This window comes from Gigantopelta aegis, chromosome 4 (assembly GCF_016097555.1).
Source record: "Gigantopelta aegis isolate Gae_Host chromosome 4, Gae_host_genome, whole genome shotgun sequence".
Classification (NCBI taxonomy): Eukaryota; Metazoa; Mollusca; class Gastropoda; order Neomphalida; family Peltospiridae; genus Gigantopelta; species Gigantopelta aegis.
This window is the reverse complement of record NC_054702.1, coordinates 56,193,745-56,312,380: the sequence shown is the minus strand read 5'-3', so window position 1 is coordinate 56,312,380 and position 118,636 is coordinate 56,193,745. Positions and strand designations below refer to the sequence as shown.

Genomic DNA, 118,636 nt, shown 5'->3' with positions numbered 1-118,636 from the left:
GTAATATCCTTCGTATAAATTCTCTCATTTGGAAAATGGGGCTAGTAGGTTAGAATTATTAACGCGTGTGCGTGTACATTCAATAATAACATTATACAATAGACATGTATTTGAAAGTACTATTTGGTGGAACACTGTCAGGTGGTCTGGGAGATACAAATACATGTATTTGATGCTCCAATCTGTTAGGGGATTAGAGGCATGATCCCACGGAAAAAATAAATTAATTTCAGGCTTTAAAATACATTATTTCCAGCCTTCTGAGAAAAGTAACGGCAAATTGCGCCCCCGCCTTTCCCGCGTGACCTGATACGGGAAATACTTAATCGTAGCCACCAGGATGTAACGTCTCGCGAAATGCGATTTTAAGCTACACCCTTTTTCGTAAGCCACGCCCCATATCACAAACGAGTCTGATACGTTTCCCCGGGAAATAAACATAAATATGAACGAGTAGACCTAATTCCCTAGTAAATTATGTCAAATATAGATCTGAGCATTTAATAAAATATTAAGTAATACAAATCAGTTTTATAACTGAGCGTATTTCAATGTGTTTTTTTCATCTAATCTGTACTTCTGATGTTTTGACGTACCTACGTAGTCTAATACACCTGCCGTCAAGTCAGCAACTGAGTTTATGACAGATGTATCAGACTACAAACAATGCTGTAAAGTTACTCGTTTGTGAACGTGACACAATATTAATAATAAGTGAATAATATATCGCATAGTGTTTTAGGGGGGTTTTAACGTCTGTATCAGATATGTAAACATGAATATATATACAGTATATGTAAAAATGAATATATAATCGTGGGTTAATTCATTATCTACCACCTATACAGGTAAGGTGAGAGTGAAATGACCTAACAACTAACCTAACATTGTGGTACATGATATTTGGCTAATGTCAGGGCTTTAGATTGCGCCAAAGCTGCACATGTACTTAATATGCTTATGATTTAATACATATTAAAAAAAAAAAATGAACAAGAAATAAAAAATTTAATTAGTACATTTACGGTATTACACTTACAGCCTTACATTATCATTTGTGGTTAGTGTACCCAAGTACCAAAGACAAATTTATATAAATCTTATAAATTAATATTGTTTTTACTATAATGAGGAACGGTGGTGTGGTACTTATTTAAAATCATTATAATGATGCAATAATTGAATAAACATTGTATTTTCATTAATTATAAGTAAAACCTCATTACGGACGTGTGAAATATACCGGAATTATACCCATTTCCGTGAGTAACTTTATGTCAATGTCAAACACAACATTTTTTAATTGTACAAAAATAATTTCTTGAAGTGTACCCATAACCAACATTTTACCGCACAAACATACAAAATTAACTGACACAAGTATGTTTATACAGCTAATTGGTCTTTTCGTTGTCTTGCTGTGACATGCATGATGTGATTTTAACATGCATCGTGTGTATTGCGGTCAACTCGGGAGTCTGGCAGTTCAGATTCGTCATAGTTGCATTAGGCCTATGTAATCCAATGGGAAGACATTTTACAATTCAGAGGTGTTATTAGAACTAAATTGGATAGTTTTTTTTTTTTATATGGCAACACTGAATGTCAATACACAGCCTGTTGAATTAGCGGCAACACGCCTCGTAGCCATTACGATGACAACAAACATTATAATAACACGTCATTTTATAAACTCCCATGTGTTTTTTTTAACAATATAAATAGGCTATCCCACAATTCTCACTTCGGCAAAGGTTAAACAGTCGGGGGACAATTCGGCCTGTTACATTCTCGGAAACCGAAAGTAGTCGACATTTTTCGAATGAGAAAAAAAGGCAGAGTTACTTCTCTTCTGTTATTTTGACAAAAGATGATCGATTTTTTTGTATGCTTACAAAAATGTCATTTAACAGGAGAAACTGTCTCCCGCATAGGAGAAAGGAGATTTGATCAAATACCGGGAGACTTCCGCGGAATCCGGGAGGGTTGACAGGTCTGTGCTGGGGTAGATTTTGCAAAAATGATAAACTTCAGATTTCAATTTTATAAGCCTCATAATTTATAGGGGTAGATTTTCCATTTTATATGTAATGTTAATTTCAGCTAAATAAATGTCTTCTTATGCAGACACTGACAATTAATTATGAATATAATGGATTAATCCATTATCTAAATGATCAGGCTATATTTACAATTTGTTATTTGTAATTTTCATTTTCTATTTTTGTAAAAGTGGGGTGGGATATAGCTCAGTGGATTAAGCATTCGCTTGATGTGAGGTAAGCCTGGGATCAATCCCTGTTGGTAGACCCATTGGGCTGTTTCTCGTTCCAGCCAGTGCTCCACAACTGGTGTAACATAGGCCGTGGTATGTACTATCCTGTCTGGGATGGTGCATATAAAAGATCCCTTCCTGTCTGACGCCATATAGCCAGAAATAAAAATGTGTTGAGTGCATCGTTAAATAAAACATTTCCTTCCTTCCTTTATTTTTGTAAAAATATACCAGGTATGTGAATAACCTTACTGTATGTTTCCTATCCGTGCTAGGAATAGTTGTAGGAAAATGAGACACTTAAGAATTTAATAGGCTGTATTTTAGAGTACCTTAACCACCAACAGTACAAGATCATCCACTGAGGGTACTTTTTCCTTAATATGGTATATTAATTTATGTATTTGTTAGCTATTGTATATTTCAGATAAGTAAACACTTTATGTAGACACTAATAATTAAATATGTATATCCATTATCTAACTAATAAGGGTAGATTTTCAAATTATAATGAGTTATTATTTTTTTCTATTTTTATTATTACTATTTTTTTAATATTTGTGAATAAACATACTTTATGTTTGTTATCAGTACTAGAGATAGTTCTCGGAAAATGAGACACTTAAGATTTCAATAGGGTGGATTTTATGGTACCGAACTACCGAGGGTACAAACTCATCTACCGAAGGTACTTTTCCCAAAATATGGTATATTAGTTTACTTATTTGTTAGCTAATATATATTTCAGCTAAGTAAACACCTTCTTATATAAACACTAATAATTAAATATGTATATGATGGATTAATCCATTATCTAAATGATCAGGGTAGGTTTCCAAATTATAAGAAATTGTTTTTTGTTTGTTTTTTGTGTTTTTTTAAATATATGTGAATAACCTTACTGTATGTTTACTATCAGTGCTAGGGATAGTTTTAGGAAACTGACACACTTAAGATTTCAATAGGGTAGATTTTACAGTACCTAACTACCAACGGTACAATATCATCCACCGAGTGTAGGCCTACTTTTTCCTTAATATGGTATATTAATTTATGTATTTGTTAGCTATTGATTTCTCGTTCCAGCATGACTGGCATATCAAAGGCTGTGGTATGTACTACCCTGTCTGTGGAATGGTGCATATAAAAGATCCCTTGTTGCTAATCGAAAAGAGTAGCCCATGAAGTGACGACAGTGGGGTTCCTCTCTATATCTGTGTGGTCCTTAACCATATGTCTGATGCCATATAACTGTAAATAAAATGTTCATCGTTAAATAAAATATTTCCTTTCTTTGTTAGCTATTGTATATTTTATCTAAGTAAACACCTTCTTATGTAGACACTAATAATTAAATATGTATATGGTGGATTAATCCAATATCCAAATGATAAGGGTAGATTTCCAAATTATAAGAAATTACTATTATTATTAATTTGTTTTATTTAATTAAAAAAAAAAAATATATATATATATGTGAATAACCTTACTGTATGTTTACTATCAGTGCTAGGGATAGTTCTAGGAAAATTAGACACTTAAGATTTCAATAGGGTGGATTTTATAGTTTATAGTACCTAACTACCGGGGTTACAAGATCATCCACCGAGGGTACCTTTCCCAAAATATGGTATATATTAATTTACTTGTTTGTTAGCTAATATATATTTCAGCTAAGTAAACACCTTCTTATATAGACACTAACAACTAAATAAGTATATGATGGATTAATCCATTATCTAAATGATCAGGGTAGATTTCCATATTATAAGAAATTATTATTATTATTTTTTATTATTATTATAAGTAAAATTTTTTTTTAAAATGTGAATAGCCAAATGCCAATTTGGGTTCAAAGTCTGCACAATTTGGTGTACATCAGTAATCTACTGGGTGCCATCTGGGCACCCTTGAAGACAAAATCCAAATTGGCGGACAAAATGGTGGCCAAATCAGGGAAATGGCTATAGCTTGCTTATAAATTGACAGATAAACAAAAATTATTGCATTTACCCTATGGTTGTAGGAGCCAAGGAGGGCAATGGTGCTATAAAAATTCAGATTTAACTAAATGGGCCATGTAATATGGTGGTCCAAATTGAGAAAATTACAATAACTTCCTTATTATTTGGTACTAAAATGTAATTCTTGCATCTAACCCATGGTTTTAGGGGTCATGGAATACAATGAAAGTAGTTCAGTTCTTCTATACAAGTTAATTTTAATTATTTCAAGATGCCAACCAATACAGGCAATGTACCTAAGGAAATGAAACTGTTAAAAATAAAGTGCCACTGTATATTTGTAAAATGATTAACAGTCATTAAAAAAACTTGTGGGTTTAAGATAATCAATTAATAATAATAAAATAATTTGACAGATGTAAAGAAGAAGTTTGTTTTGTTTAACGACACCACTAGAGCACATTGATTAATTAATCATAGGCTACTGGATGTCAAACATTTGGTAATTCTGACTCATATAGTCATCAAAGGAAACCCGCTACATTTTTCTTAATGCAGAAAGGGATATTTTATATGCACTTTCCCACAGACAGGAAAGCACATACCATGGACTTCGACCAGTTGTGGTGCACTGGTTGAAACGAGAAAGAACCCAATCAGTTGAATGGATTGACAGATGTAAAATGCATTGTAACATTATTTTACAGTGACCTTTTCTTGTCCAGTAAAATGTAAGATCTTTGGTAGTGTTGTGCCTGGTGTAGTATGCATGATGTAATTTTGTTAATTTGCAATGTAATATTATTTTAGGTGGCCTAGTACTTGCTTTTTATTCCCAGTGTTAAATACCATTATTGTAAAAAAAAACTCTTTCTAACCCCTCTCTCTCTCTCTCTCTCTCTCTCTCTCTCTCTCTCTCTCTCTCTCTCTCTCTACTACCCCCCCCCCCCCCCCTGTATTATGAGTTTATTACCACTCTTGACTTCAAGTTTTTTTTTATTACCCGTCACAAATAACTGTTGCGGTTGGTATCTAGGTCTCTTTAAATATCTGACATGGGCTTAAGTAACGAATAGGACAGCTATGAGCTTGTGCATCGATTCCACTCGGTAGACCTTCTGTTGTAAATTCCATGACTTGTGTATCAAAGTTCATAGTATGTGCTGTCCTGTCTGTTGAAAAAAATGTATATAAAAGATCCTCGGGCTACTAATCGATAAGAGTGGCTTATATAAGTGGTAATTATTAAGGCACTGTTTGATGTGCTGAGGCGTCGTTGAAATACACGTTCTTTTCCTGTAATATAATCCAATGAATTGATGGGATGAAATATATTTTAAAATATTTTAAAATATTTAAATTAGTGATGTCAAGTGTTTCAGTTATTAGTTTGGTAATCGAGTTTATTAATATCCCATATTTTCTTTTAAAATTACAAAAACAGAACCCTACGCCAGTGATTACCCTGACTTTTTGCAGCTTGTATGAGTGGAGCTGCTAACTAAATGATATATAATATTCGTCTTCCAGTTTTATCAGTTTCTAGGTATGGATAACTTGAAGAGCGTCGCCTGTAAAGCTATTGATTCTACAAAAGAAGAATTAAAAACAATCAGCAAGTCTATTTTTGATCACCCAGAGCTTGGGTATGAAGAACATCACGCGCACGATCTCCTGTCTGAATTTCTGTCCAGTAAAGGATTCGTAGTGGATAAACACTACAAGCTTCACACAGCATTCAGGGCGGTGCACGACGGGGGTGTGGGTCCCAACCTTGCTGTTCTGTGCGAGTACGATGCCCTACCAGGACTGGGACACGCGTGCGGACACAACCTCATAGCAGAGGTGGGCGTGGCCACGGCACTGGGTGTGAAGGCGGCGTTGGAGAAGGCGGGGAAGCCTCTGGGGAAGGTAATTTAAAATTGAGTTCGTTACGTTCAAAATAAATGCTTACAGATTACATTGTACCACGTTTGGGTTGTTATCCCATTGACGTAGCTCGGTTAAATAAAACATTTCCTTGTTTTTCCATTGACAAAAGTGTGCAATAAATATGTATAACCGCACACTTTGTAAACCCCATGTCAGTCACTCGGCCAAACTTCCTTATCGCGTAATGCAATGTCACTTAGTAAAAAAAGTAGTTTGTTTTATTTAGCGACGCCACTAGAGCACATGGATTTTTGATCTTATCATCGGCTATTGGACGTCAAACATATGGTCATTTTGACACTGTTTTTTGGAGGAAACCCGCTGTTGCCACATAGGCTACTCTTTTACGACAGGCAGCAAGGGATCTTTTATTTGCGCTTCCCACAGGCAGGATAGCACAAACTATGGCCTTTGTTGAACCAGTTATGGATCACTGGTCGGTGCAAGTGGTTTACACCTACCCATTGAGCCTTGCGGAGCACTCACTCAGGGTTTGGAGTCGGTATCTGGATTAAAAATCCCATGTCTCGACTGGGATCCGAACCCAGTACCTACCAACCTGTAGACCGATGGTCTAACCACGATGCCACCGAGGCCGGTTGCAATGTCACTTAGGTGCGTGGTACAAGTCGGTTACCACGTAAACTCACTATGATATACATGGTTATTTACATTTTCGATGTTTTGATTGACAGCAGACAGACTTTTGATCTGGTCCTGTCGCACTCAAGACAGTCGGTTATAAATCAAAAATAGCATTGTAATTTTCAGGGCCGTACCCTGATCAAAATCCTAAGGGGGCACTACTTTTTATAAACAAATGAAACATTATACAAATTAAACCCTGAGATGTGTATGCTATTTTCTGGAATAAAAAAAAAAAGGGTGAGATTCTCAAGGGGGGCAACTGCGCCCCCCCCCCCCCCCCCCCCCTGCCCCCCGGAGGGTACGGCCCTGATTTTGTATGGAATGTGTTGTCTGTGTCGTTAAATAAAACATTCCATTCCTTATTGTAATTTTGTAACTGTAATACAATGTAAAAGCCTACATGTATTATTTGTTAGGCTATACTTAAATAGTTAAGTATGAAGGATTAAGTCAGCAGTGCAGATAATTTTCAGCTGACTGTTCTTGGGACACCAGCAGAGGAAGGCAAAGGAGGGAAAATCGACCTGGTCGGTGCCGGTGCGTTTGGTGGCATCGACTGCGTCATGATGGCGCATCCATCGCAGTGCAGCTGGACAACGCCAGATTATGCGGCTATGACAGAGTAAGTTTGAGGTTTTGAACCACCTTAAAGGTTCCTAAATTCCATGAGACTAAAAACAGTTATCCCAGCCCACCGTTTTGTACGTATATGAACTACATTACTACTTTCATCAATATTCCATAACGTTTTCTATTATATATATATATATTAATGTTTCTGTGAATCCACCTTAAAATTAACAGTTATATTTAAAATATTGGACGTTTCGTCAGTATCCTCAGAATAATAAACAAACAAAATGATGGGCACCAGGCGCGTGTGCAGGAATTTTAGTAGGGGTGGGGGCTAGAGTGTGGCGACCGAAGTTTATATGAGAGATGAGTCATGCTCATTCCTTGGAAAATATATTGGGAAAAAAGACAATTTGCTTGAGTAACATGGAGGGGTTTCAAACCCCCAAAAACCTCCCCAAGAAGATGCGCCTGCAGACTACACAAGTCAGTAAGGCATAAACTATGGTTTTCTGTCAAAGTACCGTAGCATAATGTCTGTAGTAGTATTACGAATATAGATAAATTTCTTTTTTATTGTACATAGAATTCTGACATGTTTCCAGATGAAAAGCACGTTTGTAATAGTTGTTATTCTACCCACAAAACAACTAATTTTGAAAAACTGTCGTGGGACCCGTTCCACGAAGTAATCTTAGCACTAAGATCGCCTTAAGTGCATAACTACTCTATGCACTTAAGGTGATCGTAGCGCTAAGATTGCTTCTTGGAACGGGGCCCTGGACAGACGGCCAAGATAGCTGAGGCGTGTGTTCGGCCCAGAGTGTTTGAATCTTAATTCACAAAAATCAATTCATTACAAAACAATTAAACATTTCTTCTTAAAATGTAGATTTCTTTGTAATATTTAAATGCACACTGATGCTGTTTGTATGTCGTTTTAGACTCAAGATCAAATTCCATGGTAAAGCTTCCCATGCATCCAGTGCTCCCTGGGACGGAGTGAATGCTCTGGATGCAGCAGTTCAGTGTTACCAGAACATCTCGTGTCTCAGACAGCAGATGAAGCCCGCGTGGAGAATACACGGTGCGATTTTCTCTTAATGTACATATCATATTTGTAGATCAATCATGTGTTACATAACATCATGTATTTTTTTGTATTTCGAACTATGTTGAATCAGAAGATAATTAGGAGTATCTTTTCCCGTCGTGTATTCCATACTATTGTTTTCTGTTACAAAACAAGGTCAATAAATAGCTGTTCTGCAACTTGTGAAGTAAGGCTTACCAATAAATATATACAGGGGGAGGGGGGGTATATGTTTATTTAAAAACAAAATTGGGGGGGGGGGTGGGGGGGGCTTTTTATCAATACCAGACCTTGTATCAATGATTGCTGGACTTGAATACGGGATTTAGCTCAGCCGGTTGAAGGAAGGAAGGAACTGTTTTATTTAACAACGCACTCAACACATTTTATTTACGGTTATATGGCGTCAGACATATGGTTAAGGACCACACAGATATATAGAGAGGAAACCCGCTGTCGCCACTTCATGGGCTACTCTTTTCGATTAGAAGCAAGGGATCTTTTATATGCACTATCCCACAGACAGGATAGTGCATACCACGGCCTTTGTTACACCAGTTGTGGAGCACTGGTTGGAACGAGAAGAGTGCCCGCTTGAGGTACTTGTGTCACATAATCAAACCACCTCGGTGGATCTATTCAACTGACTGGGGATTTTCTTGTTCCAACCAGTGCATCACAACTGGACAAAGGCCGTGGTATGTGCTTTCCTGTATGTGGGAAAGTGCATATAAAAGATCCCTTGCTGCATTTAAGAAAATGTAGCAGGTTTCCTCTGATGACTACATGTCAGAATTACCAAATGTTTGACTTCCAATAGCCGATGATAAATTAATCAATGTGCTCCAGTGGTGTCGTTAAACAAAACAAAGTTTAATTTTGAATACATTAATTGTCTGATCCAAATTCCTTCTATATTCCTGTGGACAATTGTGTTTAACGACACCCCTAAATATAGCATATTGATTTATTAATAATCAGCTATTGGATGTCAAACATCTAATAAAATGTCTATGATGGGTCGTATTATAATATGGCGTTGTCCATCTGTACGTCCGTCTGTTACCTTCTTCTTGTCTGGACCATATCTTGCATACAGATGTATACAGGACAATCAAACCTCACACGTAGGAACAACTTGGGATGGCGGTGTGTTGCGTACTATTACTAGGTCACTGTGACCTACTTTTCGGGGTCTACTGCATATAACGGTAAATCCTTGTTCTGACCATATTTGGCATACAGATACATACAGGACCATCAAGCCCCACATGTAGGAACAACTTGGGATGGCGGTGTGCCGCGTACTATTACTAGGTCACTGTGACCTACTTTTCACGGTCTACTGTACATAACGGTAAATCCTTGTCCTGACCATATCTTGCATACAGATGCATACATGATCATCAAACCTCACATGTAGGAACTTGGGATGGCGGCGTGTCGCGTACTATTACTAGGTCACTGTGACCTACTTTTCACGGTCTACTGCACATAACAGTAAATCCTTGTCCGGACCATATCTTGCATACAGGACCATCAAACCTCACATGTAGGAACTTGGGATGGCGGCGTGTCGCGTACTATTGCTAGGTCACTGTGACCTACTTTTCATGGTGTACTGCACATAACAGTAAATCCTGGACCATATCTTGCATACAGATGCATATAGGACCATCAAACCCCTTTCTAATAAAGAACAATAACTTCATTAATCAGACAGCACCTTCTCCAATGGATACAATATCATCAGTAGTTGGTCCGAAACAAACTGTTAATACATATATTGCAAACATTTCACATAATTGGAATTGAATCATACCCGTAACATATTCATTAATATCTATGGTTTTCCATCAAAACTCCTGACGGGCGTATCATGTACCTCACCAGTGCTCTTGTTTCATTAGCAGTTATATCTTTTATATGCACTTTCCCACAGACAGGACAGCACATACTACGGTCTTTTGCTATACCAGCCGTGTAAGTTTTGGTTAGAATGAGAAAAATCTGACGGGTCCGATCCCAAGGAGGTTCGATCCCAAGTCCTTTGCACTTCAGTCGACAACTGTACCAATTGAGCTAAATCCCACTCCATCGAAGAAAAAGAAGAAAATATATTTCAGTTCAGTATTTCACTAAGTTTATTTTACTCATGCCACCTCTATAAAGTTATGAGATTACTCCTCTTCGTATGTTTTTTTTCTGTAATGTGTTCTAGGTGTTATTACAAATGGTGGCAGTAAACCAAACATAATCCCAGATGTCACAGAACTTCTGTATTATGTGCGAGCACCGACCGATCCAGAGCTTGGACAACTGAAGCAAAAGGTTGTTTATTGTGTCAACGGAGCAGCTTTGTCAACGGGGTGCAAGGTACCGTAAACCTTGTTTGTTTCCGAAGTTATTAACTGCATCATATAATGTTGGTTTAGTCATAGTTCATAACTTACATCACAAAACGATCTCATTTATTAGCTGTTTTATGAAACCTATTTATTAAATCTTTATTTTATTTACCATGGGTCTTGAATTATACTTACTGAAGCAATATCTGCATATAAGATATGTGTGCGCGCGCGCGTGTGTGTGTGTGTGTGTTTGTGTGTTTTCTGTCGGACTAATGTTCCTAAAAGGTTGAGACCGTTTACCAACATAGTAATGTTATATTTTTGGTTTTGGTCACATATGGTATAATCAAAATGTAGAAAATCGCAATACATTTATATCACTATTCAAACAGAGAATGACTGATTAATTTATCCAATCTATGTATGCTGTATTCAACAATTCTCCAAAATGTCTGTTATACAAATTCGTTGTTAATAATTATTGCTTACAACATTATCTGCAGAAACCTATTGCCTTGAAATACAAACATATTTTGAGTAAATATAGATTATCTTCCTATAATCTCTTTATAGAAACGGGCAGATACCACAATATTGACAGGAATAATAGAATTTGTCGTCTGTACAATATGAATGTAGTAGAAGACGAATATCACTTTGTTCTAGTGTGTCCTTTCTTCAGTTACAATAAACCATCAACATTTAAATTAACGCAACTACTGTCCAGCGACAATTCAAAACAGCTAATTAAATTGTGTAAATATTTTTAAATTGCTACCACGCATAGAACAGACAACATTGATACATGACATATGTTATTATTATATATTATTGCTATGCATGCATTACCCATTTACTATAGAATTTTATCAGTTGTAACCCGATGCTACATACCATTCCCCGTAGTGTGCACATTATATTATTTTATATATAAATATGTATGTATGCCTACAAAATGTATATTTTTTGGCAAAAAAATAAAATGTGTGTTGTACAATTTTTTTAAATTATAATTTATGATCGTCGAAACTTGTGCGTGTAATGGAAATGGAATCATTATTACGAGGAGCGGGACGTAGCCCAGTGGTAAAGCGCTCGCTCGATGCGCGGTTGTTCTAGGATCGATCCCCGTCGGTGGGCCCATTGGGCTATTTCTCGTTCCAGCCAGTGCACCACGACTGGTATATCAAAGGCCGTGGTATGTACTACCCTGTCTGTGGGATGGTGCCTATAAAAGATCCCTTGCTGCTAATCGAAAAGAGTAGCCCATGAAGTGGCGACAGCGGGTTTCCTCTCTCAATCTGTGTGGTGCTTAACCATATGTCTGACGACATATAACCGTAAATAAAATGTGATGAGTGCGTCGTTAATAGGGTGTATACTACCAAATCAAATCCCATAGACGACAATAGTAACATATGCGGCTAAAACTCCTACCTGCAACGTATCAACCGACATAAACGCCACGGATATAAATACTACCACCCCTTACACTTAAAGTGAATCAGAAAAAAATGGGGGTCAAGCTGCTCGTTTCTGAGATAACGGGTAGCGTCTATGACTACCCGAGTTTCGCACAAAATTTGAGTACTTTTTTTTACAGGTACCCCATACATGTTTCAAGCACAAGGCTACTTGACACATTGGTACTAGATGAAATAAAATTGAACATTTATTTTACCCAGATGAAACTATTATTTTTTACAACCAACACACTCACATTTATAACCAATCACAGGACTTGTGGTGTTCACTTCTCTATCAAAAGTTCGGTGCACCTCGAACTTTGACCCAGCCGGAAGTTATTTGGTATAGTACTACCTTAAATAAAACATTTTTTTCTTTCTTTCATTATTACGACTTCTGCTGTGTATTTCCCTCGTATTTAATCAAAGTGAAATTTATGTATTGCATGTGTTTATTAGTAGCATTATTCATAGTACGAGTGTATAAGTGAAGTCTTTAACACCCATGTTATTTCTGCACACGACACCCCGGAACCAGAACTGGTTGATTCCACTTTTTGCAAAAATGGTAGTCTACCATTTTACTTCTTGTGGAATTCTTGGTAAAAATACTTCCAATTTTAGCGAGACACAGTATATAATTTGAATAAATAATAAAAATAGTTGTCCTTTTTTTTTTTTTTTTTTTTTTTTTGAAGTTTTCAAACATTCCAACATGTTTTTCTAATAGCTCTTGAACATATAGTCAGTTCTTGTTGTCAGGTTTCGATATATATTTATGTATTACGTATATCAATTGCAGGCAGAATTCAGCTTTGATAAAAACGAATTTTCATCGCTAATGTCCAACAGTGTTTTGGCCTCGCTGTATGACGAACATGGTAAATCGTCTGGAGTGAGGTCAGACGACGAAGCGACAAAGCGCCGCCTAGGAGGAGGTTCTTCTGACATTGGCAACGTATCCCACGTTGTTCCAAGTCTTCATCCCGAATTCTTCATTGCTACAGCCAGTCCTCACACCAAAGAATTTGCTGTCTTTGCTAGTATGTATATATTTGAGTGAATCTGTGACGATTTTACCAAAGCAAAACACATGGTCAGTAATTGTTGTATACTTTCAAATAAATTATCGCTGTGTATCTTGTCCAATATTGTACATTAATGTAAGATGGTATGTTATGTTGGTTAGTGTATATGTGCTGCTGAGCATGATAGTGTAATACCAAATGATATGTCAGTTGTGATGGGTTTTTTTTTATTATATAACATTTAGTGAAATATCTTAAATTACCAGTGAAATAAGTGTTATCAGTCACTCAGTGACGATAACACATTTTAGAGTGAAAATTTCACTATTTCACTCTAAAATGTATTATCGTCACTGAAGAAAGTGTTACCTTCACTGTAAGAAAACCGGAACTATTTTGCTGCTGACATTTTAAAAACAAAGGTAAATTGCCAAAAGTTATATAACAAATAGAATATTTCATGTTTTTTGTCAAAGTTTGCAATCATATCACACTCGTCGCGCAAGCGTGACTTGTGAGATATGATTGCAAACTTCACTCGATGAGATATAAATCATATTTGATAAAAAAAAAACATGAAATATACTCTATATATTATATAGTGATAGCACAACAGTTTTGTTATTTAATCGGCACCCATGTATTTGGCCTGATAATATAATGATAAATGGTATGAAACTGTTACAGTATCTTACATCGACTTTTCATTACTTTATTTCAGGTTCTGAATCTGCTCAAGAATATACCTTGGCAACAGCCAAAGCGTTAGCAATGACTATGGTCGACATTTTTGAAAAACCTGATCTACTTCGGCGTATTAAAGATGAATTTAAGTTGCAGTTTGAGCAAGAGAAGAATGCCTAATTTATTGGTATCATCCACGATGATTGAGACACAATCACAAGACATCAATTAAGACATTATACTTTGTCATTTAACATACAATTTAAAGTAAAGTCAGTACTAATAATAAACTTCTTCTCTATTTTGTGTTTATTTGCGTATTCTTATAAATAACAAATATAAGAACATTATTTCTGGTTATTTTGTTAGTATTTTAAGCATAATTTTCTTAAGATGTGATTTTAATCAGATGGGACCAACGATCAGTTACACAGAACAGACTGGTGATTGGTAATTAATCAATCTGGGGGGCGGGATGTAGCCCAGTGGTAAAATGCTCGCTTGATGCGCGGTCGGTTTGGGATCGATCCCCGTAGGTGGGCCCATTGGGCTATTTCTCGTTCCAGCCAGTGCACCACGACTGGTATATCAAAGGCCGTGGTATGTGATATTCTGTCTGTGGGATGATGCATATAAAAGATCCCTTGCTACTAATAGAAAAATGTAGCGGGTTTCCTCTCTAAGACTATATGTAACAATTACCAAATGTTTGACATCCAATAGCCGATGATTAATAAATCAATGTCCTCTAGTGGTGTCATTAAACAAACATATTTTTTAATCAATCTGATTGATCAGCTCTACACAACAGGATTAAGCAAAACCATTTTTTTTTACAGCAGAGAATTATATCTTATTGGTTTTCAGGTAATAAAACCAAACGAATGGCTTTGTTTGTCCTTTATTTGTAACATCTCTTGATTTAACTCCAATGTTCTGATGTAGCACTGACGTAGGAAGCTCACACACACACACACACACACACACACACACTTTCCTGATATTTTGTGTGTCTCCCCCCTTTTTGGCACCTTCCTACGCCAGTGTGTAGGCATGTTTTAAGAACAGTTTTCCTCCCAAAGATCATCTCCACAATATGGAATTGTACCTTGGCTTGCAAAAATGACCATATCTATAATTAAATCCTTCCTATTAAATCCTGTTATTATCTCAAACTGATATTTTCTTCAAGCAGAAAATAGAATACTATTTTAGTTTAACCAAATTACAGTGGACAGCAAACGTGCAGTTGTCAGATTTCCTCATTTCTCACCAATTTGATCGTATTAAGAGTGTTCCGACAATAACAAGATGTTAACAGAGGTGAAAATGTCGGTCTGAGTAGAATTTAGAAATCGTGTTAAATTCTGCTCAAAGTAGGTCACATTTTGAGCTTGTAAGTTGGGGCCTGTTTATAACCGTTAAGAGGAACCTGTAAATAGCATTCCAATATAACGATAAAACCACTAACATTTTCAAAATCGTAGCTCTGCATAAAGCAGTCAAAATTACCATAAGACATGGGAACACCGCTAAAATATTATGTGCATGTGCTGTCACGGTGACTATTACATTAATTCCGCTTTTTGAGAGCCCCCTTCAACGATAGAGAAGAAACCCGCTGTTGTCACGTAGGCTACTCCTACTGATGAAGCAAAAAGGAACTTTTATATGCACTTTCTAATAGGCAAAACATCAGATATTGATATACCAGTCGTGGGGTACTGGTTGGTACGGGTGCGTGTGTAAACCAGTCCATAGTGGGCGATCGATCCTTCGACCCATCGCGCCTCATGCGAGCTCTCTACCAACTGAGGTAAATACTGCGCCAGCTAAACAACTAAATGCAGAGCTATGTTATTAGGAGAATTATACTCGCACAATTCCAACCCCCACCTTTACAAACCTATGTCGGTTTCCCTTTACCAAACTTGTTCTGTTAATTAGTTTTCAATATTCAATCAAGTTTATGCCCACAAAACAGAAAAGGAGTTACATTTATTTTTAAAGATCCAATTGCAAGACATAACAAAAGCATTTGATCTTTTTCACAATTTCATCTGTTGCCAGGAGTTCAGTGGCGTAAGAGAACCGTTTTGCGGGACCCTATTAGTAGAATACACTATACACTGAATAATGCTACATTAGATGAATTCTATTCTAAATGTCTGTTTAAAACAGGCCCGTAGGACGGAACAGGTTGCAACAGGTGTTTTCATTACAAATATAAATACTGAACTCCATTGAAAACGCAACAGTTCTCTGATTTTGAACAACTGGATGTATTCTAAACAACTCAATAATTGTATACGAAGATTAAGGTTATTGTGTATTTTACAGAACATCACATAATGCCTGCCACGTGATAACAATTGAAAACTGGGTGGTGCGTTTAATATATCTCGCATAGAGGATCTGTTTCACCATTATAATATTAGAATATCCCGACTATTGATAAAGAGTCCATTAAAATAGAAGAGGACAATGAAGATTCCGGTACGCAAAACATGACAGTTTTGTGGTGACAATGAGGAGGGACGGTGATGCTAATGTTGTTGATGATGATGACGACGACGACGACGACTATAAACGACGGAGGACATGATGATGCAGTTTGACTAGGACACCATCAATTGATCTTTAAACTCTTCTTTCATCTTCGTTAGATTGTCGGGATTTTCAAAAATATCCACCATCGTCATAGCCAGAGCTTTGGCGGTTGTCAGAGCTGAAACCTGAGCAGCCTCTGTACCTGGAGGGAAAAAAAACCTTGAGTATTAAGAGAGGCATCGATCGATAGTTCAGAGTACAGTTATATAACTTGTACGGGAAATAAGTGACAAAAAATAAACTTACAAATTGGCATGTTCAAAATAATAGGCTCGTCTTTCGTAAGTTATGATCCAAGGACGTTCCAAGCATCAGTTAGTATGTGAGGCCCTCGTAGGTAAAGCTGTTCCAATATGGGGCACGTTGGCAGATACACACACACACACACACACACGCGCGCGTCCTTTATGACATTCTTCTTTTTAATTCATCATCCACAATATACAACACTTGCCCTGAAAATGCGTCTCTGGGAATCTTGTATGTCAAAGTTTTCCGCAGAGCATGTCCCCGAAGCCTCATACAAATCTCGTTCCCTTCAACAAACTAACAATGTATAATTTTGTGACACTCCACACACACACACACACCACACACACACCATTTTTACAAAATCCCAGATCCGCCCCTGGGACAGTTCTATATTCGAATAGAATGGCCGCCGATGTGTCGTCTGTGCGTGTGCGTGGATTGGTGAGTGTGCGTTTGTCGTCGGGCTTCTAAAATATGAAAGATTCACGGCGTGGGGATAATGCTGAGCTAGGTTTTTTCAGCATGTTTCTTTCTGTCTCGGTCTCTGTCTCTCTTTGTGTGCAAGCGCGTGCGTGTTTGTGCGCGTACGTACGTGCGTGTGTTGAATAGAAAATATCACAAGCACAAATGTAAAAAAAAGTAAAAATATAGTTATTCTGCAAACGATGTGCTACAAAAATATACTCTGTTCATTTAAAATGTATGATGTTTGCAAGAAAAAATAACTGACTATCCATTACCTACTTCTTATTTAATAAACATACATAATGATTACAATCACCTGCGGCTTGTTGAAATTCTCTCGTATGCGCACCAGCTGGCGTCCCGATCCCGAATTTCGGATGGATGCTGGGTACAACTCGAGATACGTTGCCCATGTCGGTGGAACCGCCCTGTCTGATGGACTCGCTGCGGTTGAATTCCGTGCCCAGCTCAACACTGTTTGCTTCATACAGTGAGGTCATCCTCACATTGGACACCATGGCTGAATATCGTGCGTGAAATTCATACTCGAGCTGAAACACGACGAGCAATGTTAAATACACAGGGCCGAAAGTTTGTTTTGTTAAACGACACCACTAGAGCACATTAATTTATTAATCATCGGCTATTGTATATCAAACATTTGGTAAGTTTGACATATAGTCTTAGAGAGAAAACCCGCTACATTTTTCCATTTAATAGCGAGGGATTTTTACATGCACCATACTACAGACAGGATAGCACATATCTCGGCCTTTGACATACCAGTCGTGGTGCACTGGCTGGAATGAGAAATAGCCCTGTGAGCCCACCGACGGCCATCGATCCTAGACAGAACGCGCATCAGGCGAGCGCTTAATACCACTGAGCTACGTTCTGTCCCACACAGGGTCGAATTTATAAAGCCTGGTTTGATTTTTCACTTATACGCATGTAACTACGATATATCTTCAATGTTTAAACACATGTAGATGCGTTTACAAAAATAGTCTTCGTAAAGTCGGCACTAATAGGCCTGTCTGAAATCTTGTTATTGAGATATCCGGACTTATTAAGTCTCTAACGATGAAACGATCGATATTTGTTACACACCCGTCTGAGAGCACCGTGTGTGATTTGTAATATCATACGGCGATATTCAACATATGTGAGGTAAATATAAACACATCTGATTGGTTATTAGTCCGAGTACTCTGCTGTTAAAGAGCTAGAAGGACATTGGCCAGTTAACTGTTCAAAACTGTTCAAAGGATATCAAATCCAAACCGTCCAATGAAATTAACACTTCAGATGCCGATTTACCCGAGTCAGATTGAAGAGAGAGAGAGAGAGAGAGAGAGAGAGAGAGAGAGAGAGAGAGAGAGGGGGGGGGAGAAGAAGAAGAAGAAGAGGAGGAGAAGGAAGGGAGGAAGGGGGAAAAAAGATACACAAACACACGGAGAGGGGGCAATTAGAAGTAGTCAAAGGCAGAGGATGAGAGTATGTGCGAGTACGTGCATCCGTGCGACTGAATGTGACTGCATGTGTGAAGATGGACGATCTGTTATAAAAATCAACGCGACTGGCCCTTACTCTGCAGCCTGTAGCTTGAGCTTCAGCTTCCATACAACCAATAAACTTTTTCTGAAGCACATCCAATTCTAGATCTGTGGGCGCCCTCACACTGTATTTCAGTTCAGTTAGCTCAGGTATGATATTAGCTCTATAACCTCCATTTTTAATAATCCCTGGAATACAAGAACTCCATTAAATTCGTTTTTATTGTTATCTAAAACACCAAACTTTCAATAACCTCCACTTATAATAATAATTTAAAGTATTAATATTTTAGTAGCTAAATTTTAAGATAACAAATTGTAACAGAGTTAAGGCTATGTCTAAATTATCTTTTGTTCAACGACGCATCAAACATTTGTTAATCATAACACGTGGTCTTTGAACTGGGGAAATCTTCTACATTTTCCCATCAGAAGCCAGGTTTCTTTTATAAGCACTTTCCCACTGATAGGATAACACATCAAATGGCCTTTGATATACCAGTCGTAGGGCTAAATCCCATATTTAAGGTTGTCGGGTGTAAAGTGCTCGTTTGAGATGCGATGGGTAGCAGGATCTATCTTCATCGATTAGCCCGTCAGGTATTTTACCCATACCATTCTGTGCTTCGTGACTGGTATATTAAAAACCGTGGTAGGTTCTGTCCTGTTTATAGAAAAGTGCATAGGAGTAGAACTAGCCTGTGTGATTCTAGCGGGTTTCCTCTCTGGCTGTCTAGATCTAAGTGTCATCGCACCATATTTCAGAAACCATGTAGCTATAATCTAAAAAGTAATGATGTACCGTCAAGCTAGATTCATACTTCACCGCTGAATCTTGTCAGCTGTTTCTGTTCAAACCTAATCTTCATTTTTCAGTGAATTCAATATATTTTATATTAAATGTTTGGTGCGTGTTCATTCAACTCGTTTTCGTTTACCTGATAAAAAACACACAAAAAATCAGTTTCGCATGAGGTCGGCAATCACAGTATGAATTGACCTTTAGACATTCCTTTCTTTTTCATTGTATAAGCGAACTAACCATGGACTCTCCAGGCGGGCTTCATCTGTTGTCTGAGACAGGAGACGTTGTTGTACAGTTGTACGGCGGCGTCCAAGGCGTTGACGCCGTCCCATGGAAACCCAGCCGCGTGGGCAGCTTTGCCGTGGTATTTGATGGTCACACTGAAATAGTCGCGATATGGAAGACATAGGTTGGTAATAAAACTGATCAGGAAGAGAAATTAATCCTGGTCACAGTGTAGTCACCGTGAAGTAAATTGTAATCTGTTTTACCCGTGCATTTGATACTAGTAGTAAATCATATAGCTCGCCCTGCAAGCACATGGCCTATGTTCAGTGTCACCTCAATACACCCCCATAAAACCCCAATGTGATAATTTATGGGATGAAACGATCTGAACTAAAAGCCCAATAATACTGAGACAGTTAGTTCTGTATCCATCAGAAATGACTGATCTGTCAGCTCCAATTTTTATTTACTTACTGGCTATGCTTGTTCCTGGTCGTTTGACTTAAGAGAACTTGTTATTGGTCGATAGAACTGGAATCGTTTTGGCAGTGAGCTTACTCGGTGTTGAATGGCCTATGACGTTTTTACGATATCGTAAGTTCCCAGCTACCATTATCGCGTTACTCAATCTATAAGAGTTCCACATCAACCTTAATTCATCATTACCACACTGCATATGGTCTCAGGTTAACGACAGTGCACTAAAGTTTAAATGTTAAATTGTTAATGTTTATTGTGATACTTTTTTTTTTTTTTTATATATTTAAAAAATTATTTTGTTGTTTTTATTTTAACTTCATTTTTGTGTTTATATCCAATTTTAAGTACACCTCAGCTATATGGGATTTTCAAATGCATTCACCATAAGCATGGCACTGACAGCATATACGACAATCTTCACCGTGCAAATCGTGAAGCATAGAAGAAAAGAATCTGTGTCTATCTACCGAAGACGATAAATTCTGCAAGCCATCGCACCTCAAACGAGCGCTCTACCACCGAGCACCCCCCCCCCCCCCCCCCCCCACCCCCCACCCCAATATATCAATTTTGAGTCAATGTTATACCACTGTGTGGGAAAATGCAGGCCTTCTAGATAATGGTAGTCCCACTCCCATGGCTAGTGATATTCAATGTTGGGCTAGTAAATAACTACCATTGCCATGCCCAGCGGCTAGTGAAAAAAAATAAGCCAAATATTTCAATTAAGTCAATTTTGTAAATATGAATATCCTGTACCCACCCCAACCCCTCAATGTTAGTGTTTTTAAGCTTTATCTCCCTCTTTAGGTGACATATCTGATTATTACTATTATTTAGTAAAGTAGGGCTAGTGAACTTTTTATTGTGGCTAGTAAATCTTTTAAATCACTGATCCCATGGCTAGTAGATTATATAAAAATCCTAGAAGCCCTGGAAAATGGCTAGCTATTGCTGTAACCTGACAGTGTATGAAGACTCACGGGTTAGACGCCACCATGATGGGACAGACGATGTTGTGTGGTGAAGGGTGCGCCATCACAGCTGCGTCCACGTCGTCCATCACGCCGTGTTGGAGAAGCTTGATTTTGCCACCGCCGCTGGATACTGTCAGCTGGATACACATTTATAGCTTCAAGTTAAAATTTTTGTTAAAACAAGCACGGCGGAAGCAAGTAGACATTGAGGGGGCTGAGTGAGATTGGAGGGGCTGATTGAGATCGAGGGCGCAAAGCAAAGTTTCTAGTGGGTTCGGGGGTATGTTCCCTGTAAAATATTTAAAATTAGATGTCCTAAAATGCAATTTCTTGTTCTACAAATAAAATTCATCTCTGCCTTAAGATTTACTACCCATAATATTTTTTATTCAAAATAATTGGAGGGTGGGACGGACTACAGAGCAAATTGGTTAATTGATCATTAGTTACTGGATATCAAATATTTGATAATTCTGAGTTTTTAGAGGAAGCCTGCAACGTTTTTCTATTTGCAGCAAGGGAACTTTCTCACACACAGGACGTTTGATACACTAGTCGTGGGGCACTGATTTGACGTGAAAAAGCCTAATGAGTTCCAATCTGATTACAATTAGCTCTACTGGGTCTACCAGTAGATCTAACAGCATTGCGTGGACTCCCATGTCCAGGTGACATTCCATCTATAAATAACAATTTAAATATCGACCAATTACACTTCGCCTTTTATAGCGTTATTCGGGAGCATGCAGATTCTAAAAATATCGGGCGAGACTATTTATGCAATAGGCGAACTTGTTGGTCTATTTCAACATTGAAAAAACAGGGGAAAAAGTGTAGTAATAAACTCTGGATTGTATACTAGTATAAACATTTTATGGCTATACCATTACGGGTTTTTTTCGTCTTGAAACGAATTTTATATAAAATTTTATATTGCAATTAGTTTCCGGCATACTTAGTAATTCACCCGAATCAGTTCGTAAACCCTCGGCATAATCCCGATTTTTTTCAGATTCTTTTCAAATCACTGCATTCCCAGTCTAGAGCTCGACGCGGTAAGACGTGTTTGTTTCGCTTATGCACACTGCACGTTCTTTCGCTGCTCGACTTGGGGGTGATCCTTCACTTCGTTGTTTTTGTCAGCGAAGTGAAGTTTACTAGTGGGATGTATGCGGCCATTGGAACTGATTGAACGCTGGAACGCTTGTCGTTTCGACAGTCTGCGCCACCAGGTTGGATTCTTTTTTAGCGAGATTCCTTGCCTCCACGTCATTTCTCCGTCTGACTATGTTGACTTGGTTTTTTTCGTGACTCGTATGACGGCCATTCTGCAGAACACCACGGTTGTTCGCGTTTAGTCTATACACAATCTAATTAAAATTAGCTCCACTATTACATGTGGATCTAACACCAGCCAGTTGGAGCTCATGTCCACCAATCAAAACCTTACTTGCAGAATCCTGCCAGTGATTTAAAAATAATTTGAAAACATTCCGAATTATCCTGAGGGTATACGACGTGTTTCGTGTGAATTACGAATGCCTTAAAATATGTTTTATTTTATAAAATAAATAATTTGTAATGTAAAACTGAAGACTGATTTAGTTGGGGGGTTTTATAAATAAATAAATAATTTTTAATGTAAAATTGAAGACTGATAACCCACCCTGTACGTATTGGTATGGTTCGCTGTACTGCGGCCACTAAAATAGACTCGCCCGATATTTTTAGAATTTGTATGCTCCCAAGTAACGTTATAAAAGGCGAAGTGTGATTGGTCAATATTTAAATTATTATTTACAGACGAAATGTTACCTGGACATTGGGGACTACGCAGTGTTGTTAGTTTTAAATCACTGGCAGGATTCTGCAAGTAAGGTTTTGATTGGTGGACATGAGCTCCAACTGGCTGTCTTTAGATCCACATGTTATAGTGGAGCTAATTTTAATTAGATTGGTCTATACATGTCCGAGTCTGTCCTAGCAGCACTGGAAGATTGACCGCCCCACTCTAAGAAGAAATAGGAAGCGGGGTCGGCCCCTACTACTCTTTTTCTCGACTTTACTTTGTTTTATTGTGATACCATCTCGTATCCTCCGGAGTCGGGCCCGTCCGCACCATACCAACCCATGACGACTGGACTATACCCTAGTCTGATTCTCTCTCTCGTTCAGACGGATCCGGCTTATCAAGATCTGTAGTTCAGTACAGCACTACACCTTCAACGTCTATCGACTGTCAGTCTAGGAGTTTTCTTGATGGGATGCAACGCATCTCGTCCCTACAAGCTGTGCACCCTAACGGCCTTAACGAGGCCACTCACGTGGACTTATAGATCGGACTTTAAAAACTTTTAGACCTTCGTTCAAAAGTTTATGTCGAAATTACTTTCTTTTTTTAATATTATTAAATAGTCCGATCCTCTCTTCTTTCTCTTATTTATTTTTGGACTGTCCTTCTAAAAATGATCCAAATTATATATATATATATATATATATATTCGACCGAGCAGTCAATTCTTTTTATTTTTGGCTTGTAACTTTTTTTTTTAAATTCTATTAACTTTTTTATTAATTGCTATTTTCAAAATTCTGCCCATTTTTCAACTCTATATGTACATCCCGAGTCAGGCCACCAATCTTATCTAATTTCTTTTTGACCACCCGATCTAATCTAACGACCAAATTTAATTAGTAGAATTTTCTTTATTAATTATATTAGAGATGCGCATCAAAATTTTAAAGGCCCACTATTTAATTTTTGGATGTAAATTTCAAAATTGTCCGCTTAATTTTTGTCTGTCCCGGGACAAGCCTCTGGCTATCCAGAGACAGGCCCCGGGACGGACATGTTCGAAACTCTAGTGGTATATGAGCACGTAAAAATTATTCGCACTCGCACTCAAATCACTGGCATGATTTTGCAAGTAAGGTTTTGATTGGTCGAATGAAAGGTCAACTGGACATGAGCTCCAACGGGCTGCTGTTAGATCCACATATTAGATTGAATGAGTTCGCTTAGTGAATTCTATTCTTCGATCCATGCACCTCAGGCGACCGCTCTATAAACTGAAATCCCCACCCCTCCTTTATATTAGATCTTCAAGGTAAAGTCATTTATGGTATGGAAATAGCGTGTACATATTAAATTAAGTTTCAACTTGTACGGTTTTTTGAACACGTATCCTGGGAAATGGGTAGTATTATATGTAGTATGCGGTTTTCAGTTACGAATGAATGAATGAATGAATGAATGAATGAATTAATTAATTAATTAATTAATGTTTAACGACACCCCAGCACAAACATACATATCGGCTATTTGGTTACGAATGCTAAATTATTTATGGCCCCTAAGTAAACAATTCTTTCTCTCAAGCCTGTGCTATGAATTTAAATACGAAATGACATATTTGATCTGGATTTTTCTTTTTAAAAAATGTCCTATTACTTAAATTAACACGTATTAATTACACGTGGTGATAAAATGAGTCCAGGGCCACGTTCCATGAAGCGATCTTGGTGCTAAGTTCACCGTAAGTGTAGAAAGTAGTTATGCACTTTAAGATGATCTTTGGGCTCAGATCGTTTCGTAGAACGGGGCTCGGGTATAATTATAGCATTACATAATGCACTTAGGGTTTGTAGTAGAATAAGCCTAGTTATGTGCTTAGTTAGCAACACAGGGGGCGGGACGTTGCCCAGTGGTAAAGCACTCGCTTGATGCGCGGTCGGTCTCGGATCGATCCCCGTCGGTGGGCCCATTGGGTTATTTCTCGTTCCAGCCAGTGCACCACGACTGGTATATCAAAGGCCGTAATATGTGTTATCCTGTCTGTGGGATGGTGCATATAAAAGAGCCCTTGCTACCAATAGAAAAATGTAGCGAGTGTCCTCACTAAGACTATAATATGTAAATAATTACCAAATGTTTGACATCCAATAGCCGATGATTAATAAATCACTTGCTCTAGTGGTGTCGTTAAACAAAACACTTTTTTTTTATTAGTACCACATAATATATTATTTGTAGGTTGTCAGTACAATAAACAATAAGGTCAGGTCAGATCAGGTCAGGTCAAAGAACTTAACGTGCACATTCAGAGCAAGCTGTAGTTGTAGCGCTCGATTGTCATGGGCGCAGGTGACGACTTATGCCGGCTCGTCCATCCAGGACAGGAAAGGGTTTGGGGTGGGTGGCAGAGGGGACCGCCCGCGCTGGCAACTGTAAGAGAGCGCCAGCAGCCCGACCAGGGTCGGTACCGAGCGGGGGTATAAACAATAAATAATTAAGTGTCATTTGTACCTTTCCGAGAGGCCTCCCCGCCTCCTGCAGCGCCGCTTTGACACCCAGTGCCGTGGCCACGCCCACCTCAGCTATGAGGTTGTGTCCGCACGCGTGTCCCAGTCCCGGCAGGGCGTCGTACTCGCACATAACGGCGAGGTTGGGGCCAACGCCCCCGTCGTAGACGGCCCGGAATGCGGTGGGAAGTTTGTAGCTTCTCTCCACCGAGAAGCGATGCTGCTCCAGATAGTCCGTGAGATTCTCGTGGGCAAAGCGTTCTTCATTTGCCAGTTCGGGGTTTATCGTAGATCTGTCTGCTGAGTGTCCACAGGCTGCTTTCTGCCGCATCTATCGCCTTCTTGGCGGCAGTTTTCAGTGAATTCATACTGTCCTCAGCTCCCAAGACGTCGTGTCCCACTTTCCGTAGTAGATTTATAGGTACTCAGAAATGATATACGTTTATGAAACGTTTTCTATTGTACACCTAGCTATACATATGTGTACCGCTGTACCAGTGCGTACGTGTGTGTCGTTGCATTCGTGTTTCGTAAATAGAACGAGAGTGAGCGTTATCAGGTGATCCGCACTCACCTGTGTACAAGCGCACACATCGTATAATAGGCAAAACCTATGGCTGGTCACACACTCACACTGGGTCAATCCGTGATACTGTTCAGAAATTATTATAGGTCCTGGCGATTGTTGGGTGGGTTTTTTTTTTTTTCTAAAACAAATTGTCGGTGGACCCATTGAGCTATTTCTCGTTCGAGTCAGTCCTCCATAACTGGTGTAACAAATGCCATGGTATGCGCTATCCTGTCGGGGGATGCTGCTTATAAAAGATCCCTTGCTGCTACTCGGACAGAATAGCCCATTGCGTGGCGGCAGTGGATTTCCTCTCTCATTGTCAGTGTGATCATTTTAACCATATATGACGCCAGATAACTGCAATTACAATGTGTTGAGCGCGTCGTGAATAGAACATTCCTTCGTTCTAAAACAAATATTCAAAAACTCCATAGGCATTAAAAGCGGGTGGGGGACACACTGGCCTTCAACTGTGAAAAAACCACCACATTTGTCCCCCTATTGTAAGCACGAGTCATGAGTAAAGCCCCTAAATCGACTTCTCTCTCACTAACCACTAATCGTCTGTCTTGGACAGATGACCCAGATAGCTGAGGTGTGTTCTCAGGATAGCGTTCTTGAACTTTAATTGGATATAAGCACTAAAAGAAGTTGACATGAATGAACGAATGAAAGGTTACGGTCTGATATCGGCGTTATGCTGCATTCGCAGGATAAAATTAACTTTTGTTTTGTTTAACTCAGGCCTGTTATATGTAAACTCTCACGGTTTTGGCGTGAAACTCACGGGGTGCTTCTTTTTTTAGGGGGGGGGGGGGTCTGTTGGGGTTTTGTGGGGGTGTTGTTTGGTTGGTTGGGGGTTGAGGGTGGAGACAGGGTCAAAATCACTTTCTCACGTTTAAGATGTCAAATCTGACGTCCTTATTTCTATACCAAATATTTTTTTAACGAAACGTTCGAACGTGTACATTTCTGAACGTTCTCATCTGTCATTAACAAAACGATCAGATTGTTTGGATAGTCTTTTCGCTACGTTGCGAAATGAAAATGCTCATTTGGTTACCTTGCAAGTGGTGTCAAAACATCTAACAAATTTCGATCATTTGTGACACCTATTGCTACCAGAGACCTTACAATATATCTAATAAACCGTAATTGATAGTATTAATATCAGAGGATTTAATATTTACAATAAATAGAGCATCTGAGGGAGTTTCCATTTTTGTAAATGACAACATTCCCCAGCGTAAAGTTAAATTAAATACACATTTACAAGTTTTGGCTGTTAAGGTTACGGCTCATAAAACCTTTACTCTATGCTCAGTTTATTTACCCCCTTGGTACAATTATAATTTTAACCCTATGGACTTTCAAGGTCTTCTCAAAAATTATTTAATAGTATTTAATGATAAGTCACACATACATTCATCCTGCAAGTGGTACTTTCACATCCATTGATTTAACCCTTTGTAGTCAGTCACTTTGTCTTGATTTCCCCAGACCCTTATGGCAGTGACCATTTTCCAATTATTTTGGAGAATGATGGACCTCCATCACTTGAAAGGGTTCAGAGATGAAAGTTAACAGGAGCACATTTGGGATCAATTTCGGCATCTATGCAGCACTTGACTGCAAAAATCTGCCATTACTGATGTCGATTATCTCATGTCTTTGTTCACCTCCATATTGAAAGATATTGCAGAGGAAACTATTCCTAAGACTTCGGCAGTACCGAAGCGTTTCGATAAACCATGATTCAATGAAACATGCAATCAAAGAGCAAAACAGAACCTTCAAGAGGTTCGTGTTACCTGTCGGGAATAATAACCTGAATACTTATCAATAAACCATGGTTCAATAAAACATGCAAAGATGCAATCAAATAGCGAAACAGGACCCTAGAGATCTTTGTGTCACCTCCTGGGAATAACCTGAATACTTATCGCACTGCTCAGACTCTTATCGGACAACTTATGTCTCTAAGTCGAGTTCTTAAACATCCATGAAATCTGTCTGGAATAGTATACATCACAGGAAAATAATCCCAATAATACAGTTCGCCATTTGTCTGTTAATGACACGGATGTGACATCTCACCGTGACATTGCCAATGCATTGGCAAATAATTTTTCTTATAACTATAACTTCTTCTTTTAGTACAGATGTTTTTACATGTATTAAATGTAAAGTTGAAAAGCAATACAGCAGGCACTTCTCTTTGGAGGAGTTGCAGGATGCTCTTCGTAAAGCCCGTGATACTTAAGTAGGACCAGATGAAATACACTATCAACTATTAAAACATTTACCTGAATCATCCTTTATGGTTCTATTAAATATATTTAACACAATCTGGATTTCTGGTGACTTTCCTTCTGAATGGAGAAAAGCAATTTTCATTCCTATTCTTAAGCCTGGTAAGGATCCAACAACTCCTACTAGTTACCGCCCTATCGCTTTGACAATTGCAATTGTAAAACCATGGAAATAATTATCAATCGTAGACCTGCCATGTGTCTTGGGTCCCACAAATTGCTTACTAACGTATAATGCGGGTTCAGATATAGACGTAGCATAGCCGATCATTTTGTTAGATTTGAAACGTTTTGTAGGGATGTTTTCATCCATAACCAGCATTTGGTATTGGTTTTGTTGGGTTGGGGGGGGGGGGGGGGGGTTCCTGGGTTTTTGTTTTTTTTGGTTTTGTTGTGGGTTGGTTTGTTTGTTTTGACCTGGAGAAAGCTTATGATACCACGCGGAAGTATGGGATTTTGAAGGACCTCCATGGCATGTGCCCAAGAGGCTTATGCCTGACTTTTTTTCTTTAATTTCTTTCTTTCTTTTTAAAAAAAAAAAAAAGGTCTTTCAAGGTGCGTCACACACGTAGAAATATTTTATTAGCCGGAAACATCTTACAATACAGCAAACTCAGGAATGTACCTTTAAAATAAATGAATGTGTATGGTCGATGAGGGTACGACACGAGACCACCTTATTCTTCCTGCACCACCTGTAGGATGACTGCCACTCTCCCAAGACTGCTCCCCTGCGCGTGCTGTAACCTCACCGTGGTGCAGGGGTGTAACATTCTCTTTGAGAATGGCCAATACAGCACAAATTGAAATTTTGAGTAAAAGTCAGTGTCTATCTGTGATATTTGTATTTTTGCACATTTCTTTACACTGTTTTTGTTTAAATCTTGAATTTTTATATTGATGTTGATCATCATCTTATTTGTTTGCATTACCATAGTTTGACATCCAATAGCCGATGTATTTTTCGTGCTGGGGTGTCGTTAAACATTCATTCATTCATTCCCCAAGACTGCTTGTTCGTAACTGTACCGTTCCAATCATCTTGCCAAGTAGAAAAGAGATATATTGGTTAATACAGTATTTAAATCACACTGTAGGGAACACCAACATTGGCATGGGTCAAATTCAAAGCAGAATCTGCTTTTTCATTACCCTTAATGCCAACATGGCTCAGTACTCAACAAAATATAACTTCTATTTTGGCAAATGATAAAAAGAAACACTTTGGTATCATCATCCTAGCCAAGGAGACACGAATTAAGTGAGCGTGAAAATAATATATTTGGATGCACATGAATCCTTAGTTTCTTCCAGGGCTAGGCATACTGTCACAGACCACTGACCTATTTAAAGGCATATTGTCACAGACCACTGACCTATTTAATGGTCTAGCAAAGTATTACCTGAACAAAAATAAAATTTTAATTTGTTCCTAAATTTACTTTATTAAACCATCTTCATAACCACCATACTCCATTTTTTAATGACATTTTGTAAAAATAATTGAATTATGGCAATGGTCCATAATTCAAAAACTAAAATTGCCGAGTGGGATGACATGGATTTCACTCCATCATGGTTCAGTTAAGGTGATGCAATAGCTAGATTTGGTTTCCAACAATTAATGTAATTTTTATTTATTATCCATTTTTATAAAAAATTTTAGAAATAAGGTCCTTAAATCTGTGACAGTATGCCTTTAATATTTCAGGAACCCCCCCCCCCCCCGCCCCCTACTTTTTTTAAGAACATATATATGTGCCTATTTATTTAATTTTTTCCCCCAGTGCCCCCTTTCTTTTCTCTCCTTTGATTTTCATCTCATTGTCTGCCAGTTCCTATCTTTCAACTTCTTTCGCTGTCCACCTCCACATCCAGGGGCGTACCCAGCTATTTTTGATGTGGATTCCAAATTTACAGTCGAGCACCGAAGGTGCGAGTGTTGAGGGTGGGGGGGGGGGGTGTGTCTGGGGGCATGTGCATGTGCGTGAACTTGACAATGTGCCATTATTCTACAATTTGGTTATCACTCTCCTTTTCTCTCGCGCGTACGGTTTTCCGTTTTTTGTTTTTTTAGATTTTTGTTTTTAGGGGGGGGGGGGGAGGGGGGATGTGGACGCCACTGCGTACTTGCGTACAGGCAGGTACGCGCCTGACATCCTAGTCCTTGTCTCTCCAACCGCGACAGGTACTTGTCTTTTGTCACTATCCGTGCCACACACCTGCCATATCCCATCAGCTTTTAGCTGTGGGCTTTGTCTGACCATTTCGGAGAGTGTTAAGTAGTTACTTCTGGCATTATTAAGAGGCACTTGTAACCACCTACTATGTTCCCCTACTACTGGCGGTCGTTAGTTAGTGCCGTAGGTCAGACCAGCTTTATTAGAGGACGAGGATGCCAGATGGGTGCAGGGAAGTAGGCCTACACAGAGACTTCACCCGTAAAGGAAATTTACAGATAAGGTCGAAACCGATTGAAATCTTGGGAGAAATTGGAAATGTTTATATATATATATATAAATGTATTTTATTAGAAAGTTTTGTCCACTTCTTAATGCTCTTCGTTAGATAAAAGCAACAATGACGTAATTAAATCAATCCCCTTCTACTGCAGTAACGTTATAATATGTATGACGTTATATTTAGCAGTTATTTAGCAGTTCCTTTCTGAAGATAAGATTGAAACATGTAAAAGGATAATTATTTCTTTAAATTATTTTTTAAATACATATATACTGTACACTTGTTTTCTTTTATCATTTTTATATATATATATATATATATATATATATATATATATATATATATATATATATATATATATATATATATATAAGGATGAATGAAAATGTGAGCCAGCTTTGACAGGATTTGAACCACTACCATATGGGTAGAGAGAAGTGGGGTGAACAAAGTGATTTTTCCGAGATACGTTTTGACGTCATAAACAGTGCTTAGGTGTGTAAGAATAGTTTCCATGGTGGAAGTCATGTCAACAACTAACTTACGTCATCAGCGATATGTACGTCACAGCTATGACGCAACGCTGCCTCTTGTTTTCAACTTGCAAACTTATTTTCAACAACAGTATCGTATCGTTCGAAAATCTTCCATAAAATGATAAATATTGAAAATTGGTAATAAATAGAATACCCAAATCGGGAAGAACAGCATCAATTCACTTGTGCAAGATAAATGATATTGCACTGTAGCTCGTTGAGTATTATCTATTATACGGTAACTGCTATGACGTAGTTTGGCGTTCCCCCAAACAATTCCCGCGCATGCGTGCGTATTATCCTAATCACTTAGCAACATTGTTTCCAAGATAATGGTTTGCATTATTTCAGTATTTGAAAAATACGATTATCAAACACAAGTTTTATAATATTTGTAAAAGAGTTTAATCATTTAAAGCATTAAATTCTTCGTTATAAGTTAAGAGCGAAGGGATCTTTGAAACTACCGCTTCAAAACTTGTAACAATGGACGAACAGAAGTCTTATGTTGAGGAGAGATGGAGAATTGATATTCAGGTAGGCTAAGGTCGACGATAGTCACTTATATAGTTCTTCCTACAGGCAGGGCAGAGCCCTCAAAAGTACCCGGTTTCCGGCGGCAAATCGCCGCCTGAAACAGCTTTTGCCGCCGCCTACTTTTTGTTGATGGTAAAAAAAAAAGTGCTTTCTCTTCTTTAATAAAGTCTCCTACAAAAGGGATCCAAACAAGGTGCCAAAATAGTTGTTTATTTGTCTTGAAACGCGATTAGTTCACATCGAAATTTTTATCAAGCAGCGTTACCGTTTCGGGTGATGTGGTTGGTTCGTCGTTACACGTGATTGAGGGCCCCCAGACCCCCCCCCCCCCCCCCCCCCCGCTTTGCCCCCGCTATCATCACTGTTGTAGCCTGCTACTTCTTAAACTATTGAGGGCGCTGGCAGGGCCGGATTTAGACCTGAGGGGGGGGGGGGGGGGGGGGGGGGGGCGGGGGCACATCAGGTTCGGGAACCTCTCAACATAGAAATTAATTTACAGGACAAATAAAAATAAAAATAAACTAATTTTATAATTATTACATTTTTTAATAAAGAAAGCCTTTATTAGTCTTTGGGGACCCGGGGCAATTGCCCCCTTTGCCTACTTATAAATCCGGCATTGCCCACAGGGAATTTACTATTTTCTAAATTACATACAAAAATGGTGGTGTTTTTTTGTTATTTCCAAAACAGTTACTGAATATGAAGGGTCTTGGCCCTATTAAGCTCAAAATAAGTGGGTAGGTGACCCTCTTCATTCCTCCCCCCCCCCCCCCCCCCCCCCGTAAAAATATACCATTGACGTCCCAAACTGTGTTCACCTAATGACAAAAACACGAATACGATATATACGGAAATATTATTTTACATTTTTCAGCTACGATACGTGAAATAAAATAGATTGCAATCAATTAACGTAAAAAAAATCAACAATGTGGATGTAAAACAAATCCATTCTAGTAAACAAAAGTGAAACACCCTCCGGTAAATAGGAAAGAGTGACGTTTCTGCGTTCAGGCACATGTGTTTGCAAAAAGTATGCGTAACACGCATTTGCGGTTCGTCATTTTCCATTTTTAAGGTCACTACATGAAAAAATATATGTTTCTTAACTATGCACAGTTGACGAACACTTAGTTAAATATTTTTTTTAACGGAAAAATTCAATTTTGGCAAGCGTTCTGGTCCGGTCCGCGTTTTATCAACACACATCGCTAAACTTGATGTCAATACTGATAGGCATTACGTTTATACCAGTGAATAGTTAGTAAAAGATAATTTTTTAATGACTTGATTCATAATTAACACAATTTATACACTCAAAATTATTTACAATTATTATGAATGGATTATGAATCACTACAACAGAGGCACAAAAATGCAGATCGAATGTAATAACTGAAAACAAATTCAACAACAGGGGTCTTAAAAAGCGTAAAAATTAAATGCTTTGGCCTTGTTGATCTGGCACATGTGAGGTCATGTGACACGCACCGATGGTTAATTCATCTTTCTCCATTTTAAGTCAATTTCTACAAGTCATGTGGACCCCATATCGGTAATTTTAAGGAATAAACAAAAACGATTTAGTAAAATTAATGGTTTTAGGGGTTTGTAAAGTTTTGTATTTAGATACTTACTTTTCTGAACTTTATTGTTTATGAAAATGTTCCTGAACTGTGAAGAAAAACCTCATAAATGAACTAAATGCCGATGGCAATAGTTTGGATGTTGATTGCGCGAACCGTGCACGAGAAAACACAGTGAACGGAATTTGAAGCATAACGCAGTTAGGGATGTTGACGATAAATAAAATCATCTTCCTATTGTATACTTTAATTTTGCAATAGCATAATCTTGAACAAGGATATCCGAGGGTGGGCATCGTTGGAAGTTCTATTAACTTTTTTACTAATTGCTATTTTCTAAATTCTGCCCATTATTCAACTCTACATGTACATCCCGAGTCAGGCCACCCATCTTATCTAATTTCTTTTTGACCACCCGATCTAATCTAACGACCAAATTTAATTAGTAGAATTTTCTTTATTAATTATATTAGAGATGCGCATCAAAATTTTAAAGGCCCACTATTTAATTTTTGGATGTAAATTTCAAAATTGTCCGCTTAATCTTTTTTCTGTCCGGGACAAGCCTCTGGCTATCCAGAGACAGGCCCCGGGACGGACATGCTCGAAACTCTAGTGGTATATGAGCATGTAAAAATTATTCGCACTCGCACTCAAATCACTGGCATGATTTTGCAAGTAAGGTTTTGATTGGTCGAATGAAAAGTTAACTGGACATGAGCTCCAACGGGCTGCTGTTAGATCCACATGTGTAATAGTGGAGCTAATTTTAATTAGATTGAATGAGTTCGCTTAGTGAATTCTATCCTTCGATCCATGCACCTCAGGCGACCGCTCTATAAACTGAAATCCCCACCCTCTCCTTTATATTAGATCTTCAAGATAAAGTCATTTATGGTATGGAAATAGCGTGTACATATTTTTTTCTGTCCCGGGACAAGACTCTGGCTATCCAGATACAGGCCCCAGGACGGACATGCTCGAAACTCTAGTGGTATATGAGCATGTAAAAATTATTCGCACTGGCACACACATTTTAAAACTGTATTGAATGGTTTATAAATTAAATATTTATCTAGATAAGACAAATTTGTTTACACATTTTGCATTATGAATTAAATCAACAGAATTGACATAACATATCTTTGACTTTCAGAATGAAGATTCTGATTCCTCCAATGACAAACTTGACATTGTGCTCGATATGTCAGATGATACATATATCATCAAAGGTATGGAATGAAGAAAATGGAAAATTGTTGTAGAGCCACCATATACAATATTTATGGCTTGATTGATGGGCAATACAAATTAACGTGCTGTACCTTTCCACCACAATTAAAATTAATCTGCTAAACTTTTCAGATATAAAGTGGGTTTTAAACTGTTGATAGTTAAATTGCTAAATAAGAATTCAAGTTGAATTTGGTGACTTTATTTCATATTTAATTGGCCATAAAGCTAATTCAACAATTAACCTATATATTTGTTGCATTGTGTTTGGCTTAAGATTTTGAATTTATTTTATATTTCAAAGAAACGTTGGCACATTTCTGATTGTATTAAACTTCTTCTTTCTTTCATTTCAACTTATTTTCATGTTTATATTCAATTAAGGTTCAAACACACTATCCTGGGCACACACCTCAGCTATCTTAAAAGTGTGGGGGGGGGGGGGGGGGGGGGGGTTTTGGTGTGTGTGCTAAACAAGGGGGGGGGGGGGCATTTATATAGATTGTCCCCCAGCGTTGAAAAGTGAGGGGGACACATCCCCCACCGATCGACACCCACGCTGTCCAGGGCAGTGGGTTTGTTGTTAATGGTTAGTGAGAAAGAAGAGGGTGTAGTGGTCTTACACCTACCCATTGAGTCGTTAACACTTGCTCTAGGTGGGAGCCGGTACTGGGCTGTGAAACCAGTACCTACCAGCCTTATGTTTGATGGCTTAACCATGACACAACTGAGGCCGGTAAATTATATCATATTTTCCCACATTATATGTATGGTAACAATACACTAATACTGTTATGGCACACTTCTGCCATTACTACTACTACTACTGCCACAACACTACCAGTTACGGTATTAAACAACTATTGTTGATTACATTTGAGTTAAGTTACTGGGTAATTAAAAAGCCACCATAACATACATGTACACTTATAGTAAATAGTTATATACAAATTTTAAAACAATTGATTATATCTTAAAATACTGAAACAATAAAGACAAACTATTAGACAGTGTTTTAGATTATAGTGATGTTAGGTCTCACTACACAGATCACTTCCGGGTGAATGTTCATTGATCACGGTCCACTATAGTTCCTAATTGTGACACATGTTATGTTTCACATATTCACTTCTAGGAAATGGTGAAGAATTAAAACAATATGTATATTTAATGGTAAGCCTGCTGGCTGTATTTTGCCCATGTTATTTCGTAATATTGTGCATCACCTATTGGGACATGAGCGTATAGCGCAAGAGACAGCCGGAGTGAATCGGTTAATGAACCACCTGTTCGGACCGATACTACAGCCAGATGCGGCCATATAGCAAAAACCTAAGACGGATCCCAATTTTGGAGTGAAAATAAATGCTTATATAATGTATGTTCGCAATGGTGTATGTTGTTAGTGCCAATGAGAACCCATTCTATTGGCAATCTTTGTTTGAAGTTGGGCAGTTTAACATGGGTTTCAATGGCAGATGACATCTGTGTAGTGAGACTATTACAAGAGTGCCATAGTTGATATAATTATGGTATGTAACCATCTATATTTTAAACCATGTGAAAAATAGTTTGGAATTATTCTTCAGCATGTAATGGCCAAAAAAGAACTATAACATTTTGTAGTTTTGAGAATTAGGTTTAGGTTTAATGAACTGATGCAAATGCAGCCAGCTGTATGGCTTACAAGGGTGTGTTGTTTTTTACAGAGTCATCTGGCAGACATCGAGGCATTTTATCCTGTCTGACCAAAAAGAGGTAGGATGATTTAAAATCTCTTGACTCTGGTCTTATTTTATATCACAGAGCTTATTACAAATTGAAGAAGGCTTCAGTGATTCAAAGCAAAACCTGATCAATGTCTCAGGGCTGTTCCAAAATTTATCATCATAGGGGTAGGGGGTAGAGACCATACTGGTAATTATTTTAATTCACTTGGGTCGGCCTAGTTTTTTTCTAGGCCTATGTATATTTGGATGAAATAAAATGTTACTTTGTTGGTGGTATATACTCGTATATAAAATTTGCCTCTTCCTAACTGCTCTTAATATTATAAGTTGTAATTTTGGCTAGGCAGTATAAAAATCATGTCTAACGTCTGTAAAGTTAAAGTGAATTTTTAACAAAACATGCATACCCGTATGTATTGTTAATTTACTTCATTTTCATGTTAGAATATGGAAAAAAAATATATTTAAAATAAAATGGTGGATTAAACTATTTAACAGTTTTTGCAGTTCATGGAGTTTTCCACAGATGACATGTTTTTCGTTTCTTTTTATTACATGTAATATTATTACAACTGTGATTATTGAATACTTTAATTAAAATTCACTACATACATTGTTTATCAATCTGATTAAAATTAGCTCTACTGGTCTACCAAGTGGATCTAACAGCATTGCTTAGACTCCCCATGTCCAGGTGACATTTCATCTATAAATAACAATTTAAATATCGACCAATTACATTTCGCCTTTTACAGGCATCGAAATAAGCATTGTGTCTGGTAACCCATTTACAGGTTACCACAAAATATAACCTGGTAACCTATAGGTTTCCACAACTATATGAAAGTTAGAATTGAATTCCTGTTACTACTACGCGGTCGTTCTGAAATTGTAACGGTGCGCACGAACATCAGTACGAGAAACGAAATCCGGAAATAAATTTATCTAGTGGGCGCTGCTTAAACGCGGATTGCCAAAATTTGCTTTGCAATTCCACAAGTGCGCACGAACATCGATGCAATTTTGTACGAGAAAACAAAACGCAGACGTAAATTCATCTAGTGGATGCTGCTTAAATGCGGAGTGACTTGCGCGCGAACATCGATGCAATTCCTGACGAGATAATGAAACGCAGAAGTCCTGAATGCATTGCCCGGTTTACGTTCAGAAACGAAACTACCGTTGAAATTTTTGTTGAGAACGAAACACCGTTCTCGACTTCTCTAACATGTGGTAACCTCCCGGTAACCTGAACGACCGTTCTCGACTTATTTCGATGCCTGCTTTTATAGCGTTATTCGGGAGCATACAAATTCTAAAAATATCAGGCGAGTAATAAACTCTGGATTGTATACTAGTATAAACAGATTTTATGGCTAGTATATCATCATAGTTTTGTTTTTGTTTTTTTCGTCTTAAAATGAATTTTATATTGAAATTAGTTTCCGGCATACTTCGTAATTCACCCAAATCATTTCGTATACCCTCGGCATAATCCCAAATGTTTTCAAATTTGTTTCAAATCACTGGCATGATTTTGCAAGTAAGGTTTTAATTGGTCGATTGAAAGGTCAAGCTGTTAGATCCACATGTAATAGTGGAGCTAATTTTAATTAGATGGATTGTTTATTTTAACTTTGCATTTAGGTACATTTATGAATTGTAAGTGTATGTCTATTAAAAATACTTTTAAAATTTATCCTTTAAAATTTGACAAACATTCTATTTGTGACACATTTTGCTTTATGAATTGCAATCATCAGTGGTTTTGGTACTATAATCACATTCTGTTTGTTTCCAGGATGTGTTTTCTGATTCTCTATTTATTGTCGCTGCCGACTTTACACATTTACTGCCGTATGACGCAGGTAAGGCAGGGTTAGAAATTTAAGAGTATCTCCACTGGTCTGGCAGACTAGTAGCCTAGAATACTATTAGTTCCAATCAAATATATTAATAGTCCCCACCCCCACCCCCATTAAAGGTTGCACCCATGCAACAGTTGTGGCTTATCCTGAAATAATCTCTGCCAAATTCAGAAGTGTAAAATTATTAGACGGAATACTAAAAGATCTATATTACTTTAATCCTTGAAAAAATCAACAAATTCAAAGCTTGGACAACATATTGTTATATTTGAACACTAAGTTCTAGATAGCAGGATAAGAATCCTGTTGTAATTACATTTGTTATCCATATGGTTCAACATAACCAAGTTAATAATAATCGTACGAAGCACACGTGTAATAACAAGTGTAATGACTTAATTTTGAGAAGCGACGTCATAATATGACGTTGCTTCTCCATTCCTTGCTCAGCCTGTGCATTTGAAATATGATGTCATTTTGTCGTCGCCTTCTAGTTGTGGCTAAAACATGATGAGTTGGTCTTGTTATTCATAAAGAAAACAACAATAATAATATGGATAATAAAGAAATTATTACACTTGCGTGTGAGTCGTACTGATTTTACAAAACTCGTGTCAGGATTAATGTATTACCCTCACTCTCGCTTGGGCAATACAAAAATCCTGACACTCGTTTCGTAAAATCAGTACGACACACAAGCTCGTATAACAATCTCTGTATGTATTTTTCCATGGATAGAAAGACATACTGCAGCTTTTTATATACCAGTCATGGGGCACTGCTTGGCATGGGATACTCTAACAGGTCCAACAAGGGCAGTGAATTATATACTGTATAACCGGAAATGTTTGTGTTCTCAAATAATTTTCGAGGCTGTTCCACATACCCTTGAAATGCACCAAAATTACCAGTTATTGAGTAATCCATTGTACCTAAGGCTGTGTATTTGCTGACTTTTCAAGTCTAGAATCTATCATGGGAAGAGGACGGGTCAATCAGTAAATAAAGTCAACTATATGTGAAAACATTATTATTGATGAAAACCATTTGGTTATTCCAGACTTCAAAAGCTTAACAGCTATATAATTTAAGCATGTATATATATTTTTTACATTCTCTATAAAATCCTATACCAGTGCCCTTTTAGTTTAGTTTATATACAAAATAAAAGTTATAATGTATTCGAGGAATGAAAACATCTTTGTTTTATTTTTATCACATTGGCAATTTCCGCGGAAGACCATTCATTTGGCACCAAAGTAATTTTCCCTGTGATCAGAATGGCAATTATGTGTTTTTGTGAACATTGACTGTGGTCTTAATATTTTTTCCTCAATTCGGATTTAATTAGTCACAGCTGATGATTTTTACTTATTATAATTTGTTTATTCTACAATGCATAATAAAGGATTAGAAACTTTTCATTTTGATGGAAATTGTCAGATTTCTGGAAAAAAATATCTCATGTGGATTATCGTTGTTTATCAGATGCATATACATACACATGACTACAGTGGAGAATTTAGTTTTTTGCTTTTTTCACAGGAAGATTTTGAAGGCATTAAACCAACTTCTATAAAAGGCCCCCAAAGAGGTATGTTAATTTAAGGACTTTTAAAGGGTTTAATATTTAGAGGCACAGACCCTAGTTTCAACTCGTAAAAATAGACACTAACTTTAGTTAATCTACAAACTTGTAACACACTTGGATAAAGTTACAACAGAGTGAAACAAGAGTATGTGACTTTAAAACCGGAAAATATCCTTTAAAAATAGACTAAAACTCAAATCAATAACCACTACTTCTCAGATGCACGTGCATTTTTAAAAATATGAAAAATGCATTTTGTGATATATTAGAAACAAAGGGATGACCAGAAACACTTCGGTTCTATGGAAATGGATAATCTAAACAATAAAATGTAAGTAACGTTTCATTTCAGTGATCATAAATGACTAATAGTGAAAAATATGCTGTAGTGTTTAAAAACTAGGGTCTGTCCCTTTAAAATTTCCTTTTGTGTACATTTAATAAACATTTCATTGAAGAGAACAAATAAGTACCTTTTTTTATTGACAACATGTCTACTATATTTTACTTTGATGCATATGGTCCCAAGTACATCATGATAGGACACATTTTTGAAGGTACGTAGTAATGACTGTGTCTAACCTGAATTGCACTGTGAGAAATTAAAGTTTGTTTTTGTTTAACAACACCACTAGAGCACATTGATTAATTAATCATCAGCTAATTGGATGTCAAACATTTGGTAATTCTGACACACAGTCATCAGAGGAAGCACGCTATATTTTTCTAATGCATCAAGGGATCTTTTATATGCAGTTCCCAAAGACAGGAAAGCACATACCGTGGTCTTTGACCACTGGATGGAATGAGAAAAAACCCAATCAGGTGAATGGATCCAACGAGGTGGTTCGATTGTGCAACGCAAGCACCTCAAGAGGTCACTCAAAATAAACACTTGGCAGTGTTCGAGATTAAATTTTTGGGGCAGTATCCCAGTTGGATATTAACATTTCAAAATCTGGTATCCCACCTGAGAATTTAGTATTATATGGTATCCTGGTGGGATACTGGGTTCTTGAAGTCTGGTATCCAAAATTGAATTCTGGTATCCCCGGGATATCGGGATACCGTTAATCTCGAACACTGCTTGGCTGTAAGCTGATTGATATTGTAGAAAGAAAATAATGTTTGTTTAATGACAGCTCAGTACATTTTCCACTATGTCCGTTTGGTGTGTAACTTGGTTATTCTGATACTTGTCTACAGAATGAGAATAAACATATTATTGCCATATATACTACCAGGGAAAGCTAGCAAAATCTTTCTGCCCATATGGGTAATAAATGTAAATCACTGAATGAGCGGGAGTGCCATACGTAATTTGTGGAATGAGTTTGGGAGTTATTTTATTCCCCAAGCGAAAGTGAATGGTATAATTAAATAATTCCTGAACAAGTTCCTTAAATTTTGAATGTCACTTATGCAGATGTGATCATTTATTTATTATCCACAAATTGTGATTTATAAAAAAATTTAAGGTAGCAGACCAGAGTTATATGTGAATCTTCAGCTGAGATTTATGCATACCAGCCCATGGCATCCTATATGTCCATCTATGGTTAAAAAATAAAGAAAGATACAGGCATTTTTAGTCTCAAGGAAATTACAAAAAGGGTCATGATTACCGGTACCGGTATAAAGAGGACGTATGTACTGGTTCTTAAAGAGGGACTCTCTGATAAAATGTCTAGTTTTGAGGGTATTCCAGTTTACAGAGGGTCCAGTATTGAGAGGTTTCACTGTATACACAAGAATAGAAGTATTGAATTCAATCTACCATTCATCTCACTATATCACTACATTATCTGGTTGTTTTGTGCCAATATTTTACAGAGCCAGTCAAAAACCCCGACCATCAGGCAGATCAACAACAAAAACAGGTATATTTAGTTTGTATGTCGTAGATAAGGTTTATAGTTTTATTTATGCAAGGAAATTTTTTGAATATCTTGATTGTTTTGTATGAAATTGGATATATTTGATTCTGCTTGGGTTGTCAGTAGTCAGTAATGTTGATGTGAAAGAGTAGTTTGTGTTTTCTGTGACTGACTGCCAATATTTTCATTTTTAAAAACAAAATATGATTTTGTCCATCCATCCATCCTTTCAACCATCCAGTCAGCCATCCTACCATTGGTCTGTTCATCCATCCATCTATTTAACCAAACCAACCATCCATCCACCCATCCATCCATCTATCCATCTAGCCAGTCATCCAACCTTGCTATCATCCAGCTATTCATCGATCCATCTAACTAGCCTGTCATCCATCCTCACCCATTCTTCCTATCATCCATCCATCCATCTAACTAGCCTGTCATCCATCCTCACCCATTCTTCCTATCATCCATCCATCCATCCATCCATCCATCCATCTAACTAGCCTGTCATCCATCCTCACCCATTCTTCCTATCATCCATCCATCCATCCATCCATCCATCCATCCATCCATCTAACTAGCCTGTCATCCATCCTCACCCATTCTTCCTATCATCCATCCATCCATCCATCCATCCATCCATCCATCCATCTAACTAGCCTGTCATCCATCCTCACCCATTCTTCCTATCATCCATCCATCCATCCATCTAACTAGCCTGTCATCCATCCTCACCCATTCTTCCTATCATCCATCCATCCATCCATCCATCCATCCATCCATCTAACTAGCCTGTCATCCATCCTCACCCATTCTTCCTATCATCCCTCCATCCATAACTTGGCCTTATTGTTTCAATATAAAAACCAGGAACCCAGAAATAAATTACCGTTAGTTAGATGTTTCTGTATGTTGTCATTTCTAGCATAGCCCATGTAAGAAAAGGCATCTTGCTGTTTTAAAGATTATTATATTTAGTAGTACATACAAATGACTATGTACCGGTAGTAGGACTGTTCTGGGTTATGTTTTTCTTTTTTGCAGCAGAATTTGAAACACACCAAGGCAGTGAAAAGAGTCAAAAGAGGTAGAATAATTTTGTTGTTGTTGTTGTTGTTGTTTTTGTATTGTATGTTTGTTGGGAGGGCGGGTGTAGTCATTTAATACAAAGATATTTGAAGTGAATAACTCAAATTTATAATGTTGGTTAATTATTTGACTGGTTGCTGATATGGTCATTTGGTTTAAATTGAAACACATAAACCAGTCTAGCAAACATTTTTCTGCTTGGTCTGGCTGAACTCAGTCCAGGTTATAATTGTATATACTAACATGAAAAGTTAAATATTTTTTGACATTACCCAGTAAAACAGAATCCTTTTTGGGGTTTTGGGTTTTTTAAAATATATATATATCTAATAAATGTTTCCATGGCTTACGACCTCAGCATTTTCTAATTTAGCTCAGTGAATATACTCCCGGACCAGTTATAGTTAGTCCCATCCTCTTACAAAAATGTTTTTTGTAAATAATTTCAGTTTGGTTTCATGTAAGAAGAAAAATAAAAGTGTTTTTGAACTCACAAAAAAAAAAAATATATATTTTTGTGTGCAATTTAGAAAACAATCAACTCTGAAATACATAACTTGTAGTAAATTCCATAGTATGAATAAAGCGTTCTCTGTGGGAAGGGTTATAGGTTCTACTCCTATCATCACTGGCATACCAGAGACTGTGGTATGTGCTATCCTTTCCATGGGAAAGCAGTCTTTGAAATTCAGATAATTAATTTAATACAAATAATTAAACAGTAAATACCTGATAATAAGTTAAAAAGCTGTTAAAGATTGGTCTGAAACAGTTTTCGCTGAATGCATCTTGAATTTTGTTGGGTGGAAAGTTGATATAAAACATACCTTTAATTGCTGCTAATGAATAAATGTAGCAGGTTCCCTTTAATGGCTGTCAGAATTGGGAAAAGCTAGACATCCAATAGTTAACCGTTAGTATTTTCTACAAACTTATTTTATTTATTTATTTATTTCTGTGGGGTTGTGTTTTTTTTTTTTTAGAAACGAACCCAACTCTGTTTACTGGAGACTTTGATGACTTTCCCCAAAAGGTCGTCGTCAGTATTCCCGGCACAGTGACCACTTTAAATTATATCTCATACATGTGGCGACCGAGATCATCTCAGAGCATTTGCTACAAGACCTGTAAAGAAGAAACCCGCATTCATTGTGTCAATTACTTCTATGACGTTGATAGTCGGATGTGCTTCATGATCGGGAATCATCCTAAAAGAGGTACAGTGTTGTCACCTGACAAAACCGAATAAACCTGATCTTTGGGTTTTTTATATATATCTGTGGGGAAAAAGTGGGGCTAGTATCTACTGTAAAATACTTTACTTTCGCAGGATAAATTTTTTGCAATTTAATGAAAATGAGTAAATTCGCAAGCATTTATTTAACCCCTAAACCCAATAATATAAAATGAAGTTTTGATGAAAAAAACAAATCATAAAAAAACGAAGACCGGGAATCCTTGTTTTGATAGCCACTGGATTTAACTTTTAACAAAAATTATAAATTGGAACTAAAAAAGTCTTTCCAGGAGTGGTTTTCTGGTAAAATAGTGTCTCGGATGGAACAGCAGGAGGATATCGGTTCAGAATCCTCTGTGGAAAAAGTGCAGGTTGATTTGCGTCTGAGTACAATCAAACACCTCCATGCCCAGTGGCTTATTCAGGTGCACGATGCAATGAAAGGAAAGAAAGCTTTAATACGTACAGGTTTTAAACTGGCAGGTCCTTGTGACGATTAAAAACATTTGAGCGATTGTTGGAAATAAAACGTATTCATGTTATTTATCTTTGAACATTATCAATAAATAATTAACCCAAACCGGATTTTTTCACTTCCATATTTTTTATATTCTGTGATAATGCATGTTTACTTCCGTCATTTTAACACGTTTTTGTCTGAACTAATTGCCATGACTTGCGAAGGAAACCCATACATTATTAGAGTTAATGTTAGTATTGTTTTATTATCATATATGTACTTGAAGGTCATTTTCTTGATATAATGGTTTAAGTATTATTCTTAGCATGTTCTGTAACAGACGGCGAGCATTGCATTATAGTCTCATACAGCGGAAACTAACAGGATTTGGTTGAACGAGAGTACATTGAATTTTTTTTGTCCAATTTTTGTCAACCTTTATTTTCACTTGGGATTTATTTTCAAAAAATTTCTTCACTTGTGAAAAATGCGAAAATAACTTCCACATGAAAATAAAGTATTTTACAGTACTTTTAGTAATAAACATACATTATTGGATGAACTTCACCGAGAGTAAAAGTGGTAAGACTTGCTGTTTCTTCATACTGTGTACCGTAAGTGCATTTGTGGATAGACAAATTCTCAATCTTTTCATCTGCTCGTTCTTGCGATATTTTCCAGTACCAGATGGCTGTCAGAATTAGGAAAAGAATTAGACATCCAATAGGTGACCGTCAGTATTTTCTACTGGTGTTGTTAAACATTATTTTTTATTATTACATAATGAAAATATATCTGTATTCTTATTGGTCAAAAACATTCACATGACCTTCCGTAAATAGTGAAATTATAAGCGTTGGCGTATTTCGATTCTGATAAACAAAGCAGGAATGTACGAGTCTTATGGATGAAATTATGTAATAAAACAATTATTGACCACGTTTAGGGCAGTATCATGTTTTATGGACCGAAGAAATTGATATTGACCTCGGCTGTTGGCCCTCAATGGCGGGCAATAATTGATAATAATACACATGTATATATATATTATTTTTTTCTTTCTGGGTTTTTTCTTTTAGAAACGAACCCAATTCTGTTTACTGGAGGCTTTGATGACTTTCCCCGAAAGGTTGTCGACAGTATTCCCGGGACAGTGACCACTGTAAATTATATCTCATACATGTGGCGACCGAGGGCATCTCGTAGCATTTGCTACAAGACCTGTGAAGAAGAAACCCGCATTCATTGTGTCAATTACTTCTTTGACGTTGATAGTCAGATGTGCTTCATGATCGGGAGGCATCCTAAAAGTAGGTACAGTGTTGTTACCTGACAAAACCGAATAAACCTGATCTGGGTTTTTTTTAATATATATATATATATTTGTGGGGGAAAAGTGGGGCAGGCCCATCTCAGAGTCACTTGGCATAAAATAATAATTACTGTATTGCCTCCGCCCTGCCCTCCACCCACCCCCCACCCCCACCTTCATTCATAATTAATAATTTTTATAAAAATCTTAAACTATATATAAGCAAAACTATGGCATACAAGTGAGAAGACTTGCTGTTTCCTCATACTGTATAAGAGCATTTGTGTGAAGACAAATTCTCAATCTTTTCATCTGCTCATTCTTGCGATTTTTTCCAGTATCATTCCTCAGAGTCACAGAAACAGACAGAAGTGACCAGAAGAAACTTTTAAGTGCTGCTGAAAGAGCTGAACTTAAAAAGGTAAATTAATTTTGAGTCTAATATTATTGAATAATTTCAGAAAATTATGATTAAAAAATGTGTGTGATGAGGGTAGTTTTTTTATTTATATAGTTGTCTCTTTCTCTGTGTGCTCTGTGAGTGAATCTACAGCCTTATTAAAGTCCAAATCAAATTGTTAACAACTACGATAAATTACTCTCCTACCTTTAATTACTGTTACATTTTCCCAAATTTTATCCAAACACAAGTTGTGAAAAAACCATTACAGTGACACAGATTCCACATATGAGACTGTAACAATGTCACCAGTATCAACTTCGCTGAGATAGCATAGGGCAAAATATATGCAGTTTTCTGCCATCTGCCATTTTGCTTTTTTATGGAATACTCTTCAAGATGGGTAAAAGCCTCCAAAGTATGTGACATAATTATCTCTATGATCTCTAGTGGTATCTTTAAACAAACAAATACTAATATTACGTCATCACATTTGCTTTTATATCATATAATACCATGATATGATATCATTTATATAATTTTATGATGTTGTTAGATTAAGTCATATCCTTTCACCCCTCTTGGAGAATATTCCATAAAAAGTCAAAATGGCAGCCGGCAAAAAATTACCGGTACATGCTAGTTCATTACCGGTACATGCTTTTTGCCCTATGCGATCTCAGCAAAGTCGATATAGCTGACATGGTTATCATCTAGTATGTGGAATCTGTGTCATTGTAATGTTTTTTTCAAGATTTCTGTCTGGACAAAATGTGGGTAAAATCGTACTGGTCTGAACAAGTGGTTTATTAACCGATTCACTCGGGCTGTCTCTTGCGCGATACACCCATGTCCCAAAAGGTCAATGCACAATATTACAAAATAACATGGGCAAAATACAGCCAGAAGGCCTACCATTAAACATACATATTGTTTTAATTCTTCCCCAATTCCTAGAAGTGAATATGTGAACCACAACATATGTCACAATTAAGAACTATAGTGGACTGTGATGAATGAACTCACCCGGAAGTGATCTGTGTAGTGAGACCTGAGTGTCAAAATAACATAGGCTACTATGCAAAATTGCAGCAAAGCATCTTTTGGTCTCAAATTTTTTGTTGGACATTAAATAGCCATAGTTTAGATTTAGTGGAGTTGTCTTTAACTCTTATCCACCCAGCTTTCCAACATGAAATATGCAATTTTGAATCTACATTATTCAACCTCAAATTGTAAAAACAAAAAACTAATTTAACACTAGTTTGATGTGTGTCATAGTTTAGAGGACATATTAGTGAGTCTAATTAACAAAATAAAATTTACAGAAGTACTTATTGATTTTTTTAGGTATTATTTTTTTTTTAAATCCATGACATCATTGTTTATGACAGTTTATTTTCACTTTCAATCGACGACAAGTAATCTATCATCCATCATCTGCTTCAAAGTCTGTATTATCAGTTATTTTCGGCGAATACGTCCTTTACAAATCTTCAGTTTTCATTAAATAATAATGTCCAACATGTTTTAAAAGAAATTATTATACAAATAGCGAGAAATCGAATCCATGTGCACGTTATGTCATCAATAATGTTTACACAAATTTAGACCGGGTTTTTTTTCTTTCTTTTCAATATTGCAATAACAACTTAAATACAAATACCAGTCAACAAAATAACTCAACATGTTCGATTTTCATTCTACTATGTTCTAGCATTCACAGAATTAAGATAGATAACTTCTGTGAATGTTGACAGCTGAGTTTACAAAGACCGGTCGCGTCTCAACTGCAGTCGAGAATGGGAGGGAAAGAGTTAAACAAATATGCCTTTTCTTTACTTTTTTCAAAAGTTAATTTTTGATTTTGTATTGCAGATAGAAAGAGTTAAGACTAAATTAGCAACTCTGCTACAGCTTGACTCTTCTCACATTAATCACATGCACAACTTATAAAAGAGAGGTGGTAAAGTGCTCGTTTGATGCGCGGTCAGTCTAATATCGATTCCCATCGGTGGGCCCATTGGGCTATTTCTCGTTTCAGCCAGTATATCACAACTGGTATATCAAAGGTCGTGGTATGTGCTATCCTGTCTGTGGGATGGTACATATAAAAGATCCCTTGCCACTAATGGAAACATGTAGTGTGTCTCTAAGACTATTATACGTCAAAATTATATTATACATCCAATAGCCAATGAATAATAAATCAATGTGCTCAAGTGGTGTCGTTAAGCAAAACAAATTGTAACTCACAAAAGAAAGAAAGCAGTATTTGAAACAGTCTGAAGCTTGAGTCAGACAAAGTTAAAGACCATGGACTAGTAAACCCTAAAATAGTACAGATTTCTTGCAATACCAAATAATCTCATTTAATGACAGTAAAAAAATATTTTTAAGTTAGGGTAACTTGAGGAGGATCTCCATAAAGTTATGCGCACATGTTATAACAAAGGGAGCTAACTCTAAACATGTCGACTGATAGCACTATATACTGTATTTTCCCCATGTATTATGCGCACCAGTGTATAATGCGCATCCCCTACTTTGAACGTTTATTCCAAGAAAAATAACATGAACCACCATATAATGTGCACCGTTCTATTAAACCACAAACCCGATGGTGAATGCAAGATGTACCGTTTTCCCCCGTCACCAAAATTATAACTAAAAGCGAAAGCAGCGGTATATTCAAGGAAGAAAACTTAAGTACTTGCGTACATAGACGTACATGTCACACAAACGTAGGCTAGTACTTGCGTACTTACATATCACACATGCATAAATCAAGACAAAAGTATATACCCATACACTGTAACTGACTAATAAATAAATGAAAACAAAAATATTGCATATTACATTTGGTTCTCGTGCCTAACATGAATGTGTGAGATTTCTAATTTTATAGTAGTGTCGTATATTTCTGGTTTGATGGAAATGGCCAAATTAAATCTCATGGAAATTAAAAATATTTATGGTCCTTTTAGTGCATTTATTGGCGAGGTATGGATGTTTTTGTACATTTATTTTACATTTATTACAACCATCACAAGAGAAAAGCGTTTTTTAAAAGGGTTTTGGCATTTCATTGTAATGAACATTGTCAATAACCATTAAAGTACCGTAAATGACCGATCAATGATTTATTATGGGTGGTCGCTGGACATTTTTAAAAGATATTTTTTTCTATTGTTATGTATAATGCGCACCCACATTTTTAACCTGTATTTTATGGGGGAAATATGGTAAGTGTCGTGCTCAGTAAAAATCAGTCTCTCCCATTTACCAGCCATCACGACAACAATTCTTGAAAGGCCAGGAGGGGTATAAGCAGTCAGCCACCTATCCTTGGTTGACACTGATGAGCCACTTATTCCTTCATGAGGGTAGTTAGTATGTCTCCAGGGGAGTCCCTGGTATAGGTAAATATTTAGCTGCAGCCAGGGTATATCCAACACTTAAGGGGTTGGAGGGGGTGTACCTGTATATAATGTAAATAGTGATGTATATATAAAGGGGTGGTTCACCTGAACAGTGTAAATTGTGGTGTTGTAAATGGGGAGTTTCACCTGTACCTAATGTAACGTAGTGATGTAAATATGAGTAGTGTGTAAAAAGTGTGTAAATTTCAACAGAAGACTGTAACTAGATAATATTATGTAATATGATTCATGGTTATGTGTTTTATCTAGGCATTACTAGAGAAAGTAAATATGGTTCACAACAGTATGCAGTCTTTATCTGGAGATGTCAAAAGAATTGGTACCTTTCAAAACCAGATGGCTAATACACTGACAAATGTGGACAAGAAGGTATTGAACATGGATAATGAACTGACCTCATTAAATCTGGCCAACGAACACATGACCAGGCAGCTCAGTCAGGATCAGATGGCCAACCCTGAGTTTCGCAAACGGATCACAGACTTAAGAACACTACTGGTAGATTTGATGTCTAGAATAGAGGTAATCATCTATCAACATTTGTAGTCAATCCCAGTGAACACGAAAATGTGTGCATGGTCCTAAAAATTCAAATCCTTTTTTAAATTCTTAATTATTATTATATGTTTATTCTTCCCAATCGTATAATCAAAAGGTGATCAGTTGATACAAACTGATTATAACAGGATGATCGTTGATAAAATTGCTATATTTGTTTCATCAGATGATAAATAACAAATGATGATGGTGCATGCAGTTATGCTTTATGTAATGATTCCAAATGGTCCATAACTTTATGATTTCTGTAATAATGACAGATGGTCCATAACTTTATGATTTCTGTAATATTTACAGATGGTCCATACAGTTAGGATTTATGTAATTATTACGGGTGGTCCATACTGTTAGGATTTATTTAATTACAGGTGGTCCATACAGTTAGGATTTATATAATAATAATTACAGGTGGTCCATACAGTTGGGATTTCTGTAATATTTACAGATGTCCATACAGTTAATTATTTATGTAATAATTACAGGTGGTCCATACAGTTATGATTTATATAATAATTATGAGTGGTCCATACAGTTGGGATTTATTTAATAATTATGGGTGGTCCATACAGTTAGGATTTCTGTAATATTTACAGATGGTCCATACAGTTATGGTTTATATAATAATTATGGGTGGTCCATACAGTTAGTATTTATGTAATAATTACGTGTGGTCCATAGTTAGGATTTATGTAATAATTTATAGGTGGTCCATACAGTTATGATTTATTTAATAATTATGGATGGTCCATACAGTTAGGATTTATTTAATAATTACGGGTGGTCCATACAGTTAGGATGTATGTAATAATTACAGATACGATTTATGTAATGACTACATATTGTCCTTGCAGTTATGATTTATGTAATAATGGGGCTGGAAATAGCGGCCTGCTAAAAGCAAAAAGCAGTCGATTCTATGTTTTAGACCTGTCAGGTGAGATAGAAATTCAGCTGTTAAAATTACGCAAAAATTCTCAGTTCAAGTTTTAAGAGACAAATGTGTGTATGATTATCTCATCTACTATTTACCTATTGATTTTGTTATATTTTTATTTCTGTAATGCTCAAAAATACAATTCTTCACACATTATTCCAAACCCTCCCCTCATCCTGTGCTATCTTATTTTTAGCAGCCTATATGTTTTTAGCAGCCCATATTTCTTTTGTCCTGCTGTTTTTTAAAAAATAACGGCCAGCCATATATCACTTCTTATTTCCATGCCTGAATAATTGCAAGTGGTCCACGCAGTTATGATTTTATTAATAATTGCAGGTGGTCTATGCAGTTATGAGTTAAGCAATAATTGCAGGTGGTCTGTAATTACAGACTGTCCATACAGTTATGATTTTATTAATAATTACAGATGGTCCATACAGTTGTGATTTAAATAATAATTACAGATGGTCCATACAGTTATGATTTAAATAATAATTACAGATGGTCCATACAGTTGTGATTTTATTCATAAATACAGGTGGTCCATACAGTTGTGATTTTATTCATAATTACAGATGGTCCATACAGTTGTGATTTTATTCATAATTACAGATGGTCCATACAGTTATGATTTTATTCATAATTACAGATGGTCCATACAGTTGTGATTTAAATAATAAATACAGGTGGTCCATACAGTTGTGATTTAAATAATAATTACAGATGGTCCATACAGTTGTGATTTAAATAATAATTACAGATGGTCCATAGTTGTGATTTAAATAATAATTACGGATGGTCCATACAGTTATGATTTAAATAATAATTACAGATGGTCCATACAGTTGTGATTTAAATAATAATTACAGGTGGTCCATACAGTTATAATCTTTGTAACAGTGATGTCCAGTGATCGATTACAATAAAACAATTTATCAGTTTGTCTCTACCAATGTGATGATCGATTATAAAAAAAAACATAATCATTTTTATGGGAAAATGTCAATTGTTCCTCTAATTGAGACGATGGAACTCGGGTAAATATGTTGGGTGTGGGATTTTGTTTTCACATGTACAAAAAGGAAAATGTAGGGTCTAGATCTCAGTAAACATGACAATAGGTGCATGGTCCTTATAATTCAAATCCGTTTTATGTTCACATAATTCTAACCAATTGTGTAAAGTTGATTGGTTGGTGCCAACCGATTATAACCGATGATCTATGATGAAATTCTAACTAATTTCCATCTCTACTTTGCAATAATTTCATACAGTTCAATGATAGAAATAAGCAGAATATTTTTCATTTGTCCATTGCAAAACCCACTTGTCCAGTAACATTTTCTCTTGTTAAATGTTTCGTTTTATTCAAGTACAAGGACTGTATTTTTGCTAAAAATTAAACTGCATTGAACATTTTACTTGTCTACTGGACAACCACTGAGGTACGTTTTGCTTGTCCGAGCAGATTTTCACTTGTCAGGACAAACGGACAACTGCTTATTTCAAACACTGGCACTTATGATTTTAAGTAATAATTAAGATGGTCCTTACAGTTAAGATTAAAGTAATAAATACATATGGTCCCTACAATGAGAATGATGTAATGAAGGAAAGGTTTTTATTTAACGACACACTCAACACATTTTATTTATGGTTATATGGCGTCAGACATAGGGTTAAGGACCACACAGATACTGAGAGAGGAAACTCGCTGTCACCACTTCATAGGCTACTCTTTTCGATTAGCAGCAAGGGATCTTTTATATGCACCATCCCACAGACAGGACTGATGTAATGATTCCAGATGGTTCATGAAGTGGTGATTTATGTAATGATTGCAGGTTAACCCAACCATGAAGAATTTGGTGAAGAACCAACAGAACCTTGCCAAGTTAGTGCAATCGGTGGACAGTAAAATTGCGGACTTTTCTAAACGCCAACTCCAGCTGGATGAGCACGGCGATGACTGGATCGGTCGTCTGAATGCACAGGAGCAGCACCATAAGATGATGACGGACGTGTTGCAGACCATCTCACAGGCCATCAAGGACGTCAGGAAGGATGTCGCCGATATACAGAATCCACTGGTAAGGAGAAAAAAAGGAAAGGAATGTTTGTTTAATGACATCTCGGCACATTTAAACTTTAGCTAGATTGAGAAAGGAAAGAGATGTTTGTTTAATGACATCTCGGCACATTTAAACTTTAGCTAGTTTGAGAAAGGAAAGGAATGTTTGTTTAATGACATCTCGGCACATTTAAACTTTAGCTAGTTTGAGAAAGGAAAGAGATGTTTGTTTAATGACATCTCGGCACATTTAAACTACAACTAGATTGAGAAAGGAAAGGAATGTTTGTTTAATGACATCTCGGCACATTTAAACTACAGCTAGATTGAGAAAGGAAAGGAATGTTTGTTTAATGACATCTCGGCGCATTTAAACTTTAGCTAGTTTGAGAAAGGAAAGAGATGTTTGTTTAATGACATCTCGGCACACTTAAACTTTAGCTAGTTTGAGAAAGGAAATGAATGTTTGTTTAATGACATCTCGGCACACTTAAACTTTAGCTAGTTTGAGAAAGGAAATGAATGTTTGTTTAATGACATCTCGGCACATTTAAACTTTAGCTAGTTTGAGAAAGGAAAGAGATGTTTGTTTAATGACATCTCGGCACATTTAAACTTTAGCTAGTTTGAGAAAGGAAAGAGATGTTTGTTTAATGACATCTCGGCACATTTAAACTTTAGCTAGATTGAGAAAGGAAAGGAATGTTTGTTTAATGACATCTCGGCACATTTAAACTTTAGCTAGTTTGAGAAAGGAAAGAGATGTTTGTTTAATGACATCTCGGCACATTTAAACTACAGCTAGATTGAGAAAGGAAAGAGATGTTTGTTTAATGACATCTCGGCACATTTAAACTTTAGCTAGTTTGAGAAAGGAAAGAGATGTTTGTTTAATGACATCTCGGCACATTTAAACTTTAGCTAGTTTGAGAAAGGAAAGGAATGTTTGTTTAATGACATCTCGGCACATTTAAACTTTAGCTAGTTTGAGAAAGGAAAGAGATGTTTGTTTAATGACATCTCGGCACATTTAAACTACAGCTAGATTGAGAAAGGAAAGAGATGTTTGTTTAATGACATCTCGGCACATTTAAACTTTAGCTAGTTTGAGAAAGGAAAGAGATGTTTGTTTAATGACATCTCGGCACATTTAAACTTTAGCTAGTTTGAGAAAGGAAAGGAATGTTTGTTTAATGACATCTCGGCACATTTAAACTTTAGCTAGTTTGAGAAAGGAAAGAGATGTTTGTTTAATGACATCTCGGCACATTTAAACTTTAGCTAGTTTGAGAAAGGAAATGAATGTTTGTTTAATGACATCTCGGCACATTTAAACTTTACCTAGATTGAGAAAGGAAAGGAATGTTTGTTTAATGACATCTCGGCACATTTAAACTTTAGCTAGTTTGAGAAAGGAAAGGAATGTTTGTTTAAAGACATCTCGGCACATTTAAACTACAGCTAGATTGAGAAAGGAAAGAGATGTTTGTTTAATGACATCTCGGCATATTTAAACTTTAGCTAGTTTGAGAAAGGAAAGGAATGTTTGTTTAATGACATCTCGGCACACTTAAACTTTAGCTAGTTTGAAAAAGGAAAGGAATGTTTGTTTAATGACATCTCGGCACATTTAAACTTTAGCTAGTTTGAGAAAGGAAAGGAATGTTTGTTTAATGACATCTCGGCACATTTAAACTTTAGCTAGTTTGAAAAAGGAAAGGAATGTTTGTTTAATGACATCTCGGCACATTTAAACTTTAGCTAGTTTGAGAAAGGAAAGAGATGTTTGTTTAAAGGTAGAGTCAGCTCAAACAAGAGCCTTATGTGTTGGAAAGATGCATACCCGGACCACCAACACATATTGACACTAACAAATGAAAAACGTGTAATTTTAGAGTTAATAAAAAAACATGATTATTCCTGCTAACTGGGGGCAGCCATTTTGTTTCATTTTTGTGACGTCCGGTGGTATAGCTTGGGGCGAAGTGATGTCAGCTCCATCCATCTTTTCTGTGCACAGTGTAAACAAACACTCTAATTTACGACAAGGCTCTTCGCTTTCATCAACCTGACTTGTAAAACAACATAAATGACTTGATAGTATAATAAACTATTTAACTAAATATATTTCAGGTTACATCAACAGAACGAAATCATTATGGAGTTATAGTATTTTTCTTTTTAAAAAAATCCAAAGAAAAATGCATACTATTAGGCCTATTGGTAGGGCACATTCGAGCAAAAACTACCACTCATGATACCCAAGTGATACTTTTCTTTTCTTTGGGACGACGTAATTGGTCAGTTTTGTGATTTTAGATGGGAAAGTCTACTTAATCAAGGGTTTTACAGAATTACTTACAGTAATAAAGCAGGGCGGTTGGTAATGTCCATTACGATTTGAGGTGTATCCGTGCTGTTATCACACAATACCCTGTGATCTTCATAAGAGAGGCACGTCTTTTTAGTGTGTCTAGATACAGTGTCTGGGGACCGTCTGAATATACACCTGCCAATCAGGAATCACTGAAAGGCCACGGAAAGAAAAGACTAATTAACCAAGAAAACACTCCGATTATTGTTTCAGTACGTGGGTTAATTTATGTATGAAACATAATACAGTTATTTCAACACTTTGACAATGGTGGTTTATTTTGTATTGAAAAATAATATATAATTGGTACTGGCTTACTAGGATGTATATAATTACAGAACATTGCGATGCATCTGCAAAAATCAGGTATGTTTTGTTTCTTCAGTTCGAAGACTAATTCCTGATGTGACACGTTAGGTATTACGTAACCAACAGCTCGCCAGAGGGCGTATTCACTGGGATAGTACAAAATGGCTGCGCCCGTTATATATAATAGCCGTCACATTTAACCATTTTATTAATTAACTATACGATTATACTTGTTGATATTAAGCAATAATGTGCATTATATATCGTTGAATATGCATACCAGTCCAAATGCCTTAATTGTCCCCTCCTTTAATGACATCTCGGCACATTTAAACTTTAGCTAGTTTGAGAAAGGAAAGAGATGTTTGTTAATGACATCTCAGTCAGGGTTTATGCCAGTCAGTAGCCAAACAGCCAAAAACGGGGTTGATCTAGAAAAGACATGCGAAATATTTGTTTTCATTTTTTTTCTTTCATAAATTGATAAAAAAATATAAGACTCCATCGTATGTGGTCATGTGGGATGAATAAAAAGTACACCCTCGATGGTCGAACTTTTCATCACAGAGGGTGTACTTTTTCTATCCCACATGGCCTCAGACCACAATTAATTTCGCTATATGTTTCTATATAGCCTTAGTGGCTATAACATTTTTATTAATATCAGCAGGCCCGTGAAGTTGTGTATGTACCTTTGCCTGCATGGGGGACACATACCCTGAAAAGGACAACCCCTGTTGTCCAGCTCTTTCTCCCAGCATATTGTTTTAAACAGACACACCCTCTAAACCAGGCCAGAGTACACCCATTTTACACAAAAAAGCACTACTTTTGCATGGGCCGGAATTACCACAAACAAGTCTTCAATGTCAGCAAGTTACACATGTTTACAAACTACATGCTATCCCCTGTCACTTCAGTCAAACAGTTGCCACTTCATAGCTGTCTGCCATGAAATAATCACAGTCAAACAGCAGACTACTTGCGTGGTCAAATTTCCGGATTTTGGACAACCAAATGGGAAGATAACTGTAATCTGAGGCCACATGACCGCTTATGATGGAGTCTTTTTCTCTCATTCATTCGGTAAATAAACCATTATTTTACACGAATAGACAAAGATTGCTGAACAGGTAACTTTTTTATTTGACCATTTTATCATAAATAAACAACCCTATTATATTTATCATGTTTGTTATAAATGAACGAGATAGCTTTTATAATGAAGGTTTTAATAACAAAATGTTAATTTTAAAATGTGTCTAATGACCTCACGTCACCATCTCACATTAATATGACGTCATATATTACCAACAACGTCATGTTAAACGAGTGCATGTGATATCCCAATTTCTTACATAGCTTTCATTCATGGGATAGCTCTGTCCTACATACCTGAGGATGAGAGAAAACATTTTCTCTCATCCTCAGGTATATGGGACAGAGCTATCCCATGAAAGAAAGCTATGTAAGAAATTTCTATCCTGCTTGGGATATCACATGCTTGTGCTTAATATGACATTGTTGGTAATATGATGTCATAATAAAGCGAGATGGCGATGTTATGTCATCAGACTACAATTTTAAATAAATATTTTGTTATTAAAACCTTCATTATAAAAACTATATTGTTAATTTGTAGCGTTAAATTGTATTTAACACATGAAACAAATACAGCAAAAAATTATAATGTAGTTTATTTATGATATAATGGTTAAATAAAAAAGTAACTTTTTCAGCTATCTTTGTCTGTTTGTGTACAATAATAGTTTATGTACTGAATGGATGAGAGAGAAAAACCTCCCATCTCATCCGGGTCATGTATGATAGAAAAAGTACACCTTCAGTGGTGAACATTTTGACCTTGGGACTCGGCAAGCCTCATCCAACCATCTCGGGTGTACTTTTTCTATCCCACATGACCGCATATGATAGAGTTTTATATTCTTTTGTTGTTTGTTGAAAAACTTACAGTAACCTCCTGTTGTTCAAGATCCTGAATAAGTTCCAGATTTCTTGTCTGCAGTCATTTTAGATCTGTGTTTTTACCTACTGTTTTCAGTCAGCAGAGAATGTACAAAGGTCAGAGCATATTCGAAAGATGCTTGCCGACACGGATGTAAAAAAGGATTTGAACTCTCAAATGGAGCAAGACGTGTACCACCTGCAAACTGACTTGACAAAACTGATCAAAGAACTGGTCGAGCTGCAGTTGGCCAATGAAGACACAAAGGGTAACATCATGGCCTTGGTTGAGGCAAACAAGAATGTCAAGACTGAATATATACACGAGAGGATTAACCAGGTGTGTGTCTTAGTGTTGAAGCTATTTTACAGTTGAGGCCTTCTTTGAAGATGGTACCTTTATTGACGGTTGAATACACAATTAATAGACAATAATTTGGTCTTACTTCCCCGTAAAATATTTCCTGGATACATGTGAAACAGATAGGATAAGACATTACAGGGCTTGAAATAGCGGCTTGCGAATAGGAGTCCATTTTTAAGACTTGGCAGGTGAAACAGATCTAAAACTTGTAGGTGCTGGGTTCAAATCCCAGTACTGGCTCCAACCTAGAGTTATTAAGTTTAATGGCTCAATGGAGATGTGTAAAGTAACTACAGTGACACCACTAAAGCACATTGATTTATTAATCATTGGCTATTGGATGTCAAACATTTGGTAATTTTGACATATAGTCTTAGAGAGGAAACCTGCTACATTTTCCCATTAGCAGCACTCTCACAGATAGGATAGCATATACCATGGCCTTAAATATACTAGTAGTGGTGCGAAGAACTACTGTAGATCCTGAAATTAATGAGAACATAATATTAATGCACAAAATGTGAGTTTGTGTTGTTTGCATTTATTTCAGTTTTTTTGCAGCAGTAGTCCAGGAAGCTATGTGTCACACGCTAATTAAAACAAACAAAGATTAAAATTCTAATACATATATAAAACAGCTGGAGCACCATTCATCGTGTGCAATAGTCCAGCAAAAGACAACATGATTCATCTTGCGTGAATGGGTTTAGCACGCTAATCCTGAGGTCAACCAATTCTTTGTTTTTACTTTTCAAGTTCACTGCAACTTTGTTGGCATATCTTAGGAAGATATAGTTGTAAAGGTACATTTATGCTAATGTTTAGCCAGATTTAGGTAACTACATGCATACACATTAGGTAAATCCTTGCTGCAAAAATATACTTTGAGTTGATCTCACCAAAAACACTAGGGACTAAACAGGTTAATTGATGTGTACACAGACATGTTAGTGAGTTGATCTCATTGAAGATGCCTGTAATGTGCGTTATTAGGAAAGTAATATTTTTAGAGGGAGGCCACTCGCATTAATTTCATGTCACATTTTAGTCTGCCCACTGTCACATTAATTTAGGGATGCGTTAATTTCAGGATCTACAGTATATGCTTGAATTTTAACTGAATATATGCATCAAAATAAGTATTAAGAAGCAAGTACCACAGTCATTTATGGAATATAAATTTTGATATTAAAAACTTGATTTATTAATAAAAATCTCGATTGAAAGTGGCAATCATTTCACAGCATGTTCCACAATTATTACATGTATTATAATATGACAGTAGATTAAATAACCATGTTTTTATTAACACGTTTTTTCTTTATTTTACCATCTCTATCATTTTTTCTTATTGTATTAAACATGCCCAATATTATGATATTAAACAAAATGACGTAAAATAGTTTAATGAATTAATTTATAATAACTTGCTTTCATTTACTTGCTTTTTTGTTTTTTAACATTATTTCATACTATTCATTTGGTGTCACTAAATTGGGTTGAAGTATTATTTATTTAGTAATCAGTGATGCATTAATTAATATTGAATATATCTTTTTTCGTTAGAATAAGATGATGACTCAAATAAAGGTCTTATCCACTGTCTACCGGAGTATCCTGGCTGCCCTGCATAGTCTGGAACTCAAACAGATCCAAATAATGCGTCGTCTGTCAGAGTATGAGAACGAGATGCAGCATATAGCCAGTGAACTAATGGATCAGAAAAATCTGAATAGAGATTTCGATTTGAAAACACAGGTAAGTTACACACAGGACCAACACTAATATAATATAATTTGTTCATAAGTTAAAAAAAAAAAAGTTTCATTGAAATGTTATTTCTTAACTTATAAGTGAGCTAGGATCCAGGATTTGTTTTGGGGGGGGGGGGGGGGGGGGTTCCTGGGTGGGAGGGGTGTCAAAAAATTCTTAAAAGGGCAATTTGAGTTTGTCGAAAGCAAATGAGCCTACATGGTAGCTCCCAATATGTAATGGGGTTCCGGAGCATTCTCCACAGAAAATTTTAAAATAAAGAGAATTAGAGGTGTGTTTTCAATGTAATTTAGTGTTGTACCCATATACATGTATTGTGGATGATAAAAAAATATATATATATTTTTTTTTTTTTAAATAATTAAAAGGGCACTCAAATGGACAGGGGAGGGAGGTTGTGACAGGACAATTACATAATTACATAAAAAAAACCAATTAATGTTTTAGGAACCATATTGCAAGTATTTTTAGTGTTAAATTATATGTCTAGTGTTTAATTATATACTCAAATATGTTAATTTGTCAACTTCCTTTTTTATAACGTTTATTTTTTGGTAATCCGCCAAGACAACCGCCCACTTAGCTAAAATCGCATGATTCCTTGCAAAACTGTAAATAATATCATTCATCCGTTGGCCTTGTTTATTTTGACATCTGGTCACTGGCATTAAACGTTCTAAGTTAAATACCAGATATATGCACTGTGTATTCAAAACTTGGTGTGTCAAATGAAGTATATAAAAGTATATAAGTCGAGTTAAAAATTGTTGCAGTGCCATTCTCATGTATATAAGTCATTTGACTAAACGCAAACCCTGCAGTCATCCATGAATATAATTCAGTGAGTTCTCATCCTTTGAATTGACTTCTCTTTTTTTTTGCAACATTTGATTTAAATTTATTTCACAAGAGTAAGCAAGAGAACAATTCTTTGACTCAGCTTAGTGGAAAATATGTGAATAGTGAATAGCATATCATTTCTAAATAATTTTCACTATTTTATCCACATTTGATTGGTGTTGTTTTTATTTTTTTCCTGTTAGTATAGATCAGAATTATTATTATTTCAACACCTTGTCTACAGTGTGAGAGAAAACCATTTAATACTGAATGTTTATTATAATTTTTTTTAAAATATGAAACAGATGTTAGCCTTCTTTGCAGTGTTCCCAATGAGCCAAGGCAGACTGTCTACCAGGCATTTGTAAAATTTACTGTTGATTAAAATCTAGAAATGGGACTGCAATGAATAGGGGTGACTATTGCAGTCAGAGTTGCAATAGTATTATGAATTCTTAAATCACTTGATAACAGTAATATGAATAGATATTTTGCAAAACTATTACCTCAGTCTTTCTATATCTATGTAGGTATATGTGTGTTTGTGTATGTGTGTGTGCATGCATATGTACATGTTTGTGTTTGTATGTGTGTCTGTGTTTTGTACTTAGTTATTTGTAATAATTTCACTATGCATACTACCAAAACTCAATAATTGAGCAAACTGCTATCGTGGCACTGACTATCACAACATATCGATAGTTCAATGTATTGTTACACCACTAGCAATGAATAATCAGCTAGACCAGTTATAAGTATAAATTTGACATGCAACGCAGCTATTTGAAATTAAGGAGATTTTAATGTATTTGATAATAAATAGCTGTAATGTAATGTGTTGCAATGTCATTTAAACAAGCATTCGTTTCTTCAGGAAATTATATTATCTTTTTTGTCTAACGGTTCCAGTGTTTCATACTTAAGTGATTTGTTGGTTTGAATGTTTTTCCTCCTCCTTTTTTCCAGCTAAAACATGATATACCTATTCTTCTAGCCATGAGGAAAGTACAGATAGACCTTTTTAAGGAAGTGTACAACCTCAGGAGAGAACTCTTCAAAATCCAGAGGACTGTGGCGGCTCAAAAGTTCCTCACCAGTCAAGGTGATGATACTCAGTGATTCAAAACCTGGGCTCGTAGTTTTGAAGCTTTCTTAGCACTAGAAAATCGTAAAACCATCGTAAGCTGTGACGTCACCACAGCACATGCCATAGTGACATCATAGCTTACAATGGTTTTACGATTCTGTAACGCTAAGATCACTTTGAAAATATGGGTCCTGGCCCTGTGCTTATCAAACTTATAGTCAAGACTCAAGTCTCAAACATTTTCAGAATAATGTCATGGCACTGCCATACAAATTGCATGCAATTAATGACATTAAAGATTTGGGCGATATTTCATGGTAGCACTGGTTCCAGTTCAGGGTGAGTGCACTGCTAGATTCAATGGGTAGGTGTAAGGCCATATACACCAAAGTTTTACCCACTTCACGGGTGCGATTATGGGTGTGTCTCCAGAGCGTATGACCCCATGTGGGGGATGTTTACCAAGCATACACTGCAGGTTCCATGTACCCCGGGCTCGAGTTATACCAAGATAGCTCACATCTGTTGAGTAGTCCAATACCGCATAGCGTAAAAAAAAACCCAGTCAAGCGAGTGTTAGCGAAAAAGCAGTTGACTGAACGTGACCTGCGTGTACACGTGCACATGTACACACACGTGGTCAGCTATTTGTCACAAACTAGTAGATGGTACACAAGATCGCCCGATGGCGGTATATTGGATTGTTTTACTATGCTTTTGAATAGGAATGTGTTACCCTATGCATTGGCGGAAAGGGGGGGGGGGGGGGGGGGCGTAAAACGGGGTAAATTTATGTACATTTAAATGCAAACAATCTATGCTAAAAAAAAAATAGGCAATAAGCAGGGATGGCAGTATACCAGAGGTCGGTATGACGAGGTTTGACTGTATTCTACTTTTGGTTGTAATTTCTGGTTTAGCTTAAATGCTGCGTTTTTCACTAAAAAATAAATTCCTTTGACTTTTTGTTGTTTTTTGTTTGTTTGTTTGTTGGGGGGGGGGGGGGGGGGGGGGGGGGGGGGGGGGGGTGATTGGGTTGGGTTTTTTTTTTTTGGGGGGGGGGGGGAGGTTAACATATGCCTGAATTGTGTATTAAAAATTGTCATATTCTGTGTTCGTTTTTTTTTCATCTTGAAGGAACATTTGATGATGCTGAAGACAATCTTACAGATAAATGGCTCAAAATTAGAACGGTACGTCCTGCAGCTTTAGTGGTATATAGTGGTTATGTCATTGGATTCAATGCTGGTAGGTACTGGGTTCACATAGTGTTTTAATAGCTTGTTGGAGAGGTGTACAGTCACTACACTGACTCCTGTCACACTAACCATTAACACACTGTCCGGGACAGATAGCTGAGGTGTGTGCCCAGGACAGCATGCTTGAACTTTAATTGGATATAAGCATGGAAATTAAGCTTAAAAGAACAAATGTTAAGTATTTTTAGAAGGAAAGTTTTAATGTTTTAGTCACCTCTGCATAGGTGTTGGAAGTGGGGGTACCTGGTAGGGATGGGGTGGGGGGCACTAGACCCCAACTCGATTATGTATTGCCCCACCCTCACCCCCACCCCTACATCACAATTGTTGGCATCTGACATCTATGCTCTGTTAAGCAGCCATCTGTTCAAGAGGCCACCTTGCTATTATCTTACATTATAATCAAATAATTCATGACAAATTCACTACATTGGTAAATTTGATAGAACAAATAGATAGAGTGTTGATAGTAAAAAGAAAAAGGGAATTCCTTATTTAAAAGTTCCGGTCCATATCGCACATATGTGCGATACAAAATAAATTTATCACACTGTTTCAAAATGTCTTTATCACTATAGTAAGGTTAGGTATGTAATAAATATTGTTTAATACAAATTGACCATTGCTAAACTAACAGGTGAGATTAAATCATACCAGTTGTTAAGAATACCTTGAACAATGTTCTGAGGTGTCCTAACATTCCTTTTTTAGCTTTTTTAGTGTACATGTGTGTTATATAGTATAACTGATTTTTTTGTTTTTTACAGGGGGAAATGAAGTAAAGACAAGTCAGTTACAATAATGGAATATACTGTGGTGCTTCTGGACTATCTCATATTCTCAAGCCCGTGGACAACTATATATTTCCATTATATTCTGTAAAATCTGCTGAAATATACTGTGGTGCTACATCAACATGTCAGCTCCTGGAATATCTCTAGCCTGTGGACTACTATATATATTCCCATTATATTCTGTGAAATCTGCTGGAATATCTCTAGCCTGTGGACTACTATATATATTCCCATTATATTCTGTGGAATCTGCTCGATATGTCGCCATTGGAAAGGTATCTGGATCGGTTTGAAGAACAAACCTACATCCACTATTGAAAAGCAAAAGGTTTCCAAGGAGCAGGTAACGACTTGGACTCTTGTCAAACCATCTCTGCAATGCATTGTCCATCACCTTTAACTAGATGCATGTGCAAATAGAGAAGGATGCAGATACAGGAGGGAACAAATGGGTTCAAGGAAAAAGCAGAAAGCAGCTTGATCCTTTAACAGAAAGCTGGTCAACTCCGAGATCAGGAAAATACACAAACCTGCTTACCACTCTAACAGTGTATGCACTGCTGGACATTATTAGTGGACAAGTTGCACCACACAATGTCTACATTGATAATGCCCTTTGCATAGGCGAAGAAATGGTGGCAGTATTCGCTAGAGACTCATCTAGCTCTCTTTCAGAAACCTCTGGATAACACAGTTATCATAACGGAGGTTGCTAAGAAAGGCCTGAAGGTTGGCATTGGCAAATTGTATGACGTGGAAAACCTGTATGCTTGTTTGTTGGTCATTTCACAGAAACGTGACATCAATCTGCAAGACCTCTTCAGATGTGAGCTGGCCCCTGTGCCTTTGTGCCTGTCTGACGAGTGTATCAACATGCATAGAGGAACTGAGTATCCATGTTTTCACGATGGCTGTCGATGCATCTGCCCTTTAGATCCTTTTATTGATTACATGATGTGGCCAAAGCTGGGTACTGTGCATAGTTTGCAAATGCATTCTGTTACAAATACTCAAAAGAACATCAGACCTATGTTATCTTTGACAAGGATATTCCGAGGTCCATAAAATTGTATGGAGGAACACGTTGGGTGGGTGGCAGAGTTCCTCAGCAACACACTCTTCCATTCACATCCCATCTTCCATACCATGATATGTTTATGAAGACTGACCACAATAAGAGGTAACTGGTCAACATGATCTGTAACACTGAGTATGGACATCCTTACTCAACCACTTCAGTGAGGAACAGAACATGTTCAACCATGAGGATGAAGACATGAACATTGCTCATTGTATGCTTCTTCACCAAGACAAAAGTCAAATTGAGGATACCACTGATGAGACTGATATCTTCTTGTTCCTTGTGTAACCATGCATGGAACCATAACATGGCCATCTAGGTCTCATTGAAGAAATATAATGAAACTGTGGTCAGCATTAATGTGTTCCATTAATGTTGCCAAACATAAGAGACAAATAAAACTAAGGCAGAAACAGACCGGGTTGGCATTAACTTCCTAATTTGTCTTGATGAAGTTAAGCCAGGATCTGATCTGAACAGTCTTTGGTACCAGTTATTCTGTAGAAAACAGCAACCTTCTTATGTCAAAAGCCTGCCACAAACACATGATGCAGATGTTCAACTCCAAAGGTTCACATCTGCAGAACCGATGTGTCGTGTTAGCAGATCACCCTTCAGATGTAGATGCCATCAAGGATGGTCAGGAACTGTGCCTAGTTTATGGCACAACTACAAATCGGACAACCCATGTGCTAGTAACAGATGCTCTTGCCAATCAGCGAGACTTTCATGAACAACATACTGTCAGGGTGTGGCATACAGTAGGTCTTCAAATAAGTACACATCAGTGTCTGTGGAATCAAGTGAATCCGATAGTGAATCGGATGGTTCAGACAGTGACAGAATGATTTACATTTATGACACATCTGTCACCGCTTATATTGGGATGGGGTGCACCCACACTACCAGTGATTGGTTGTGGGGTGCCAAATGTAAATGGTGGTGGGAGTGAAAAAAAAAAAAAAGGGGGGGGGGGGGGGGGGGGGGGGCATGGCCCCATGGATAAGCCAGTGTTATTTTATTATTTATGAGAATAATATTTATTTATTTATTTATTTAATGTGTGTGTGGGGGGGGGGGGGGGGGGGGGGGGGGGGGGGGTATTTTTAAGCCCCTTTTAGTGGTACTATTGAGTATTGTATAGAGGCCAAAAAAAAAGAGGTTGGGGGGGGGGGGGGGGCATGGATCCCATGAATAAGGCAGTGTTATTTATTTATTTTATTATTTATATATTTATTTATTTAATGTTTGGGGTGGGTGGGCTGTTGGTTTTTAAGCCCCGGTTAACGGTTTTAGAGAGTATTGTATCAAGCCAAACAAAATAGGTGTGATGGGGCAGGGAGCCATGGCACCCATTGATAAGCCAGTGTTACTTATTTATTTACTTACTTTATTATTTATCTTTATTGAATGTTTTTTTATAGGGGCGGGGGTTGTTGGTTTTTAAGCCCTGGTTACTGGTTGAGTATTGTATCAAGCCCCCCAAAAAGAGGTGTGATGGGGGGGGGGGGGGGGGGGGGGGATAGAGAGCATGGCCCCCATGGATAAGCCAGTGTTATTTATATTATTATTTATATTTATTTATTGAATGTTTGGGGGGTGGGTGTGTCGTTGGTTGTTTAAAACCCTGGTTACCCGTACTATTGACTATTGTATCAAACCAAAACAAAAAGAAGTGTGGGGGGGGGGGGGGTCATGGATAAGCCATGTTATTTATATTATTATTTATATTTATTTATTGAATGTTTGGGGGGGGGGGGGAGGGGGGTGTCGTTGGTTGTTTAAAACCCTGGTTACCCATACTATTGAGTATTGTATCAAACCAAAACAAAAAGAAGTGGGGGGGGGGGGTCATGGATAAGTCATGTTATTTATATTATTATTTATATTTATTTATGGAAGGGGGGGGGGGGGTGCTGTTTTTTTAAACCCCAGTTACTGGTACTATTGAGTATTATATCAAGCAATATTCATGTCTAAGAATTTGTTTTGAAAAACCTATAAAATTAAATAAACTTTTGTCTTTAAATAAACATGTCAAACCCTTAGATGTCGTCGAATCGTGTCTTGCACGTCCCACAGACAGGAAAGCAAATACCATGGCCTTTGAACAGTTGTGGTGCACTGGTTGGAACGAGTAAAAACCCAATCAATTGAATGGATCCAACGAGGTGGTTCGATCCTGCGACGCAAGCACCTCAACCGACTGAGCTAAAGCCGGGCCCTTTGCAACTATAGTTGAGTGTCCACATGTAATTGAAAACTCTATTAACGTGCCCATATCCTGAAGGTTCAGGCACGCCCACGCCGGACTTAGCCTCTGACATCGCCAGTGATCAATTCCGGGGCAGGAGAGGGTAGGGTAAGTTTGAGGTGGGCGGAATTTGGAATAGAAGTTAGTAAATTAAAGATAAACCCGTCTGGATAAAATTTGAGGCCAAACTAATGTTTTTATTGCTCATCCAAAGTTGAAGGTGATTGGAGCAATTTAGACGGACTGCCAAAAATAACGGGTGTCAGACTATTTAGAAAAGAAAAAAAGTTTTGCAGATGGCGGCCAAAACGTTTAAAGTCTTGGTGAGGAGGATACCGTCACGGTGTCCCGATGAAGTTGGAGACGTCGAGCTGTGGGATGAACTGTCTGTAGACGGAGCTTGCTACTATCCTGGCTATGGAATGGTAGTCTGTCCCCGCGACGGTCTTCAGGATCCGATGAAGCGACGGACGGTCACGCAGACGGCGCTCCTTCCTTCGTTGGAGTCGGTGTTGAAGCAGGTTGGGGCGATTCCATCACCGCCTGGTTTAGGTCCGCCCCTGGTGAGTCTGTAGTCTGATGCGGCAACGCTGGTTCAGCTGGTCCCGCTTGAGACAACTGGTGCTTGGGGTGCACAACAGGAGTTGCCGCCCCTCCCAGCCGCCCCTGGCGCATTTGTCCTCTTACTGAGACTTCGATTCAGAGTCCTCAACTTAACCGGGTCACCATACACCAACGTCACGGAAGCCCATGACCCGATATTCGAGCAACATCCCGTAAGACGTGATAAGTCGTTCTCTCCTCCCTCCCCCCCCCCCCCCAAGGTGTGGGGGTGCAAGTCGAGCGAGCATGGAACGACGTCTAGTCTGATCGAGTCGAACCGAACTCTCTCCTCCTCCCCCCCCCCCCCCCCCCCCCCCCCTCCCGATCAAGACGAAAAAAAAAATCATATCCCGATTGTTTACATTCCTGTGAATGGATATGGAAGTACTGAGATGTTATCATCACACCTGTGGGGGAAAAACACCTCAGAATAGCCCTAGAAGGGGTCTAATTTTCGCCAGAAACCTCGGACCCCCCCCCCCCCCCCCCCCCCCCCCCCCCCCCCCCCCTGCAAAATTTCCTGCGCACGCCCCTGCATTTGGTACGGAATGTGATCCGGCGTATGTTTGCGTACACGGGTTTTGGGGGGTGGGGGTGATTCCGACCAGATTATTTAGCGGTAGATACGGATACATGTCCAAAAACACAAGTGGCTACAAAACGGCCTAAATGGACACACGCCAAAACATCAGCACCACATTCGCATAAGTGGACGTATGGTTTAAAAGGACTGGTTTACCATCAAAAAATGTTCACCCGTCTAAGTTCTTTGCTAATGCCCGGCGCAGACGAGCGTTTTTTAACGCATGCGTCTTGCGTTAAAAAACGCATCCGTACGAACGCAGTAAAAACGCATCGTGTGCGATCCCCTCTGCGTTGCGTTTTTTAGCGCTGCGTCGATTTTTCAAATATCAAACATGTTTGATTTTAGACGAACAAACGCATCCATCTCCTGCCGCATCCGTCTAAAAACGCACGTGTGCGCCTACTTGCGTCTGCGTTGCGTTCACATTTTTATATTGACCAATCATCTGTCTATATAGCTGTATATAACGAATTAACAATTATTGGTTTCAGTGATGAATAGAACTGTGAAAACAAACCCGACCATTAAAAATGACTAACATGTAAATGTTTCAACATAAATAATTTCCAACTGCTCATCTTTGAAACAAAGACTAGACATGTGTAATTAATGACATTTCTAAATAGCTGAAATTAAACAATATAAATTATTGCATTCATTGTACTATGCCTAATAATAATAATTAAAACAAACAATTGTGAAATAAGAAAGATTTATATCGTAATAGTATATTGTACATAATGTTTTAAATACAGTTTATGTTTTAAAATGTATTAATAAATTACATTTAATCTTTGTTATTTTTCCTAGAGTAAAGTATAAATAAATTAATTAATAAAAGAAATCGTCAGTGGATCGCAGGAACGCATCGCAGGTAGGCGCACACGAGACGCATCCGTCTGGATGTCAAACAGTTGGTAATTTTGACATATAGTCTTAAGAGAAAACCCACTACATGTTTTCATTAGTAGCAAGGCATATTTTACATGCACTATTCCACAGACAGGATAGCACATGATATACCAGTCGTGGTGCATTGGATGGAATGAGAAATGGCCCATTGGGGATCGATTTCAGACCGACCGCGCATTAAGCGAGCGCTTTACCAATGTGTTACGTCCTGTGATGGGGAAAATACAGCTTTAGTAGTTGAGGTGTATGCGCATGATAGCGTATTTAAACCTCAGTAGAGGGACTATTCCGAGTTTTCAGCTCCTACAATATCTCCGTTTGTTCCCACAACAAAGTAAGCACTTAAATATAAAGAATTATATGGATAAACAGAGGCGGATCAAGGGGGTCCTCCCCCCCTCCCTAAATTTTGCGACAATTATAATTTTATTATATATTTAATTTTCATTTGTTTACGATCCCCCTCCAAACCTACCCCAATGTTCTCTTGGCATTTCGCCTCATGTCATTTTGCTGGATCCGCCACTGATAAACACATTTGAAATGACCTTTGGCCGCATTATTAAAAGTTTTCTCTTTGGCCATTAGAATAAATAATAAATTCGTACGTACGCAGTTATTTTAGACAAAAATCGATATAAAAACATTACGATGTCCTAAAATGCATTGGTTATAGAAATATTCATATTCTTAGCAAGAACTTTTTTTTTTTAAATGTAATTTTAAGGGTGGAAAGGACATTCACCACTATATATTTTTTGTATGTGGCCTTAAAATTTTAACACACTTGTGACACCTACTGCGTTGTATTGTCCAGTGATAGATCACATTCTGAATGGAATCGGCAGAATACAAAAACCTACTTTGTAAGAACCACAACCAGAACTGTGTGAAAACCTGCTTTTCTTCACACCGCTGGTATATCAAAGATTTCGGTATGTGCTGTCCTGTTAGTGGGGAAATGCATATAAAAGATCCCTCAAGGTAATGGATTGTGTTTTTTGTGGGGGGGTTTTGCGGGTTTTCTAAAAACTGCGTGTTTGAATTATCAAATCTTTGGCATCGAAAAGCCGATGCTTATTCAATCAAAGTGCTCTAGTGATGACGTTAAACAATAACTAACTACATGTATAGTATTTGCCACTGTATATGTTAGTGGTATGAGAAGGAAATGCACTGGTAATTATATTATTTAATTTCAGCAAAAGAAAAGCAATGCAGATTACACTTTCATGGATGAATTTAATGTCGCATTTCTCCAAATAAATTGTTTTCCGTATTTAGCAAGAGAGGTAGAATAGAATTATATACGTCACAAGTTGTTTTTTCAATTAACTTGAACTTTCTTCTCAGTAACTTGAACTTTCTTCTTAATACACTGGATAATTACGAACGAATACACAAACTTCTTTTCAAATCCTTCAGCATGCAATTCCTTAGTACCATCACCGTCGGATGGTGCAGAATGAATCAACTGTGACGCTTTGGGGGTTTTTTAGTTTTATCCATGATTAAAATAAATAACAAAAAAAACAGTTTTCACATTCTCCAAGTATAAACTAGTATAATCAATCCTTCAAGAATGGAAATCGGCTTTTTTAACAAGGGGTGTAAAATGATAATAGGAACATCAAGTTATGTATACGTGGACATGGCACAATGAACTGTGCAACTGTTTCTTTCGGCAGTAATGATACAAATAACACAAACACAAATTAGTTTTCACATCTTTCTATATCAATTGTAGTTATTCCTTCAAGGGTGGACATCGACTTTAAATGGGGGGTGCAACTTCTTTTTCAAACAATTCTGTCACTCGTGTAGATAACAAACGTATTACATTAAAAGTATACGCATCCATTGGATGTAAACGCATCAGTAACACATATAATCATCACCTCTGATATCTTCTGGACCTGTCTGGGGTTTTGGTTTTGGTGGTGGTGGTGGTGATGGTGGTGGTGTGATGGGGTTGTTTGGGGTTTTTTGTTGCTCGTTTCTTAAATTTACTTCCCAGAATGTTATTCCAACTTTTTCCAATACTGTATACCGATTACCATTTTGACATCCATTTGATTCGGCGTTTTCATTTCATTCAAATAATACAATCTTTTACCAGATACCAGACGGTGATACAAAATGATAGTACAATATTTGTTTCGGCTGTCAAGAGTCACAATTCATCAGCGAACAGACGTCTTTACATTTAATACAGATTTCACAATTTTTCTCAAATGACTCAGCTGGTGTGACGTCAGTTCCCTCCACATGCTAAACACGCGTCCATTGGATGTTAGTTCTTGTAACACTTCGTGTGATTGGACAAGTCTTAGGCTTGTGTTATACATGGAATGAGCTGTTAGTTTTTTGGAACCCTCGTCGTTGGTCATCACTAGAACTATGCTGGCTGTAAAACAAATACAGAAACATGAATGTAACGTCATACTACTTTCCAAATCATTAGATGTGTACCTATATTTCATCGTTTATAAATAAGCATCTTGAATAGAATAAAAGCAAACATTCTGAGAGTATTGCTAAAGAAATACATATATTCTACTGGGCCCAATACATTTTCGTATCTCCTAAGTTCAAGGGTCATAACTGTGAAAATGAGTAAATCGATGTACAAAATTTTAGCTCAATGTCTTGAGGCATTGTGAAAAACATTCGGAAAACAAATCTTCGTATCTCTCAATCTAATTAAAATTAGCTCCACTATTACATGTGGATCTAACAGCAGCCCGTTGGAACTCATGTCCAGTTGACCTTTCATTCGACCAATCAAAACCTTACTTCCAAAACCATGCCAGTGATTTAAAAAGAATTTGAAAACATTCGGGATTATGCCGAAAGTATACGAAATGATTCGGGTGAATTACGAAGTATGCCGAAAACTAATTGCAATATAAAATTTTATAGGAAATTCGTTTCAAGACGAAACAAAAAACCGTGATGGTATAGCCATAAAATCTGTTTATACTAGTTTACAATCCAGAGTTTATTACTGCACTTTTCCCCCTGTTTTTTCAATGTTGAAATAGACCAACAAGTTCGCCTATTGCATAAATAGTCTCGCCCGATATTTTTAGAATCTGTATGCTCCCGAATAACGCTATAAAAGGCGAAGTGTAATTGGTCGATATTAAAATTGTTATTTATAGATGAAATGTCACCTGGACATGAGTCCATGCAATGTTGTTAGATATACTGGTAGAGCCAGTAGAGCTAATTTTAATCAGATTGCTTATCTTTTAGCCTAAGTTCAGGGATCAAAACTCCATCAAAAATGAGTAAATCGCTATGAAAGTCAAAACTTTTATCTGCAACAGTACATGATAAAGCCATGTACAAAATTCCTGCTCATTCTTTTGTGGAATTTTATTTAAAAAAAAAAAAAATATATATAATAAAAAAAAGTCCGGAAAACTATATGTTGCAAAGACAGACCGACCGACCGACCGACCGACCGACCGACCGACAGACAGACAGAGAGAGACAGACAGACAGAGACAGACAGACCGACAGACAGATAGAAGGGTGGGGATGAAACCTAGGGTCCCCTTCAGTTGGACCGCTAGAGGACTAATAATAATTGTATTTCCAAAGAGATGAGCATATGGGCTTCAAATAATCGAATTTGCAAGTCACAGGCATGTGTGTGTGTGTGTGTGTGTGTGTGTGTGTGTAACGGGGATTTTTACCGATAGGGTCAAAAGGAACAGGCCTCCTCTCCACTTCCGTGAAAGTTAGGAAATTTCAATGTTTTGTTGCTGGTGTGGGGTTTTTGTGTTTCTTTTTCTTCTTTTTTGGAGGGGGATCTTTCTTTTGAACAGTCAGCACTAATCTCTATGAAGATATTTTTACCGATTCAACTTTAACAGATATAATAATGTAAACAGTTATTTTATTAATTATAATCAATAAGAAAAAGGGTGGCGGTTTTTAAGTCACGTGGTATGATTTGGACCAATTCATGCATTTAAATAAACTAATATTTACATATGTGAATTATATATATTTTAACTTGCATGAAAAGACATCTTTATTAGTTGTTTCTCCTTAAGGGGGCATTCCCGAGTTTGCTGCATTGTAAGATGTTTCCGACTTATAAAATATTTCTACGATTAAACTTATATATTAAATATATTTTCTTGTTTAGAATATCAGTTTGTATATTCAATGTGTTTCTGATCGTCTTAATATTTGTAAGAAGCCCAATCTGGATTTTGTCTTCAAATAATTTCGTACGTACGAAAATTTATTTTTTAGGAAATAAAATTAAAATTAACCTAGTACAAATATTCGAACGATCAGAAACACGTTTAGTATACAGCCACTAATATTCTAAACAAGAAAATATATTTAATATGTAAGTTTAATCGTAGAAATATTTTATTAGTCGATAACATCTTAAAACATTGCAGCAAACTCAGGAATGTCCCTTTAACGTTGATTATATTCATACGTGCATGTAATAACTACATTACCATAGTTTGACACCCAATATCCGATATATTTTTGGTGCTGGGGTGTCGTTAAGCATTAATTCATTCATTCTGTAATTAAATAACTACATAGATAATTACCCCCTAAAGACTTCATGAAGCGAATTGCTGACGTGTGAAGTTCTACGTCTTGTGGCCGCAAAAAACTGTGACCACACTTTTCTTCCATTTCGGATATTACTAAATAGAGTTTCACTCTGGGGATCTGCCTCAAGGTTTCGCTCCCTTCAATTGTGTAGTGAGGGCGTTCCGCCATTTTACCATCGTCCAAGTGTTTTATGATCCCATCAACGAGCGTGGACGAGATGTTGTTGTCTCGCTTGAACAAAATGACACACAGTTCAGGACGCAGTGAAATACCGTGTTTCGGTGAATAATTCACACCATTCTGAAAAAAGAATATAAAATGAAAAAATCAGCACGTGATATGTAAACTCAAGCCCGTAGTACTAATATGTGAAATGGAAGGGTGGGACACACGCTATAGTATTAGATAGCACATTTAAGGAGGGGTAAATAACAGTAGGTCAAAAACCGTAAAGGTTTAACTTTTAGACATGGAAAGTTGTGGGCATAGGTACTACCCCCACCCTCACCCCCCACCCCCGGTTCTTACGGATTTGGCTTTTAGTAGCAATGTAATTACTTATGTGTATAACTAGCAGGAAGGGCTGGGGGCAGTTACCCGACAGAAAAATATCAGATAGTAGTACAAACCCGTTTGGTTTGGAAATGTGTCCTTTTGTCTAGTTAAATATCTTATATAGTTTCGCCCCAGTTCTCTACCTCCTCCGCCCTCCCCCTCCCCCCCCCCCCCCACTGTATGCTAATTATTTTAGGATATATATGTCCTAGACCGAATATTTCTGTCTCTGTAAAGCTTGATTTTATGTTTTATATTTATTTTGTAATGATTTGTCTGTTTTATATTTATATCATATGTTCATTGTCTTTGAACATATGATATATATAATAAGTATAAAATAGACAAGTTATTACAAAATCAATATAAAACATGAAATGAAGCTTCACAGAGACAGAACTATTCGGTCTAGATATGACCCTAAGCTCTATTCTCTATACATTTAATTGAATAAAAGTTAAAGTTTGTTTTGTTTAACAACACCACTAGAGCACATTGATTTATCATCGGCTAATTTGTGTCAAACATTTGGTAATTTCGACATATAGTCTTATAGAGGAAACCTGCTACATTTTTCAATTAGTAGCAAGGGATCTTTTATTTATATGTACCATCCCATAGACAGGATAGCACATACCACGGCCTTTAATATATCAGTCGTCGTGCACTGGCTGGAACAAGAAATAGTTCGACAGGAATCGATCCTAGACCGACTGTGCATCAAGTAAGCGCTTTACCACTGGGCTACGTTTCGCCCCTCGGCTACGTTTCGCCCCTCTTTAGGAAAATAATGTCTGTACATTACTTTAAGATTGTTAACAAAATCATTTCTGTTATTGGTATGTACATGTATTTTTATTAAAATATAAATTCACAAGAGTTCAAAGAAGCAACAAACATGCAAATTAATAATGTAATTTTTTTTTAGAGAAAATGCAAGCTTTACTATAGGCTAAATTAATTCAAACTCTTATTTCAATGTTAGTAGCCTACATGCGGGGACACTACCTATAACTGTAAACTGTAAACTGAAAGCAGTAAAAAGCAAAAATAACAACAAACAAATGATTTTTTAGAAACAACATCCAATATAATCATGATAATCAGCGACTAAGTTGCCAAACATGTTAATTGCCATATGACATAAAAAAAAAAAAAATGTTAATGTCGTAGAATAGGTAATTATTTTTTTATTAGTAAAATAGTTTTGGCAAAAAGCACACGTTATATAGGCTTGACACAAATACTTCATGCAGTAATGGTAAAATGGAAGAAAATGTAGTGAAAATGGTCAAGTGTCAAATAGAATAGAATAGAATAGATGTTTAACGACAATCAAGTGTCAAACACTGAAAGATGTATATTTTAATAACTTTTATTAGTCTGCTGTGTTTAACATGGCGGAATCAGAAGCCAACTAGAACTGAATAATATGTTTTTATTGCATAATCATACTATAGTCCGTCCCGTCCTCTTACGAAAATGTTTTTTGTAAATAATTTTAATTTGATTTGTCGTAAGAAGAAAAGTAAGAGTGTTTTGAAAATAACAAAATTATGCTATTTTGTGTGTGTAATTTAGAAAACAATCGGCTCAGAAATAAACAGCTTGTAGTAAATTCCATAGTATGAAAAAAGGCGTTCCCTGTGGGAAGGACTATAAGTTGGTCATCAGTAGTGATGCGGACACAATTTTGTAGATGTATTCAAAGCATGCCAGCTCATGCATCAGGCGTCTAAGCTAGGATACAATATGACCTACTGCTACGCGGGACCTGCGACCTGGATCAGTCGAGTTGGATGAGTTAGATGATTTTCTCGCCACAATATCAGATGGCAAATGACCATTTAGTGGCAAAACAGGACACTTCCGCCTCAGTAAGCCAGTTACTAACAAGGACATCTGTAATCACACAAGTAAAGTTTTCAAAGTTAGTTCACACGAAAGTTGTTTTACTCATTTGTTTCTGTTATTGTTTGTTTAGTTGTTTTAAGTTTTTTATTTTATTTTTTAAAATCTAAAATATAAATAATATTATGTTTGACTAGAGTAACAAACTATTCTGTTATCTTGGAATCAAACAAGTTTTCAAATTACATTGAGACGGAAACATTACATTTTGCATTGTTAAAGTCTGAAGAGTTGGCCTAGTTGAATAAAACGACACATTTTTACTTATTATTTTTATTCAAGCTTCTTCTTTTTTTTTCCTAAACTTAAATATTGATTTTATTTTCTGTGTTTCAATGGTTTTTCAAAATTTTTTCCGAGAATCCACCCTTTTGTGTGTGTGTCCGTACGTTCGTTTGTACATTGTACAAAATTGAATTACTAGTATATCGTTTGTTTTATGATTGTTGTGTCAGGATGATGATGATGATGATGATGATGACTATGATGACGATGGTGATGATGAAGACGCTGATGACTGAAGAAAAAACACAATAATTAACAGCATTACAGGGGCGGGATCTAGTTCAGTCGGTTGAGCGCTTGCCCGAGGTATTTGGTTTAAAGTATCGAATCCCATCGCTGAAACCATTTTGTGATTGGGTTTTTTCCCGTCCCAACCAATAACCCACGACGGGTATCTCTAAGGCCATGGTATGGGCAAATTATTTGTGAAAAACAGCTTCCTGCTAATGAAAAAATGTAGTGATTTCCACTGTGTTAAAATTGTATGTCATCCAATAGCCGATGATTAATTAAACAATGTGATCTAGTAGTCCCGCTAAACAAACAAAAAAAACCTTTAACTTTACTACACAGCTACGGCAGTTAGATATCTTAACATCTGATAGTTGCGACACTAGAGAGTGAGAGAAGAAACCCGCTGCCTACTAATATAACTTTTCAAAAAATAATTTATTTTTCAAGTGTGTACGTGTGTGTGTGTCAATCTAATTAAAATTAGCTCCACTATTACATGTGGATCTAACAGCAGCCAGTTGGAGCTCATGTCCACCAATCAAAACCTTACTTGCAGAATCATGCCAGTGATTTGAAAATAATTTGAAAACATTCCGAATTATCCTGAGGGTATACGACATGTTTCGTGTGAATTACGAATGCCTTAAAACATGTTTTATTTTATAAAATAAATAATTTGTAATGTAAAACTGAAGACTGATTTAGTTGGGGTTTTTTTTTTTATAAATAAATAAATAATTTTTAATGTAAAATTGAAGACTGATAACCCATCCCGTACGTACTGGTATAGTTCGCTGTACTGCGGCCACTAAAATAGACTCGCCCGATATTTTTAGAATTTGTATGCTGCTAAATAACGTTATAAAAGGCGAAGTGTGATTGGTCAATATTTAAATTATTATTTACAGACGAAATGTTACCTGGACATTGGAGACTACGCAGTGTTGTTAGCAATCTGATTAAAATTAGTTTAACTGGTCTAAATAAGGCATTCGTAATTCACATGAAACATAATGTATACCCTCCTCAGGATAATTCGGAATATTTTCAAATTATTTTCAAATTATTATCAAATCACTGGCATGATTCTGCAAGTAAGGTTTTGATTGGTGGACATGAGCTCCAACTGGCTGCTGTTAGATCCGCATGTAATAGTGGAGCTAATTTTAATTAGTGTGTGTGTGTGTGTGTGTGTGTTTGTGTGTGTGTGTGTTATTCATAGTGATTATTTTGTAATTCTCACATTTTAGATTCGAATGGGTGTTTTTTTTACATATTTGTTTATTTGTGCATCTAAAGTGCTTAAAATTATTCGACCTATCGTCTGCTTCCAAATGCATTTGTTTTCAAAGTGTTACATAATCTGTACATGGCTTGGTGCATTTACCTTCGCTTTTGCTGTCTTAAAGAAAATGGTAAATTAAATTAGTGATAATTCGAAAGAATCGGTAACCTTTAAAGGACAATTACTAATCCCTTGAGCCAGTATTATAGCGTGTGTGGGATGTGTGGACGAGAAACTGGCAAAGGCGGTTGTTGATTAAGTCACTTTAACAATAATTATCTTCATTAAGGGGTTTTACTAAAGATTAGTATTTTCTAAAAACTAAACAGCTATGAAATACACTAGATTCTAGGAATCGCCCAATTCTGAACGCTTGTTCACAATAAGTTCGTTACGGTGGTAAGAGTACCATGTGATGCTTAAGATGAGTTTGCAATGTGCAACTTTTAGTAACGATCTACAGTAAGGCGTTTGGTTGGCCAGTAAATTATGATTAGTCGAAGACAATAGAACGTCTTGCATTCGAGTCTCTCTGATAGTTCCTTGTGTACAACTAAAGTATTTACGATAGAAGTTCTTTCACAATATTTGATGCCATAGACCATTACTAGAAATCGCACTGTGTTGGTGTGCTTTAAAGGGAGGACACACTATAGAGGGAATAGAAGGGTGCGAACACATCACGTCACAGACCACAAAGTTTAACCACATCTTACTATAAAAAATATATATATTCCCAAAACCTCTCTTCTATATAACGTAAGTTCGAACGGGGGCTTCGAATATGAACCAAGTGCACCTTTTCTATTTTGTTTTTGCACCATCAGAAACTCCATATGTATAAACCTGTATATTTTAGTTCTGAAAGCGGACCATATGCTTCAGCGGGGGGGGGGGGGGGGGGGGGGGGGTTCGGACGAACCGCCGAACCCCCCAGCCTACGCCCCTGTATAATATATGCGACGAAGACTATGGGAAATGGACACACACTTTAAGGGTTCCTCCAATGTGTTTTTAATATTTTAATTTGAGACGACGTTAATCTGAATTTTAATACTGGTACTAACCAATCTGATTAAAATCAGCTCCACTCGTACACCAGTAGGGCTGATTTCAATCAGACTGCAGTACTGACAAACGAAAACGTCAAGATCGCTTATTGTGATCCTTTTTGCAATTCAAACTTCTAAGGGAGCTAACTGACCAATGACGTAAGGATTGAACATAAACCACCAATACACACCTTTGACACCGAAGAGATATTTTGTTCCTGAGGGCAGTTATCATTTGTCTTTTCTTCCTCTTTCGCTGGTGCTGGTCCATTGCGCCAGGGAGTCAAAAGTCTTCTAACCTTTGGTTCCAGTCTGACCATCACCTCTACCATAATGAACACCATGACAAGAAAACCAAGAGTCTCTGGAATAAAGTAATCATACAAAGTAGAAATATTGTGTTTAGCCAAATCTGTCTTCATCAGAGGTTTTTCCGGTATGCAGGAGGCAAGGGGGAAGGTTTGCCACCTCTGGAATAAAGTAACCATACAAAGTGGAAATATTGTATTTAGCTAAATATGTCTTTACCAGGCATTTTCCTGATTGCAGAAGGCTAGGGGGAAGGTTTGAGATATTTGGGGAAAAAGCCTTATTTATATAATATTATTTTGGAAAGTTGTCTATCCTCTTGTACTCCCGCCTCTGGAAACTTCCTAAGGAAAGCACGTGGTCCATAGTGGTGTCTACTGTTTAATGGATTGTGTTAACCAAACATATTTTCAGTGCATTTTATATTTTCAGTGTAGTTTATAATTACAGATGCGTTTATTTTAATGAAATATTTCAGATATAAACATGTATCTATACTCAAAATCTTGTTTTCGCGCATTCATGCTTAACCTAATGATTATGGAAGAGCGTGGATGGTTTTTATTGGTTAGATTTTTTTTTTACACATAATGGTGATAAGATACTATTGTTTGTTGGCTGATGTTTTGTTTTGTTTTGTTTTTTGTTGCTTTTGAAGTCAAAACATAAATCTGTATCAATATTTAATATATTTAGATACTTTCTGAAAATAATCTTTGAAATATAAATAATCTTATTTTGTATCATTCATTTAAATTGGCCACAAACCAAATAGAATATGGAGATCCATACTTTTGTCGAAACAGAAGATTGTGCCTTACCATCTGAGTGCATTCTGGCAGTAACTTGTTCAAGCCGGACCTCCAACAAACGATTCTTGTTTGATATGAGCTCAAGCTTTTCGAGAAAAATGTCTAATTTGTCGTTGAGGTGTGAATTCACGTCTGATTGGTTGATTACTTCTTTGGCTATGGATTCACGTGCAATTACTTGTTCTTTGAACGCCATTTCAAGAAGCTGCAGACGATTGGCCAGGTCGGACAAAACGTGTTGCCAGGGACAACCCTCGGTTGACGAAGCCGTACAAACAGATTCAGAAGTGCCTGTAGACAACTCTGTTGATAGGAACCACCGAAACGTCGCAGCAAGACCGACGATTGAGAAAATCATACTGAAAATAATAAGCATCATTTTAAACAGAATATCAAAACAAGTTTGAAAGAATCTCGTAAGACACCAACCTTCCTAAAAATCAGGAATTGGTGGTTGTGGTGTTGACATAAAATTGTTAAATGGCTTAAAGGGACAGACCCTAGTTTTTAAATACTAAGGCATATTTTTCATCTTGACCCTAGTTTCAACCCGTAAAAATGGACACTAAGTTTGGTTAATTTACAAATCTGTAACAAATTTGGATACAACAGAGTGAAACAAGAGTCTGTGACGTTGAAGTACACTAAAAAAAATAGACTAAAACGCAACTCCATAATCGTTATTTCTCAGACGCACGTGCGTTTTTAAAAATATGAAAAATGCATTTTGTAGTATTAGAAACACCAGGATGACCAGAAACACTTCGATTGTACGGAAATGGGTAATCTAAACAATAAACTAAAAGTAATGTTTGATTTCAGTGATCATAAAGGGCTCTAATAGTGAAAAATATGTCTTAGTGTTTAAAAACTAGGATATGTTCCGTTAAATAACAAGTATCCTGGAAGGGAAGTACTAGTACTCTGAGAGCGAATAAAGCCGTCAACTGTCCAGGGTCCAATACTTAACGGGAGATCAGAAATGTTCAGATATTTGACCATCACCCACCGAAATCTTTTATAAAACTCCATCAACTTTTCGTAAAATTTAAGGGATCCGATCCAGTTATTTTCTTGCCACTGATCCTTAGAATTCTAAGCTATCTAAAAAGGGACACACAATTAATTACCCATAGGCGTACAGGCTCCCGTTTTTATAGGTGATGGGGTGGGTGGGGGATAGAGGGCAGGCTGGTTTTGCCCGAATTAAACAAAAATGCCCGAATCTACATAACGTTTATTCATATTAGAATTAGTACCAAACAGCTATATAGGGTTGCAAACGAATCACTACGCATTTTTACATGGATTACAACTAATTTTGAGGTTATAATTATGAAAATACATTTGAGGTTTTGCTCCAGCATTAGGGGGGCAGTTGCTCTCTCCCCCCCCCCCCCCCCCCCCCCCCCCCCCCCCCCCCCGCCCCGTCTCGTACGCTTATGCAATTATCGTTTATGAAAACTTTATCCATTTTCAGACCTGGAAAACGAGTTCAAATACCAGTAACATATACCGGTACAATTATCAGTCATAATCTTACATCAACGAATTCTCGAATACGGATACCGTTTCGATAACTGTTCGTTTTTATTATCGGGTGGGTGGGAGAGTCAATGTGAAATTCAGCAGTGGTCGATCCCAATCACGGATAATAAAGGAAGAGGGCTTAAGCGTTAGGCTAGCATCTCTACGTCACAGAAAGGTACCCTCTACGGAAACGTCGACGCAGCAATGTGTGTAAATGACACACAAATCGGTATTGGTGACAAAGACGTCATCTATTATTGATTGTAGACGATCGATTCGTCAATCTGTGTCCACCCATTAATTTTGTAGGCCTAAATTATTCTTTTGATGTTGATATTATCTTAAGAAATAGCCTGTGGTGATGATTGTTGGTAAAGATGTTTGTTCTGTAGATTATCGGTGCGACCGTTAGGTTATTACCCTTTCTAGTCGGTGCTCCACGACTGATTTACTAAATTCAGCGGCATGTCCAGCACAGACCCGGTTCAAGGATCCGCGGGGCCTGTAGCACAAATAACAGCGGGGGTCCCCTTCCAAGGATATATATTTGCAACACCCTCGGGGAGAGGGGGGAAATTACCTGGGGGGAATAAATGTACACATCAACCCCGGAAGCGCGGGCTGCGTAGCACGTGCAATCTAATTAAAATTAGCTCCACTATTACATGTGGATCTAACAGCAGCCAGTTGGAGATCATGTCCACCAATCAAAACCTTACTTGCAGATTCATGCCAGTGATTTAAAAATAATTTGTAAACATTCCGAATTATTCTGAGGATATACGACATGTTTCGTGTGAATTACGAATGCCTTAAAACATGTTTTATTTTATAAAATAAATAATTTGTAATGTAAAAGTGAAGACTGGTTTAGTTTTTAGTTTTTTTTAATAAATAAATAATTTGTAATGTAAAATTGAAGACTGATAACCCATCCTGTACGTATTAGTATGGTTCGCTGTACTGCGGCCACTAAAATAGACTCGCCCGATATTTTTAGAATTTGTATGCTCCCAAATAACGTTATAAAAGGCGAAGTGTGATTGGTCAATATTTAAATTATTATTTACAGACGAAATGTTACTTGGACATTGGAGACTACGCAGTGTTGTTAGCAATCTGATTAAAATTAGTTCTACTGGTCTAAATAAGGCATTCGTAATTCACATAAAACGTGTCGTATACCCTCAGGATAATTCGGGATGTTTTCAAAGTATTTTCAAATCACTGGCATGATTCTGCAAGTAAGGTTTTGATTGGTGGACTTGAGCTCCAACTGGCTGCTGTTAGATCCACATGTAATAGTGGAGCTAATTTTAATTAGATTGGTAGCACGTGCTACATGTGCTACATGTGCTACTAGGATAAACCGGCGCTGGTCCTGCCCTGTCCGTGAAGAAGTGTTTAAAGATCCTTTGTTGCTATTAGTAGATCAAATATCGTGTTTTATATTCATCTATTTTGTGGTTGTTTAAACATAAAAGTTTAATAATGCTGACACAGGAAAATAACTCGGCCATTCAAGATGTTTGTTTAAAACGAGGTTGAGGTTAATGATCGGTGAAAGAGAGGTTAGTGTAGGGTCCTCTCACCTCCTCACCGATTCGGGTTGGAGCTGATACCGGGTTATGAACCCAGTACCTTAAATACGAGGGCTCGTCTGTTAAATGTCACATATATCAAATATCTGACACTCCAAGCAGTAAAATTTAAGTTTGTTTTGTTTAACGACATCACTAGAGCACACGATTTATTAATCATCGGCTAATCGGAAAGAATAGCCCATGAAGTTGCAACAGCGGGTTTTCTCTATAATTATCTGTGTGATCCTTAACCATATGTCTGACTCCATATAATCGGAGAAAAATATAGCGGTTTACCTCTGTTGACTACGAGTCAGAATTATCGTAGGTAGTAGGGGAGTATAGTAGGTAATTACAAGTGCCTCTTAACAATGCAGAGAGAGTATCCTGTTAACATGTCCCTATACCACTAAGGTTTCGGGCATAACAATGCAGAATTACCGCAAGTAGGCCTAGTGGCGGAGCATAGTAGGTAGTTACAAGTGCCTCTTAACAATGCCAGAAGTAACTACTGAACACTCTCCGAAGTGGTCAGACTAAGCCCACAGTTAAAAGCTGATGAGGAATGACAGGTGTGTGGCACGGATAGCCAACAAGAGACAAGCACCTGTCGCAGACAAGGACTGGGATGTAGAGGTGGACAGCGAAAGAAGTTGAAAGATAGGACTTGCCAGATCGGAAAGAAATAAGATGGAATTCAAGGGAGTAAAATGAAAGGGGGCAGTGGGATAAAAATAAAAATAAATAAATATTACTCAATGTGCTCCAGTGGTATCGTTAAACAAAACAAACTTTTTTTCATTCTATTCTTGACACATTCATTTTTCGTAGACGTTCTTCATGTTCTCTTCTCACATTTCTTCACTGGCTCTACGGTGCACCTAATGTGATTATTATAATGCCAAAACTCCGCTAATTAAAGACCTGTGAACATGTGCTGCTGGCTCCAGCCACTGGTGATAACGCCTGTAACACAAGATGGATTCGCATAATAGATGACACCCGAAGCTGACAGACACAATCTATAAAATGTCATGTATGTCTGTACCATTGTATCTCATAACTACAGTATTAACAGTTTCCATGGCAACTCGTCTGATTGGTATTCAGTTCCGGTCATAATTAGCATGTCTAATTCTGAGAGGATTAGCTAGTGAGCATAATAGCCATGTCTAGTGTATGTTTAAATGGCAGTCTCTTGACAGATTTATATATTATATACTACTCAAAAGAATTTAAGGGTCAAAAATTTACAACCAAATAAATTTCAGAGTGTATTAGATTGATGATGTAAACTACACCAAAAATTTAATTTATTGTTCCATATTTACAAAAAAACACAAATAAACGTCACTGTATACAAGAAAGTCACATGACATACTGTCAAAGTTGAAGGTTGTCAAACATGGATTTTACACATTAGAACATTCGTTTAATAGTGTGTGAATCCACCCCTGGCGCGAATACACTCGACATATCGTTGCCTCATGCTGTTGATCAGACGTCTGAAGAACTCTTGGGGAATGGCCTGCCACTCTGCCATAAGAAGTTGACCCAGATCATGAAGGTTGGCCGGAGGGGCATGGTTATCCCGAACTCTCCTGCCTAATTCGTCCCAGGCGTGCTCTATTGGGGCCAAGTCAGGCGAATATGCTGGCCAATCCATCCTGGCGATACCTTGTTGTCTGAGAAAGTCCGTTACCACCCTGGCGCGGTGGGGTCTGGCATTGTCATCCTGCAGAACTGCCCCGCCGCCAATCTGCTGAAGGCCTGGGAGAACCAACGGCAGGATAATCTCATTCAGATAGTGGATTCCATTCAGATTGCCATCCACCACATAGAGGGGGGTCCTGTGGTGGATAGAGATGACGCCCCACACCATGACGCTACCACCACCGAACCGGTGACGTTGTTTAACGTTAACGTCAGCGAAGCGCTCCCCAGGACGTCTGTAGACACGAACCCGACCGTCGTTGAACTGGAGTCTAAACCTGGACTCATCAGTGAACATCACTCGACCCCACTGAACACGTTGCCACCGCAGATGAAGTGTGCACCAGTGACGTCTGGCCGTTCTGTGATGTGGTAGGAGTGGTGGTCGAACAGCCTGGCGATGGCAGCGTAGATTATTGGCTCTCAGACGATTGCGTATGGTTTGATCAGACACTCGAGTTCCAGTCGCAGTCCGCAGATTGTCACGTAATCGGCGTGTAGTGGTTGTGCGTTGACGTAGAGCCATATTGGTGATGTAGCGGTTCTCTCTATTTGTAGTGCTTCGGGGTCTTCCCGAACGTGGACGATTTCGAACAGAATTCTTTGCTTGGTACCGTTGCCACAGTCGGCCAACGACACTCTGACTGACACCAAGTCTCAGAGCAACATTTCTTTGCGTATTGCCATCCTGAAGCCAAGCAATAGCCCTTCCTCGATCTTCGATAGTCAGTTGACGTCGTACCATTGTCGAATTTGGAGTGTGCACCGTACACGAACGCAAGCTCCAATTATACGGAAATTCAGCATTGGGAACATGGAATACACATGCAAAGCGTGCAAATGAAGCGCTTTGTGAAAAAGCAAGTTATGGGCACTTAGCAGACCTTTCGCTTTCGCCCTAATTTACGTGCAAATGTAAGCATGTTTTCGCCATTAGAACTAGTCGACAGTGTCAATGACAGTGGATTTTAATTCATTTATGGGTTGCTTAGACCCACTTTCGTCAACATGGTCTAGCTAATATAATTGACATTCAGAAAATAATGTCGAAAATATAGTCTGACCCTTAAATTCTTTTGAGTAGTATATATATATTTTTTTAAAACCCATAATAACACCACCAAAATCGCTAACACCAGGCGCGTGTGCAGAAGGGGTTTCTGAGGTCGACCCACCCCTCCCCTCTGCTCAAAGCGAATTTTCGTCCTTTTTTAAATATATTTTCCGGGGGAGCATGTCCCGAACTCCCCTTACAACCCCCACCCCCCCCCCCCCCCCCCGCCACAGTCTAGACTCTCCCCTCCCCTGCACAATTCCCTGTACACGCGCACGCGCCTGAACACACCTTGTACTTTGTTTAACCAGTGGGCATTAGGAATGGAATGAAATGTTTGCTGGATGACATCCCAAAAGAGTTTTTAAATTAAGGTTATTAGTGTATCATTTGGCAACTGAGACACTTACGGCAACAGAGTTTTTATCAATAGAATAAAGGTGTCGCCATGCACCTTTAGAACTCCTATTACGCCATCCGGCCTCGGTGGCGTCGTGGTTAAGCCATCGGACTACAAGCCGGTAGGTACAGGGTTCGCAGCCCGGTATCGGCTCCAAAGCAGAGCGAGTTCTTAAGGGCTCAATGGGTAGGTGCATGGCCTCTATACCCTCTTATCTCTCACTAACCAACTAACAACTAATCCACTGTCCTGGACAGACATCCCATAGCTGAGGTGTGTGCCCAGGACAGCGTGCTTGAACCTTAATTGGATATAAGCACGAAAATAAATTGAAATGAAATAAGCCATCCACCTAGGGTAAACTATCGATCCGACGATTCATCGAACATCAACGGTGGCGCTCACACAAGTGGTTGTTATTACATTTCTAGCGTTCATTTACAACTGACATGGTCCAGAGTGAAACCCATTAATGTGAAACTGTTCTGTATATATTTCGCATATCGTTTCTATTTGCCTGTGAATCATGATGTTTAAAGGGACTGTCCTGAGTTTGCAGCCATCGTAAGATGTTTGCGATAACAGAGCCTTGTTGGCGACTGCTATTTCACTTAAGAATTGAACGTTATATTTTTGACGTTCATGCGATGATAAACACCAAAACCGTTTTACACACTGTATGAATGGCGTAGCATCGCATGAACGTCAAAAATATAACGTTCATTTCTTATAATTCCAAATGCATTAATATTGCCTTTATACAAACTATTTTTTTTTTTTTAAACCAATGATTTACAACTGTATCAATACACAAATAAGGGAATTCCCTCAGAAAGTTACATTCGTCAAATCTTCGATTCATTATATTGATTTACATAAGGTTTTATAAATTTTAATTTTCTGAATCAAATGTGGATAAAACGTTATAAAATTTAAAATAACAGAACATCAACTGATAACGCAAAAAAAAATTTCGATGAATTTTGAACTAATTAACATGGGGAGAGGGTAAAATTATTTAGAAGATTTATCTACTACCTATATTAAAATTGCAGTTCTCAAAAATTGAATTAGTGAAAATGAATGTGAAGACTGACTTGAAAGGAATAAAGTGGTTTCAGTGGTACTGTGTGTGTGGATTTCAGAGGAAGTTTGTGATTGTGTGATATTATTCTCGGGAAGGACAGGTCGCGGAATTGTGCACGAAGGCGTATGTGTTTTCGCGCGTGTAGGCTAAGTTGTCGGTTTGGTGTTTTTGTTAAATGTGACAGAGCTGCGTTCATGTCTCTCTTTTGATTTGCTGAGCATTCTCTGCTATAACTTCTAATAGAAGCTTCGTTTTTGTGGCCTGTCATATACATTATATGTCTCAGTTCGAAACCGGAGTCGTTTAAAGCCTGAATGTCACCGTCACTGACAGTGCAGACGAACTTGGGATAAAAAAAATAGAAACGATGGAATCCTCGGGGATTCCGTTGTTTTCCGAAAAAGTGCAGTTTTCACGTTCATGGAAGAATGAACATTTTTGGTTTTTTAGATCACGTGATAGCATTTTAACCAATCAAGTCGCCTATTACAAAACAGTAATTATAAAATGGAATTATACTAAATACATTTTCTTGTTTAGAATACCAGTGTCTGTATATCGAATGTGTTTGCAGTCGTATAATAATGTTTGTAGCACTCAGTTTTTACTATAATTCGTGATATATATGTTTTCGTACGTACGAAATTACTGGGAAGTAAAATCCGGTCTGGGCTACTACAAGCATTGGGACAACAACAAACCGTTTGTAAATACAGACACTGATATTTTAAATAAGAAAATGTATTTAATTTGTATGTTACGTCATCAAAACGGCTCTATTGGTCGGAAACATTTTACAATGGTTGTTAAGTCAGGACTGTCTCTTTAACTAATTTGGCGAAATTAAAGACTAAGTCATCAAGATAACATGCAGTTATTAGTTTTAGCTACTTTTGTAAACACCCGTGATTCACGAACAAACAAAATACAAAATCACCTTTATGGAAAGCTAAGTAATAAAATGGTTTAAATTGAACATCTAGCAATTTTTTTTCTTCTAACATTATTGCTTATGCGTTTTGTACCTAGATATCACAATAAAGGTAATTTAGGGCTATGGCTGTTTTAGAATCTATTTAACAAGGCACGTCACTGACTATATAGTGTCTGGTACAAATCCTAGTTAACTCGTACAGTGAAATTCCTCTAAACCGGACAGCCCCGTCGGTGGGCCCACTGGGCTATTTCTCGTTCCAGCCAGTGCACCACGACTGGTATATTAAAGGCCGTGGTATGTGCTATCCTGTCTGTGGAATGGTGCATATAAAAGATCCCTTGCTGCTAATCGGAAAGATTAGCCCATGAAGTGGCGACAGCGGGTTTCCTCTCCATATCTGTGTGGTCCTTGACCATATGTCTGACGCCATATAACCGTAATTAAAATGTGTTGAGTGCGTCGTTAAATAAAACATTTCTTTCTTTCTTTCTAAACCGGACACCCTCTGGATCAAATAGAAAGCCCGGTTTTAAGAGGTATCCGGTTTACAGAGGATCCGGTTTTGAGAGATTTCACTGTACATACATGTGTTTTTGTTCTTTTGGTATACCACAACAACAGCGAATTTGATAACTAAAGTTTGACAAATGCCATTTTCACAGCAAGCCATGAGTGTATTTTAACTCGATTCTAAATCCCTTCTACTCTGTTTTGTCCAGAAAATATCTGTATTAATGATGTTAACGGCTAAGTGCACTATTGAATATATTTCAGTTGATAAAGTCAGAGACACAAGAATCGTAGAATGGTAAAATATATATAATTATATCGTGTTGTGAACGGTTTTATTAAAAATACATTTTGTCGTGAATATTGCATAAACAGATGAGAAAGGCTGAAGGTTGCATGCATGTAGGTCATGGCGCATGAGCAAAAAAACTAAACAAAGTGAATCTAAATCAATAGTCAATATCTAAAGTGCCATAGGACACCATCTGAGCAGATAACCATTTCACCAATGGCCATACAGCGCTATACACGACTAAATTCAATTGATGAATTGCTAGAGCAGTAATTACGCGCAGCGCAAACACTTTTATTTGGAATGATGCCCGTATCATACGCTTCGTGTCAGCAGTTTGAATATATGATAGAGATATATAATATTTTGTTGTTGAGGAAACACTGTTAAAGCGCATATCTCTCGCTCGCGCTCTCTCTCTCTCTCTCTCTCTCTCTCTCTCTCTCTCTCTCTCTTGCTACATTGCTTGCTTTCTCTCTATATATATAACTATCTTGTTTGCTTGCTCTCTCTCTCTCTCTCTCTCTCTCTCTCTCTCTCTCTCTCTCTCTCTCTCTCGCTACATTGCTTGCTTTCTCTCTATATATATAACTATCTTGTTTGCTTGCTCTCCTCTCTCCCCTCTCTCTCTCTCTCTCTCTCTCTCTCTCTCTCTCTCTCTCTCTCTCTCTCTCTCTCTCTCTCTCTCTCTCTCTCTCTCTCTATCTTGCTTTCTTGCTCTCTTAAGTGGGGTCAAGTGACAATATCAAAATGCAATCCAAGAAATTTGGTCATGATTAGTTTCTTTGTAACACCAACGATAATACGATTTTTACCACTGACATTTAATTTCCAGCCTTGTTTGTCATGGAACGATGAATAACTTTAGCTGGTTCGAGTTATGAACGTGTTTGATTTGAGCCGAGTCCATACCGACTCTGTGGTTCACATCAATCAATAATTATTCCTTTCCATCCGCTGATTGTGTAGTAATACGGTTTATGAATCAGATGTTTTGTGTTATGGAGATTCAATGCAGCCTGGCAATATTTGTTCTGTTTATATTAGCATTTTAAGTGACGAGTTTCCGCTCTTAAAGGCGTAATATCTTGTATATTGTTTAAAGCATTGATAATAAATGATACTAAATCATCAACTTTTGTTTTCTTTCTGTGATGTGACATGCTTTGATGTCCTTTAAATATTATTTGTAATCTAGGTCACATTCAAACGCCGTTGTAGTGAAATTGACATCTCATAACGCCTCGGGTCTTCCCCCCCCCCCCCCTGGATATACCCTGAAATTTAGCATACGTATACGCATACACAATACATATTTCTGAACTTTTGTATTCTATTCCATTTTGTTGCACAATGGTTTGTGAAAACCAGTCTTTATTATTATGTAACGTTAGTATTTATAAACGATAAACTTAAGCTTGGTAGTGTTAAACAAATGGGGATGATATTTGTGAGTTTCAAACTACACAGTTGACGAGACCTTTCAATAGCGAAGACACATTAATTAGTTTTAATATTCCTATGTTTGTATCTGGCGGAAGGTATTATGAGATAGAGAAGTGTGACAGCAGCTTTAAACAGTTTCTGAATACAATTTCGTCACTGGCACCGATGGCGCAATGATCTGCACATAACCATAATTTTAAAAAATGCATGTTCCTTCTGGTAATTTCTTTAGTTGTCCAGGCCTTATGTCACCTACGTTCGTCTCTGAATTTAAAAAAAAGACCTTGCTTAAAATATCAGCATCATTGCTAAACGTTTTTCGAGTGAGGGGGTGGTGAAACTAATATTGATCATTCTTAACCGACATACATCAACTGGAGATCATGTGATGACAGAAACAAAAAAAAGTAAAGTTTGTTTTATTTAACGACGCCACTAGAGCACATTGATTTTTAATCTTATCATCGGCTATTGGACGTCAAACATATGGTCATTCTGACACTGTTTTTTAGAGGAAACCCGCTGTCGCCACATAGGCTACTCTTTTTTACGACAGGCAGCAAGGGATCTTTTATTTGCGCTTCCCACAGGCAGGATAGCACAAACCATGGCCTTTGTTGAACCAGTTATGGATCACTGGTCGGTGCAAGTGGTTTACACCTACCCATTGAGCCTTGCGGAGCACTCACTCAGGGTTTGGAGTCGGTATCTGGATTAAAAATCCTATGCCTCGACTGGGATCCGAACCCAGTACCTACCAGCCTGTAGACCGATGGCCTGCCACGACGCCACCGAGGCCGGTTGACAGAAACAAGGCCGTAGTTGAAGAAATTTAAGGATTGGGTATAACAATATCCCTGTTGCCCCACCCCCTTTTTGAGAGTAATATAAGCGTACGAGACGGGGGAGGCAGGGGGGCACTGTCCCCCCCCCCCCCCCCCCCTTGTGCTGGAGCAAATCCTCAACTTCGGGCAAAAACGATAGAGATATTCGAGCAAAGTGTGCTAACATGAGACCTTTTTACCATGTAGAGGCGGGATTTAGCACAGTCGGTTGATTGCTCGCTTGGGGTGCTTGCGTCGCAGGATCGAGCCACCTCAGTGAATCCGTTCACCTGATTGTTTTTTTCTCATTCCAACCAGTGCACGACAACTGGTCAAAGGCCGTGGTATGTGTTTTCCTGTCTGTGGGAAAGTGCATATAAAAGACATCTTGCTGCATTAAGAAAAATGTAGCGTGCTTCCTCTGATGACTACGAGTCATAATTATCAAATGTTTGACATCCAATAGCCGATGATTAATTAATCATTGTGCTCCAGTGGTGTCGTTAAACAAAACAAACAATTTTTCTCTTCTTTTTTTTACCATGTATTTCCATCCTTTTATCCGTAAAATTAGTTGTAATCGATGTAAAAATGCGTAATGTTTTTTGCAACCCTATATAGCTGTTTGGCAGTAAAGCTGTTGTTATCCCGATTCGGGCATTTTCGTTTAATTCGGGCAAAAGGCAGCCTGCCATCCTACAAAAATGAAAGTCCGTACGGAATAAAAACTGCCTTACCATATTCTTTCGAAATATTGTAAAAAGAAACCAAATCAATCTACCATTTATTTTTGCCTTCAGTGTTACCAACTGTGGCTACCACTTGTGCGATAATATTTTTGTAAAACAAATTACACGTTCTGGAACCAAGCATTGCGATATACTATAGCTCCCGGTCGTTCTTCAAACTGTTAACAGTCAATTATCTGTGAATCGATGTTTCCATTCAATTGCTACAGAATGTCTTTTTAAAGGGACATTTACCCCGCTTTCAATACTGTACGCTATTTCTGGCTATTTCTGGAAAGTTAAGGCTTTTAGTTGAAACATTAATTCCGGAATTTCTAATCTAATGGCTTTTCTGTTGTTGGGTTCTACAGTTTGCATGGACCGGGTCACCCAAAACGAGTTGTTGTTATCTACTAACTAACTAATAGAATAGAAACAGTTTTATCAAGGCAGTGGCAGATCCAGAAAATCCACTTGTGGGGAGGGGGTTGGGGTCAATGACATGAAGTGGAATACCAATGGAACTTTGGGGGAGGTTTGGAGGGGATTGTAAAAAAACAAAAACATTAATATAAGTGCCCCTCCCCCCCCCCCCCCCAGATCCGCCTCTGCAAGGTTTAAATTTCTGTTCTTTCTTTAGTTTTAGTGCATTATTATTGAGATGTAATGACTAGTTGCTTTTTCTAGTTGTTGTTAGGTTTTTCGGGGGGTGGGGGTGGGGGGTATATAAATACTAACATTATATTGTTGCCATTGTAACAATCTTTTAGCGAATAAAATTACATACTATATATTCATTTCGTTTTTCGGGGCAGGGTGTAGCTCAGTGTAGAGCGCGTAATGCTAGTATCAGGCTGTCAACTGTCTCGACGATGTTGGCTAACTCGACGGTTGCGTTGTAATTTCCCCAACTCCCGACTTGCAACGGGTGCGCTCTGAGTAACAACTAATACTGGGTTATACGATGAGATTTGAGTTGTAAGAGCGCTTAGACAGGCAAGTCGTGTGAGCAAAATGTTGGCCAACTTTGTTCTGGCAGTTGGTAGTCTGAGCCTAGCAATACGGAGATTCCATAGGTCGTATGACTATAATTGATCAAATCCAATCCCATCTGTACAATTTCATTTGGCTGTGGTAGCTAAAGAAACTACAAATAATTCCTGATATTATTGTTATTGATCATAACTAATGTATTAGATTTGGAGAGGGAGGGACAGAGCTTTTTTTCTTTTTTTACTAAATCGAATAATCTCACAGCTATAAATTACTTAATTCCCATACTTAGTTCTAAATTCAATAACACTCCTAAATTCGTCGTTTTACTTTTCACGTTTGTCATAGAACACGGATCGCTTCTGCCCCCAGGGGAACTACTTTCTTCTTATTTTTGTGTAATTGTATTAACTGGCACGACATCTGTCACGGTTTTCCCCTCATTATTCTTGCGCTGTTGCTGTGCGGTGAATACTTTTTCTTCCAAGACACTCATATACTATTTCAAAATCAATAATTTCCGTCTTCGCATTTTAGACTCGAACGAAGACGGCGACAGCGCATTACTTAAAGAGATACATATATACTGATAACTATTGTTAACGCTTAACCATAAATACTCTCTAAAAAAAAAGTAGGGGAATTTAAAATGCAAATGTCATTACCAATTTTTGGAACAGAGAATAGCTTTCAAAAATGACTGCTTAAGGAAAGACCGTTCATGGCTGCACAACTAACATCCAAACGCAGCCGAAAATGTAAACGTGGGTAGGGCGTCGTTCGTGACTTTGACACTTCACAGAGCGGTCGATAAATCTGTTTGAGTGATTACTACTGTTAATTTTTGCTGAATCTCATGATCAGTTAACCTTTGTTCTTTGGATGTTATACATCGTTTGTCTTTGAATTAGCGATGCGGCGTCTACGACGTGAAGAACGTCTGAAGGTCAATTCATACTTTCATTGCCGATCTCATGTGAAACTGAAATTTATGTTTTTATTAGGTAAATGAAAAAGCGTTGAACGAACGCGCACCAAAATTTAATATGAACATTGTTAAAACCACACTGTCTTCACTGAAAAATGAGAATTAGGTTTGAACAGAAGCAGGACTGGGCGAGTCAACTACTCGCCAACAAGAGTCCGCCATGAAGTATTAATCTAGCTTTAGGATTATTCGCATGCTTCAAACTGGTAGAATTCAGCGTGATTTAGCCAATATGTTTGAAATGTTTCGCCATGTGTGATCTGCAGACTATAGAACACATATACCAGCAGACCCAAATTGTTGATGATCGACCCCGTTCAGGGCGTCCCAGGTCAACCACACGAATCCAGGATCGATTCATCAGAACCCATGTTCTACGAAATCAAGCTCAAACAGCGACTCAAATCGCACCAGGCTACTGGGCTTCAAGTCACGAGACAGGCGATTACCGGTCTCGGTGGTGTCGTGGTTGAGCCATCGGACATAAGGCTGGTAGGTACAGGGCTCGCAGCCCGGTGCCGACTCCCACCCAGAGCGAGTTTTAACGACTTAACGGGTAGGTGTAAGACCACTACACCCTCTTCCCTCTCTCATTAACCACTAACAAATAACATCTAACCCACTGTCCTGGACAGACAGCCCAGATAGCTGACGTGTGTGCCCAGGACAGCGTGTTTGAACCTTAATTAGATATAAGCACGGAAATAAGTTAAAATGACAGACGATTCGAAATCGTCTACATGCAGCTCATCTGCAAGCTCGGCGACCACGTGTTGTGCCACGTTGTAAACTGGCGCGAACGGTGTACACAACAACGAAATTGGGGAATCGTCTGTGGTCTCGTGTAATGTTTCACTCAGGACTTCTTGGATAGGTGTGGTCGCGTTTGGCGACGTCAAAATGAACGCCTTCAGCAAACGTCAAACTCGGACCACATGACAGATTTGGTGGTGGTTGAGTTACGATGTGGATTGACAGAACACCACTCCATATTGTTCAATAGAGGGTCACTGGTCAGTACTACCGGGTTAACATACTGGCACAGATTGTTGTCCCGTTGACTCGCCGTGCTGGTCGACGGTTTGTGTTTCAATATGACAATGCTCGGACCCACCGTGCACATATCGTAAATGACTACTTTCAGCAGCAACACGTTACCAGAATGCCATGACCAGCAATGAGCCCCGACCTTTTCTCCATAAATAACGTCTGGGGCATGATCGGAAGACGCGTACGACGACGTCAACGGCCGCCGCCTACTTCAGCTGAACTTGGCCAAGCGCTGGAAGAGGAGTGGGATAGACTTCCTCAAATCGTCATTGGGAATTTGATACGTAGCATGCCATGTCGAAAAAACAAACAAATTATTGATCAAACGACTTCTACGTTCAATTTTCACATGTCATCCCTATGTTGTTTCAAGGTCGTTTGCAGCCAAACAATCTGCTGCCAACATGAACTGTTGGTTGTCATTTCTTCCCAATTCCTTCATTAATATTATGCAAATTTTCCTAGACAGTGATACCTCCTGATTCTTCTTTAATTGGCTGTTATTTCCTACATTCCTCTACTGTTTTTAAGAGTATACCATATATATATATATATATATATATATATATATATATATATATATGTCGCTTTAAGACAAGGGTGCGGTTGGGTCAACATAATATTACTTCGCAACGACTGTCAATAAGATGAGAACCATGAAACTTATATATTAAGTTACTGTCTTAAAAAATAGTTACACTTTTTTTATTTCACGTTGTATCTACTACCGGTCTCGGTGGTTTCGTGGTTAAGCCATCGGACATAAGGGTTGTAGGTTCTGGGTTCGCAGCCCGGTACCGGTTCCCACCCAGAGCGAGTTTTAACGACTCACTGGGTAGGTGTAAGACCATTACACCCTCTTCATTCTCACTAACCCACTAACAACTAACCCTCTGTCCAGCCCAGAGGCAGCCCAGATAGCTGAGGTGTGTGCCCTGGACAGCGTGTTTGAACCTTAATTGAATATAAACAAGAAAATAAGTTGAAATGAAATGTGCCTACTAGATGATATGCATGTTTCTATACAACTAAAATTGTCCTCTCTCTCTCTCTTTCTCTCTCTCTCTCTCTCTCTCTCTCTCTCTCTCTCTCTCTCTCTCTCAGTGGACTCGATCTTTGATTGTTTTTGTTTTTCCTGTCTCAACTACTGCTTCACGGTTGGTATATCAAAGGCCGTGGTATATGCTGTCCTGTACTATGTCAGAATTACCAAATGTTTTACATCCAACAGCCGGTTACGTGTTCTAGTGGTGTCGTTAAACAAAACAAAATTTTATTTATAGAAAGGACTTTAGAGCCTGTACTGACGCGCACTATAAACTGGCAGTCCTCCTACAGACGGAGTTAGAACCATAAATCGTGTACAAGACTATTTCTTCTTCTATAGACAAAGTACCTGACCGCGATTACAGTCATAATAAACGTGTGTTACAAATTATAGTTTGGGGATAATAAATAAATTATCACATTTGCGTAAGTGTTACACGAAATTTATTGAACTCGTGTGGGAATTCATGTATTGCCCTCGCTATCGCTAGGCACTCCCACTCCTGCACTAATCTATACAAATATCAAGTATGTTACACTGAGATATAAAAAAGGTAATGGTTCCCTCACACCAAATAAATTCCTATTGCCGACTATGTTAACACAATAAAATAAAAACTGATATAATCAGCGTATCAACCCACCCAGGCATCCTGTCCTGGACGAAGGTAAGTCGACACCTGCGCCCATGACAGGCGTGCGCTACAACAGCTTGCTTTGAATGTGCACGGTAAACCCTATGACTTGACCTGACATGACCTGTCACCCAGGCAGTACATATAATTTGCAAGAAAATGGAATGCCACATTTAATTGTTTAACGACTGAATAGAAGTACATTAATTTACTGAAAATAATTATATTCTAGAATGTATACAAATAAACACTGTCACATATTATTAATATTACCAATTAGTGATGCAGCTGCCTTTACTCCGTAATTATAATCTGAATGATTCACCTTCACCTTTGACACGGAAGTGCTTGGATTAGTGTAAGGTAACCTGTTACCATGACCTCTGAATGGGTTTTGCTTACGCTACTTTCTTAGACAGCAGTTTAACACGTACGTGGTTGGTTTTGACATTTCATTACAAAGCATGAATATTTAACGATACTTTGACCCAAACACAAACATCGGTTAACAACAGTACAATATGATGAATGATTCATACTATTTTATTAGTTGATTTAAGAGTAAAATATTCATTATTCCCTGGACGAAATTATCGTTAAAGTACGCGTGCTTGGGGTGTTTTCTGGTTCAGAAATATCTTATCAAAACCCAATAAATCGATAATATGCCACGCGGTTATCACGGCATAAAAGGCAAACTGGCATGTAAACGAAATGTTATTATCAATTCGTTAAAGAATCAAAAACCTTTATATTACCGGGTCTCGTTTAGCTCTAGTCACCTCCAGCCCTACCACTGATATCGATATGTGGGTGAAGGTTAGAGGAAAGGCTATGTCACCACAAGAAATTACAGCGCTGGTTCGTTTTGCATGGGGGCGTCGGGTTTCTTCGTGTAGGGTTGGTACTGGTTAACAACATGCAAGTTCAATGGCATGACTGGACTCGAGAATAATCAAACTAAAGCTCTGTGGCATCAGATTTAGGAAAATTTTTTTTTTATTTTATACACAGAAGCTTGCAACCATTTGGTTGTCGACAATTGCCAAAGCATTACATAGACTTTCCTCTAGCCTTACCCCACATATCAATATCAACATGGGGTAGGGCTGGAGGTGATTCGAGCTAGGTCTCTTTTTGAGTGGGTTAGAAGGGTGAAGATGAGGGCAGGAAAAATATCCATAAGTAAAAAATATAAGGAAAACGTTTCTTCTTTTTTTTTTTTTTTTTTTTCTTTTGGTCGGCATGTTTTGGGTTTGTTATGAGGTTGGGTGTTTTTGGGGAGGTTGTTTGTTTTTGTTTTCTGTGGTGGCGGCGGTGGCGAGGTTTTGGGGAGTTAGGGATATAGTTGTGTTTTGGATGTTAAATACCTTAGGTCTATGTTAAACTTATGCTTGGAAAATGACAGAAGATGTGTATGGCTACAAGGTGTTAAATTCACCAATGCAAACCCGGCCCTGGTCATTTTAAAATAACAAAATTACTCTTCACATACCAGTCTCAGGTTCCTCAAATCTAATTTCAAGAGATACTGTGATATTAGAAATCTCAAGCACTCCAAGAAATTAAATAATAGTATGAACAGAAATAATATTGCCTGTACAAAATTAATTACTAAATCTATATACATCTATAACGTGGTAGAAAAACTGGCTAGCGCTACATAAAGAAATGTTTATTGAACACAACATACTGATGAGTTATTGTCAGTTCACTAGCTGAAGAAATGCTTCATTATCGCCGTACAGCCGGAAATGTGTTTGTGTGTTTGCAGGCATGGTCAACTTAGCACTGTGAAACGCGCATATTGATTAATACACAGAAAATGTCAATTCCATTGATTCGTGTATATGGATTCTGAAAACCTCACACAAATACACACTCGCTCATGCATATATACGCACATACGTACGCAAACACCATCACACTTGCACATGTATACATCACATATGCACATGTATACAGTATACACATATTGGCTTGTCATTGAACGGATATTTCTTCTTTTCCTTTCAAATGATTTCTGAATTGGCTGAAGGGTATTTGACTCCCACTACGAGTCATTATTTATAGTAACGTTTATTATGGTAATTTTAAAGCTACAGTCCTTTGTATGTTTTATTATTTAACCAATTAGACATCATCCACATCTTTTTTTTCTTTCCGTAATACGCCATTTTTATATAGCTTTCAAATGTAGGCCTAGTCACTTATTCAAGTCACGTACAAATGTATTGATTTGCCATTTAACGTTCAAATCGCGAATCGCCTTTTCCAATTTTAAAACAATCTATTTTATTTCAAATCGCCACAAACCTGTTTGTTGTATCAAATTTAGTTGATCATGATATCTTGATAGCGAATTTATTAAAACAGCACTGGATTATTAAGGAGGATTTCAGTTTTAATACTTAAAAACAATTATTAAATTTTAACACCCTAGGTAATCAACAAGTTCATATAGGTAGGTAGGTAGATAGGGTTTCGAACACGCCAAATTCACATTAACGTAGTACTGGCCATGACATACAGGAGAAGACATGCTAAACTACGACTGTTATGGTGTCTAAACTTGGTCAAAATAGGCACACCTAGGCTACACTTATCGAATAGCAGTAACAGGTGTTTTATGTGCACTTTCCCATAGACAGAACAGCACATATTACGATGTTTTATATACTAGGCGTGGAGCAGTGGTTGGAACGGGAGAAAATCCAATGAGCGCAATCCAATACGATCGGTCCCAAGACCCATTGCATCTCGGGTGAGTGCTCTACCAACATGAACATAGGGGTTGAGATGGTTGGACCTAAACAGAGCTAAATGTCTAATCTGAGTTTTCCTTCAAAAGGAACCGGACATTAATTTGGTTTAAATGTTTTCTCAGTCTTAATCTTGACACATTAGAGCTTCTTGACGCCAATCAAGATGCTGGATAACATTTTATATTGACTTATACTGGCATTTCTTAATATACCAAATGTAAATTTAATTAACATTTGTATTACTGCATGTATTCGTTCGAATTTTAAACTGGAGGGGAACATACATAAAAATCATGATAAATATATATATAATAGCAAAATGCCGCATTCTGTTAAGAAAGGTCATGCTCCTGAAAGAGTTTCAAATTACAGAACTTCTTAAAAGCATGCTAGGTCATGTTAAATAGCATTGCACTCGTTTAATAACGGGAGGTCGCGTAAAATTGGGCAACATGACTCCCTCAGTCTCCTTCATGCACCTACACCTGTGACTATCCACCCTGTTGTTAACATTACATGTTAATTTAATATTTATACAAGCCAAAACCGTTGCACAACTTACCAAATAACTTTGAAGGCACTTGGAGCGTGATCTCTCGCCTTGGTTAGAAGAGACGACCACCACTCGTTGAATTCCGAGGAATCCAGCAATCGAAGCATGGTCACCGGCTTCAAACAATAGATCCTAGTGAGACGGTGTGATTCGCAAAACAACTGTCCATGTCTTTTCCATCGTCACCGTGAAACGGTCGCGAGCTCTTGATACAGCAACCCTGCTTGTCATCGCTTCGTGTCTGTGTGGGATTTAAATGACATAATTACTGCTCATCGCGATAGATCCCTGTGCTGAACCTACAGTTTCCGTCATGCGCAGCTGGGAGTCATTTCGATATTGGGCCAGAATATTGATTTTTGCAGAAGCTCTGGAATGATTGTACGAGAATAGAGAGTTGTAGGAGGGAAATGGAAATGCAACAATGTCGTATTGTTTGGGTTTCAGGTTAGCTAATCCCCAGAGGCAGGCGGAGTTTTGGGGTGGAGGCAGACTGTGCAATTGTGGCATGGACAAAGGATGCATCTCATCGAAGCGCTAGCAATAAAGTTAAGTGCATAGAAAGGTTTGATCTAGCCCAGATCCAAAATTGCTCGAGGTCTCAGAATACCATTATAAATTCTTCCCTGGATGCTCTTTCTCAAAGTAAAAATGTACCTAGTGACCGAATGATTACCATACAAACATAATTATATTGTTGATTTGATTAGATGTGCGACTGTTGGACAAACATCCACGTCAGGTTCATACATTTTCCCCTCGCAGATTATATTTACAAACAGTGACGCAGTATGAGGACAGGATAATATTTTATTGTTTTACAGGAAAATATTCCATTTCTTTCTCTAATTTCCCTACTAGTATCATTAAACACTCTAATTTAACATGATAGTTTAAATATCTTATACAACTATATTGTATTTTGTCTCTTCGTGTTGAGGACATTGCAAGAGACCGTATGCTGATGTTTGTGCATCGTCTATAACATTCATATTTATTTTCTGAGGTGAGAGACCAGGAAAAGTAAAGTAAAGTTTGTTTTATTTAACGACGCCACTAGAGCACATTGATTTTTTTATCTTATCATCGGCTATTGGACGTCAAACATATGGTCATTCTGACACTGTTTTTAGAGGAAACCCGCTGTCGCCATATAGGCTACTCTTTTTACGACAGGCAGCAAGGGATCTTTTATTTGCGCTTCCCACAGGCAGGATAGCACAAACCATGGCCTTTGGGGAACCAGTTATGGATCACTGGTCGGTGCAAGTGGTTTACACCTACCCATTGAGACTTGCGGAGCACTCACTCAGGGTTTGGAGTCGGTATCTGGATTAAAAATCCCATGCCTCGACTGGGATCCGAACCCAGTACCTACCAGCCTGTAGACCGATGGCCTGCCACGACGCCACCGAGGGGGCCATTTGACCTAGGACTTTGACGTAAATGAAGTCTCGTATTTTTTAGTTGATTACTTTCTTATATGTCTTATGTATGTACCTGTATTTTTTTTTTTAAAGTATTCTCTAATCCTCAAGTATACTTGTCATACAACAAAACTATTTCACGAAAGACATGTATGAGATATATTTCTATCTTCCATGAGCTATCGCGTGACTATGCTAAACAAGGGGTCATCAGACCTGAGTTTTAAAATGATATTTTGCGAGTAAAACGTGCCTTATAAAACGTATCTGGTTAATTTGTAGTGTTAAATTTTATTTATCACATGAAATTAATATATGTTAAAATATTCAAATGCTAAAGTTACTTTTTCAGCTATCTTTGTCAGTTCGTGTGAATTAATAGTCCCTATACTGAATAGATGAGAGGAAAAGACTTTATCATATGCGGTCTTATGGGATAGAAAAAGTACACTTTCGGTGTTGGAAATTTCGGCACACTGAGTCGGCAAGCCTAGTTCCAGGTTGAAATTTCCACCACCTCGGGTGTACCTTTTCTCTCCAACATAGCCGCATATGATAGATTCTTATATTAATTAATAAGTTCAAAACACAAATCAAGAATTACAACAAAAAATGTGAAAAGACTCGGGCCTTACTTGCCCTTTGAGAAGTGCACTTTACCGGTTTTTGTAAATATACACATCACGTTATGATATGACTATTAATATGAAGTACGTTAGTTATAATATCAATGATTATCATTGGTCGCTTGAAGTGAAACAGTTTAGACCGAGCCAAGACTGATGCTATTTAAGGGTATGTTAGACTGTCGCCTGCGGCTCCAACAATTGAGTAATAATGATGTAAATTCTGCTACTAATATCAGCTTGTTAAGTGGTGAAGATTCGTTTAGGACGTCAAACACCTTAACATCAGCATTGGAATGAGGAAAAGAAAAAAGTTAAAGTTTGTTTTGTTTAACGACACCACTAGACCACATTGTTTCATTAATAACCAGTTACTGGATATCAAACACTTGGTATTTTTTACATATATACTCTTAGAGAGGAAACTCGCTACATTTTCCCATCAGTAGCAAGTATTTTTTCATATACACCATCCCAGAGACGGTATAGCACATACCACGGCCTTTGATTAACCATTCGTAGTGCACAGGCTGGAACGAGAAATATCCCAATGGGCCCACAGACAGGGATGAAGAAAAGATGTAAACATACAAAGAATATTTTACAGATTAAGACATAAACTGATTGGGGATAATCTGATATAACCTCATATGCACACTCTTTTCGACAACATCTTGACAAAAACATTAAATGACCTATATCATCTAAACGGTTCATCACTACAAAAACAGTTTCAGCCATTGTTTTTTAAAGCAGAATTTAAAAATAGAAACATGGTTATTTTCCTCCTACGTCAATACTACAGTACTGACAGTTTTCAAATAATCCATATCCGCAACGTATTGCATTTAATCAGATAACAGCAAGGTGATTTTATATAGTGTTTTGGTAAAGGGAGTAAGTTAGAAGTCGACTAAGGACTGGACACAACAGGCTGAACCAGCATATGCATAAGAGGTTCCGGCTGGTACCTTCTCCCATGTGCTACTGTGGAGAAGCAGAACAGATGACTGAACATGTCATCCAAGACTGCATAAACCTACAGCAGCTGAGGGAGACTACCTGAACAACTACAAAAACTCTCCAGAAGAAGCTGTACGGCTATTCTCGATTCACTAATATCAAAACCTATATTAGCTCGGCCATTTACCTTTCGACCGACAGTTCAAAATTGCGCCAAATTCCCTCAATCAAAATTGCGCACCCTTTTCTCTTTGGCATTTAACTGCTCCATTCAAATTCCATAGCACCACCACCACCCCCACCCGCCTGCTACCGATTTGATCGGGCTGCTGGTGCTCCCTTGCACCTGTCAGTGCAGGAGGTCCCTCCTGTCCCCTCCCCTGGCGCCAAATCTACATGTAAAGCTTTATTAGACATCGACAATTATATTTTAGTAAAACAAAAACAAACAAAAAAGGATTAATTAAAGAGACTGTCCTGCGTTTGTTGCCATATTTTTCACTAACAAAGCTCTTTTAACAACATTAATTATATACTAAATACATTTTCTTGTTTATAATATCATTGTCATGTACCAACATCTTGTAGAATATTATTATTATGTACCAATGTGTTTATGGTCTTATTAGCTCAAATTTCAATTTATTTGCTAATATATACTTTTGTACGTACGAAATTATTAAAAGGTAAAAATATAGTTTGAGCTATTACAGAATTCAGAATGACAACTAATATATAGATTGACATTCCAAAGAAGAAAATATATTTAATATGATATCCTTATCATTTAAAAGGCTCTTTATTCCTTGGTGAACTTTTTCTGACACCCAATAGCTGATGTGTATTTTTGTGCGGGGGTGTTGTTAAACATTCATTCATTCATTCATTCATTCGTTCATTAAAAAGGCTCTGTTAGTCAAAAGCAAGTTATAATAACGGCAAACTAAGAACAGTCTTTTCAGTTTTCTTCTTCATCCGAGTTAGAGCATAACTGAACTGTTTTCTTTTTTACCTTAATTAGAAAACAAAAACCAGTTTGCTTTATAACTGATAATTGCATTTTCCAGGAAATTTATCTAAAAATGGTTAAAGATTGTGAAAAAACATGTAAATTGGGCAAACAACTTCTTGACAACGTTGGCATGTCATATGTCTGGATACGTCAGAATGTCAGCAATGTAGCAATATTTATCACAGATGTTACAATTCATTTAAGAGATAGATTTATTCAAGAAATGTATGCTACTCTCTCAGTATCTTCAAAATGTTTAATTCATAAGCACTTAACTAATAATCACTGACTCCAATGCTATTTAACAAAACAAAAAACTTTCTTTCACATTTAGAAGTTACATTTGTAAATTTAGATGTTCTGCTCATGAACTCAGTATTGAAACTGGCCGTTATAGAAATATTGAACGTTAACTTAGGATTTGCAGTGTCTGTGACACTAATAGTATCGAAGACGAATTTCTCTTTATTTTGCAGTGTTCATTCCTGAGTTTGCTCCATTGTAAGATGTTTCCGACAAATAAAATACTTCTACGATTAAATTTACATATTAAATATATTTTCTTGTTTAGAATATCAGTATCTGTATATTCAATGTGTTTCTGGTCGTCTTAATATTTGTAAGAAGCCCAAACTGGATTTTGTCTTCAAATAATTTCATACGTACGAAAAAATCTTTTATGGGAAATAAAATGAAATTTAACCTTTTACAAATATTAGAACGATTAGAAACATGTTTAATATACAGCCACTAATATTTTATGCAGAAAAATATATTTGATATGTAATTACAGTCATCAAAAAGTCTCTGTTAGTCGATAACATCTTAAAACTTGCAGAAAACTCAGGAATGTCCCTTTAAGCAGTATTACTGTTTTAAAAAAAACCTCTTGTATTTAAACTGATAACACTTTTAAGTCTTCAAAATGTAACTCAATTACGCAATCTTGGAAGATGTTTGATCCAATCTACCAAAAGCAGAGAACTCACTATTTAATTACATACTGTGTCCATCCTGGTTGTTCCTTACTACATCTTTTACTAATTAGTATAGACGCTATACCATGTTACATGTATATTTACACGTTTGTCTGATGTCGCAGGTTGGGTTGTTTTTTCGTAATTATGTAAATTTAGTATGTATATTTATAATATGAACTGGTGAATAACTCAATGACATGCCTACAATTTGTACGCTAGAACGTAAAGCGGGTTGTCCAATAACATAAATGTCTCACTGAAGGGGCATTCCTGAGTTTGCTGTATTGTAAAACGTTTCCGACTAATAAAATATTTCTACGATTAAACTTACATATTAAATATATTTTCTTGTTTAGAATATCAGTGTCTGTATATCCAATGTGCTTCTGGTCGTCTTAATATTTGTAAGACGCCTAACTGGATTTTGTCTTCAAATACTTTTGTACGTACGAAAAAAAAACAATTTTAAGAAATAAAATGAAATGTACGCTAGTACAAATATTAGAACGATTAGAAACACGTTTAATATACAACCACTAATATGTTATGCAGGAAAATATATTTGATATGTAATTACAATCGTTAAAAAGTCTCTGCTAGTCGATAACATCTATAAAATTGCAGCAAACTCAGGAATATCCCTTTAAAAGTCCAAATACAATCTCACCCAATTAACCGGAAGACGTAAGTTTTATACATCGATCTTTGTAAACATATTTATTGCGACTTACGACTCTATTATAGTATACATAAATATATCAAACCAAACCTCAATGAATTATATAATGAAAAAAAAAATATGCTAGTAATTCTACTTTGATATGAGAAGAGCTACAGTGAGATTTCGTCTACTACCAACCGAAGCAATAATAACCATGTAGATGGCATATGGTAAAATCCAAGTGCATGGAAATAAAAGTAATATGTTTATATTTTTCTGTTATATTAATGAATGCAATGGCTATCTTATTTTAATAATTTATAAATATATTCCATTCTGTCTTTTTTCCTGTGTCAGTTTGATTACCAAACCGACAGTCGTCTAGTTGTTGTCTATTGGAAACGAAAGTAACAATGCATTGTACTAATTTCAGTTCTGGTGATGTTCTTGTTGTAATCAAGGGAAGATAATGTATCCACTACTTTATGTCTTTGTTATGTATGTATTTGGCTTGAAGTTATCCTTGGATATTGTGTTAACATCATCGAATCTGTAGATCTTAAAACAAACATGATTTTCTATATCATTCAAAACACTAACCAACACCTTCAAATATATGTATTAAGAAAAGATTTCCATAGTTCACTTTATGCTAAAACTAAGTCACACATATACTCATATTTGTTGTCTTTTTTTTAAAGAAACTATATACATAATACTCAAGCTGCTAAACACCAATTCACACATGTTATCCATATCTGTTCTCCTTTTTAGGAACCAATCTTAGATCATCCTCGGAAATAGCAAACGCGGGCTTAATTTTCATCAAAGAACTCTTGACGATCCGCCCATCCCATCGGGTACCTCCGTAACTGCCCATCGCCGGATCCCGGTTTAGATCGGACCCACATCGATCGAGCCAGAATCCGCTCCGATAGTGCCTTGCGCAGTTTCCGCTATACCACGAGTCTCTGTCCCGGTTCCTGGCGGTAAAGCCGCGGTTTTTGTTGTACCTCAGACCGTCCCCAGTATTCCCAGCCGTTTTGTTGTGGAACCGAAGTTTGTAGTCCGTGTACTCGTCGGATACGGAAAAATTTGAATAGACCGCGTAGTAGAACTTTCCTGATTGGCTCTCCATGTCGATTCTCAAGGTATAAGGTTGTTGATTGGTCAGAATGTGCATGTTTTCCAGGCCCAGCCAGAACTCGCCTGAGAAGTTTCCAAAACCTATCTCATATTCAATGAAGTCTCTGCAAATTAAGGAAACGAAATATTAAGATTATAAATTAAAGCCACTGTTGTTTCAGTTTTCTCAGATAAATATTCAGATAAATTAAATTCTTTAATTGAAGGGGGGTGATTATAAATAACTCATTAGAAAAGTGTTATTTTAAGCCAATATCATAGACGGATGTGGCGATTTGCGAAATGAGGAGGTCCCAGTCCAGATGCCAAAAGAATACTGTCTTTCATGCCTATATTTTAACCATTTTATTATGAAATTTGGAGAAAACGAATATGAAAGTTTTATTCCATCCAACTTTTTATTTTTAAATGAATGAGTATTTAATAACCACTTAGTACGAAAAACACTTAAGCTATTAGGTGTTAAAGAAAAATAAATAACGATCAACATAAATTGATACACAAAAACAAATAATTATAATTACTGTGAAAGAGCCATATTCATCTCAGACTCTTATCAACATAACATACCAAAAGTTGAATCTTAAAACGACAAAAACAAACGTTGTGGTCAGACTATAAGAACAGTGTATGGAGCTGCGGTAAAAACAACAATATTGCATCAAACTTTCAACAAGGTTTATCACATAACAGCCTGTGGTCCGATTGCTTAACCACTGCGCCAACGAGGCCGGTACCCATGCACCACTGTGAGCAGCAGCACATGCTGGCAACGAACTTGTTTCAAAACCGAAACCATATCTTATCATCCACGGCGGACGTTTCCCTATTTTATATCTGATATGGGTTACCGACTCAAAGTCAGACATTTTACCCATATTTATGTTGTTGCAGGGCAGTAAGTATAACTGTACAGCTATATTTCAAGTACAAACTACAACACAGCCTTCAGAACAAGAACAGGATGTACATTACCAAGTGACCCACACCATACACCTAAATATATAGACAAACAGTGATGTATTCAGACTAATGACAGGTAACAACATTTCCATGTCACTGTGACATAGAATACCCAAACTCTAGAGTATATACTACAAAGACATCCAACATATGGCAATGCATAAGACAGAATATTGTGCCTCAACCAAATCAGAGAAAAACGTTGGGGTGAATGAGACGCCCTGCTGTTAACTGCTAACTGCTGACTTCATGAAGGCAGTCAAACTTCCGATATAAATTTCAGAGAGCATTAAAAAAAATGAAGGCAAAAGAAGAACAAGAACAAGTAGAACAAGAACAAGAACATTTCAAGTGTCATGCCATGCACTAATATATAAAAAAATATATTTATTGGCTGTAAAAAGTGGAATCATGAAATAACAACTGCCAACGAATACTATCCTGTGGTGATCAAATAAATAGCATATAACATTTATTTCAATATAAGAAATAAATAGTTTCTTGTACCTATTAAAGTCGGTGCTTCCATCGAATCGTCTTTGTATGAACGTCCACCCGTCCTGACAGAAGGCCAGGATGTTGTAAGCCGAGTTCTCTGGCTGGAGGTTGTACACGCCAGGCTCATACTGGCCACGGTTCTTGGCGTCCTGGCAGTCTGCAGAGAAATGTAAAACTAGCTAGTGTGTATAATATCCATAGTGTCAATACTTAACTTTAAGGTGAACAGGAATGAATGAGCATGTACTGATGGAAAGAAATAAGGGAACAAATAAATAGAAACAGCAAATATTGACTGCTCTACAGAACCGTAACAGTGAAAAAAAAGCAATTGGTTTCAAATAACATGTGTTCCCTTATTTCTTTCAATCAATCAATCAATCAATCATATATATATATATATATATATATATATATATATATTATTCCCAGTCCCTTGTTTACAATTAGAACAACACATGCCGGTGATAAAAACTGGCTTCCAACTTTTCTACTACATATCTTTGTTTAGCTTCGTTTTGGAAATGGATAATATTTAATTGGACCCTTTGCACTTTACATTTTTATATAGAGTATTTAGCTAATAATAATAACCGGTCAAACATATTATCTGTTTTAATATTATTTTTACATCCAAATATCACTAGCTCAAGAGAAAGCTTTAAATTATATATATGCTTAGATGATTTTGATAACCAATTTAAATAATAATTCCAAAAGTTCTGAACACTTTTACATTCCCAAAATAAATGTACTATAGATTTTTTTCCTTCATGACAAAAAGTACACGTTTCACTGTCAATTAATTTTAATTTATATGCGAAGCTATTAGTAGTTAATATTTTATGAAGTATCCTGTATTGGAACCATCAAACTTTTTATTTACAAATGGTTTTAAATAGATAGTGTGCCAATTAAGGTTTGAAATAAAATAATTTTGTCATTTTGATATTGCAGAATTTGGCTTTTCAGAACTTACCAAGTGTATAATAATATAGTTTCGAGCCATTTTTGATAGAACAAAGTTTTCGTTCATCTAAAGGAATATTTGTCTCTATTTTATTTAGTTTCGTTTTCCTAAGGTAAGCCTTAAGTGAGTTAATACTCTAAAAAGAAAGCATTTAACTCGTATAAATTATTAAATGCGGTTAAAGTTTAAAAGTTGCCGTATTCATCAACAAGATCACAGATTTGAGAAACACCTCTCCCAAGCCACTTCCTTTTTAAAAACGATTTTCTGTTAATTTTTAAATTGGAATTAAAAAAAAAAAATAGTTCTGATAAGAAATCTTCAAAAGATGAAATTACATTAATGACGAGAAGTCACGGAATGCAATAATACAGTCTTTCCAAATTGTATTTTTTACCTTTTTAAAGCACAATTGGGGAAAACCATTACCGAATATAGATATATTACGGAGCTGTGGGAAAAAATGCAAAGAGAATAGGTTTCCATTTTGGATTTTTAGTTTCTAGTTTTCGTAGCCAATAATTTTCAAAGCTTTAACATAGTTTAATATATCTATCATTCCGAGACTTTCCCTCATTAATATGTTTACACAAATTTATTATTTTTTATCCTGTCTGGCTTTTGATTTCATACAAATTAAAATAATATTTTGTGCAATTCTTTCTGAAGTGTTTTCGATGGATTTGGTAATGTTAGAAGTAGATAACTAAGCTTAGATAAACTATGCTTCATCCAAGTGGCGTTAACATCTATAGATTTATGTTGTGTTTAAAGGGACATACTCTAGTTTTTAAACACTAAGGCATATTTTGTACTATTAGAGCCGTTTTTGATAACTGAAATCATACTTTACTTAGATTTTATTGTTTAGATTATCCATTTCCGTACATTCGAAGTGTTTTTGGTCATCCTGGTGTTTTTAATATTACAAAATGCATTTCTGATATTTTTAAAAACACACGTGCGTCTGAGAAGTAACAGTTATGGAGTCGAGGTTTAGTCTATTTTTAGAGGGTATTTCACCATTTCAGTCACAGACTCGTGTTTCACTCAGTTGTAACTTTATCCAAATGTGTTGCAGGTTTGTAGATTAACTAAACATAGTCTTAATTTTCACGAGCTGAAACTAGGGTATGCCCCTTTAATTTCAAATAGTTTAGAATTATAATTAAGTTTGCTTAATTCATTAAAGTCGGTACTAAAAATAATTCCAAGTGCTTTAAATGAAGGAGGATTCCATTTTAGATTAAGATTTTGTAAATATCGTATTGGACTATTCCTAAGAGAGCCAATACAAATGACCTCTGATTTATCATAATTAATACTGAGTCCTGATAATTCGGAAAAAATATTCAAGGTATTTATTGTTTCTTTAAAAGACGTCCTACTGCCATCAAGTATAAAATCAGTATCGTCGGCATACTGTGAAATTGGGTATTATTTATAGTTTATTGAGATGCCCTTAATTTTCTTATTTTTACGTACAAGTCCTGCAAATATTTCTACACAGACAGAAACTATAAAATCTAATGGCTTTTTTTTCAAGTATAATGTATATGTACATGTAACAAAAATAACCTTCAACACAGCCAAGCAAGGTCATTAAAAAGACTATAATTTGGTTCTCCAAATATTAGAGAATCGCAACGCAACTGAGGCTATTTAAAAAACATTATAACAGTTTTCTCGGGTCTAAAATGTGTTTATGTGTGTGAACATTGAATTAAGTTTTCAACTAGACTTATCTTAACGGATTTAGTGTACATGTATTCACATATTAAAGCTTTCCCCTGGGACTTCACGTCAAACGTGTTTAACTGGATTTAACAATACAACAATGTGAATCTGAAATCTGCAGTCAAAAGGGTTTGTTTCGTTCCATGAATAAAGTTTTCTAAAATATTTTTCTGGACATTTTTACACAAAGATATATATAATTAATAAATAAATTTCATTGCTAGTAACATTTAATGTTTGAGTGAACATTATACTAAACTTTAATCAAATAATGTATCTTTTTAGTTAAAAAAAAAATATTCCTGACTTTGAAGACATTGTTTTTAGCGATAAAAATAATGAATGATATTTCTGCAATGTCTTCAAATCCAATGTATTTCTGGTTCAGTTAATGTTTGTTGTAGCTCCAAATCTGGAATACCGTAGTTACCCTTTTTAGATCGTTGCACCCTTCCCTAGAAACACTCTGCAACCGCTCTTGAATTAATATATGTAATTTTTAATTGTGATACAAGCTATATTATCTGGAAACGTGTTAAATGACTAAAATTTCATTGACACGATTTCTGCAGTCTAAGCAAGAAAATATAAACAATGTGTAATTTAATTATAAAGATTCTCATTAGCTAGACAATTGTTACGATGGTCACAATATCAGGAATTTCCCTTTTAAACGATTTTTGCAGTCTGCACATAAACTTCCTTACTAAAACAGGATCTATAAATATACACTGATCTGCATGTTAAGCAATGTATGTGGGCATGTGGTTTCCATGTTTAAACATAACCTATTGTTCCGTCTCGCCGATATGCGGCACACATGCTTTTGGTGGCAGCGGGTAAATAAATATATGGTTTTGGCTGTTAGGAGTGCGACCCTGACGCAACAAGTTGAGCTTGCACAACTTAACTAGCGCGATTTGCCAGACCATCACTATGATCAGTAAAGTTAACAATAAAATGAGAAATATGGAAAAGGAAAGGGTGTGTATTTGTATAGAGCTCTTAAAAAATGCTGTTCCTCTCGTAGCCTATGATTTTGGTGTCAGCCTTAAGACATCTTGCATATATGCATTTTGCCATCACTTCTGATATACCAGTAATAGAGTTAAACTGTTCAACAATAAGATGTTTACATATACGTTTACCTGGCTGTAGATGTTTTGATTTTTCTGATTTTAATTACAATAATATTTCTGCTTAAAACTAACTTTAAATTCTGTTAGATAAATTTAAATTTAGACATGGAATTTATTTCTAGTTGTATACTGAACAATAAAAGAAAAGCTGTAATCACTCACAGCTAACCATTAACCACTAGTCTGTACAGACAGCCCATATAGCCGGCGGGGGGATGTGTTCAGGACAGCGTGCTTGACCTAAGCAGATATAAGCACAAAAATGTGGGGGAAAAGTGAAAATAATCCTTTAGCTGGACACCACGTAACAAAACAAAGAAAGATTGATCTAAATATGGTTAATATCATAAACTTCTAAACTATCAATAATGTATCTTCTTTAACAGTTTCCGATTGTTCTGACTGCCTCTCCTCATTTGATGTATACTGCCGACAGCTTTCTTTTCGCACAGGTTCAGGCAACTACCGAATACACATCGTGCTAAATATTGCGTACGAATATGAATTCCATAAATACAACCGTAATGGATGCCGCCATCTTTGTTACTTAACACATAAGTGGCTATATATACGGCGGCCGTGAATATTGCCTCGGCTAATGAGGGCTGGCTATCTACACGGCAGTCATGCTTTGGGGGTAATTGCCCATTGTAAGGCCACCACACCCCATCTAAATATTCTAGTTAGTAATAATACATAATAACCTTACCTTTGTACGTGTCCGTGGTCGAGCTAGCTTCGTCGTTGATGACGATGTTAGTCGGTGATTGGATCGGCACCAGTCCTGGGAATTTCAGACTTGCCTTCCACTGTTCCGACTCTCCTTTCAGTTTCTCTACAAGTTCTTTGAGTTCCACCATCGATTCCTCGGCAACCTCAACCCTTGTCCTCAGCTCTTCATTTTCGTCGGCAGAAGTCTTCGCCTGGTTCTTCAGATTGTCCAGGGTGTACTGGATGTTTGGTGGACATCCGCAGCCGTCCAACGACGTCCTGTCTGGCTTTTCGGGTGTAGGTCGTGGTGCATAAGTCCTTCTGGGAGCCTGGGTCCTTCTGGGAGCCGGGGTCCTTCGAGGAGGTGGTGTCGCCCTAGGAGGGTGAGTTCTCGGGGGATAAGTTGCCCTTGGTGGGTACGTTCTTCGAGGAGGTGCAGTCGGCCGCGGCGTGTACCTTGGTCTGGGTGTGGTCCGGCGTGGTGGGTATGTTTGACGCGGTGGATAGGTTTGGCGTGGCGGGTGAGTACGCCTTGGAGGGTAGGTTTGTCTTGGTGGGTGCGTTGGTCGTGGTGGGTGCGTTGGCCGTGGTGCGTGCGTTTGTCGTGGTGGGTGCGTTGGTCTTGAAGGGTATGTCCGTCGGGTCGGATAAGTTCTTCTTGGAGGAGGCGTCGGTCTGGGCGTTGTCGCCGTCGCTTCGTAGTCGTAGTCGTCGTAATCATCGTAATTGTAGTCGTAATCGTCATAATTATAATCGTCAACACTAGTATCATCCTGCTGAACGCTAAGCCTCGCGTACAGTAGCACCAACACGGAAATAAAGACACCACTCCATATACATTTGCCCATGGCTATGAATGAATGAATCCACACACAGGAGGAAGGACCTCTGTTCTTCCAATCAAGCAAGCAAGACGTCTCGACTAACTGTCGTCAGCACTTACGAAACATTTACGAAACCACCCAGCACATGGAATTCATTCAACTGATGATAACACCACTGACAGCTATCATAAAATAAACAGGTCTGTATGATTCATGATTGCTGTATGACTGGATGGTCAGACCTTATAACATATGAATCACGATTTCAAAAACCAAAACCTAAAATTGCTTTAAAAAACCTAAAATAATTGATAAAATAAGGATAAATTGCTGGAACAACGTAACAGTATTCCTCCCATACAAGCCAAAAAATGTTCCGTTACAATTTCCTAGCGAGTGTAAGTTGTTATTCGGCACCGATGAAACAATGATAGGAAACCGATTGCGATATTTTGCACGTGGGGCTTGCGTCCAAGAACTCGTTCCAGATGGTCAGGGCAAAACTTACACGGCTTATTATGTGTAGATGATTAACGCCCCTACCAGTATTTAAATGTTTCAAAATCGTAAAACTTCATATAAATTAAAAACATGCATTTGGTTACATAAGGAAAATGCTATTGTAAATAAAACATGCCACCGCAAATACAGAAATAGTCTGTGTTATATTAAGGTTATTACAACAGACAATGGTTCGTGTATTTGCGATATTGCATATATTCCCAAGCAAAATATACTGAATCCTAAAGGACCAGACAATAATAGTAAACAAAACTACAGTCGAACTTGTATGAAACAACCATTCAAGGGACCTATCAAAAGTAGTTCTTATAGCCAGGTGGCTGTTATTTGCAGGTAACACAAACAACAAACAATTATATATAATATGTGATCTATCGAAGTAGCTCTTGTGGACAGGTGGCTGTTATATGCAGGTATCTCATTCATATATTATGAACATTCATAGTTTAACAGGAAAAATAGTATTTAACTGTCATACATAAAAGTAAAGAGTTATTTAACTTGTTTGCCAATGGGTGTTACATTACACGTTTTTATTACTTATAGTCTATTGTTCACCTTGCGAAAAGTTCATCTTCCGGTCGTTGTATCGAAATGTATCAAATAGGCAATGGAAATAAATAAGTTATTACTCAAGGGAAACAGTAAACCCATTTTGGTATGATTTTTATCGTTAATTCAGCGATGTGGTCTTAGTCTATTACCAGGGCGGGATTTAGCCCAGTGGTAAAGCGCTCGCTTGATGCGCTGTCGGTTTAGGATCGACTCCCGTCGGTGTGCCCATTGGGCTATTTCTTGTTCCAGCCAGTGCACCACTACTGGTTTATCAAAGGCCGTGATATGTGCTACCATGTCTGTGGGATGGTGCATATAAAAGATTCCTTGCTACTAACGGAAAAATATTGCAGGTTCCTCTCTAAGACTATATGTCAAATTACCAAATGTTACCAATAGCCGATGATTAATAAATCAATGTGCTCTAGTGGTGTCGTTAAACAAAACAAACTATAACTATTAGTATATTACCAATGTGCGATGGTTGACCAAATAGTATTGGTGACTGACACAATCTGCAGACACAACTTGTATTTATGTGTATCTAGCAGTGACTAAACTGGATACCTTGGATAAATATGTACCCTTGCAACAGGCACGTGTGCAGCAATTATAGGAGTTTATAAGGGGGTCTGATCATGCTACCCAGCGGGACGTAGCCCAGTGGTAAAGGGCTCGCTTGATGCGCGGTCGGTCTGGGATCGATCCCTGTCGGTGGGCCCATTGGGCTATTTCTTGTCCTAGCCAGTGCACCACGACTGGTATATCACAGGCCGTGGTATGTACTATCCTGTCTGTGGGATGGTGCATATAAAAGATCCCTTGCTACTAATGGAAAAATGTAGCGGGTTTCCTCTCGAGGACTACATAGCAAAATTGCTAAATGTTTGACATCCAGTAGCCGATGATTAATAAATCAATGTGCTCCAGTGGTGTCGTTAAACAAAACAAATGACCATGCTCCCATGGAAATATATTGGAAAAAAAGAGAAGAGAATTTGCTTCAACAGCGGTGTTTCTATCTCCGATATACCACTCCCATCTCCCCACCCCACCTTCTGCATATGCGCCTATGTAAATGGTCGACATTTCATTTATTTCAACTTATTTTCGTGCTTATATTTTCTCACAGTCGAGATGAAATTATTAAAAAGATCAAACACGGTTGATATGATTTCGTTATCGAATTAATTTTACACAAAATCTCAGTTGTGTACAGACATGTAAACAATGTCATATTTTTTACGAAGCAAAACACATAAAATTATTGTGAGTCAGCGTGAGATAATGTGAGTAAGCGTGAGATAATGTGAGTTAGCGTGAGATAATGTATGTTGTGGTCGTTAAACAATGTACAGCGAGTTCAACCTTTCATTTTGGTTTTAAACAAGTGGACGCTTTTTCATGTAAAAATTTTATTTTGGTGAGAAGATGCCCTCTCCCTCTTCCACCTCCTCAATAACAGCTCTTTTTTTCACGCCACTTTTTATATTTCCTATCTCCCCATAATACGTGTTAAATTCAGTGTTGGTGACCCCCGGTGTAATTGAACCACCCCCACCCACCCCCACCAAAATCATGACTACGCCAGTGAAATCCTATCTACGCCGGTGTGCTCGAACCTAAGTTTGGCCATTCGCAGCAACACGACTCTAAATCACAGCTATTGAAACAATGTTAATACCATTATCAATTTCGCTGCTTCGTTCATTCATTCATTCATTCATGCATGCATTAATCCATTCATTCGTTCGTTCGTTCGTTCGTTCGTTCATTCTTTAATGGACATTAAAGCTTTTATTGACACATATATGGTTGACATAGCTGATTTCAATTTAACACTTTTCAAATTAGTGTTAACATATCACTCATGTTACACTTTGGGGCGGTCGCCTGATGCGTGGTCTAAGATCGATCCAAAGGTCGTGGTATGTGCTATCCTGTCTGTGGGATGGTACATATAAAATATCCCTTGTTACTAATGGAAACATGTTGCAGGTTTCCTCTCTAACACTATATTTCAAAATTACCAAATGTTTGGCATTCCAATAGCCGATGATATTGTACAGTAATAGTCGAAAGGGTCGGGGTGGTGTGGGGAGCGGGGAGGGGGGCATTGTCCACCAACTCTGAAGATAATACATCCCTCACTGTTACTGGTCCCTCCAGTTGTTGTAGTCTTTCTACGCGTATGCATAACAAAGCTACATTTGTATTTTCTTTCACGATGCCCGAAATTGCCATGGTTTCCGCTAAGTTGGATTCATAAACGTTTAGCGGCCTTTTTGTGTCTGGCGTTCAACAATAGCGTTTATTTGAAATCTGGAAGTCATTATGTCATACTTGTTAGGTGTTTACCCGAGCCGCCCACTAACCTTTGTGTCTCCTAATTTAGAAGGACATGTTTATAGTAAGAATACAAGCAATTCAGTTACGAAAGTGTTGTTCTTGTTTTGTTAGTTTTTTTTGTTTTGTGGGGTTTGTTTTTGTTGGGGTTTGTTTTTTTTTGGGGGGGGGGGGGGGGTGTGTGTTTGTTTTTTTTTTTTTTTTGTTTCGTTTCGTTTCATTTGTTTGTTTTTGTTTTGTTTTGGGTTGGGGGGGGTTTGGGGGGAGGGGTTGTTTTGTTTTGTTTTGTTTTTGTTTGTTGCTTGTGTTGTGTGTGTGTGTGTGTTGTTCTGTTCTTTGAAGGAATCGGGGCGGGTCCTAGTCGAGTAGTAAAGCGTTCGCTTGTTGCGTGGTCGGCTTGGGATCGATCTCCGTCGGTGGGCCCATTGAGCTATTCCTAGTTCTAGCCAGTGCACCACGAATGGTACATCAAAGGCCGTGGTATGTGCTATACTATTTGTGGGATAGTGCATATAAAAGATATCTTCCTACTAATGGAATTTTTTTTAGCGGGTTTCCTGTCTAAGACTATATGTCAGAATTACCAAATGATAATCATGCAATAGCCGAATATTAATAAATAAATATGCTCTAGTGGTTACGTTAAACAAAAACAAAATTTAAACTTTTTTTTCT

The 118,636-nt window shown here is 37.4% G+C and overlaps 3 protein-coding genes and 1 pseudogene across 5 annotated transcripts; 2 read left to right on the top strand and 2 right to left on the bottom strand.

Annotated features, from left to right (window-relative positions):
* The first annotated feature begins 5,647 nt into the window (after positions 1–5,647).
* On the top strand, positions 5,648–14,315 carry LOC121370788 (peptidase M20 domain-containing protein 2-like). The gene is made up of 6 exons (XM_041496255.1): positions 5,648–6,150; positions 7,293–7,441; positions 8,337–8,479; positions 10,707–10,861; positions 13,105–13,345; positions 14,052–14,315. Exons 1-6 carry the CDS (start codon positions 5,788–5,790, stop codon positions 14,192–14,194), a joined length of 1,194 nt encoding a protein of 397 aa, XP_041352189.1. The 5' UTR covers positions 5,648–5,787; the 3' UTR covers positions 14,195–14,315.
* Positions 14,316–15,997: 1,682 nt separating this feature from the next.
* Positions 15,998–26,237, bottom strand: LOC121370787 (annotated as a pseudogene).
* Positions 26,238–31,887: 5,650 nt separating this feature from the next.
* On the top strand, positions 31,888–66,323 carry LOC121370786. 2 transcript variants are annotated; one of them, XM_041496254.1, is made up of 17 exons: positions 31,888–32,108; positions 34,854–34,929; positions 36,640–36,688; positions 38,462–38,528; positions 40,074–40,122; positions 41,953–41,999; positions 43,047–43,086; positions 44,072–44,305; positions 45,865–46,095; positions 46,436–46,518; positions 50,190–50,462; positions 53,280–53,525; positions 58,252–58,494; positions 60,085–60,276; positions 62,098–62,233; positions 63,356–63,411; positions 64,245–66,323. In XM_041496254.1, the coding sequence occupies exons 1-17, from the start codon at positions 32,058–32,060 to the stop codon at positions 64,257–64,259; spliced, it is 2,088 nt and encodes a 695-aa protein (XP_041352188.1). In that variant the 5' UTR covers positions 31,888–32,057; the 3' UTR covers positions 64,260–66,323. The 2 variants fall into 2 exon arrangements, with proteins under 2 accessions (XP_041352188.1, XP_041352187.1); XM_041496253.1 differs by having other exon boundaries at positions 43,044–43,086.
* Positions 66,324–69,789: 3,466 nt separating this feature from the next.
* On the bottom strand, positions 69,790–101,229 carry LOC121370785. Of its 2 annotated transcripts, XM_041496251.1 has the most exons (6): positions 100,891–101,229; positions 80,756–81,105; positions 79,817–79,989; positions 76,620–76,760; positions 74,297–74,603; positions 69,790–72,114 (listed from the first exon to the last, which is right to left on the bottom strand). In XM_041496251.1, exons 1-6 carry the CDS (start codon positions 100,986–100,988, stop codon positions 71,891–71,893), a joined length of 1,293 nt encoding a protein of 430 aa, XP_041352185.1. In that variant the 5' UTR covers positions 100,989–101,229; the 3' UTR covers positions 69,790–71,890. The 2 variants fall into 2 exon arrangements, with proteins under 2 accessions (XP_041352185.1, XP_041352186.1); XM_041496252.1 differs by lacking the exon at positions 76,620–76,760 and having other exon boundaries at positions 100,891–101,227.
* Positions 101,230–118,636: the final 17,407 nt, after the last annotated feature.

What these genes read in the sequence shown, in the direction of transcription:
- LOC121370786 (XM_041496253.1), top strand. Translation starts at nt 32,058, where the DNA reads ATGGACGAACAGAAGTCTTATGTTGAGGAGAGATGGAGAATTGATATT. An exon ending in GATGGAGAATTGATATTCAG is followed by an intron (nt 32,109 to 34,853) that starts GTAGGCTAAGGT and finishes TTTGACTTTCAG; the next exon opens with AATGAAGATTCTGATTCCTC. An exon ending in TATAAAAGGCCCCCAAAGAG is followed by an intron (nt 40,123 to 41,952) that starts GTATGTTAATTT and finishes AATATTTTACAG; the next exon opens with AGCCAGTCAAAAACCCCGAC.
- LOC121370788 (XM_041496255.1), top strand. Translation starts at nt 5,788, where the DNA reads ATGGATAACTTGAAGAGCGTCGCCTGTAAAGCTATTGATTCTACAAAA. An exon ending in GCCCGCGTGGAGAATACACG is followed by an intron (nt 8,480 to 10,706) that starts GTGCGATTTTCT and finishes AATGTGTTCTAG; the next exon opens with GTGTTATTACAAATGGTGGC. An exon ending in AGAATTTGCTGTCTTTGCTA is followed by an intron (nt 13,346 to 14,051) that starts GTATGTATATAT and finishes ACTTTATTTCAG; the next exon opens with GTTCTGAATCTGCTCAAGAA.
- LOC121370785 (XM_041496251.1), bottom strand. Translation starts at nt 100,988, where the DNA reads ATGCTTCGATTGCTGGATTCCTCGGAATTCAACGAGTGGTGGTCGTCT. An exon ending in AGTGCCTTCAAAGTTATTTG is followed by an intron (nt 81,106 to 100,890) that starts GTAAGTTGTGCA and finishes TATTATTTTCAG; the next exon opens with TATGATTTTCTCAATCGTCG. An exon ending in ATATCTCTTCGGTGTCAAAG is followed by an intron (nt 76,761 to 79,816) that starts GTGTGTATTGGT and finishes GTGTGATTACAG; the next exon opens with ATGTCCTTGTTAGTAACTGG.